The sequence below is a fragment of the Eleutherodactylus coqui genome, chromosome 11, assembly GCF_035609145.1.
Source record: "Eleutherodactylus coqui strain aEleCoq1 chromosome 11, aEleCoq1.hap1, whole genome shotgun sequence".
Classification (NCBI taxonomy): Eukaryota; Metazoa; Chordata; class Amphibia; order Anura; family Eleutherodactylidae; genus Eleutherodactylus; species Eleutherodactylus coqui.
The window spans coordinates 15711627-15855805 of NC_089847.1; positions in this window are offsets into that span (position 1 = coordinate 15711627).

Sequence of the window (144179 nt, forward strand, 5' to 3'; positions counted from 1 at the left end):
AAGTTTGGATGATATGTGATGATAAGCTTCTGGCATGGATGATTATCTGGTAAGTCAGATGATCTAGAAATCTATTAGCATAATGTATTTGCATATTCTTTGCAGAAGGAAATGGATGTCACCGAGCAAACATGGTAATTGTACCCAGCGAGGCTCCGTGACTTGTTATAGGGCTTAACAGGAAAGTCATTAGTCACCCTGCACATAATTAGAACCCCGCTGTACGTAATATCAATAGTGTTTGGAGCGACTGCAAGATCCGTTTAAGGCTGCGTTCACACGTTGCAGGAAACCGCAGGTCACAGTTACAGCAGAGAATCTGCAGCCGTTTCTGCATGTGAACACGATTTGCTTTAATAGTAAACGCCCGCGCTGTTTTTTCCGCTGAGTTTCCGCGATGTGTGAACGCACCCCTAAGCTATTTTCCTGCTTTTCATTGCATTGTATAATAAAAGAAGATGCAAATTATACCAAACTATGCTTGCTATCAGCAAATAAATGAAAGTCTTCTAAGGACGCTCTCACATGGCCGTGAAAATCCTGCGAGATTTGTGCGATGCAAGACGCACAAATAAGAACCCCGTTTAAAAGAACAGCGGTGCGGGATAAATCGCGGCATGTCCTATCTTTCGGCGTTCCCTTAGGAACGCCTCGCCCATTGTTTTCAATGGGGCCGGAAGACAAATCGCATGGCGTGCGAGGTGCACGCGGGTGTCATGCGAGGTTTTCCATTGACAACATTAGAAAACACTTGTCGATCCTCCGGCATGGCTAAAAGGAGAATCGCGGCTGTACTGAAGTGATGGGAGGTGATTTTGAGACAAAAACACCTTGCACCCACGGGGACGTTGCACATGCGCGGTATCGGACAGAGGTTCACGGTCCAATATTACAGTCGGCCGCGTGAAATTAGGTTTCCCATTGATAGGCAGGTTCAGGAAATTTGCAGAAAGCCAAAAAAATATGAAATCCACCAAAGATCTGTTATCTGTGTGAGAAAAGTACAGAAAGTGGCAGATTCTGGGCGCTGTTTGCCAAGTAATCAACGGATTTGTTTGTCTGCAACCCGTGTATAGTCTTCCTTTTCATGAGCCGGGCTACTCCCAATATAATTTTGGCATGGTTGGCAAGCTATAGATGGCAAGAATGGCAGACAGGTTGCGCAAAATGTGAGCCATATGCAGACAATCTGCGTTACGGACCTTCCACAGGAACAACAGTCTCAAATAAACCCTTGTGTAACTCGTGGGTCCCACAGCATAAGCATGTGCAAATACTGTCTCACCAGAGGGCTCATACCTGACTGTCCACCCTGATTGCGCTGGTTAGAGAACTACCTCTCTACGACCAGCCAGCTCCAAGGCCTGCTTACAGTCGTAACAGCAACGTCCTCCCACTGCCTTGCGCCAACAGCACTTATTACCTCTGGCCAAAGCAGACAACTCTTATACCCCTCCTGGCTCTTCTTGTTAAAGGGGCAGGTACATAACTATTATACCCCACCGGGCTCCTCCTGTTAATAGGGCAGGTCCATAACTATTATACCCCTCCTGGCTCCTCCTGTTGAAGGGGCAGGTCCATAACTATTACTCTAATACCCCTTCTGGCTCTTCCTGTTAATAGGGCAGGTCCATAACTATTACTCTTATACCCCTCCTGACTCCTGCTGTTAAAGGGGCAGGTCCATAACTATTATACCACTTCTGGCTCCTCTTGTTAAAGGGGCAGTTCCATAATTATTACTCTTATACACCTCCTGGCTCCTCCTGTTAAAGGGGTACATCCATAACTATTACTCTTATACCCCTTCTGGCTCCTCCTGTTAAAGGGGCAGGTCCATAACTATTATACCCCTCCTGGCTCCTCCTGTTAAAGGGGCAGGTCCATAACTATTACTCTTATACCCCTCCTGGCTCCTCCTGTTAAAGGGGCAGGTCCATAACTATTACTCTTATACCCCTCCTGGCTCCTCCTGTTAAAGGGGCAGGTCCATAACTATTACTCTTATACCCCTCCTGGCTCCTCCTGTTAAAGGGACAGGTCCATAACTATTATACACAGATGTCTCCCCCAGTGCAGTGACCGCATATTTCAACCTTTTCATAAATGACAGCACTGGAGTCAAGACCTGTTCACACTGTACCCAAAACCAAACCTCGCCAGGAACTGTCACACACTAAAATATTAACCAATTTAAAACACTAATTCCCAATGCTAAACCACTATATACTACCACCCCCTACAACAATGTGAGCTGTTACCAGAGATGTGCCTTTTACAGCTCTTACCAAAAGGATTAGTGCAGCAGCATGGGGGCAATATTCATACTGCACAGCTGGAACCATCGCAGGGTGTAGCTTGACGTGAAAACAGGTAAATGTGTACTTTAAGCAGCTAGTTCCCCTAGATTCCTTTATGTCAACCAAGTGGAAACAGTTTATCGGGTTTCTGCATGACTAGAGTGTATTTCAGCAAACTCTACTGTCTGATAATTGAGTGGGGTCTGGGATGCGCCTGGTGCCGGTCCCAAGCCTCAACTCTTTATCTTTTATAGTTTAAAATGCAAAATACACCCCCAAAGTTATTTCCTGGAAAGTCCAAGGAATGCGGATGATAAAATCGATCATTGCAGTGAGTAACTACATAACTATACAGATATCATTGTTTCCAGCCAAATTATACTGCCTATATCTCTACTGAAACACTACATATGTCATTACATGCCCAGAATATACTTCACTAGAAGGCTGACATTCACTTTTTTGTAACTTATATTTGTATATATACATGGACAGAACTTTGCTTTAATCAATCAAAAGACCTTTACACGGATTCACTTGAACGTCTTGAATCATTTTCAAAGCAGTTCTGCAATAGCAGACATATGTATAATAACTTCTAGAATACTGCCCATTATGTACAGGAATATACTATAATACTGCCCTCGTGTAAACGAATATAACGATTATAATACTGTCGCCTATGTACAACAATAGAAGTACTACAATACTGCTCCTATGTGCAAGAATAAAACTACTATAATACTGCTCCTATGTACAAAGATATAACTACTATAATACTGCCCCTATGTACAAGAATATAACTACTATAATACTGCCTCCTATGTACAAGAATATAACTCCTATAATACTGCCCCCTATCTACAAGAATGTAACTACTATAATACTGCCCTCTATCTACAAGAATAAAACTACTATAATACTGCTCCTTATGTACAAGAATACAACTACTATAATACTGCCCCCTATGTACAAGAATATAACTACTATAATACTGCCTCCTATGTACAAGAATATAACTACTATAATACTGCCTCCTATGTACAAGAATATAACTACTACAATACTGCTCCTTTGTGCAAGAATAAAACTACTATAATACTGCTCCTATGTACAAAGATATAACTACTATAATACTGCCCCCTATCTGCAAGAATATAACTACTACGGTATAATACTGTTCCTATGTACAAGAATATAACTGCTATAATACTGCCTCCTATGTACAAGAATATAGCTACTATAATACTGCTCCTATGTGCAAGAATAAAACTACTATAATACTGCTCCTATGTACAAAGATATAACTACTATATTACTGCCCCCTATGTACAAGAATATAACTACTATAATACTGCTCCCTATGTACGAGAATATAACTACTATAATACTGCTCCCTATGTACAAGAATATAACTACTATAATACTGCCCCCTATGTACAAGAATAGAACTACTATAATACTGCCCCTATGTACAAGAATAAACCTACTATAATACTGCCCCCTATGTACAAGAACATAACTACTATAATACTGCTCCCTATGTACAAGAATATAACTACTATAATACTGCTCCCTATGTACAAGAATATAACTACTATAATACTGCCCCCTATGTACAAGAATATAACTACTATAATACTGCCCCCTATGTACAAGAATATAACTACTATAATACTGCCTCCTATGTACAAGAATATAACTACTATAATACTGCCCCCTATGTACAAGAATATAACTACTATAATACTGCTTCTATGTACAAGAATATAACTACTATAATACTGCTTCTATGTACAAGAATATAACTACTATAATACTGCTTCTATGTACAAGAATATAACTACTATAATACTGCCCCTATGTACAAGAATATAACTACTATAATACTGCCTCCTATGTACAAGAATATAACTACTATAATACTGCCTCCTATGTACAAGAATATAACTACTATAATACTGCCCCCTATGTACAATAATATAACTACTATAATACTCCCCCTATGTACAAGAATATAACTCCTATAATACTGCCCCCTATCTACAAGAATGTAACTACTATAATACTGCCCTCTATCTACAAGAATAAAACTACTATAATACTGCTCCTTATGTACAAGAATACAACTACTATAATACTGCCCCCCTATGTACAAGAATATAACTACTATAATACTGCCTCCTATGTACAAGAATATAACTACTATAATACTGCCTCCTATGTACAAGAATATAACTACTATAATACTGCCTCCTATGTACAAGAATATAACTACTACAATACTGCTCCTTTGTGCAAGAATAAAACTACTATAATACTGCTCCTATGTACAAAGATATAACTACTATAATACTGCCCCCTATCTGCAAGAATATAACTACTACGGTATAATACTGTTCCTATGTACAAGAATATAACTGCTATAATACTGCCTCCTATGTACAAGAATATAGCTACTATAATACTGCTCCTATGTGCAAGAATAAAACTACTATAATACTGCTCCTATGTACAAAGATATAACTACTATATTACTGCCCCCTATGTACAAGAATATAACTACTATAATACTGCTCCCTATGTACGAGAATATAACTACTATAATACTGCTCCCTATGTACAAGAATATAACTACTATAATACTGCCCCCTATGTACAAGAATAGAACTACTATAATACTGCCCCTATGTACAAGAATAAACCTACTATAATACTGCCCCCTATGTACAAGAACATAACTACTATAATACTGCTCCCTATGTACAAGAACATAACTACTATAATACTGCTCCCTATGTACAAGAATATAACTACTATAATACTGCCCCCTATGTACAAGAATATAACTACTATAATACTGCCCCCTATGTACAAGAATATAACTACTATAATACTGCCTCCTATGTACAAGAATATAACTACTATAATACTGCCCCCTATGTACAAGAATATAACTACTATAATACTGCTTCTATGTACAAGAATATAACTACTATAATACTGCTTCTATGTACAAGAATATAACTACTATAATACTGCTTCTATGTACAAGAATATAACTACTATAATACTGCCCCTATGTACAAGAATATAACTACTATAATACTGCCTCCTATGTACAAGAATATAACTACTATAATACTGCCTCCTATGTACAAGAATATAACTACTATAATACTGCCCCCTATGTACAATAATATAACTACTATAATACTCCCCCTATGTACAAGAATATAACTACTATAATACTGCCTCCTATGTACAAGAATATCACTACTATAATACTGCCTCCTATGTACAAGAATATCACTACTATAATACTGCCCCCTATGTACAAGAATATCACTACTATAATACTGACCTCTATGTACAAGAATATAACTACCATAATACTGCCTCCTATGTACAAGAATATAACTACTATAATACTGCTCCTATGTACAAGAATATAACTACTATAATACTGCCCCCTATGTACAAGAATATAACTACTATAATACTGCCCCCTATGTACAAGAATATAGCTACTATAATACTGCCCCCTATGTACAAGAATATAACTACTATAATACTGCCCCCTATGTACAAGAATATAACTACTATAATACTGCCCCCTATGTACAAGAATATAACTACTATAATACTGTTCCCTATGTACAAGAATATAACTACTATAATACTGCCCCCTATATACAAGAATATAACTACTATAATACTGCCCCTATGTACAAGAATATAACTACTATAATACTGCCTCCTATGTACAAGAATATAATTACTATAATACTGCCCCCATGTACGAGAATATAACTACTATAATACTGTTCCCCATGTACAAGAGTAGAACTACTAATAAAATACACCTCTTCCCCCATTGATCGTAGTGTAGTCATTCAGCCATTGCCCTCCTAACGAATTAGTTGACTATCTGTATTCTATCAGCAATGACTATTATGCTAGCTCCTACTATGGAAGGGAATATGCTGTAACTATTGTAATCCCCATGGACCAGAATTTGGACATGAATGGATGTGGAGATTTCCATAAGCTGCTGGAGGTTTGAGCAGGAATTTGTGTTATCAGTTTTCCAGGTTGTACTGAAGCTGAAGTTTTGCTTATTTCAGACTCGCAGAAGTTAATGATCGGTTTTTGACCCCTTGTAAGTTATAACTTTTAATCACACCACCTCCTTTATCTTTTTAAGCCCAGAGAGCCAATCAGAAATATAAAAATCCTGGGACGGTTTCCAGTGAAAGTCGTACGACAGAATGCTGGCTCGGATTCACTTGGCCGCTGGCATTCTCTTTTTATTGCACTGACCTGGCCTTTGGTCTGTAATAAACACTGATTTGTCTTTGGCAAACCACTTTAACCACTCGTTTGCCAGAGGGGAGTACGGCGCAGGGTGCTAGAATTGTAGAACGTGTTCCTTGTATGATATCATCCCTCCAGCTACAGTTATCTGCCAAGGGCAGTAGTGAAACCAATCAGATGCTGATGTCATGATTGTGCTGTGTCGGTCATATAATCAGGATAGTTAACACGAGGTAGAAGGATTATAGCTCATTATAGCAAATCTATCATATTACTGTAAAACGTTGTTAAAGTAATATGATTATGTTGTATATAAGAGGCAATTCCCCCTGAAATCAAACCCTTCTCACTGAATAGAAGTCCTTAAAGGAGTAGCATCATTTTGACATCATTGTTCTGTTAGCGTATACGAAAGCCATAGAAGAAGGTCCGTTGCTTGGGGTCCCTCTTAATGCACCAGAGTCGAGGACTGTCAATGAAGAGTGGTTCTCTCTCACTCTGATGGATTCAGGCTATCCATGTATTACAAGGTCAGGCATAGACTTCAATGGTCAGCTTGTAATATATTGTTTTTCCTGCAGCAGCCACTAAAATGAAATGTATGGCCAACTGCAGGTCCATCGATGGGGCCGCTTCAGTTGAGGATTGTGGTGATTGGACAATCCCTTCAGAGGGCGCCTATACTTGTACCTGTTTGCTGCAGTTTTCAGAAGGCTTGTGCAGGTGAATGATGTTGAAGCCATTTGTTTCACCTGTACAAGCTGAGTGACCAAAAATCGCATCTCCCAAACCACAGGAGTTCATGGTAAAAGTTCTTAGCTGCTCAACAGAAACCTTTGTGATTGGGCGCCCTTAGGTATGCAGTCATGTTTTTTACTATTGTTCCTGGAGTGACAACCAATAGCTGCCATAAGAGCTGCCCCAAGGATGTCAGTCAGCTTTTCCAGACCAAGCAACGTAATGCTCCATCTCCTTCTGTCCATATTGCTTAATAGTTTGGCCAGAACAGGCTTTCCTGGATTACTGAATGGCAAATGTGCCTGGTTGTACAACTGCTTGAGGGCAGGAGAATGTATTAATAATCAGTAGAAAGAGGGAGATTGTGATGCCACTGTACAGAGCTCTAGCGAGACCACATCTGCAATATTAAGGCTGCCTGTCCACAGGGGTTGCGGTATCCAGCGGCGGATCTCCGTCGCGGGAGCCGCTGCCTAGGAGCAGGAGCCTGCAGATGGATCTCCGCGGTCAGCCTACCTGACAGATAGGCTGACCGCGGAGAATCATGGCAATTTGCAGCATGCTGAGATTTGCCGCCCGCGACCGGTGAATCGCAATGATTCTCTGCTCGTGAACAGGGGGACTGTGCTTTCCATAGCAACACTATGGATAGTGTGCATTGCATTTCCCGCGGCCGGATTATCGCCGCGGGGAACGGAATTCAAACCCGCCCGTGGACAGGCAGCCTTAGGTCAGTTCTGGAGACCTCATGTACAGAAAGACTAATCTGAAAACTGGCAACACAATTTACCAGGAAAGACTTACTGTGATTTGTATAGCCTGCAGAAAAGATGGGAAAGGTAAAGGCAAACCTTTACATGTGTTATAGTAGGAGAGAAGAAAAAAGGGGGACATGATGGAAACCTTTATATAAGTTACAGGAGAAGATAAGGGAGAGGAGGACATGATGGAAACCTTTATATAAGTTTCAGGAGAAGAGAAGGGAGAGGGGGACATGATGGAAACCTTTACATATGTTGGATGGGAAAAAGGAGGGAGAGGAGGACATGATGGAAACCTTTATATATGTTATATTAGGAGAAAAGAGAAAAGGAGGACGTGATGGAAACCTTCATATATATTACAGGATGAGAGAAGGGAGAGGAAGGACATGATGGAAGCCTTTATATATGTTACAGAAGGAGAGAAGAGAGGAAGGACATTGTGGAAACCCTTATATATGTTACAGGAGGAGAGAAGTGAGTGGAGGACATGATGAAAACCTTATATATGTTACAGGAGGAGAGAAGTGAGAGGAGGACATGATGAAAACCTTTATATATGTTACAGGATGAGAGAAGGGAAAAGGGGGACATGATAGAATCCTTTATATTTATATATATATATATATATATTACAGGAGGAGAGAAGGGAGAATGACGTGATGGAAACCTGTATATATGTTGCAGGAGGAGAGAAGGGAGAGGGTGACATGATGGTAACCTTTATATATGTTACAGGAGGAGAGAAGGAAAAAGGGGGACATGATGGAAACCTTTATTTATATATATATATATATATATATATATATATAAAGGTTTCCATCATGTCCCCCTTTTTCCTTCTCTCCTCCTGTAACATATATAAAGGTTTCCATCATGTCCCCCCTCCCTTCTCTCCTTCTGTAACATATATAAAGGTTTCCATCATATCCCCCCTCTCATTTCTCTCCTCCTGTAACATATATGAAGATTTCCATCATGTCCCCCTCTCCCTTCTCTCCTCCTGTAACATATATAAAGGTTTCCATCATGTCCCTCCTTTCCCTTCTCTCCTATTGTAACATATATAAAGGTTTCCATCATGTCCCCCCTCCCTTCTCTCCTTCTGTAACATATATAAAGGTTTCCATCATATCCCCCCTCTCATTTCTCTCCTCCTGTAACATATATGAAGATTTCCATCATGTCCTCCTCTCTCTTCTTTCCTCATCTAACATATGTAAAGGTTTCCATCATGTCCTTCCTCTCTCCTCTCTCCTCCTGTAACATATATAAAGATTTCCATCATATCCTCCTTCTCCCTTCTCTCCTCCTGTAACATATATAAAGGTTTCCATTATGTCCCTCCTTTCCCTTCTCTCCTATTGTAACATATATAAAGGTTTCCATCATGTCCCCCCTCCCTTCTCTCCTTCTGTAACATATATAAGGGTTTCCATCATATCCCCCCTCTCATTTCTCTCCTCCTGTAACATATATGAAGATTTCCATCATGTCCTCCTCTGCCTTCTTTCCTCATCTAACATATGTAAAGGTTTCCATCATGTCCTCCTCTCCCTTCTTTCCTCATATATATATATATATATATATATATATATATATATATATATATATATATATATATATATAACAGGAAGAGAGAAGGGAGAATGACATGATGGAAACCTTTATATATGTTACAGGGGGAGAGAAGGGAGAATGACATGATGGAAACCTTTATATATGTTACAGAAGGAGAGAAGAGAGAGGGTGACATGATGGAAACCTTTATATATGTTATAGGAGGAGAGAAGGGAGAGGGTGACATGATGGAAAACTTTATATATGTTACAGAAGGAGAGAAGAGAGAGGAAGGACATGATGGAAACCTTTATATATGTTACAGGAGGAGAGAAGGGAGAAGGAGGATATGATGGAAACCTATACATATGTTAGATGAGGAAAGAAGGGAGAGGAGGACATGATGGAAACCTTTACATATGTTAGATGAGGAAAGAAGGCAGAGGAGGACATGATGGAAATCTTCATATATGTTACAGGAGGAGAGAAATGAGAGGGGGGATATGATGGAAACCCTTATATATGTTACAGAAGGAGAGAAGGGAGGGGGGACATGATGGAAACCTTTATATATGTTACAATAGGAGAGAAGGGAAAGGAGGGACATAATGGAAACCTTTATATATGTTACAATAGGAGAGAAGGGAAAGGAGGGACATGATGGAAACCTTTATATATGTTACAGGAGGAGAGAAGGGAGAGGGGGACATGATGGAAACCTTTATATATGTTATAAAAGGATAGAAGGGAGAGGGGGAGATGATGGAAACCTTTATATATGTTACAGAAGGAGAGAAGTGAGAGGAGGACATGATGGAAACCTTTACACATGTTAGATGAGGAAAGAAGAGAGAGGAGGACATGATGGAAATCTTCATATATGTTACAGGAGGAGAGAAATGAGAGGGGGGATATGATGGAAACCTTTATATATGTTACAGAAGGAGAGAAGGGAGGGGGGACATGATGGAAACCTTTATATATGTTACAATAGGAGAGAAGGGAAAGGAGGGACATGATGGAAACCTTTATATATGTTACAGGAGGAGAGAAGGGAGAGGGGGACATGATGGAAACCTTTATATATGTTATAAAAGGATAGAAGGGAGAGGGGGAGATGATGGAAACCTTTATATATGTTACAGAAGGAGAGAAGTGAGAGGAGGACATGATGGAAACCTTTACATATGTTAGATGAGGAAAGAAGTGAGAGAAGTACATGATGGAAATCTTCATATATGTTACAGGAGGAGAGAAATGAGAGGGGGGGACATGATGGAAACCTTTATATATGTTACAAAAGGATAGAAGGGAGAGGAGGACATGATGGAAACCTTTATACATGTTACAAAAGGATAGAAGGGAGAGGGGGACATGATGGAAACCTTTATATATGTTACAATAGGGGAGAAGGGAAAGGAGGGACATGATGAAAACCTTCATATATGTTACAGGAGGATAGAAGGGAGAGGAGGACATGATGGAAAGCTTTATATATGTTACAGAAGGAGAGAAGGGAGAGGAGGACATGATGAAAACCTTTATATATGTTACAGGAGGATAGAAGGGAAAGGAGGACATGATGGAAACCTATACATATGTTAGATGAGGAAAGAAGGGAGAGGAGTACATGATGGAAACCTTTTTATATGTTAGATGAGGAAAGAAGGCAGAGGAGGACATGATGGAAATCTTCATATATGTTACAGGAGGAGAGAAATGAGAGGGGGGATATGATGGAAACCCTTATATATGTTACAGAAGGAGAGAAGGGAGGGGGGACATGATGGAAACCTTTATATATGTTACAATAGGAGAGAAGGAAAAGGAGGGACATGATGGAAACCTTTATATATGTTACAGGAGGAGAGAAGGGAGAGAGGGACATGATGGAAACCTTTATATATGTTACAGAAGGATAGAAGGGAGAGGGGGACATGATGGAAACCTTTATATATGTTACAATAGGGGAAAGGGGAAAGGAGGGACATGATGGAAACCTTTATATATGTTACAGGAGGATAGAAGGGAAAGGATGACATGATGGAAACCTTTATATATGTTACAGAAGGATAGAGGGGAGAGGAGGACATGATGGAAACCTATACATATGTTAGATGAGGAAAGAATGGAGAGGAGGACATGATGGAAATCTTCATATATGTTACAGAAGGAGAGAAATGAGAGGGGGGATATGATGGAAACCTTTATATATGTTACAGAAGGAGAGAAGGGAGGGGGGACATGATGGAAACCTTTATATATGTTACAATAGGAGAGAAGGGAAAGGAGGACATGATGGAAACCTTTATATATGTTACAGGAGGAGAGAAGGGAGAGGGGGACATGATGGAAACCTTTATATATGTTACAAAAGGAGAGAAGGGAGAGGGGGACATGATGGAAACCTTTATATATGTTACAGAAGGAGAGAAGTAAGAGGAGGACATGATGGAAACCTTTACATATGTTAGATGAGGAAAGAAGGGAGAGGAGGACATGATGGAAACCTTTACATATGTTAGATGAGGAAAGAAGTGAGAGAAGTACATGATGGAAATCTTCATATATGTTACAGGAGGAGAGAAATGAGAGGGGGGGATATGATGGAAACCTTTATATATGTTACAAAAGGATAGAAGGGAGAGGAGGACATGATGGAAACCTTTATACATGTTACAAAAGGATAGAAGGGAGAGGGGGACATGATGGAAACCTTTATATATGTTACAATAGGGGAGAAGGGAAAGGAGGGATATGATGAAAACCTTCATATATGTTACAGGAGGATAGAAGGGAGAGGAGGACATCATGGAAAGCTTTATATGTTACAGAAGGATAGAAGGGAGAGGACGACATGATGGAAACCTTTATATATGTTACAGGGGGGGAAAAGGGAGAGGAGGACATGATGAAAACCTTTATATATGTTTAAAGTTTTAAGAAAGGGAAGAAATGAAACACTAGAACAAGAGTGCACAATTGGAGATTTGTTGGGGGAAAAAAATATTTTACTGAAGATATGGTAGATGCTTGTAACAAACTTCCAGCAGATGTGGTTGCAAAATTAGCCATCAATGAATTTGTTATGATGAGCGCATATCTTTCTAAGGAAAATCGTGACCATAATATAATACATTTCAACTCCTCTTTCAAAAGAGAGTATTAGAGGGGAGCTACAAAAATACTAAACATTAGGAAGGCAAAGTTTGGCCACCTCAGAGATGCCCTAATCCATAATAACTGGGACAATGTCCTCAAAACTAAGAATACGGATCATAAATTGTAAAGGGTTAAAAACATCCTAAATACTTACTGTGAGGTTCATAATTTACAAGAATAAAAGGGTTAGGAATATGAGAAAACCAATGTGCCTCAATAAAGTTGTAAAGGAAGTAATAAACAGCAAAAAGAAAGCGTTTGAACAACTAAAACAAGAAGGCAGCAGAGAAGCACTAAAACCTGTAAGGAAAATAAATTATGTAAAAATCAGATAAAAGCAGCAAAGATGGAGACAGAAAGACTTATTGCTGAAGAGAGTAAAAAAAAACCTAAACTGTTCATCAACTATATAACTAGTAAACAAAATAATACCGAAAGTGTTGGCCCTTTAATAAATAATGTAGGATAAATTGTAGAGAGTGATGAGGAAAAAGCAAATATATTAAATAGCTTTTTCTCCAGTGTATTCAAAGAGGAAAATGAAATGTCAGATGAGACGCAGAATGATAAAGTAAACTCTTTACTAAATGTCACCAGTCTAACCTGGGAAGAAGTGCAGAGCCGTCTTAAAAAGATTGAAATAGATGGGTCCCGATGGCATACACCCCTGAGTTTTAAGGGTATTACGTAATGTGATAGAAAGACCTTTGATTCTTATATTTAGGGACTCAATAGTGACAAGGTCTGTTCCACTGGATTGGCGCATAGCCAATGTGGTGACAATATTCAAAAAGGGGTCAAAAAGTGAACCTGGAAACTACAGGCTGGTAAATCTTACTCTGTTGTGGGTAAAATGTTTGAAGGGTTTCTAAGAGATGTTATCCTGGAGGACCTCAAGGGAAATAGCTGTATAATAGAGATGAGCGAGCACGCTCGGATAAGTCAGTTACTCGAACGAGCCTCGCTCTTCTTGAGTAACTGCATTCATGTCCGAGTGTACTTGGCAGGGGATAGCGGGGGAGAGACAGAGAGATCTCTCTCTCTGGCCCCCGCTATCTCTACCCCCTGCCGCCTCCCCCTCCCCGAGCATGCTTGGACAAGAATGGGTTATAGGCTGAACTGGATGGATATATTGGCGGGGTTATAGGCTGAACTGGAAGGACATATGTCTTTTTTCAACATTACATACTGTGTTACTAATGTAAGATTAGACTAAATGAACCACATGTTTTTTTTTCTCATTCAGGGCTGTAGGAAACCTGGATGTGGTTATAATGGTTTCCAGTAGAGATGAGCGAGTGTACTCGCTAAGGCAAACTACTCGAGCGAGTAGTGCCTTATGCAATTACCTGCCCACTCGTCTCAAAAGATTCGGGTGCCGGCGGGGGAGAGATGTGAGTTGCGGGAGTGAGCAGGGGGGAGAGAGTGAGAGAGAGATCTCCCCCCGTTCCTCCCCACTCTCCTCCGCTGGCACCCGAATCTTTTGAGATGAGCGGGCAGGTACTCACATAAGGCACTACTCGCTCGAGTAGTTTGCCTTAGCGAGTACGCTCACTCATCTCTAGTTTCCAGCTTTCTCTGAACTGAAAATGACTTAGGGCTCATTCACACGGGCCTATGTTGCCAGCATATTACGCAGTGCTAAAAGCCCATTGATTTTGTACTGGGCCGCTAAGAGCTGCGTTTTTTTTAATGCACATATAAAAAAACTAAGCATGCCCTGTTTTGGTGCGTATTACACACCAATATAGACTAAGGCTGATTTCACACAGAAAATCGCGATTTTGCTGCGGTAAAATCACATCTTTATTCACTGCGATTTGTGAGTGTCAGCGAAGCTTTTTTTAGAATAATCTCGCATCACACCGCTTCCGCCCGCAATAAAATCATGCAATTTTTTTATAGCAAAAGTCAATGGGCGTTTGTAATGTTAAAATCACATCGCAATGCGCATTTGTAGCTTTGTGATGCGATAAAAAGAAGCCTCCATAGGAATACACGGGATATAAAAAATAGCATACAGCAGAAAGATAGAGCATGCCGCGATTTTTTATCCCCTGAACATCGCATTAGTGAAAACATCGCAGATGGGAATGAAACCATTATAAATGACTGGTTTCATTATCTGCTTTTTTATTGACTATCGCAGCAGATGAAAATCGCACAATTTTCTTAGGGCTCGATCACACAGCCGTATGTGTCCCACGTATCATGCACTTACTTTTTATTCATATAATATACGCAGTATGCAGCGAATATGTATGTACAAGTGTATTTGCTGCGTATGTTAAATCTCCTTAGGGTCGTTTCACGGCTGGAAGAGCCGGGAGCAGTGCACTGAGCTCCCACCCCCTCTCTGCTCCTCATTTGCAATGGGGGTGGAACATAGCTCCGCCCCACCCCGCCCTCCCATTGCAAACAGTGGCGAGCAGCAGACAGGGGGCGGGAGCTCAGTGCACTGCTCTCGGCCCGCCACCTCCTACCCCTGAAGAAAGGGACACCGTATATCGGCTGGGCGTGACAACCCAGCTGATATATGGTCGTATGAATAAGCCCCTAGCTGGTAGTTGATTACTATAACAGAATAATGAGAGGAAATTCTCCTTAATCCATGTATCCGTATATAATGAGCAGATCCTAAATATTAAGTCTATATGGATAATTCTCACACATGCGGTTTGTATTAGATTGCTGACATTTCACTATTTTCCATTTTTGGCGCTCAAACCAAATATCTGATGGGCCTGAGAACTGCTGATGTCAGCAGATATGATGAGTGTGCTCGCTACTTCTCTAAAGACTTTCCATAGTAAATGGTGAGCGATGGTGATAATTACAAGGAACTGATGACGTCAACAAAATTCCATGAATTAGAATGGGGAGTTGTTTGTACATGACTAGAACAGTAGAAGCCGGCGTGGTGTCTGCCAGTGCCAAAACAGTGCGGCACAATAACTGGTGAAATGCCAAACAGCTAGAAAACGTCTACAAATTAGTTACAAAATAACAAACCAAACCAAAAAGTTATTCCAGGTAATTCCCTATGAATCCCGCAGGCTCCAAACATAAATTCATTACAGGTTTAAATCTTAAATGCAGTTTTTTAGGCCGTGTTTTAAGCTGTTAAGGCAGGATTCACAGGAGCGTATATGTATATTCGCCGTATTTTTGCACATCAGGCATTGTGTTTTTGCATGCACAACAGCATTTTTTACTGTACTTTTTTGTGTGTGTAAGCCATGCACAATTGCGTATGCAAAAAAAACCCAGACACTGCTGCTCTCAGCCATTGCAATGGCAAATTAGTTTAACCCTTTCCAATCAAATTTGTATCCTGGTTTTCCTAGGGGGCTTACTCTTTTTCTGCCGTTATACAACGGCGCTATCTGCTGGCTAAAGCCAGTACTGCATGAGGTGACACGTTGGATAGGCTCTGACAGCAGAGAGGCTGGCAATATACAGTAAGAGAACCCCGATGGACGTCTTCCAACATCGGAGCTGTACAGCCTTAAATCATAATGTCTTAGGACATCAGAGAGTGGATTGGAAAGGGTTAATGGTATCAAGATGCGTTCTGTTTCTGCATCAATTTTTTTTTAGCGTGACCAAATTACGCATGCCTAATATGCGTATGTGAATGAACCCTTTGAAATCAATGGCTTCAATTTTCAGCTTATTGATTTTCACGCACACATATGTGTACAGCCGTTGATTTGAAAAACAGATTTTCTGTGTGGGAATGCTACAAATAATCTGTGGCAGATCTGAACCATGCAAACACATCGTAGGGCTACGTTCGCACAAGGTGCATTTGACGTGGATCATCCATGTGGACCCTCTGCACGGAAAATCCGCTGCATTCATAATGGCAGCAAAGTAGAAGAGATTTTCAAAATATTGTCCACAAGCGGAAAAAATCTGCACAAAACCCGTGTGGAAATTGACAATCAGTGCTGATTCTAACTCTGCAGAATGTCAATTATAACACTGGGTATTTGGCGCGGATTCGACCTCTTCTAAAGAGGGGAGTGAATTCCGCATCAAAGTCCACAGAGCATGGTGCGTTTTATGATGGGTATTCTCTGTTGCGTAGACATCCTGCAGCATTTCCGTCCCGCGTGGACATAACCGTACGGTGCGTTCACACATTGCTGATGGGCTGCAGGTTTTGTTGCTGATTTTGGTGAAGATCTGCAGAAGATTTCACCGTTTCAGTTGAATTCAAATTGAAGGGATGAAATCTGCTGCAGATGTGTACCAAAATCCATGAAAAAGTCCACAGCAAATCAGCGATGTGTGAATGCAACCATTAGAGGGTTTTTTCTTTCCTTTAAAATATCACAAAACTGAGTGGCGGTGATGCAGTTGCCCCGTGTATTCATGTAGGCCTGTTATTGACCAATACCTGGCATTAGTGAGGGTCTTATGTTCTGGACTGGAGGTCTCCAGCCTTTTGTATCTTGTGAGCCACATTCAGCCTTGATTAATAGTCATGAGCTGCACTCAACTCAGCTTGGTGACATCTGACCTTCATGTACATCAGATGTGTACGGCGTTTGTATATTATTGCATTATACTGTATAGGCGATCAAATGCTCCACTTTAAGGACTAAAAAAAGTTTAAAAAGCGAATAAACTTTTTGTTAACTGCAAAAATAAATATTAAAAGTGAAAAAAAACTCCCCCCATATTTATAATAAAAACAGGTACTTGTGGGTTATCTATCACCACATCTATATCTATATATATATATATATATATATATATATATATATATAGACGAAAGCCCTCACTGACTGACTGACTCGCCACTAATTCTCAAACCTCCGATGTCGTAAAAAATGAAATTTGGCAAAAGCATAGATTATCTCCAAAATAGGAAAAGCTAATGGGTCCCAACTTGATAATTCAATTCTAGCGCAATAGAATTAGCGTCCAAATTTTACACACAGAATCTAATTCTCTAACTTCCCGATGTCATAGAAATTTGAAATTTGGCACGAGCATTGATTATTATGTTATAAATAGGAAAAGCTAATGGGTCCCAACTCGATTATTCAATTCTAAGTGCAAAAGAATTAGCGTCCAAATTTTACGTACGTAATCTAATTCTCTCATTTCCTGATGTCATTTTATATAAAGGAAACGTCGCATGGTTGCCTCCACGTGGTGTTTCCTGGGTAACGCAAAGAACCATGCAAAATGGTGAACAATTTTTTTCCTCGGTATCTCTAAAGTAACGACGACTTCATAAGATTTTCCGTGTGAACACCAGATAAACACCAGTACCAAATTAACTCGGGCGAAGCCGGGTATATAAGCTAGTTTTTAATATATACCATTCGACGTTCTCTTGCAGGCTATTGCCACGTTTATATCACCTGAGTAATATTATAAATATTTATGTTTTGGAGAAATAAAATTTTTTTTTAAGAAATAAATTGTGTTTTTTATGCAAATGTATTGGTGAAACATTTGTGAAATTAACTTAAAGTGGTGACAGATAACCCACGATGAACACCATTAGGAAAAAAAATACAAAACCCTAGAATTATGCTTTTTTGTCCGCCTTCTCTGTTACGTTTCCCACCCTGTTCTGGGATTATGGCGTTTTCCACCAAAACTCTTTAAGACCGCTGGCTTGCGGATAAGATGGCTTACAGGATCTTCCGTCACACTCTGACAGTAGCGGGCGTCTCGCAATCACTTGCTCCTGGCTAATCTGCTCGCAGGATTCACTTTTGTCTCTCTGCTTGTCTGTTCTGCGTGCTCTGTAGCTCCAGAAGAAAACCTCACGCACGCCCTACCCATATGGGGCTTTTTCCACAGGACCTTCCATTGCTTAGGCAATCCTCCACTCCCAGGCTCCGTATTGTTCTCATGCCATGTCTTCTGGCGAATCCTGTTATCTACTGCTATCAATGAGAAAAATCACTGCAACCAATAGCAAGAGTCTATCATACCCTGTTGCCAGGCAGACTTCCTTACAAATCAGGGGCACTGTTTTAACCTATTCCTGACCCTGGAGTAAATGCCCAAACTACTTCAGTTTCTCAATAAAGATTTGTAGTTCCCTTCCGGGTCACTACAATTATACATTTTGGAAATCCTTCAGACTTCCATACATATATAATGTATATATTAGCAAGACAAAAAGAGAAAAACTCCTCAGCGCTCACACCAATGTAATGCATATAGGTATAGATGAAAAAGGATGGAACTTACTCGATGGAGGCGCCTATGGCCCAGGCGCCTCCCAATCCAGGATTAGCTTATCGCACGGAGATGAAAGCCAGCAGCAGCGGAGGTATTTCACAACTTTTATTATGTGCAATCGAGGTATACACAACGCGTTTCGGCCTGGAGGCCTTTTTCAAAAAGGCCTTTGAAAAAGGCCTCCAGGCCGAAACGCGTTGTGTATACCTCGATTGCACATAATAAAAGTTGTGAAATACCTCCGCTGCTGCTGGCTTTCATCTCCGTGCGATAAGCTAATCCTGGATTGGGAGGCGCCTGGGCCATAGGCGCCTCCATTGAGTAAGTTCCATCCTTTTTCATCTATACCTATATGCATTACATTGGTGTGAGCGCTGAGGAGTTTTTCTCTTTTTGTCTTGCTATTTCATTGTCTCCTTCACTCTGTGAATGGAGTTTCCTCCGGCTGCCGTATCATCAGTGATATGAGATCTCTTTGGAGCACCTATAAATCCCTGGCTCTATCTGAGAAGATTGACCTTCAACCATAGAATATCCCGCAGGACCACCATAGCGTTGACATCTCCACAGTGAGCGCTCTTCTATACATATCCTAATGTATATATTAGGCAGTGACCATACCACTGGACCACCATGCTCTTGTCAAGATCCCGCATTGTCACTCGGCTCAAGTTAGAGCTTCTTCTCCATTGCAAACAAAGAACTGCACCACTCCTTTCTCAAGACTGGTGAGTGACCCAACAACTAGACTCTCCCTAATGCTAGTTGCTGAACCCTCACTAATGTGACTTTTTGACCAAACTCCTTTAAATGTTCTTGTCCCATTATAATTATCATAACATAGTATATAAGCCCGAAAAAAGACATATGTCCATCCAGTTCAGTCTTATGTTGATCTAGAGGAAGGCAAAAAAACACAATGAGGTAAAAGCCAATTATCACCATTCAAGGGGAAAAAAAACTACTTCCCGACTCCATCTTTGACTCTACCTTTCACTGTGCTCTGGACCGGTCTTATAACTTTATATCCTCATCCTTGTTGCCAACTTTACTATGAAATGCTGAGTCCATAGAAGAGAAACAAAACTAAGTTGGCTGCTACTTTTCTGTTTGTGCCACAGAGCACCATTTAAAGGTTTAATTCAATCCCCCCCCATTGTTTCCTCTGAGCCTAATATATAAGTTCTGCAAGAGCTTCAGTTTCAGTAAACTTCTGCAACAGCCAAGCTTAATTGTATAGATAAAGCCAGAAGCGGTGACCTCATCACGGTGTTTGGCTTCAACAGCCTGGACGGATCCAGTACATTTGCAATGTAGAACTCTCAACTTATGTGTCGCGATAATGTACGCAACACGCAAATAAATCATTAGCCTCATTTAGGCCGTTCACATTGTCATCATTACCTTGACATCCAGTGCAAATGTTAATCTTTATCTGGCCTGAGCCATTTGTTTAGGAGAAAACTTTGATTTATATGTAAATGTGTGGCAAACAACTCGCAAACGGCCAGGCGTTGCCAAAATTAATTCCAAAAGTGAAATCTGCTTCTCATCAGATACTGTAGTTTTCCGTCACTCTGATGTGCAGCCCGTAGCCTTGTGCTTGTTCGAAAGATCCAAGGGTTCCCTACAGGGTCACTCCTCTTGGACATTGTCTTATCTTCACCTTGCTCCTGTGCCAAACGTCTATGCAATGGGGTCAAAGGCTCGATAGGAGCAGCAAGAGTGATAATGGATAGTTACAGTAACTCTAACGCTCAGTGAAGCACGGAAAACTACTTGGCTCCATGTATTTGATGGACTGTGGGGGGGATGCTCAAAAAAACTTACAAAATAGTTATTTGCTACATGTTTTTGTGGATAAACACCAATTTTACTCTGCACAGTCATTAACTATCAGTTTGCATCATTTTGTATGTAAAACTGCTTTTTACCTGGAGAATCACGCAGGCGTTAACATACGGTATGGCCGCATACAGTCTTTAAGCCACAAGCAACGGCTGCTATATGGGTCCATACTAGAGATGAGCGAGCATACTCGCTAAGGGCAATTACTCGATCGAGCATTGCCCTTAGCGGGTACCTGCCCGCTCGGGAGCAAAGATTCGTCTGCCGGCGGCGGGGAGCGGCGGGGAGGAACGGAGGGAAGATCTCTCTCTCTCCCCCCCCGATCCACCCTGCTCATGGCCGCAACTCATCTGTCACCCGCGCTGGCAGCCGAACCTTTTCTTCCAAGCGGGAAAATACTCGCTAAGGACAATGCTCGATCGAGTAATTGTCCTTAGCGAGTATGCTTGCTCATCTCTAGTCCATACGCTTAGAGTGGTACTTCAAATTATTTATTTAACATTGTTTTCAGGCCCCCTGGCTCAAAACTACATAAAATAAATATATTCACCTTGGCATTGGACCACTGTTTCATTGGCCAGCATCTGACAGGTAATGTCATCGACTGAGACGGTCTGGTGATGACCCATAAACCTTTCCCTTCTAATGTAAGAATCCCCCAGCAGGTTTATGGGACATCATCCGTGACTGTACTGTTGGGTCTTCCATTGGCTACAGTGGTCATGTGGGTAAAGAACAGCGGGAGTGCAGTATGATGCCTGTATTATATGTGTATTACATCCCCCCACCAGCACCAATGCTCCTCACTGCAACCAGTGATCTCAGAAAACCCCTTAAATATTCAACAATGAGCCCTTTGAAGCGTATAAAACTTGCAGATGTCGCTCTTTTCTTAGTTCAGTTCTGCGACTTACCATTTATTTCTTCTGGCTGATGCAGCTCCAACATCTTCCATAGCCGTGCACAGAGGTCGTCACTGCTCCCTTTAGCTCAATAAAGTCATCTGGGACTCAATGCAGTCAACAAAATTTGCTGATAATGTAACGGTTTGTGATTTTGTTTGCAATTCATTTGCTAGCAGCAGCAACTTCCACAATGTGAGGCTCGTGGCTGCATCACACAATAGCCACTTTGTTGGACCCTACACTAAGGCTACAATCACATGGGATGGATTTGCCACCGATTTTCTGTCTGGATTTACACTAGCAGCAATGTAGCTGAGATTTTCAAATTTTTGTCTACATGCCACATAAAAAAAATCTTCATTAAATCAGTGCAAAAATTGACATGCGCTGCAGTTTAAATCTGCAGCATGCTGGTTTTTGCATCCGATTGGCAGTGCTTAGTCCATCTCTCCAAATGAGGGGGTGAGATCTGCACAAAAGGCCATAATGTTGACACGGATTTTGCACGGTAGACTTTCCATAGCGGAATATCTGCAACAAATCTGCCCTGAGCGTACGGAGCCTTAGGTACTAAAACGTCTCTGAATTGTCACTAGTTGGAGGCTATAATCTCATTTTTTCTGTATTTCACGGTATGTCTATTCTAGAACCACCTCTAGTTGTATAGGGTATATCTCCACAATTCATCAGTAGACAGCGGGATCGACCAATGTTGCTCTGTTCATATGGTGCTATATATACATATATCTTGTGTCACCGCAGCATCTCTGAGGATTGTTTTAAATCTCTGTTTTCTGATCCAATATTGTATTGTGGTTGTTTAGTAACTAACATTGTGGTGTCGTTATGCTGAATGTCTTGTGAGTCGTCAGACAAGATCCCTGTTATTTCCAGGCTTGGTTTCTGGTGTCTGAGCGTCAGTATGACAGAGCCTCACTTAGCTGACACAAGGTATTTTGTTTTCCTCTTTTAAAAGCTTTATTTTCTGATGATAGACATGTAATTCTGCATCTCCTACACACTTACTCACCAGCAGACTCTGGTAGGACTATCCATTTCACTGGATGAAAAATGTGAACATTTAATAGTAAAAGCCACCTTCCAGTATCAGGACAAGAGTCTGTTCCCGGATGGAGGGATAAGGGGTGTTTGTATTACCCGCCGTTGTTTGTCTGTGCTGTTGTCCCTTCAAACTGATAAGTCCTGCTCCAGTTTTTGGCTGTCCAAGATGGCCACCACAGTTTTCTAACTACCCAATGCGCACCGAGCACTGCTGTCTGATTTGCCTGCACAGATCGCTTGAGCGGCTGTGGCAAATCAGAGAATAGGTAGTGCGTTGGTAGTCTAACATTATCATGCACTGTGAGGATTTAGGTAGTCTCAAGATTGCGTTCACCATCTTGGATGATAAAAAAAAAAAAAGACCCTGAACCAGTGGTTTGGAAGGAGAGCGGCACAGAAGATTAACCGCAGGTGATATAAGTGTTCTTTCCAGTCTAGGATAGCATTTTGTCCTGGTCACTTTAAGCAGATGTCTACAGTGTCTCTCACTTAAGAAGATAAAGGTAACTATAAGTAGGAATAAAGAAGTAGAAATAACCTCCCGCGCTGCTACGAGTGTTGTCAGGTCAACAATCAGTTGTTTTTACTTAATTCGCAGAGGAGACCTGAAGTCCACCAGGTCTCCTCTAGATCCAGGTTCACAGATCAAACAGTGATCAAGGGTGGGAAGGGACAGTTCCTGATAGTTTATTCCACAAAAAAGCTTTAAGTGTACAAATAAAAAACAACAAATAGCTAGGCAACGCGTTTCGAAGGTACCACTTGCCTTGTTTTTTAAGCAGCTACCATATGGATATCCGAACAATTTACAGGAGCTAGTGAAAAGAAATTAGGATACATGATTGGTTAACAGCACTTACCAATTGGAGGTTGCCACTTGGATGAACGGCATCATCATCATTCTTTGTGACTCATTGGCAGTAATTATGTTAAATAAATTAGCCATCTTCAAAGATGGTAAAAAAAAAGCCATTAGGGGTTGGCCTAGCAACTCGCCAGAAGAAGATGGCCGCCGTTGGATGATCATGTGATGGCTAAGTAGCCGCACTGTGGTATCCACCTCTCCACCTACAAAATTGCTGGCAAGCTAGTGTGGCCATCAGCTGCCACAGACAGGTCGGGTTTTAGCTCCAAGCAGTTTTCACTGTGTGGAGATGAAACATTATCCAGTTATTACAGTATGTCCCCATAAACATGCAGTCACGAGAAAAGTTAGATATAGCTTCTTTGAATTCTATGGTTTTATGTATTGGTACATAATAAAAGCATTTGATCTCTAAGATCATTGCTGATGTTTCTCATTCTTTGCATTGTGTTAACGCATGCCTGAATTCTCCAGACCAGCAAACTGACCAAACTTCTGGAGGCGGTCATACTTGCTGATAATAAATTAGTTAAGAGCATCTGATCAGCAGCACGTGGCTACTACTTACACTTTCTATGGAAGCAGTAATGGTGTACTTGATTTTTCACACACTGATTCTGCATTTTGGCCTAGTGTTTGTTAAATGAATAACAACACTGTAATTTGTCATGTGGTGGTTTTTGTCTCAGGCTGTATTTACCTAATTTTAAGACCTTCTAAGGACCAGATGTTTTTTTTATTATGTCTTCATAGGTAATAATAAAACCATAGAATTCAGAGAGGGTATACCTAGTTTTTTCTCATGACTTTGTATGTACAATGAGCTGAACATGCTTGTCATAGGGAGTGGCAACGGACTGCATACCATAAAGGCAGACCATGTGGCTGCTATGGTGCCTTCAGATTGAGGAAGTCCTGCCCTAGTTGGTCTAGGAGGCAATCGCCAGAGAAGGACTTCTCTGTAGAGAAACTGCAACTTTTTACCCCATATGGAAACAAGGTTGATGCAGTTAGGGCCTGCAACCTTACTATGGTTCATGGGGGTGCTATTGAGCCCTATCCTTACCCATATCACTTCCTATGTAAGATGGAGAGACTTCCTTGTGTCTTAGTAGCATATAGGAACCTTTACATAGTAATCTTTATGCTGTGAATGCAAAGAGCAAGGATTGCTGTAAGAAACACAAAATACCAAACTGACAGAACAGAATGCAGGTGACTACATGGTGCTAGAAGAGCAGGGTGCTAGATTACCTGAATTGTTCTGCTCGTTAAGTGAACTATTGGAATAATAAAAGTATATAATCCACATTCCTAATATAAAAGCCTCCAAAACTGGAGTTTCACATAAAGGTTTGCTGGACATGACTGCTATTGTTATTGAATGGGATGGCGAATGTGCAATGTAATTCAAGGCAGCGGAATGTAATCTCCTGACTGTTCTTTCCTACGCCCGCGCCCGCAGTTCTCGCACACATTCCCTTTCATGCAGATCCGCACAGAATAAGCTGCAGCGCTGAATACCTCTTGGAGCGCTCAGCGTTCCATCATTTTTTTTCACCAGCATCTCAAGACAATAAAAATAAACAGTAAAAAGCTGAAAGAGGAACCATAAACCACTTTCTGTGATAAAGTCAAACTGCTGATTCACATCCATGCAAAGTCAATTTTTCCATTGCAGAAGCAGCAACTTAACGGTCAGTGACGGGCGTGCTTCAATGAAGAGTGCGAAGACTCGTAACACAACAAGCGGTTGTTCTGTGAACGTTAGTTGGGATTCATGGGATACAGACACATACAATGGAAATAAAAAGTCTACACACCCCGCTTTAAAATGCCAGGTTTTTGTCATACTAAAAAAATCTGACAACGATGAATCATCTCAGATTTATTTCCCGTTCTCTGTACAACTCCATTGAAAAACAAACTGAAATCTTTTAGGGTGCGATCAGAAGTCACTGATTTTTGACAGATTTTATTGATAGGCTTTTTTAAAATTTAACTTTGACAACCCCTTTAAATACATACCCACCCCAATGTGCCCCTATAAATAGAACCTCTCCCCCCCCCAAGAGCCAGGAGCAGGAACTGAGCTCCCACCCCCTCTCTGCCTCCTCTCCGCCCCTCTGCACTTCCCCCCCCCCCCCGAACACCAGGACAACGTATATCGGCTTGGCGTGAAAACCGAGCCGATATACGTTCGTCTGAATGCAGCCTTAAAGTGATATTCCAGGGCTCTCTTTTTTTAGCTATCAATAGATGATTGTCGAGGACTCGCCGCTCGGATCCCTGCCAATCAGCTGATTCCCGAGGCTTCTGTTACTGTGATCAGGTAGTAGAAAGTGCTGACCACAGTGTAATGGTGCCGGTTGGTATTGCAGGTGCAGTTCCCTCAGAGTCCCCCTAGCTTAGGGGCTGGGTCACAATTGCGACCCCTATTCCTATGCCAGTGAATGATGCATCAGCCATTACACATGGGTCAGAGCTAACTCCTTTCTTACCTGTGTGTTGTAACTCTGACAGCGGGCACCCAATCAGCTGATCATCTGTGGTGCTGAAAAGTGGATTCCAGTCGATCAACTAATGATGATCTATCCTGAGGCTAGGTCAGCAATAGCATTTAACTGGAAAACACCTTAAACACCTTACTGGTACAGTGTAAAGAGCAAGCTCTGGATCCAAGCCCACTCTATATATGATGGGTGTCAGCTGTCAGGCAACGGCCAGGATTAGAGATGTCTCCGGTCTTAGCTTTTCAAGTATTTGGATTATACTGTCCATACTGACAGATGAATTTAAGTGAACAGCCTGAACAGCCCCTCGTGACAAGATCATGAGGTGTATTTTTGTTACCATGGCAGCCTCTGGCCTCTGGCAGGGATTCATAGGATGCCTGTAAAAGTATGACACACTGCAACACTGAAGTATTGCAGTATATTGTACTTATGATAAGGCAATTTCCAGTTCAAGTCACCTATTAGGACTGAAAAAGAACATGCAAAAAGGTCTTCAGAAAAAAACATGCAGTGCCAGAATTGTGAGGGTTTTATTTGTTACCCCATCTTCAAGAAAAAATTGAAATAGAAAATGATAAAAAATGAATACCCCAAAATGGTATGAAAAAAATAAGATTGCTCCACAAAATAAGCAATGACACAGCAACACAAAGCAATTCTTTTAAAGTTTTTTTAGGACGACATAAAAAACGATATAAATTTGTTATCACTGTAATTGCACTGACCCACAGAATAAAGCTAATGGAATTTTTACTGATAAAAGCAAAATTATGTTTTTTTTTCCCAATTCACCCCACTTAGAAACTTCTTAAAAGTTTTATAGTACATTATATTGTGCGTTACATTGTTTTTTTTAAAAAAAAGCCATCATATACTTATGTTAATGGAAAAAAAAAATATTTATGCTTTTTTTCAAAGTGCGGAGGGAAAAATGAAGTCCTAAAAAGGGCTGCAGCAGGAAGGGGTTAAAGGGGCTATCCTGGCACCTTTGTCCCAAAAGCTGCCCAGCTTGCAGTACCAACATAAAAAAAGATATGCTTATATTTCCTGCTCCTGTTCCGCGGGTTTCGACTGGTCTTCATCTCTGGGTGGAGGACAAATGAGCCCTGACGCGAGACATGTGACTGCTGCAGCTAATCCCCAGCTGATGAGCTGGTGCAGTGGCCGCATGGCTCTGGTGGCGGTGACAACATTCCTGGCTCTTTGCAACCAAAGTAAGGATCAGATGGGTCCTAGTGATGCCGGAATGTGGGCAGCCGGAGGGGAAGGGGGAGGAATGTGAGCACATCTTCTCTTATGATACTATTGCAGACTGTCAGCTTCTAAGAGGTACAGGAACATGTTGACGGAAAGCGAGGAGAGCTCAAGGAATATTCTTTAAGATTTCCTGAGTGCCTTTGTTTCTTTTGGGGACCATGTGTGTATATATATATATATATTCCATCCCTGAAAACCTCTTTAAAGATGTCTGACGCCAACCTACATATAACTTATACAATGACATACTATATACCGTTTCCTTGAAAATAAGACATTCCCTGAAAATAAGACATAGCATGATTTTCCAGAATTTTTGAGGATGCAAAATGATTTTTCAGGCTTTTTGAGGATGCTTGAAATATAAGCCCTACTCCAAAATTAAGCCCTGCTAACAATTAATTTAAAAAGTCAATTTAAATAGTGTCCAGGCAGCTATACATGTAAAAAAGTTAAACCTTTTTGAACAAAAATTAATATAAGACACTGTCTTATTTTCGTTCTGAGCTTTGGGAAGAAGAATATTGGAGCAGTCATTTCCCTGTAAGTGTTCTCATCTGTGTAAACCCTGACAATGAGCCTTACTAATTGTCATCTTATCTTGGGTGATGTGTCACTGGTCTTAATTCCTATTTCCTGGTTTAGCAATCAAGACTTGGCTACAATTCTCCATTGCAGCTGATATGACGGAGGAGACGTCTCAGTCACCTCTTAATCTGGGTCGAAGTTGTTCCGTCTGAGTTTAACCCTTATCTGCTATTACATAAGAGACCAGACCATTTTCTTCTTGTGTTTTTCTCTTTCATCACTACTATATTACCCAATAGTGCCCTACAATTAGTTGTGGATTTTCCTGTGTCACCCCTTGTTCCATTTACATAACTCTGTCAGGTGAGTCACCCAGAAAGGTTATGAGGTTATTTTTATTTTTTAGAATTAGGAAAGTCATCAGTGATGTACAGTGTATCATGGCAACTGGAAAGTACTTGAGATAGATATGCAGTGTCCCATAGGGTGACCCCAGACACAGGGCATACGCTGAGGAGCGAGAGGGTAAGATGCTGTCTTGTCACGGCGGCACTTACCACGCTTCCTCGTGGAGGGACGCACGTGGCTTTGGCCAGGGCAGAGCTGGGCCTCTTCCGGACACCCCTAGGAGAGGGATGCCCAATAAATGGTAGAACAGGGATAGGTATTGTCACGGGTGATGCCACCATTCCACTACACACCGGAATGACCATCGGCGGAGAATAAAGGATCCGCAGACAGATATAACGTAGCTCAGGTCCCTGGGAACAGTCAGGGTCTGGCAGAGCTTTACTTGAATATAACTCCAACAGTACAAGGCAAAATAGACAATCTTCCAAATGCAGGCATTTAGACAGACTTAAGTAGGAGTACCTCCATATGGCGATCCGCGGCTTCAGGACTCCCGTGTGTGGACAATTGAAGACACGTACCTCCACCCAGTGATCCCAGATTTCAGGACGCTTGGGCATGAACAATTGGAGAAGAGTACCTCCACCCAGAGGTCCCAGACTTCAGGACACTCGGGTATGAACAATTAGCAAAGAGTACCTCTGCACTCGGCCTCGGGAAAAAACTCACTCATGGTTTGCTCACACTCTCTCTCTCCACTTGGGGGCTCACTCTTCTCTCATGCTAGAACAGTCAATCCAAGAAACCTCTCTTCTTCTTCCATTCTTCACCACATGAGGGTTGAAGGTACCCCCATGTAGCTGGCACTCTTTATCAGGAACCCAGAAGGTATAGACCTCTTCCCGCTCTCAGACACTCCTATTTATAATCGCACTCCTACCACGTGACAGGACATAAGTTGATACATTCACAGGCAATCTGCAGGCTCCTGAAAATATTTAACCCATCACATGCTGCAGCTGTGCAATACACATAACAGAATGACTAGACAGATTTGCACAGCGCACCAACACAAGACATTATATGTATGACATTATGGAAGGGGCCAGGAAAAGCATGCATGGTGCCACTACAGATACAGCTCTACAGCTGGCACAATTTTAAGGGCCTTTTACACAGCCTGATTATTGGGCAAGAAGGTTTGTCTGAACGCTCCTTTGCCCGATCATCGGGGTGCGTAGACATGCCCACCATCAGCCGGTGAACGAATGAACAAACACTCATTTCCCAGCAGATTGCCTTATTTGTATGAGTATAAGAATGCTTGTTGATCAGCAGCAACCAGGAAGGACAGAACGGTTGTGAAGCAATTTTAAGTAATGGTAAAACCCCTTTAAGAACTGTATCCAGGAAGAGACACCAGTCTGGCAAACAGAAGCAAAACAATTAAATTCATTTGAGTTTGAGCCCTAATAATACGTGATTTTTTTTCTTTAACCCCCTTGAGGGCATTACCATTTTTTTTTCCATTTCCCTTTTTTCCTCACCCTTTTAAAGGATCGTAACTTTTATTTATCCATCAACATAGAGGTCTAAAGGCTTGTTTTTTTGCGGGACGAGTTGTATTTTTCAATGGTACTATTTATTGTACCATATAATGTACTGAAAAACTGTTAAAAAATTCTAAGTGGAGTAAAAAAAAAAAAAAACAACAACAGAAATTCCGCCATCTTTGGGTGCGTCTTGTTTCTACGGCGCACAAACTGCAACAAAAATTACATGGTAACTTTATTCTATGGGTCAGTGCAATTACTACGATGCCAAACTTATATAGTTGTTTTTTTTTTTTGCTTTACTACTTTTAGTTTTTTTCAAAGATATTTAATTTTTTAAAATTATTTTCCTCCACAATCTTCTGACAGCCATAACTTTTTTACTTTTCCGCCAATATTGTTGTGTGTGGGCTCATTTTTTGTGAGACGTCATGTAGTTTGCGTTGGTATCATTTTGGAATATGACTTTTTAATTACTTTTTATTGCATTTTTTCTTGGAGACAGGATGACAAAAAAGCGCATTTCTGGCATTCTTTATTTTTTTCCAGATGACATTCATGGTACGGGGTGAATAATGCATTACTTTGATAGATCAGACTTTTATGGATGCAGCGATACCAAATATGTATTTTTGTTTTATTATTTAGATTCTTTTATTACGAAAAAGGCAAAAGGTTTTTTTTAAAAAAAAATCTTGTATTACTTTTAATAATTAGTAAAACTTTATTGATCTTATTTTGACTTTTTTTCTTAGTCCCTAGAGGGGACAACAACTTGCGATGCCTTGATCGCTCCTGTAGTATAATATAATGCCATAGCATTACATCATACTGCGATCGGGCAGGCAGTCTATCAGGCCACCCCACAGGGATGGCTTGATAGGCATTCTACTATGACAGCCCTGGGGCCTTTCAGAACAGGCTGCCATAACAACCACACGGCTGCCAGCGATCTCATCACGGGGGGCTATACGGGACCCCTGAACAGCGGTCGGGGGATATAAATGCCGCTGTCAGAATTGACAGCATCATTTAAAGGCATAACAGCTCAGATGTGCTGCACCACTTATTGGAGCTGTTGTTTTTTATGAAATAAAACCCATTATGCATCTGAAAATGTAGCAGTCTTTTAATTACATTTATAAACATTTGGTAAATTCCACAGTGACTGTGTGCAAAAAATACTAATAATGCCAGGCACTGACTGCTGGTAAAGCTGACCCCAGGGACGGCCCCAAGATCTAGGTCTGTCCCTGGAAATGTGTTCTGTTAGACATTCTCAAGAAAATGGGAACTTTAAAGTTCATCCACTTCTCACCCGTCACTTTGTATGTTTTAATATTTATTCAGGCATGTTAGAACAAAATTTACTTGTTTCATAGCGGGTAATAGGTTGTCACACATGGCTGCATCCCACAGGCTTAGATACAATGGCTCAGCACACACCATCACGTATGGCAGGCTTAGATACAGATGTTGCCCCAGGTGCTGTGTTTTTGCATTAGGAACTAACGTGCTGGAAAATTTTAGTCTTGGATGGTTTAAGGTTTATGGATTCCAAAGAAAACTGTATTATTTTTGGACGAGCGCAATGCACAAGATCAGATCACTCAGGTCCAGAGATACTTGGTGTTTTTGAGAACGCTGATTTCCACCTCCAGCATTAGTCCCTAAACTCCCATGTGTATTGATTCCCCTTTTATCATCATGACAATACACCTGTCTCATGCAATTTTGTCCATGATCACATAACCACTAGTCTCCTGAAATACTCTGTGCTGCTGAGATGCGATCCTGCTTCCACTATCTAACCACAGCGGATATCTGAAATTCAGCCCCACTACATCCCCAAGTGTGGGGCAGCAGAGGATGCACATCCCCAAGTGTGGGGCAGCAGAGGATGCACATCCCCAAGTGTGGGGCAGCAGAGGATGCACATCCCCAAGTGTGGGGCGGCAGAGGATGCACATCCCCAAGTGTGGGGCAGCAGAGGATGCACATCCCCAAGTGTGGGGCGGCAGAGGATGCACATCCCCAAGTGTGGGGCGGCAAAGGATGCACATCCCCAAGTGTGGGGCGGCAAAGGATGCGCATCCCCAAGTGTGGGGCGGCAGAGGATGCGCATCCCCAAGTGTGGGGCGGCAGAGGATGCACATCCCCAAGTGTGGGGCGGCAGGGAATGCGCATCCCCAAGTGTGGGGCGGCAGAGGATGCGCATCCCCAAGTGTGGGGCGGCAGAGGATGCGCATCCCCAAGTGTGGGGCGGCAGAGGATGCGCATCCCCAAGTGTGGGGCGGCAGGGGATGCGCATCCCCAAGTGTGGGGCGGCAGGGGATGCGCATCCCCAAGTGTGGGGCGGCAGGGGATGCGCATCCCCAAGTGTGGGGCGGCAGGGGATGCGCATCCCCAAGTGTGGGGCGGCAGGGGATGCGCATCCCCAAGTGTGGGGCGGCAGGGGATGCGCATCCCCAAGTGTGGGGCGGCAGGGGATGCGCATCCCCAAGTGTGGGGCGGCAGGGGATGCGCATCCCCAAGTGTGGGGCGGCAGGGGATGCGCATCCCCAAGTGTGGGGCGGCAGAGGATGCACATGATCACCTCCTCTTGACCTCTTCGGCTCAGGAATATGCACCTTTAAAACCTACAAGAAATAAAGTGCCCTTTTTTCTGATTGCCAGAATATATACTCTGGATTTGCCATTGATTTACTGGGAAGTGTTTACTACATGCACCCGTGCCAAGGCCAAATTTTTGGCACTGCCTGCTCTTTACCTTGAGGGCGATAGTTGGGGCGGGTTCATAGATAATGAGAGGTCATGGAAAGGCGACTTAGTAGGGATAATTTAAAGGGGTTTAGCCGTTATAATTTGCCAGCTTTTACCTGTAACCTTCGCTGTGCGCTGCTTGGCAATTCTGGCCCACATGTGAAGCCCCTTTCAAACAGCTGAGAGCGAGTTGCATCCGTCGCATTGCACAGTATATGGACACTCCGACCGTGTGCTGTGCGATGTGCAAGACGCCTCATATTACTTGTCCCATTCTTGGCAAAACTAGCATGAAAATTGGACATGCAGCAATTATTCAAACTCAGACTATTGGTGAAGTGAAAAAACACTCGAGTGAATGGATTCCATTTCCGTGCGAGCTCCGTCCGTGACTGTGCCACATCACTGGCCGTGTGAATTAGGCCTCAAAGGAGATTTGATTGGGGAAAATGATTTCATTTAATATTGATTTATATTCTCCCATGGCCTCATGTCTGTGTATTAGGGAAGTATTATTAGTGGCGTTGTTAGGATATGTAAAGTCCAGCTCCTGTTATTGCAGTGATCTCCAATCTGCGGCCCTCCATAGAAATCTATTAAAGGGGTTTTTAATAAATTTATTGGTGGACACGGGAGGATACAATATGTATGTATACACACTGTTTCCCCAAAAATAAGACAGCGTCTTATATTAATTTTTACTCCAACAGATTTTACCTTTCTACATGTATAGCTGCCTGGACACTATTTATAATGTCTTTTTTATTAACTGTAACTAGAGCTCCGTTTTGGAGTAGGGTTTATACGTCAAGCATCCTCAAAAATCCTGCAAAAATTATGCTTATTTTCAGGGAAACAGGGTATATATGTATATATATCACTCCCTGCTGCCATGATGCTCCGGTTTTCTCTTTACACGCGCTATAGCTATCACTGGTTGTTTACTCATGTGACCACTGCAGCCTATAGTAGCCTAAACAGGGATGTCACCAATGATGTCCTTTAATCTCGATGGAGGTTTCTACATTAGAAGCACATGTGACAGGTTAACAGGATGTCATCGGGTCTTTTTGCCTGGTTACGTTACCTGTCAGACCACATGGATGTCTAGCGCCGCAGTGACTATATGTATTTTATATCGTTTTGGGCATGGGGGACCCAAAATATATAAAATAACTCGGACAACCCCTTTTACCGGTTATTCCCAAGATCAACTTTTTTCATTGATTCTGATGATAGGTGATAAAAGTCTGGTCACTGAGACCTCCATCGATCCTGAGAACTGGGGTGCCATGTTCCCCTCTCTTTCTCGCTGCACCTTTTAGAACAGCAGTTGAGCATGCACGCTACCACTCCATTCAACTCTATGGGCCTGCCAAAAAGAGCCAACAGCTTGTACTCGGCTAACTCCGTCGGTCCTGTTAAAATAAATGGAACAGTAGCATGCATGTTCGGCCAGCGCTGCATTCAATTGCTCCTCATTGCAGGGGTTAAGTGAGAAGAAGAGGGCAACACAGGACTCCCCCCTTCTCAGGAACTGTAGCTATGAGACTGTCCCTTTAAGGACCTATTTACATGGCCATAGGCGTTTTTACGTATGCCTGCTGGAAACGTAAAAACGCTCAAACGGGCGCAGAAATCTAACGTTTGTGCACCCGTTCAAATGGCCCGAGCCCGGCGCATATACACCAAGGCCACAATGCCTTACCTCCCCCTTGTCGGCTCTCTGCCCTCTTCTTCCTTCCGGCTGTTTGCAATAGGAGGGGGGGGGGGGTAGCATGGGCGGAGCTAAGATCCCATCCGTCCCTGCCCTTTGTCCGCAATAAGCAATGGGAAGGGGCGGGACAGGGCAGAGCTTAGCTCTGCCCCCATTTTCCCCTTCCTGTCCCACCCCCCAGTCCCACCCCCTCCCATTGCTAATATCTGAAGGGGAGGAGAGAAGGGGGAGGGAGTTTAGCACTCACGCTGCTAAGCTCCCTCCCACTGCCCTTCTCCGGCCGCTGTCATTGGCTCCCATAGGAGTCTATGGCAGCGGCCGACGTATTCTGGCCAGGACTATCTTTCCTGCCCGGCACTATATTTGCCAGCTGGGGGCTTTTATGCTGCAGAAATACGCCTGTGTGATCTGATGCTTTGGAATCCAATGCATCAGATGATAAAATATAAAGGCCTGTCGTGAAAATGGCGTCCGATATAACCTCGTGTGAATAAGCCCTGAGTATAATACTCTTCCTCGGGACAGCTGATCGGATGGGGTGCTACAATTTAACCTGAGTTTATCCAAACTGGCTGGACCACCACTCTAAGCAGATCCCCATATAAACTCTTAAGATCGTTACATGATCTAAATAATAAAACACAAAAATCTATATAATTATGAAAGAATTCCCATTCTGAATGTTTATTGCATTGTGTTTTATAGCAGACCTTCATTGTCTTTGTCCTGAAATGACATTTTTACATTTTTCTTTAGTTTTTTTTTTTAAAGCTTAATCACAACTTGAAAAATAAAATTCCAGACGCTGGCGATACCAACATAAGCCCGGCTCCCCGCCACAAGCACGCACACTTATCTAGGCAGTCCTGTCACTGACTACTAATTTCTGGGTTTCAGTAAATTCCTTAAAATAACCACGAACTTTAACTCCCACTCTGAGACAAGCAAAAACTTGCACAACTCACGGTGCCAATGTTTCAAGGTGAAGCAAATCTTATTATTTCACTTTTTAAATCATTTGGGGTCTTTTACCGTTTTTGTCTTTTCTATCAAGCTATGTTCCTGCTACTCTGCCAAGGGTACATGCAGCCTTAAAAATGTTCTTGCATGCAACTGAGACTCCTTAGATGATGATATGAGGGGATCACTAAAATACAGTCGTGGATACAGTATGGCTCTCTAGCAAGTTTAGTGGACACTACTTTACCGATTACAGGGGGATCTCTATAATGGGTGCAGAGGGTGCAGTCACACCTTGGCCCTGGAGCCTAAGAGGGCTCAAAAGGCCTCGTCTCCGAATATATAGAGACCAGTACAATTAACCCTTTCCAATCCACTGTCTGACGTCAGAAGACATTCTGATTAAAGGCTGTACAGCTTCGATGTCAGAAGATGTCCGCCAGGGTATTCTTACTGTATATCACTGGCCGCTCTGTTGTCGGGGGGCCTCTCCAGCATATCCCATACTGCAGTACTTGCTCTAGCCAGCAGATGGCACCATTGTAAAATGGCAGAAAGAGAAAGCCCTCTAGGAAACCCTGAATCCAAAATTGGATTGCAAAGGGTTAAAGAAGCATTATAGTTGGGGATCCTGTTAAACATTTTGCATTGAGGCCCGACGGCTTCAAGTTACGCTTCTGTTTTTATTGACTTTTATGTGATGTGAGAAAATGTTTAACCCCCTTTAATGATAAAAGACCTCTTTTCTATAGTATATACAAGTGAATAGAGCCGGGATGCAATGCTAGATTTAGCCTGTGAACAAGAGTGGTGCTATTTCTGGGTACAAAGCCTCCCTTTTTTCTGATCTCCTTCAACCCCATTAGGTACCACATGTGACTATTAGGTGGCCAAAACGGTGCAAAGTAAAGACGCTCCCAAAAATAGAAGTGCTATAATAATAGTTTATTGTTGTCAATTAGCAAAGTGAGTGAACAAAAGAGAAATGTCAATCACATCAATATTTGGTCTGACCAGCTTTTGTTTTCAAAACAATATCAGTTCTTCTAGGGACACTTGCACATAGTTTTTGAAGGAACTCGGCAGGGAGGTTGTTCCAAACGTCTTGGAGAAATAAGCACAGATCTTCTGGCTCCAATCTTTCTGTCTCTTCATGTAATCCCAGACAGTCTTGAAGATGATATCAGAGTTCTGCAGGGTCCACATCATCACTTCCAGGACTCCTTGTTCTTCTTTATGCTTAGGATAGTTCTTAGTGATGTTGGCTGGATGTTTGGGGTCGTTGTCCTGCTGCAGAAAAAAATAGGAGTCAATTAGATGTCTTCTATATTTTTTAATTAAATCTTTCCTCGCAGTATTTTTTCCACACCCCCGACTAAAACTTTATGCACAGTGCTGTACGTGAGATTATTTAGTGGAGGCACATGCACTTCACAATTTAGATGATGTTTTGAAAGTTAACCCTTTCCAATCCACTGTGTGACGTCTTCCTACATTCTGATTGAAGCTTGTACAGCTCCAATGTCAGAAGACGTCCAATAGGGTATTCTTACCGTCTATTGCCAGCCACTCCGCTATCGGAGCCTCTCTGACGTACACACAATGGCTTTAGCCAGCAGATGGCACCGTTGTATGACAGCCAAAAGAGAAAGCCTTTTAGGAAACCCTGAATCCAACATTGGAATGGAAAGGGTTAATGGAAAGAAAAACCATAGCGCTGTCCTATCAGATCCCAGTTTTCAGAAAGGCTAATATACATTATGATATGTTCTGTTGTGCTCATTCCAACTCCTGGCAACTGTACGAGTAATATTTGTACAGAAAGTCCTATATTCCATCTGAGTCTTCAGACCTTTCTGTCCACGATTTCTGTGGTTATCTACACCCATCGTGTTGCTGGTCGTCTCCTTTTAATTCCTATGCCTAATGGTTTATGCCTATCATATGAATCAATGAGGTTCCAGACACACATAATTCATTGTGCCTTATCTAGAGCACCTTTAGTTTGCCAAAATACCCCACTACCCCCACTATTGCCATCCTTTGTGCCCTTATTTGCTTCACTGACACTTTTTTCAGTTGTATCCGCATCTAAAGCAACTTTCCTATCCTGGAGGCTGGATATAAGATTACCTGAGGAAACTCCATTTATACCACAAACTTACCGCTTACCAGACTCCTCTCTGCTCTTCCAAGATGGCCACAGCACTCTGCTGACTACTGGATGAACACCACTCATTGGTAGAGTCTTAGACTACCGATGCATCACATCTGCTCTCTGATTGGCCAGTCCTGCTTATATCAGCACCTTCTAATCCGAAAGTAGCCTGAAGTGTTTAGACTACTTATTGTTTTAGTATTTCAAGGTACTGAGCGGAAAGCTGCGACTATTTAACAGGGAACCTGGCGGATACATGGAGTACCAAACATAATATTACCCCCACCACCTTCCCTGGACAAAGTTTGTCTCCAGGATTGCTTTGAATGGGTTTTCTGAGACTCCTCAGGATAGGTCATCAATATCAGATTGGTGAAAGTCTGCTGCTCAGTGCTTCCACCAATCAGCTGTTTGAAGTGGCTGCAGCACTCCAGTGAGTTGCTGCGGATGCTTCAGTAGATAGATCATCTATAGGTGAGTTTTGGAAATCTCCTTTAAGTTAGCAGATACAATTACATCTGAAGATGGAAAGCACCCGGGTAGCCCTAATTATCTCTACACCCCAGCCCAGTCTATCACGGTGCTTCTCATAGGAGCTTGACATAATGGAGATGCTGAAGAGATTGGAGGGTGCTTACGGACTCAAAATAACTCTTCCATTACACTGCTGCTTCTGGCCATGATTCTATTTTGCCATGTGAAATGTGATGTTTCTTTCCATAGGGTGTCTAAAATGAAAGCTACCAGCTGACTGCATGTGGGTACAGCTTCCTCCTAAACTGCAGTTCTGCTGTAAGAAGACCTTTCCATGCTGAAAGAGATTCCCAGGAATGAATGAATCAGTCAGTGTATGCAAGTGAAAGCTACTGCAATTGTTTTTACTGGATCTAATCTCCCAGGGCAGTCCCAGATTTGTCCCTCTAAATCAGTTCCCAGCGTTTCCTGAAAGCACCAAAAAATCCTTGAAAAATTTTAATATGTTCTAGCCTTACATCATGGGGAATGTGTGTGTGTGTGTGTGTGTGTGTGTGTGTGTGTGTGTGTGTGTGTGTGTGTATGTATGTATGTATATATATTACACACACCCAGACGTGTAGAAGTCACCCACATATACCAGTCCTAAGCCCAGATAAATGGGGAGAGTTAGGGAAAGACCTGGTGACGTTCCCTGTAAAAACTTTGCCTTGGAAACCCTATGAGGGAACTCTCAAATGATTTAGATGTGGTATCCGATGTTAGGCCCCCTCAGACCAAAGGATACTCTAAATGTGACTGGTCAAGAGCAAGATCTGAGTACAAGTAGTAGCCAGCTGCTGATGTGCCTTATGATGAAAGAAAAGGCCTGCGCTGTACCAAAACTCACATTCTAGTAAAATGGAATGAGCGTGGCATGAGTCTAAGGAAATTGAATATTGTGAAACACGAAATAACAAGACTTAACATTGATATTCTTGGGATTAGCGAATTGCACTGGATGGGTAATGAATATGTTAAGTCTGATGACTTCACATTGCACTATGCCAGACACAAGGAAATCAAGAGGAATGGAGTAGCCTTTATTACAAACACGCAGACCTCAAATGTAGTAGAAAGTTTTAGAACAATCATCAACTGTATCATAGCCATCAGGACATGTGGTAGGCCAGTGAACATCTGAGTCTTGCAGGTCTATGCCCCAATGATGGATAACGATGAGGAAACCATTGAAGGTTTTTATGCCGAAGTCCAGAAAACTCTAAAAAAAGTGCCAAAGAAGGACATCACTTACATTAGGGGCAACTTCAATTCCAAAGTCGGCCGCCAGCCAAAAGCAACCATTACAGGACGATTTGGACTTAGTACACTTCTGCCAAGAAAATTGGCTCAGGATGACAAACACATGGTTTATGCAACCCAAACACCCAATATACACATGGACATCTCCCAATGGCCTCAATAGAAATTAGATGAATTACATCCTGTGAAATCATCGTTGGTGAAGTTCAGTCGTTACAATGAAAACCTCTCCTGCCGCCGACTGCGGCTCTGATCATGGACTTCTTGTCGCTAAGATCAAGATTAAATTCTGTAGCGTTAAGAAAGGCGCTTCATTGAGAAAATTTGACACCCTTTAAAATCCCCCAATCATACAATATTGAGGTAGCAAACAGATTATAGCTGCTTGACACATCAGAAAAGCATCCAGAGGAACTATGGCACAATATACAGTCCACAGTTATGGAAACAGCCAGTAAGCATCTCACCTATAAGAAGCAGGAAAAATGACGCTATTGGTTGTCCGAGCAAACCCTCAGAATAGCCGATAAAAGAAGAGCAGCAAAGGTGGCCGGCAACAAAGACAAAGTTTAGCATTTGAATTTCAGCAAGCGGCAAAAAAGACAAAGAAATGGACTGGAATAGAATGAGTGTTGCAAACAACTCAAAACAGAAGCCATGGAAGAGTCTAGATGATCTGAAAACCTTTCATGGCACGCAAGGGCACAATCAATGGCAAAAAAGGAAAGGAACTGAATGACCAACAGAGTATCAAGGATAGGTGGAGGAAATACACAGAGTAACTATATGCCTGCAACCACATACCTGGAACATTGCGTGACGTGGAGTCTGTGGACTTGGAGACCTCTATTATGGAGTCAAAAGTGGTTATGGCAATGAAACAACTAGCCAAAAATAAAGCGCCAAGCATAGATAACATACCAGCAGTACAAGTGAAAACTAGAGATGAGCGAGCACGCTCCGATAAAGCAGTTACTGGAGTGAGCATCGCTCTTCTCGAGTAACTGCTTACTGGTCCGAGCAGGCCCGGGGGGGGGGCTCGAGTAACTGCTTTATCCGAGCGTGCTCGCTCATCTCCAGAGAAAACCAATAAGCAGGCAGGATTCCGGTGAGTAGGTGGTACCTGTGATCATATTACAAACCTGCGATGGACCATGGAAAAAACTTGAAGGCTTACATCTAGGTCTTTGACTGCGTCAACCAGGACAAGCTATGGCATGTCCTACAAGAGCTGGGCATATCGGCGCATCTAGTGAAGCTGATTAAATTACTGTATACCAATCAAGCAGCCAGTGTGAGAACACAGTATGGGGACACAGACCCGTCTGGGATCTGCAAAGTTGTCCGACAGGGCTGCATCCTCTCACCCTTCTTGTTTAACCTTTATGTGGAAGTGATCATGCGGAAAGTCGACCTAGACCAAGTGGAAACCAGCATGAAAATAGGTGACAGAAACATCAACAATCTTCATTACGCGAATGAAACAAATCTGCTTGCAGATACAGAAGCTGCTCTGAAGCAGCTGATATGTAAGATTAAAACTGAAAGTGAAAAATGTTCCTCTACCTGAATTTAAACGACAAAAATTAGGACAACTACAAAAAATGGCCAAATTCAAATCAAAATTGACAACGAGGCCATCTTCCTTGGTTTAAAATTTGACCGGGATGGAGAATCTATGCCAGAGATAAAACTTAGGATAGCATTGGGGTGATGCACGGTGCTAAATGTGGGCAAAATCTGGAAAAGTAGGATAGTGCAAACCACCGTTCTCCCCATAGTCATGTATGGATGTGAAAGCTAGACTGCAAAAAAGGCTGATAGAAGTAGGATTGATGCGTTTAAGCTGTAGTGCAGACAAAAGCTGCTGCGTATTCCCTGGATGACGAGAGTAAAAAACAGAAGTCCTGAATCATATAAGACCCAATATATCACTGGAGGGGAAGATGACCAGACTCACGAAGGACAAGATGACTGGTCTCAGGCTCACGGAGGACAAGATGACTGGTCTCAGGCTCACGGAGGACAAGATGACTGGTCTCAGGCTCACGGAGGACAAGATGACTGGTCTCAGGTTCACGGAGGACAAGATGACTGGTCTCAGGTTCACGGAGGACAAGATGACTGGTCTCGGGTTCACGGAGGACAAGATGACTGGTCTCGGGCTCACGGAGGACAAGATGACTGGTCTCGGGCTCACGGAGGACAAGATGACTGGTCTCGGGCTCAGGGAGGACAAGATGACTGGTCTCGGGCTCAGGGAGGACAAGATGACTGGTCTCGGGCTCACGGAGGACAAGATGACTGGTCTCGGGCTCACGGAGGACAAGATGACTGGTCTCGGGCTCACGGAGGACAAGATGACTGGTCTCGGGCTCACGGAGGACAAGATGACTGGTCTCGGGCTCACGGAGGACAAGATGACTGGTCTCGGGCTCACGGAGGACAAGATGACTGGTCTCGGGCTCACGGAGGACAAGATGACTGGTCTCGGGCTCACGGAGGACAAGATGACTGGTCTCGGGCTCACGGAGGACAAGATGACTGGTCTCGGGCTCACGGAGGACAAGATGACTGGTCTCGGGCTCACGGAGGACAAGATGACTGGTCTCGGGCTCACGGAGGACAAGATGACTGGTCTCGGGCTCACGGAGGACAAGATGACTGGTCTCGGGCTCACGGAGGACAAGATGACTGGGCTCAAGCTCACGGAGGACAAGATGACTGGGCTCAAGCTCACGGAGGACAAGATGACTGGGCTCAAGCTCACGGAGGACAAGATGACTGGGCTCAAGCTCACGGAGGACAAGATGACTGGGCTCAAGCTCACGGAGGACAAGATGACTGGGCTCAAGCTCACGGAGGACAAGATGACTGGGCTCAAGCTCACGGAGGACAAGATGACTGGGCTCAAGCTCACGGAGGACAAGATGACTGGGCTCAAGCTCACGGAGGACAAGATGACTGGGCTCAAGCTCACGGAGGACAAGATGACTGGGCTCAAGCTCACGGAGGACAAGATGACTGGGCTCAAGCTCACGGAGGACAAGATGACTGGGCTCAAGCTCACGGAGGACAAGATGACTGGGCTCAAGCTCACGGAGGACAAGATGACTGGGCTCAAGCTCACGGAGGACAAGATGACTGGGCTCAAGCTCACGGAGGACAAGATGACTGGGCTCAAGCTCACGGAGGACAAGATGACTGGGCTCAAGCTCACGGAGGACAAGATGACTGGGCTCAAGCTCACGGAGGACAAGATGACTGGGCTCAAGCTCACGGAGGACAAGATGACTGGGCTCAAGCTCACGGAGGACAAGATGACTGGGCTCAAGCTCACGGAGGACAAGATGACTGGGCTCAAGCTCACGGAGGACAAGATGACTGGGCTCAAGCTCACGGAGGACAAGATGACTGGGCTCAAGCTCACGGAGGACAAGATGACTGGGCTCAAGCTCACGGAGGACAAGATGACTGGGCTCAAGCTCACGGAGGACAAGATGACTGGGCTCAAGCTCACGGAGGACAAGATGACTGGGCTCAAGCTCACGGAGGACAAGATGACTGGGCTCAAGCTCACGGAGGACAAGATGACTGGGCTCAAGCTCACGGAGGACAAGATGACTGGGCTCAAGCTCACGGAGGACAAGATGACTGGGCTCAAGCTCACGGAGGACAAGATGACTGGGCTCAAGCTCACGGAGGACAAGATGACTGGGCTCAAGCTCACGGAGGACAAGATGACTGGGCTCAAGCTCACGGAGGACAAGATGACTGGGCTCAAGCTCACGGAGGACAAGATGACTGGGCTCAAGCTCACGGAGGACAAGATGACTGGGCTCAAGCTCACGGAGGACAAGATGACTGGGCTCAAGCTCACGGAGGACAAGATGACTGGGCTCAAGCTCACGGAGGACAAGATGACTGGGCTCAAGCTCACGGAGGACAAGATGACTGGGCTCAAGCTCACGGAGGACAAGATGACTGGGCTCAAGCTCACGGAGGACAAGATGACTGGGCTCAAGCTCACGGAGGACAAGATGACTGGGCTCAAGCTCACGGAGGACAAGATGACCGGGCTTAGGCTCATGGAGGACAAAATGACCGAGCTCAGGCTCACGGAGGAGAAGATGACCGGGCTCATGGAAGACAAGATGACCAGGCTCAGGCTCATGGAGGACAAGATGACCGAGCTCAGGCTCACGGAGGAGAAAATGACCGGGCTCATGGAAGACAAGATGACCAGGCTCAGGCTCATGGAGGACAAGATGACCGGGCTCAGGCTCATATAGGACAAGATGACCGGGCTCAGGCTCATATAGGACAAGATGACTGGGCTCAGGCTCACGGAGGGCAAGATGACCGGGCTCAGGCTCATGGAGGGCAAGATGACCGGGCTCAGGCTCATGGAGGGCAAGATGACCGGGCTCAGGCTCATGGAGGGCAAGATGACCGAGCTCAGGCTCATGGAGGGCAAGATGACCGAGCTCAGGCTCATGGAGGGCAAGATGACCGGGCTCAGGCTCATGGAGGGCAAGATGACCGGGCTCAGGCTCATGGAGGGCAAGATGACCGGGCTCAGGCTCACGGAGGGCAAGATGACTGAGCTCAGGCTCACGGAGGAGAAAATGACCGGGCTCATGGAAGACAAGATGACCAGGCTCAGGCTCATGGAGGACAAGATGACCAGGCTCAGGCTCATATAGGACAAGATGACTGGGCTCAGGCTCACGGAGGGCAAGTTGACCGGGCTCAGGCTCACGGAGGGCAAGATGACCGGGCTCAGGCTCATGGAGGGCAAGATGACCGGGCTCAGGCTCATGGAGGGCAAGATGACCGGGCTCAGGCTCATGGAGGGCAAGATGACCGGGCTCAGGCTCACGGAGGGCAAGATGACCGGGCTCAGGCTCACGGAGGGCAAGATGACCGGGCTCAGGCTCACGGAGGGCAAGATGACCGGGCTCAGGCTCACGGAGGGCAAGATGACCGGGCTCAGGCTCACGGAGGGCAAGATGACCGGGCTCAGGCTCACGGAAGGCAAGATGACCGGGCTCAGGCTCACGGAGGGCAAGATGACCGGGCTCAGGCTCACGGAGGGCAAGATGACCGGGCTCAGGCTCACGGAGGGCAAGATGACCGGGCTCAGGCTCACGGAGGGCAAGATGACCGGGCTCAGGCTCACGGAGGGCAAGATGACCGAGCTCAGGCTCACGGAGGGCAAGATGACCGAGCTCAGGCTCACGGAGGGCAAGATGACCGAGCTCAGGCTCACGGAGGGCAAGATGACCGAGCTCAGGCTCACGGAGGGCAAGATGACCGAGCTCAGGCTCACGGAGGGCAAGATGACCGAGCTCAGGCTCACGGAGGGCAAGATGACCGAGCTCAGGCTCACGGAGGGCAAGATGACCGAGCTCAGGCTCACGGAGGGCAAGATGACCGAGCTCAGGCTCACGGAGGGCAAGATGACCGAGCTCAGGCTCACGGAGGGCAAGATGACCGAGCTCAGGCTCACGGAGGGCAAGATGACTGAGCTCAGGCTCACGGAGGGCAAGATGACCGAGCTCAGGCTCACGGAGGGCAAGATGACCGGGCTCAGGTTCACGGAGGGCAAGAGTACCGGGCTCAGGTTCACGGAGGGCAAGAGTACCGGGCTTAGGCTCTCGGAGGAGAAGATGACCGGGCTCAAGCTCACGGATTTTGGCCATATAATGCAAGCAGAGTTGCTAGAAAAATCTATAATGCTTGGACAGATCAGTGGCAAAAGGACACGATGGCTTGATACTATGAAAGCTGATACTGACATAGATATCAAATAGCCGAGAGAAGCAGTGCAAAACTGAAAACCATGGAGAGAGCTCGCCTTTAGGGTTGCTGCTATATATATATAATATATATATATAATATATATATAATATATATATAAAATTAGTGCTCTGTGATTCTTTGAGGTGGTAACACACATAATGGACTCATGCTCTGCTCTGTTTTATCTCCTTATTGACTACAAGAATAGCACAACATGCCGCACTTTTCTTACTGCTTTATAAGTGACAGAAACCCGCGAAGAACCCCATTAAAATCAGCTGGGTGCTTTGGTGACCGCTTGGATTCATCCATCATTGTCAATGGAAGCCACAATACTGGTGTGCAAATAGCTTTAGAAAGAGTGCAGCTACTCTTTAAGACATTTTCTATATTGGTGTGGATCTCACTGTAAAGTTTATTCTGTATTTTCTTTTGAGTTACCAACTGTGAAAAATAAAAGGTTAAAACATTTTAGCCAAGCGCCACTTTAAACCTATTAAATGCCACAAGTGCTGACGGTCACTTTAAGTTACACTGTACATATTAATATGAATAGGTGCATTTATGATGTCGCCTAGAAACACTGACGTGGATCATGGTGAGAAGAGGCAATGCTCCACCATTATGAGGCTGGAGTGCTGTATGTACAATTGGCTGTTGTTTGCAGTGGTTAACCATCTCCATGCCCACCCTATGATAGCTGAAGTGGGTATATAGACATTAGTATTTCCTCATTCCATTACAGTTGGTCATAGAGAAAAAAGCTATGTGATACTGTAATCTAAACCTTGTCCTCACAACAGATGAAAATACAAGTTTTAGAGCCTGAGAACATTTTCTAAGCGTGCAAACAAAAAGTGGAACAACCACTCAGACGACCACTTTCTTTATCCTCCTCATTACAGCATCTAATTGGTTAACACATCCTGTTTTATTAGCATTTATACTGTAAAACTTCCCAATTGTATCACCTTTCAGGACAGCTTTGCATTAGTTTTATCCTTTAGGTTTATTTGCTTTTTTGTTGTTCACTATAGTGTTGCACGCTGCACTGTGCTATTCAGTTCTCAAATAATGGATACCTGATGATAACCCATAGAATAAATAAGGAAGAACGGATCATTACAAATCCATAAAACTGATCCTAAGCAATCAATCTGTTATCAGTAATAGGACCAGAAAAGAAGAGTAAATCCGTGACGCCAGTATCAATAGTGCCTAACATGGCCAAGTTTCATTACACTTGGCTAGATGGCAATTTCAGGCACACAATCTCTGCTGCAGGACCCGAGTGCCCTTCTCCCCTTAAAGGCAACTTTTAGGGAGGTGAATGCTATTGTTACACCAACAGTCACTCTTGTTGATGTAATATTCGGCAGCCTTGTGTAGTAGTTGCAACTACCTACAACTTTTGCACAATCTGGTGTCAATTCTATGGACAAGACTGTTGTGTAACTTTACCATGTGGCAGCTAACGTTCAGAGTAACCGTACTAGGAAGACCATAAGGGTGGCTTACACTGACTTTTTTTTTTTTTGCTCCAGAAATGTACTTAATGGTGCCAGAAGCTTCACTAGTCAATACGTGTTTTCCAACAAAGTTGTCTGAAGGTGCATCACTTCCAGATTTCAGTATTGCAAGAAACTAAAATCCTAACATTGGCCATAGACAATATAGGTGTTGGCAGAATAATATACTTTTATATCAGTAGAGGAAGAGAGGTAGGTTGTTATAAGGTTAATCTGCTGACAGATCACCCTCACCCTTCTGCTGCCACTGAAAACAATCCTTGTTTGCCCCAATGGCCCTATGGGACATAAATAGACTGCTTGCTTCTGAGCTCGCCGGAATCTATGGCCGCCTGAATCATGGCAGAACACAGATCTTCCTACATGATTGCATCTACAGGTGTGAATCCACAAAGGTGTGTACTGTACAATCCCCAGTATTGTTTCCTAACCTACGGGTGCCTGGCACAATCACAATACCGCATTCAGTGGTCACCCTTGTAATGGAAACTATTGTTTGTGCTGGAATTCAAAACCTCAGTGGAATTTTTGGAAAAGTGTTTAATTGCAAGTAAGTAAAACAGCTAAATTTAAGCACAGTGAAAGATAAAGTTACTGTATTAAAGAGACATTACACTAGAAGAAAATTCATATACATCATTTCTGGCAGTTCTTGACACACATGGAAAATCTGTTACATAAGAGGCAGTATTATAGTAGTTATACTCTTGTACATAGGGGGCAGTATTATAGTAGTTATATTCTTGTACATAGGAGCAGTATTATAGTAGTTATATTCTTGTACATAGGAGCAGTATTATAGTAGTTTATATTCTTGTACATAGGGGGCAGTATTATAGTAGTTATATTCTTGTACATGGGAGGCAGTATTATAGTAGTTATATTCTTGTACATAGGGGCAGTATTATAGTAGTTTATATTCCTATACATAGGTGGCAGTATTATAGTAGATATATTCTTGTACATAGGGAGCAGTATTATAGTAGTTATATTCTTGTACATAGGGGGCAGTATTATAGTAGTTATATTCTTGTACATAGAGGGCAGTATTATAGTTGTTATATTCTTGTACATAGGGGGCAGTATTAGTTATATTCTTGTACATAGGAGGCAGTATTATCGTAGTTATATTCTTGTACATGGGAGGCAGTATTATAGTAGTTATATTCTTGTACATAGAGGGCAGTATTATAGTAGTTATATTCTTGTACATAGAGGGCAGTATTATAGTAGTTATATTCTTGTACATAGGAGCAGTATTATAGTAGTTATATTCTTGTACACAGGGGGCAGTATTATAGTAGTTATATTCTTGTACATAGGGAGCAGTATTATTGTAGTTATATTCTTGTACATAGGGGGCAGTATAATAGTAGTTATATTATTGTACATAGGGGGCAGTATTATAGTAGTTATATTCTTGTACATAGGGGGCAGAATTATAGTAGTTATGTTCTTGTACATAGGGGACAGTATTATAGTAGTTATATTCTTATACATAGAAGCAGTATTATAGTAGTTATATTCTTGTACATAGGAGCAGTATTATAGTAGTTATATTCTTGTACATAGGAGGGAGTATTATAGTAGTTCTATTCTTGTACATAGGGTGCAGTATTATAGTAGTTATATTCTTGTACATGGGAGGCAGTATTATAGTAGTTATATTCTTGTACACAGGGGGCAGTATTATAGTAGTTATATTCTTGTACATAGGGGCAGTATTATAGTAGTTATATACTTGTACATAGGGGGCAGTATTATAGTAGTTATATTCTTGTACACATGAGCAGTATTATAGTAGTTATATTCTTGTACACAGGGGGCAGTATTATAGTAGTTATATTCTTGTACATAGGAGCAGTATTATAGTAGTTCTATTCTTGTACATAGGGTGCAGTATTATAGTAGTTATATTCTTGTACATATAGTGCAGTATTATAGTAGTTATATTCTTGTACACAGGGGGCAGTCTTATAGTAGTTATATTCTTGTACATAGGGAGCAGTATTATAGTAGTTATATTCTTGTACATAGGGGGCAGTATTATAGTAGTTATATTCTTGTACATAGGGGCAGTATTATAGTAGTTATATTCTTGTACATAGGAGCAGTATTATAGTAGTTATATTCTTGTACACAGGGGGCAGTATTATAGTAGTTATATTCTTGTACATAGGGAGCAGTATTATTGTAGTTATATTCTTGTACATAGGGGGCAGTATAATAGTAGTTATATTATTGTACATAGGGGGCAGTATTATAGTAGTTATATTCTTGTACATAGGGGGCAGAATTATAGTAGTTATGTTCTTGTACATAGGGGACAGTATTATAGTAGTTATATTCTTATACATAGAAGCAGTATTATAGTAGTTATATTCTTGTACATAGGAGCAGTATTATAGTAGTTATATTCTTGTACATAGGAGGGAGTATTATAGTAGTTCTATTCTTGTACATAGGGTGCAGTATTATAGTAGTTCTATTCTTGTACATAGGAGCAGTATTATAGTAGTTATATTCTTGTACATAGGAGCAGTATTATAGTAGTTATATTCTTGTACATAGGGTGCAGTATTATAGTAGTTATATTCTTGTACATAGGGGGCAGTATTATAGTAGTTATATTCTTGTACATAGGGGGCAGAATTATAGTAGTTATATTCTTGTACATAGGGGGCAGTATTATAGTAGTTATATTCTTGTACATAAGGGCAGTATTATAGTAGTTATATTCTTGTACATAGGGACAGTATTATAGTAGTTATATTCTTGTACATAGGGACAGTATTATAGTAGTTATATTCTTGTACACAGGGACAGTATTATAGTAGTTATATTCTTGTACACAGGGGCAGTATTATAGTAGTTATATTCTTGTACATAGGAGGCAGTATTATAGTTGTGATATTCTTGCACATAGGGGCAGTATTATAGTAGGTATATTCTTGTACATAGAGGGCAGCATTATAGCAGTTATATTCTTGTACATAGTGGGCAGTATTATAGCAGTTATATTCTTATACATAGGAGTAGTGTTATAATAGTTATATATTTTTGTACGTAGGAAGCAGTATTATAGTAGGTATATTCTTGTACATAGAGGGCAGTATTATAGCAGTTATATTCTTGTACGTAGGAGGCAGTATTATAGTAGGTATAATCTTTTACATAGCGGGGAGATTATACCGTGTTTCCCCGAAAATAGGTCCTACCCTGATAGTAAGACCTACAGGGTTTTCGGGGGAGGCTTGAAAAGCATGGAATTGAAAAATGTGTGAAAAACTGTGCGAAAATCCGCCATACAGAAACCATAAAGCCTAGGGAAATTATTTGTATACTGAGGGAATCTACCTCACCTCAATGTGTATATACTGAAGAGAATCTACCTCCCCTCTGTGTGTGTATATACTGAGGAGACCTTTAAGGGTAAAAAGTGAGGAGAGTGGGAGAGGTGGTACATTCTGCAGAGGGACATCGGTGCATGCAGTCTGAGGAGAATCTAACGCTCCTTTATTTGTATACATGTTATATTCCTTGGTTCCTCTGAAGTAACCACGACTTTCTAACATTTTCTGTGCGAACCACAAGTAAACACCTGTATCAAATTAACTCAGGTGAAGCCGGGTATATCAGCTAGTTCCAGTATATAAGGGGTAATTTCATAGTTACATTTCTGCCTATACTAATGCTGGTGTCATAACCGACAAATTATATGGGTCAGTAGGGGGCAGGAGAAGGCTGATGTTATCTGGAGAACTGTAAATACAAGCACAGGATATGGAGTATATTCGGAGGTGTGACCGCGCTACAAAAATTGGGCGTGTAACATCAAAACCTATCCTGCTGTCTATATGAAACGACTCCATCCATAAAATGCAACTTTTCTGTCTCTGTTCTAAAAATAATTCCTGGTTTAGCCTTGTTTATGACTTCAGTTGGTTCCCGGTGTCCCCTGACTCGTGACTATCTGCTGTACTTGTGGGACAGTTGTGGCTTTAATATTTTGTTTTGCACTGGGTGAAAGTGTACTGGCCAACACGCTTCTCTGCCAGACTGCAAACTGCAAAGACGTACATTGAGGAACGGGGGCCACAGCTTGGTCCGTCTCAGTAAGTGCTCTTAATCAACCAACGTGCCCCAAACAATAATCTTAGCCCAAGTCTTTTGGGGAGGTTCGGCCACCATGATTTTACAGCAATGGCATTGCCTACTTCCATAGCAGGAATGTTATAGGCACCAAAAATAGACCTATTTCTTCCTTGTTATGACCTGAGCCAGTTAATGTGGACATCTGTACATCATTGTGCAATATACTGTGGATCTGAAACTAGCAGGGTTAACTCAGGCCGTCTGTCCCTGATTTTGGGTAGATGCTCTTGGTGTTGTATGTTGGGTTTGCAGGCGAGGACACATAGTTTAGCGACGACTCTACAGGAGAGCTAAGTTGTTTGCTTACAGAGAAATGCCTAAATCATTGTGGTCTGATGCTGAGGAGGAACAATATGAAGATTAGTCACAGATCAGTGACACGGGTTCAGCCATCTGCCACTTCTGTATTTACTATTTATTACTATGTTGGTACCAGAAGAGAGCAATATAGCACAGCAGAGCACATACACAGGTCCTCATGGAGCTCCATAGTAAAATGACCCTTCCTGCTGCTGACCCTCAGCCATTACCTGCACCTCCTTTACTGGTTACAAGAAGTAGACCGCCATGTTGTCATGCATCAGCCTTTCGGCCCATTGTAATTAAAGTCAGTCCATTATAAAGAGCACTGCTCAACAAAGCAAGTTGATTGGCATTTGTTTACTGGTACAGGGGTCAAACAATTGTCCATACAATCACTCGTCCACAAACAACCGTAATGGGGATGTTCACCTGTGTTCTCCGTTTGTAGGATAGAACAATATAGGTTTATGCTTTGGTGCCTTTAATGCTGTTGAGTACTCAGGGAGGGGCTGTTTCTGATGAGATTCTACAGACTGGAAACCGGAATTGGGCAGAGAGGGCTTGGTGTTAGGCGAGTGTGAAGTGTGCAGAGAACCTCCATTTCTGAGACAAGAGAGTCTTTGCTTTATGGTTCAGTGAGCAGCCAAGGTAAGATAGTGCCCAATGGACTAGAAAAACGCTTCTGAACTATAGTCACAGATAGCCAACCCCGAGGAACTTCCCTGTTTCTCGTGGACTCAACACTTGTTGGTGTATCATGTGAGGCAGTAGGCCTTACAAAGACCAGGACTGTACATTACCTGGTTCCCAGGCATACTGTGGTCGGTGACCACCAAACATATTCAAGGACTTGTTTTGTTGTTGTTCCCGGATCAAGAACTTCATTTATACAGCGATTGTTCTTCAAGAGATTGAACCCTGATCATCCGGTTTCTAGGAACGTTGCTAGTAATTGCGGCCCGTGTATGACTTGTCATTTCTTATTTCTATTGTGCCTTATTCGTTTATTAAAGTTGTTCAAGTAGTATGGCCAGTCAGAATCCTTTTGTCCCATACCCTTCAAGCCGGCGATACGTGAGTATGCCTTGGGCCTATTATCAGGACTATCGTGCCCAGCCTAGATACAAACTTAAATGGCTGTAGACAGAGAAATATAGCTACACCACAATAATTATAGGAAGTAACAAGACATATGGCCATTTATTCATTATCACAATATTACTATTATGAGCCACAAATCCTTAGCCTCCTCCTAGAATATTACAACATTAAAGAAATTATTGGGATTTCTAGTTATTTGATGAACCAGAAGATTTTGTCACTGTCCATTGAGGGATTTTGGTGGTTAGGAATTTTTATAAAGTGATATAAAGGGTGTCATTTCATTAGGTTATTCCCTGCTCAAATGAATGGAAGGTCCCTTTTAGGTAATAGTATCTTACAGAAATCCTACCACTGCTGGACTAGCTGGCACAAGACAATTATTATGACACATATAAACAATAAAACACATGATGTTCTGTAATAGTATTCTAAGGAGCCTCTTAGGAGCGTATTCACGGCTGGCCGATATACGTGGCCATCCAATGCATCAGATCACACAGCGTAAAAGTGCCCGGCCAGGCGCTTTTATGCCAGGCAGGAAGGATAGTCCTGGAACTATCTTCCTGGCCGGACTACGGCCGCTGCAATAGACTCTTATGGAAGCCAATGACAGCGGCCGGAGAAGGGAGGTGGGAGGGAGTTTAGCAGCGTGACGTCGGATGATATACGCTTGTGTGAATAAGCCCAAGGCAGTGTGTAGGCTTCCAGACACGGGCGTATCCTTGTTATGTATCACCAGGACACATTTACTTCAGAAGAACTGATTCAATCTATTCTTCTCTACTATCGAGAGTTCACTGTACACCGCCTGGTATACCTTATAACGTGCCCCAGCGAGGTGCGCATCGTGACAATAACACATGGCTCCATCTTTACACTCCTATACCCCCGGACATTACTGCCTTATTTTTTGGGACATTGAGATAAAGTGCTGATAATTTAGACTTTATTGTGAATATGTGTAGGGTTTTCCGGAAGTTCCAACGTATATTGCTTGTATTATGCAAGAAGTGGGTAAAAAAAAAATGTACAAATGAAAACATATTTTGCAATCCGTTCAACTGTGAGTGGGTTATGTAAAAAGAAAAAGTGATCTAATGATAGATTCCCAGTGTTGGTCATCGGCGGCCGTGTACTGACATGATGCAACCTATTCAATCATTTATGGATTTCTAGCCGCTGTCTGGTGGCTAGATCTGCGGTCCATATACTGCACATACTGCACCTCCATCATACAGCTTCTATTATATCCTCAAATCTAATTAGTTGGAATACAGATATAGCAAACGTTAACTTGACATATTATGCATTATGATGCCTTGACAATAAATGGACTACAATGCTGTAAATCGAGCAAGCACAATGCGCCAGTCATGTTACCGACCGCTACTTGTGGAACTGCACTTTCTACAAACTTTTGACATGTCAGAGCAACATGCCAGAAGTTCTGATCAGTGGGGCTCCCACTGCTGAGACTGAGGGGACTGTGCTGCTGATCCGAGCGCTGTGCCCCTTCGCCTGTCTCCGTTGCTTACTGGCTCCTCTCTGCAGCTGAAGAGGGACGCATAAAGGACTATAGGCATCTTCTATAGACCTCCATGTATGTGTCTTCAGCTGCCAGGAGAAGTCAACAGACAGCAAAGACAGCCAAAAGGCCAAAGTGCTGGGGTCAGGACTGTAGCCCCCTCATTTCAGTGATCAGTGGGTGTCTCAGCAGCAGGATCCTCACCGAAAACCTTTGACATGAATCTCTGAGAATAAGTGCCTGATCCCTGTGGTCCGTCTATTGGAGCCCCCAGAGATCCCACGATTGGTTCAAGTGGATGCCCCAGCTTGGTGCCTCACTGGTTAGCAGAGTTGCCTTGCAGCACTAGGGTCCTAGGTTCAAATCCAACTAGGGACAATATCTGCATAGAGCTTGTATGTTCTCCCTGTGTGTGCATGGCTTTCCTCCCATACTCCAAAAATGTGCTAATAGGTGAATTTAAAAATTATGAGCCCCAATAGGGACAAAACCCATTATGTAATATGTATGCAATATATAAATAACGGTCTATGTATTATTAATATGAATGCCATAATTATGTAATGGCGGATTCACACATAAAAATCCATATTCCTTGCATCGAGATTTTGGTGTGGATTTGCAGTGAATTATGTCCTTTGCAACATTTCCCCGTCCTTCCTGTTGCAAATTTGCATCAAAATGTAAGATATACGGATTTGGTGCCGTTTTGCTTAGGCAGATTGTTTGCCAGGCGTAAGTCCATCCTATATGGTCACATTTATACTAGGTGAGCTGGTAGATGCAGAATCCATTGCAGTGCATACAAAGGAGAGTCCTGCAAATGCTCTTACACAGGGTTACATATGTGTATGACTATGTGCTCCAGTGTACTAGTGCCCCCCAAGCAGTGACCCGGGGGGCGGATGTAGCTTGTGACCCCCTGCTGTGTGGCTCCTCATGGGAATCCTGAGTTATGTACTGGCAGATGACATTACGGCAGACTTATCCTAAAGCGGGCCAATGTGGATGACACAATACTAGTGATAACACAAGTGTCGAATGTCACACGGATATATTTATCAGCAAATGTTTGCAATTTCACAATTTCTTCTATTTCCACATTAAGGCCAGATTCACATGCGCATATACAGAAAAATATACATTTACTCGCATTTGCACTGCTTTTTTGCAGAATGGGCCCTGCGCATTTGCGCACGCAAGTGGGTTTTTACAACAATTTGTGCACGTGCAATTAATGCACATTCGAGCTCGCAAAAAACACAAAGCTCCCAGTGCAATGAGTTCACTAATGAGGTCTTTCCCCGCACTAATGCGCAAGAAAGTAGAGCAGCGCTGCGTATGTTTTTGTGCGACTAAAATGTGCACACGAATGTTAACGAACCCATTGAAATTAAGTAGGTCTATTCTCTAAGTATTGCGCACGCACATTTTTCATGCACAAATGCTCGCGCAAATACGCTCATGTGAATCCGGCCTTCCACTAGAACTCCTGGAAGCAAAGAAACCATTGATTTCAGCGGTTTAGTTTTCACAAGCGGGAATCTCGCACGTGTGAGAAAAGATAGGACATAGCTTTTCTGCATGCGAGAAACATAGCGACCTAACTCCCTGCTTTTCAAATTTGGGCGCAATAGTGCGGAGTTCGAATAGTCAAAATAAAAATCCCGAGTTCATGCGCTAATACACTCCGTAGCGGCAAGTGTATTGGCGCATGCACCCATCTGTTTAAGCTCTCAAATTGGATTTCTTGCAATTATCCGGTTTCAGTAACGTGCAAGTATTAACGTGACCACATTCAATTACACTAAGATAGCACTGAAGCAGCACCAGGGTGCAATCTGTGTGCAATGTCCCAAAGTCGCCATGGAGTAAAAATGTCTCGCTTCCATCTGCGGGTTGAATGTGACTCCCAACCATCACTTAGGTAAATGTTGGGGACGTCTGCGCCAAGTCATGAGAACCTTCTGTATACAACCCTGCATATCTCCATATATGGTGGAGCGCAGAGGCGTAACTTGAATGCAAAACCTGTAACAGGGCCCCCAACTATAATGCTTCATTCATAGTACTGGGCTCCTTATATGGAGAAGAGAGGCCTTATGGGCCCCCTAAGGCCCATGGGTGCAACCGCATCCCCTATAGTTACGCCAGTGGTTGAGCGGTAAACGGACAGTGGAATGGAGGAACTCCGAGGTAATGGCACATTTTTTGCTTTGTCATGAATATTTCATGTGATCACTTATGGCGGGTTCAGACGGATGTATTTTCGTGCATTTTTGATTTCAATGGGTTCCTTGTCATTTCCTATTCTGCATGGGAATTTCTCGTGCAAAAGGACCTGTTCTAGTTTCCAGCATATTTGTGCACCGAGGGCTCCATAGAAGACTACAGGAGGTGTGCAAATGCACGCACAAAAAGCAAGAACATGCGCAATTCCGTGAAGAAGAGAACACATCCGGACCTCATTAGGCTAAATAGCCCTTTAAATCCCCGTGGGGTGTGTCGTACGTGCGCAAATCAACCAAGTTCACTGCGCAAATACGTTGTGCTGAGGCGAGCGTATTGGTGCATACGGTCAACTGAAGCAGCCCTTATAAAGCAACGTTTACTGCTATTCACTCTTTCATTTCCATATGCAGCGGGGGTATATGGGAGGGGGCAGCGCTATATAAAAGACCATTACAATCCCTCGTGGGGTGTGTAGTTCTCGCCATCCCTACCCCGGTCTGAATGCAATGAATCATGACCCACTTAAGGTTATTGGAACACTATTTATACGGGTGCGTTCATATGTGTAGCACAGAGGACCGCGAGGCCCATGGATCGCACACCCGCTGCCGACAACTTTCCTATTTCCACATTTGCAATAAACGAGTCAGCAGTACAGAACCCCCTGCGAGCGATCCGATCACTGCCACCTAGATGCTCCGTAGAGCCGAGCCAGGACGTGCAGCAATCCGGCCATCCCAAGTCCATCAGCGAGATACAGATTATCTTTGCCCTGACAATCTGTGGCAGAGGGGGATGCATTGTTTGCTCGCGCGGCTTTGGGAATACGCTTGGAACGCGCTGCGCTGTAATTAGACAGATAGTTTTTTAGGTAAAAGTGATTTATGTTACAACAGACTCGGCACGAACTTACATAATTCATAATAATTGGATCTGGACATTTCAAAGCAGCGGCAGAGGCCAACAAAAAGTGTTTCAGGGTTTATTTGCTCAGTTTGGGTAAATGGTTACAGCCACGAAGCAACAATATATTCCCCTGCATAAACAATCAGGGCAGGACATTGTCCCGAAACTTGGACTGACACATAGAAGAGTGGAGAAAAGGTGAAATCAGCGCTCAGATTCTGCATCTGTCTGCTTATTGTCTTCGTAGAACTTTAAAGTCTGTATTAGACAGAGAATCCCACTAATCGGACATCTAATAATCCAATTTGAAGCACAGGACACCAATATAATGTAGATTGGCTATCTTCATGGATGTTCTCCACACTGCAGGTTTTGTACACTTATATTAATATTTAATCTGATTCCTATCGGGTCTTATCGATGTTGGATTTAGGGTATGTTCAGACTGTAGAATTGCTTTGGAAAATCCAGATTGATTTTCTGCTGCAGATCCACACTTGGTGCAGTTTACTTGTAGATTTGCCACTGTGGATTGAGACAATGGAAAAACGTTTTCCGCCTCCTCGGATGACATCTTGACCCACGTGACAGCTGCAGCCTGTGATTGGCTGCAGGGGTCACCTGTCTATATGACACATCATCACTGGAGGCCAGGATGCAGCGACCAGTGGGTGAAGAGCCGGCAAGCCTCTATGCGGAGCGGGGAGAAGGTGAGTATATGCATAATTTTTTTTTTTTTTTGCGCCTTAATTTTACAGGTCCGTTATAAATTTTCTAACCTTCAGATTTTGCTACATCTGTAGTCTATGACGAAATCCACAACATTTGAAGCATTTCCTAATGTGGTCCATATTCACAGACTAAGGCTGGATTCACACGAACGTATATCGGCTTGGTTTTCAGGCCGAGCCAGTATACGGTGTCCTCATCTGCAGGGGGGCGGGGGGGAGAGGATGGAAGAGCCAGGAGCAGTGCTCTGAGCTCCCGCCTCCTCTCTGCCTCCTCCCCACCCCCTCTCCACCCCTCTGCACTATTTGCAGTGAAATGGGATGGGGCGGGGCTAAGTGGCGAGAATTAGCCCCACCCCATCCCACCTCTCCTCATTGTAAATAGTGCAGAATGGCGGAGAGGAGGCAGGGAGGGGGCGGGAGCTCAGAGGACTGCTCTGGGCTCTTCCAGCCTCCCCCCCTGCAGAGAGAGACACCGTATATCGGCTGGGCGTGAAAACCGAGCCGATATACGGTCGTCTGAATCCAGCCTAAAACTGCCTGTGAAAGACTATCGGAGCATGAAAAACGCAGCGAGCACAGATGTTGACATCAGCAGGACTTTTTTTACATTTTTTTTTTGTAGGAATGAAAAATGGATGATACATGGATGTAAAAAATCCACATATGCAACAAAAGAACATGCAACACACGCATGAGCAGAGAAATCGGTTTGTTTTTCATAGATCAAAATAGCATAAACCCATGTAAATAAGCTCTAAGAAAGCAGAGGTTATTTGCGTACCTTCTTCCCCCAGAGGAGCTGTACATGGCCTATAAGTCTCCCTATATCTACTTGGCACTCTACACAAATAGAAACTGTATTCCCCCAGACCTAAAAAAAAATGCCTCTCACCCAGCCAACCAGAACCCTCCTTTGCATTGGCAAGTGGGTAAGAGCCCTGAAACACTGGATGCTTATTTTTCTTAGTCATGTTGCAAGGCCTGTCGGACATTGTTTTATAGGGAAGTTACCTTCCCCCAGGTGGCGCTACAGAAAGCTTATTTGCATACCTCTTCTCCCAGAGGCGCATTGCATGGTCTATAGGTCTCCCTATGCCTACTTGCTGCCCTCTACAGTATGCCACAAACCCACTATACGCTTTGTAACAGTTTTCTATATCTGTGTTATGTTGCTCTCCAGAACTTACATTATTCATTCTGGATATAGAAAGTAACAATTTGAAGAACTCCCATCTTGTAGAAAACAGAACTGGAGGTATTGTTGGTCTGCACTGACTATGGAGTTTATAGGGAAGTGGTGGAGCTGTGACCAGTGCCACCTCCTTCAGTGACAATACATAGTAGACATTGGTGAGAGGTTCTGATTCTTGTAAAGGGTGTCAACACTCCAGGCCACTATTGTGTATTTTTGTCAGTATTTTGCTGTGAAAATTGTAAATCAAAACCAGGAGTCCACGAACAATCAAAATTGTATTGTTTTGTTCTTTTCTACCAAAGTCAATTTAAGCGTACATTCACATGAACGTATATCGGCTCGGTTTTCATGCCGAGCCGATATACGTCGTGCTCATGTGCAGGGGGGGAGGATGGAAGAGCCAGGAGCAGGAACTGAGCTCCCACCCCTCTCCTTCTCCTCTCCGCCCCTCTGCACTATTTACAATGAAAGGAGTTGGGACGGAGGCGGGGCTAAGCTCAGAGAATTAAAAAGTTGTTGATTAAAAATGTTAATTGTACAAATTGTTTATGCTCCACTCTTAGTTTTGGATATTGATACAAAATCACTAGGAAAAAGCAATATAAAGGGGGAATGCTGCGAAAATCAACCCACACTAAATAGGTATTACTGTGAAAAATTAGCTTTATTATTGGTGGTTACAAACTGAAGGATATACCCCAACCACAACCAACAGAATACCACTGAAAACGCAACATTGACAATATCGGTCAGTTCCTATTGGGCACTAAAAAATCTGTCCCACATAAATATATATACAGGTATAGGATCCAAATGATGAAAGGGGGGCAAGGACGTTACCCGAGATGACCCTCTACTCCAGCCCTAATCATATCGGAGTAATCGCCCTAAAAAGGCCAGCCCCACTCGGGAAGCTCCCTGTTACCCTACCGTACCACTAAACACTTAATGTCACATTCGGGTAGTAAAATAAATCTAGCAAGCATAGAGCAAAAAGAAACATAAATAGGAAACATTGATAAATACCAAATCCGAGCTCTGGCATCGTTCTCCACTGCAGATCAAACCTTTCAGCCCTACTAGCCGATAGGGATAGCATTTTCCTTCATTCCAGGCAATGTGAATGATGGCGTCCTCTCAAGCAGATCGTCGTTATGTCAGGTGAATACAGCACACATATATTCGCTACAGATTTCAATCAACGCCACCCGAACAGGCCGCCAAATCTGCCTGATCACTGAACAGCGCCTGATGGTGAGAACAAGGGCTTATCTATAGCTGCTGTGCCACCCCTTCTGCAAACTCTATCCGACCGTCTGGGGTGTCCTCCGTCAGGTGTTGCAACATCTGCAATTCGTAAGGATGCCATGTAGGCCGAATGCCCAAGGACTAATAGCTTTCTGCCTTTCAATGTTCACGCTGGGGAATTCTTCCGCAGAATTCCACAGCGTGAAAGAAATCGCGGCATGTTCTAATTGCCGTGGAAAAACACGCGGCCGTATTCTACTGTAGCCAATGGAAGCCGTCCGTCACGTGATACATCTGTGAGCACAGCGAAAGTATTGCGGTATTACGTGTCACCACCCACCGCCAGCCATGTCATCGCCCACCACTGGTGCGTCATGCGCTGCACTGCGCATGCGTGCTGGCTCGTCGGACGGGACTCGCGCGGCCGATCCAGAGAGGTGAGTATGGGATCTTTGTGAGGCACTGTATCGGACTCTGCTATGCTATTCCGCTGCCACGGCCGTAGGCATGAGGCCTTAGGGCTCATTCACACGGACATAAGTGTACTTTGGTTCATGAATATGCAGTGTATTCATGAACCAAAAAATGCTTATTTTCTGCATATTTTGGCCCTTCATATGAATGTCTCGTGCGTACTCGCTGTATATTTGTGCTAGCCCATTCACTTCTATGGCCTCTTTCATAATACACACCAAAATAGGACATGCTGCATATTTTTCATGGGACGAAAAATTGTGTGAAAAATACCCAGATATGAATGAACCCAATGAAATCAATTGGCTCTATTCACTGTGTATTACACTGCGTATTTACGCCCATTTGAATGATCCCTTATGTGTAGACACAATTCGCTGTATGGGAGCACGGCTGACCCCAAATTCTTGAGACAGATACATTGTGGCTCTTGCTGAATGAGGCCAGAACGGTGGTCGCTGTTACCACATCCATCTTTCTGGTTATCAGCGACAGACCTGGTTTCTCAGAATTCGGCAAGAGGTTTGGCCACTGCACTGTGGGTAATGGGAGGTCTGCTTGGGCGGCGCTGGTTGATCGCTGTCTGCAAAAATTGTTTTCAGTTTATATGAGTGTTTCCACACTTTTGACACACCCCGTATTTATGTAAGGCATATTTTTTGTGCCCTATGGGAACTAACTAATATTGTTGATGTTGCATATTCTTTTCCTTTATTAGCCCTGCTGGTAACTTGTTGGTTATGGTTGGGGTTCACCCCTTAGTTTCCAATTATTGATAATAAAGCTCATGTTTTATGGCAATGCCTATTCAGCGATAGTCAAATTCTGATGCAGAATACTGACCAAACTTAACAAATGTGAACGTTACCTTATTGCTCATTCAGAAGATCTTATTCCATAGTGAACAGATCTGAACCCAAGGATGTTGGGAAGCCTGTCCAAGTGCCCGAGCTGTGATCCTTTCTTATTTGTAGTCATTAAAGATGGAGGGGGAGAATATTTCACCCGAGTCTTCATGCTGCATGTTGGAACTCCCTATAATTAAAGTGTATTTAACAGGGGCGTAACTAAAGGCTCAGGGGCCCTGATGCAAAAGGTGAGCTGGGTCCCCCCCTCTATCTGTATCTGTACCCGTACCCATACCTAAACCATGCTGCACAGAGACATAACTTGAAGCTTCTGGGCCCCAATGCCAAACCTAGAACGGGGCCCCCAACTATAATGCTTTATTCATAGTACTGGGCCTATATGGAGAAGAGAGGCCTTATGGGCCCCCTAAGGCTCCTGGGCCCGGGTGCAACCTCATCCCCTGCACCCTCTATAGTTACGCCCCTCGTATTTAACATTAAAAGCTTGGAGACATTGATCCTTTTCCGATATATTTTTACTGTGCTCCGTTCCTTTAGTATATAGAGCCGTTACACCGTTGCCAGTAGATATACTTCACTCTAAATCTTAGTTGGCATTCATCTGTATACTGGCTCCTTATTATCTGGATAGGATCCACATCCAGATGGCCCATTAGCAAGGACATGTCTGCGGTCACAGAACCATAGGGGGCTCTTAAGGTCTTTCTACCTCATATAGGAAGATCAGTACTATAAATGAAACATTATAGTTGGGGGGCCGTGTTGCAAATTTTCCATTGGGGCCCAACAGCTTCATGTTATGGTATGTCTATGCGCTCTCCTGCCAGCAATAGACTGCCCAATGAGGGCATGTGGAGAGCAAGGAACAGTGAGTGCCCCGTATTAAAAGTAACGGGGGGCTGATTCGTCGTACAGAGAAATGGGCTTAGATTACCGTATAATAAATCCGACTCGGTTTTGACTTTTTTTTTGTTGTTCTTGCCCTGTTGCATCATTCCAGAGGTAAGCAGAGGACTTTCCCAATGCAATTCACTGTAAAAGTATCTTCGACTTAAAGTGACCGGTATATAGATTGAGATATTTTATCTATGAAGGTGTGAATAATGATGTCACTATAAAAAATGGCATGCACATGATATTTCATCCAATCTGCATGTGATAACAGCGACGTCTGAACTGGGCACCATTCACTTGTGTTGTGATTAGTGCATGCTGTGATTATTCTTGCGGACATCGGGTCAAAGCTAACTACTGTATTCTTTTTTATCTTGTGTTAGCTGAAATAAGGAAGTCCACGGCGAAGCCATCTTGACAGTCAGCCATTTTCATTTCCCCTTTTTATTTTTTCCTTAACATTTCAAAGAATGGAGAGGGGGGAGTACAGACCGAGCAGTGTCAATCCCACGAGAGTTACTCTGTTTGCTCTAGAAGGAGAAGTAAAGAAACCTCTTCTGTGGTTTGAAGAAAAAGTGTAGAAAACCTCTGTAAATCTAATGTACTGCAGGGCAGTTCATCAAGATGCTAGTGCAGATGCATTTTGTTATATATCGCTATGAGATTGTGCAGGGGAAGGTCGGGGTAAGATGGGTAGTTATCATTGCATTGCACTGCGCTTAAGAATGTAGGGCCACCACCGAGAAGATAGCCCTTTCGCAACTGCAGCTCCTCTGGGTGAAAATCAGAGCTGTGACCCCGAAGTGTAGAAGAAAAGAATATGGCAATTGCAGTGACTTCCAACGAGGTCTGGTCATTGGTGCTATACTAGCCGGGGCCAGGATTTAATATGGGGTTTTCTTATGTAATGGTTTACCAAGGAAATAAGAGCGAGGACCGCAGTGCATCGGACAGCCAAGATGGCAGATAGGGAATCTTTATTCAGGCAGTGTGTTTCAGGGGTTGGAATAACTCCTTCTTCAGGCCTTATGTACAAGAAATGTACAATCACAGGGCCTATGAAGCACGATGATTAAAAGGCCGAGGGAGGCCTACCGGCATGTAACCTCAATAGCTATTAGAAATCAAGGGCAGAATGTTTTCATTTGAAAACATTAAACTATCACTATTAAGGCTGGGTTCACACAGGTCGGATTTGCCGCGGAAATTCCATGCGGAATTTCGCCGCAGCAAATCTGCATGCGGCCGCTAATCCCTGGATTAGCCGGCCAAGTGGACGAGATTTCTCAGAAATCTCGTCCACACAGGACTGCAAATCCGCTGCGGCTAATCCGGCAGAAACCGCTTTGCCAACCGCAGCCGCGGATTTGCCGAATGCAGCATGTCTTTTTTTTTTTTTATTTCCGCTGCAGCCGTGCTCTCCTCTATGAGAGCGCCAGCCGCAGCGGAAGAGCGAGCGGCCGGGCCGCTTCAAAGCCGCTGCGATGGTTCTCCCGGCGGTAATGTCGCGGTTTTTCGCTGCGGCCAAACCGCGACATTTCCGTCGGGAATCTGCTCTGTGTGAACCCAGCCTAAGGATCACCAATAAAACAAATTTCTAAACACAAAAATCCTACTAGTGACCATCATATAATAAATTTCACCTGGTCTTTCAAAAGGGAGTTTTATCAGGAAGCTACGGAAATACTAAACTCTAGGAAGGCAAAGTTCAATCAGCTGAGAGATGCCTTAACCTTATTGTTTGGGACAATGTCCTCAGAATTAAGAGAACAAACAATAAATTGTAAATGTTTAAAAACATTGTAAATACATAATGTGAGCGGTTCATACTCTACAGGAATAAAAGGGTTAAGCTGGATGTCCACAGGCGAGTTGTCATTACGAGAACCGCTGCGATACATCGCCCACGGAGCTCGCATGACGCGGGTTCCATAGGATAACTATGGAAAGCGCAGCTCAACGTCCACGAGCGGAGAATCATAGCGATTTTCCGCTCGCGTGATTCAAATCACAGCATGCCGTAATTTACCGCGATTCTCCGCAGTGAGCCTATCATATAGATAGACCTTGTAGTGCTCCCCTCTCCTCCCCTGCGTTGGAATATCGCTAGCAATATCCCGTCTCGGCCATGGACAGGCAGCCTTGGGAATAGGAGGAAACCAATGGGGCTCAATAAAGGAACAAATAAACAACAAAAAGAAAGTGTTTAAATTACTAAAACAAGAAGGCGGCATGAAAGCACTAACGACCTATAAGGAAACAAGGAAATGATGTAAAAAGCAGATCAAAGCAGCAAAGGTGGAGACAGAGAGACTTATTGCCAAAGAGAGTAAAACTAACCCTAAACTGTTCTTCAATTATATAAATAGTAAAAAGATTAATACTGAAAATGCTGGCCCTTTAATAAATAATGTAGTAAAAATTGTAGAGGGTGATGAGAAGAAAGCAAATGACCTGGTAAAAGGATTGCACAGTAAAATATGAATATTTGTAGATGATACAAAACTTGGTAAAGTAACAAACATGAGAGGACAGGATGTGGTTCAAGTGGATCGGCATAAATTGGGGCTTGGACAGAAAAAGTGGCAAATGTGTTTTAACACTGATAAATGTAAAGTTCTGCACATGAGCAGGGAAATACCTGTCACCATTACACACTTGGGGCTCCTGAACACTGACCATTGTGATACTGCCGCGACTTCTTTTTGGCGAAGTTTTGAGTGTCGGCGCTGCTTTTTCTCTCAAAAACATCATTGCCGCTTGCGATTTTCTTGCGTGTTTTTTTTCACGCGATCTTGCTGCGATTTTTTTCTTTTACGCGAAAGTCAATAGGACTTTTTAATGTAAAAAACGCATCAGATCGCATGGAATTTGCAAGTTTGTGCTTTGCGATGCGATAAAAAGGAGGCTCCATGGGGAAACATGGGAGATAAAAAAATGCAAAGCGCAGAAAAAAATGACATGCCGCAATTTTTTTTTTCTCGCAACATCACATGAGTGAAAACATTGAAAGACATGGATTTCATAATTCTGCGTTTTCACTCACTCTCGTATCGTGCGATTTTATCCAGAGGGCGAAATAGCGCAAAAACTGTATTACTGAGCAGCGGAAAAACGGCCCCTGGTCAGATAAATCCAGATTTCTGTTGCACCGTGCTGATAGGAGGTCAGAATTTGGCGCAAGTAGCATGAATCAATAACCCCTTCCTGTCAGCTGGTCTGACTATTTCCGTACCTCCATTTGCAACTACGAAAAACTTCTCGCGGTTCTCGTGGGATGCAAAAATAGAGGACCTGCTCTATTTTATGCATGGGTATGGGCAATACGCTGCGCAAACCCGCGCACACGGGCACCTCCTTTGCTGATGTGAACTAGTGGTGCCTGCGCAAATACGTACAGGATTGTGTGCAGATATCCGTGCAAAGAGCCCCTGGTCATTGCGCAAAACAGTTGTGCAGGTGTGAGCGTGACACTCATGTGACGCCGCACTAATAGTACTAGCGATAACTGGGCGATACTGGCATGCCTTCATGATCTCAGCTCCCGGGATCCGACTGATTGCAGGGCAGAGGTTGACCTGGATCCTTGGCGATATCTAATCACACCATTCCGTACAGTATATGCCAGTCATCGGTTTATTGCACCCTGTGACCGCTGACCGCCAGCCCTGTAATGGCTCCACCAGTGACATCTAGTCCAAGATGCCAAAGGCATGCATTAGAGAGGATGGTCTACAGATTGCCCTGCAGGTACTTGCGCTATTCTACATCATTCCCATTGATAAAAGGGACCTCCACATCTATATGAGATCATTTATTTTGCATGGTAGGTTGCGACATCCCCATGGGTGTGTGACCGATGTTTATAGTCAGTGTGCCGTCCACGTGGTGTCAGCAGGGGTGGAAAAACACAAAGCAGATCACATTTCTCTATTCTAGCGGGACTGAAACTTTAAAATTGGCACTTTGATCTTGGAAGTAGTTGTTACACATCAAAAACTGCTCTGAAGAGTTGGATGGCGGATGAGTGACAGGCGAATTGTTAATATGGACTTAAACTGAAGCTTCTGTGTCTCTTCTTCTGATGTGAAAACAATTAGCGAGAGCAGGGGGGAAAGAAGTTAGAATTGCGGCTGAACTAGGATGATGGTGCCGCAGCTCTGTGCCAAGTGCCATGCCAGCTCAGTTCCAGCATAGCCCCTCACAGATGATGGCGACTTGTCTCCTTGATGATTGAGCGCAGCGCCAAATTCAGGCAGATTTGTCTTAACTCCAAATAATGGCAGGAATATAACAGAATGCAGAAAATACTCTTCCATACATCAGCCAAACACTCATTGGAATGATGCCACCTAGTGGTTATATATGTACTGCTTCACACAGTCTGTATATCATCGCTGCACAAGTTCTGATCATGCAATGTGAATATTGCGGACCGCAGCAGGAGGTAATAGAGAGGCTGATAACACATCCGGGTGTCACTTTGAGGCAGTTAGGGCTTATTCACACAAACGAGTTTTCTGTCCAATTTACGGTCTGAAATCGGACAGAATTAAAGCTTATGATTTTAAATAGTAATATTCACTTTTGCGGGTTTTTTTTATTCGGACGAGTTAAAAAAAATCGCTGCATGTCTTATTTTATAGCGTTTTTTGGTTTTTTTTACCTACACACGGGAAAACCAACAGATGCGCAGATGATGCACCACTTCATGGGCTGATTTACTGTTCCCATCTGCACATGCACCGATTCACAACCTTCTGGTTTTGAGAAATCAAAGCGCTCTGAGGGTGACGTCAGTACTCAGCAGCCAACGGGGGCGGACTTATTAAAAAAAACTCGGGCCAGAAGAGATGGTCCAGGGTCGCCCAGCGGACCGCCGTACAGCCCCAGAGATTCTAATTGTACAAAAGTATCCTTTCAAAAGAAAACAAAGTTATATATGGAAATTGCTATAATTCCCTTTAATATAATCCTAATCTCACTGGTGCTTGCTTGTATTTTAGAATTATTTTGTCCCTGCTGTAAGGAATCGGCCCGATTGGGCAGGTCTTCTGGTCAGATTATTGTGGGCTTTACAGATAGCAACTGGTCTAAATAAGCAGAGCTGCAGTGTAGAGCATGGGCGACAGTGGCAGCATGAACTGCATACAAGATTAGCAGGGGGATTTCAGACCGCCTAAGGGCCTGCTGAAATCACGTTTCTCCTTAGGGCTCCTTCACACTGGGGTGGGCGATATCTTTGCGAGGAAATCACAGTAATATCACAATTTTGTTGAAGAGATGTCTGAGTGTCAGCCATGCTTTTTCCTGGAAAAATATCTCCCATCGCACTGCTGCTGCCTGCGATTTTCTCGCGCGATAGACGACAATAGGAGTTGCTAATGTTAAAATCGCATTGCACGAAAATCGCAAGTTCGTGTGTTGCAATGCGATAAAATGGAGGCTCCATAGGGAAACATGGGTGATAAAAAAGAATGAAGCCATTCAAAAGCATGGGTTTCCTAATTATGCGTTTTCACTCACTCTCGAGTCAGGAAAATGGAGCATGCTGCGTCTTTTTTGCGTGACCTAAATGCATGCGTAAAAAAGGCACGAGTGACTGAAGCCATTGAAATCAATGGGTTCTATTTACTGCATTTGGTACTGGCAGACATGTTGACTTGTTGCTTTCGTATATGACCTGCATGTGATTCACAAACTTCAGCAGCTCGCTGAGGAGACATGTTCACTTGTAGCTTTCGCATATCTGGTGAGTTGTACAAACTTCAGCAGCTCACTGAGGTGAAATTGTGGCTTGTCGCCATGTCATGTAAGCTGCATTAGCTTCACGGCAGCATTGACCCCTCTGTGGTGACATGTTTGCACGACAGCAACGGTTAGTTTCAACACTGGACAACGGTTGACGATTAGATGAAGGCTGGACTGGTGTTGGCGGCATTAGCACTTGAGATGACATGATATCACGTTCAAGAGACTGAAGACCCAGCGCTCGATGAACCAATCACAGCCATTCATTGAATGCCTGTGATTGGTTCATCGAGCACTGGCTCTGATTGGCTGAGCCATGGCGCTCGAGAACCAACTACGGCCAGCGCTTCCTGGAGGCAGGGATTTTAAACCTCCAATCCAGGAAAGGCTGTCTGAAGACTACAGAAAAGTGTGCCGGAGCTGCAGAGGAGACGCCCGCCGGAGGTGACAGCGCCTCTTAGGTGATTTATTATTATATTTTTTTTTCTGCACATAAGGCTTATTTTAGGGCTTTTACAGTAGGATTCCTTACTGTCAAAGTTGCTCTGCACCGCACGAAAACTGTGTTTTCATATGATGCAACAGAAAGGAAGACTCCATAGGAAAACATGGGCTACAAAAGCTTGCAAATCGCGGCTGTATAGAGCATGCCATGATTTTGTATTCCCACAATGTCACAGGCTACAAAACATCACTCATGTGAAAGAACCCGTTGGAAAGCATAGGCTTCACATACACGCGATTTGTAGCACTGTCGCATCACGAGAAAATCATGCAATTTTGTCGCCCGTGTGGAAGCATACTAATGAACAATTTCCATGATAATCATGCCGTGTAAAACGTAGGAGGAGCTACACTGATTACAGCCGGCAGCTGCACATCTTATAGTCACTCAATGGAGACGTCCAGCTGCCGGCTGTAATCAGTGTAGCTCCTCCTGCTCTTTGCAGAACAGTAACACGGGGTCTCATAGTACCCTTACCCCAAGGCTGACGGTTAAACTAGAGCAGCAACACCTGTGATTGGCCACGAAGCAGGTGGAGTCCATAATCCCAGGATGCACAGAGCACATAACTGAACACAATTGCAAGGCCTTGGGTTACATGATGGTCAAGGCTGCAAGTTCCAGTGGAGAAGAGCCGCATTCAGGGCCTGGCAGCAGGTTCGGCACCGTTTCTGGTACTCTGTATTAAGAAGGGTAACCCATTCATCGCCTGCTGCTTTGTGGCTCTTAAAATTCTTGTAGTGAATCATTAGCTGTGACTTTCTAAATATTAATTATATTGGAACTAATGCCAATTTCCAACAATGCCCCATTCCACATCCCATCCCCCAAATTACATCTACTTGAACGTTTTGCAGCCTAGTGCTGTCTGCTGTTCTTCTGCCAGGTCTGTGACCGCACATTGCAACAGGCTGTAGAAAGATCAGAACCTTTTGATGGCGCCAAGCTGTCTCTGTACAGGCACTGGGTGGCATCATTAAATATTATCTGTGTATGGCCTTTTCGGGCTACCATCTTGTCTTTGTGAGATCTTCGGGTGTTGCCACCCAACAACACAATGTTGTTTTGGTGCAGTCTCCAGCTACCACTATGTAGACTGTGGGCAGCCACCTGCTGGCGCTATGTAGTCTGTGGGTATCGCCCTGCTGGCACCATATAGTCTGTGGGCATGCCCCTGCTGGTGCCATGTAGTATGTGGGCATCTCCCTGCTGGCACCATGTAGTATGTGGGCAGCCACCTTCTGGTGCCATATAATTTGTGGGCAGCCACCTTCTGGTGCCATATAATTTGTGGGCAGCCACCTGCTGGTGCCATATAGTTTGTGGGCAGCCACCTGCTGGCACCATGTAGTATGTGGGCAGCCACCTGCTGGCACCATGTAGTATGTGGGCAGCCACCTGCTGGCACCATGTAGTATGTGGGCAGCTATCTGCTGGTGCCATATAGTTTGTGGGCAGCCACCTGCTGGCACCATGTAGTATGTGGACAGGGGCGTAACTAAAGGCTCAGAGGCCCTGATGTAAAAGGTGAGCTGGGGCCCCCCCTCTATCTGAATCTGTAACCGTACCCATACCTAAACCATGCTGCACAGAGACATAACTTGAAGCTTCTGGGCCCCAATGCAAAACCTGTAACAGGGCCCCCAACTATAATGCTTTATTCATAGTACTGGGCTCCCTGTATGGAGAAGAGAGGCCTTATGGGCCCCCTAAGGCTCCTGGGCCCGGGTGCAACCGCATCCCCTGCACCCTCTATCGTTACGCCCCTGTATGTGGGCAGCCACCTGCTGGCACCATGTAGTATGTGGGCAGCCCCCTGCTGGCACCATGTAGTCCGTGGGCAGCCACCTGCTGGCACCATGTAGTTTCTGCCTCGTCCTGTGTCCATATTGTTGCGCTTAATTATGGTTCCGTATAATAAAGTTCCTAATAACTCCCTCTCAGGAAATCTTCTTGTATGGTGACACAGCCTACACATGGCGCTGCGCATCCTCCCTTCGCACGCATATGAAGTCTCCCATGGGGCGCCGTCCATGTATTTTGTTCTGCCTTGTGTTCTAATAAAAGACTTACCAGAAGTTCGTGTCGCTCAGAACATACATGCTGTAACTGCCGGGAAGTTGCACATCACGCTGGCAGTCCCAAAACCACAATGTACTCTCTCCAGCCCGCGGAGAACATCAGATCATTCCCTGCACCTATTGCAAGGCTTCAAAATTAGTCAGAACACGGAAACCTGTTCCCGTAATAGGAAGAAATGTCCTCGGACAGGCGGGATGTAAGGATGTGACACAGTGCCATCGCTATTGTGAAATAATATGTATGAATGGTAATGCCAGGAATTATCTGTAGTCGTGTACACAGAGATAAGGCAACGGCTCGCAGCGCCGAGGAGAAAAGGTTGGGGGTTCGTTAAAATACTGGTCAGCCTCAAAGTTACCATCAAGAGGACGGTTGGGAGGCCGCATTACATATTGGGTTCACTGGCATAAATCTCTCGTGTACGGGTCGCGTTGGGGGCCACCATCTAATAACCATGTCAGTCTAACACGCTCCGTGCTGGGTGAATGTTTTATAGAAGTCGGCTCTGTTCTTGTAATACGGAGCTCCAAATCTCCTAACATTCTCTCATGTGAACGCCTCTATAGGAATTGTTTGCTTTCAGAGTGCTCCTAACAAGCAGCGCTCGTCTAAAGGGGCCTTATGGTATGTTTTTACACAGGTCGGAAATGCTGCGGAATGCCCTCTTAATCCAGGGGTCGCTTTTTCCCCCCACAGTGACTTCACTCTGAATGGAGTGCTAGTTGAGCATGTGTAATGCATCTGCCCGAGCATGAGGTCCGCCATGACAGGGAAGACCACGGGGAAACCAAGATAGATGTCACAGGTAGCTTTGTGATCTCTCCCACCAGCGGCACCAGCTTGGCCTAGCTCAGCCGCCCACAGTACATCAACATGGTGGTAAAGAATGTGAATGTCACGTGACGCCAGCACCCCTTTAAGGCCGCTATTCACATGGTGCAAAATAAAGAGTCCATTGTCCAATAATGAATGTTGCAGAAAACCAACCGGAGGTCCACGGTTGTACATTTTACTCACAACTTGGCAGCTTTGAACCTTTATCAAGTAGTTACTGGTGGAAAAACAACAATTTTCTGTACAGATTCTTTCTTCACTTACACACATTCACCGTTACATTCTTACTAGGAGACACTGTTCCCTCCGAACTGAGAACGTCTTCAGATAGACCGTCTGTGGGGGATGCACAACTTATTAGCAGAATTCGCTCAAGTTTTCCTGCTCTTATTCTCAGACTTCTTAACTGATTTTCCTTCTATTTTCCTATCAGGAGGACCGTTACTCCACGCTCAGCTTAGCGCCGGCACGTCCACCTCCTCCAACTACATTTTCCCAACCTTTTCTTCTATCTCTCAGCCTCCCAACTACCCACGTATCTCAACCACAGCGGTGAGAGCCTTACTGATCAGCAAGTTAAACCCTATTCTGTGGATAGGGAATAATGTGAACTCTTAGTACAACCCCTTTATAGAAGTATTATATCTAAGCTTATCATGACTTATCTTTGTACCTCTACATTCGCATCATGTCATACACTGTAATTATGAACCAATCTCCAGGTACACTTTGCCACTGGTGGTGTATCTATGCAGGACATATGTGGTATTGTCTGGTCAATGTATCTAAGCCTGTCACATGTGATACTCTTGTGGAGAATTACATAGTTGGATGTTCTATTTGCATATTCATCATTACCAAAGTGTATTTGTTTAACCAGAACATATTGAACAGCGTATAAGGTTGCTTTACAACAACCAAGAAGCAACAGTCAGGACAGCTTATGGAAACACGGATTGGTTCGAAACCAAGAAAGGCGTACGGCGAGGCTGCATTCCATCACACGTGATGACCGCGAACTCACTGGAAACAGTACTGATGCTCGGCAAGGTCAGCGGAAAGAGAAGATCAGGAAGACAGACCAAGATGGCGAGGTACAATCAAGGCCACCACTAACATGTCAATTGCTGAACTGAAAGAAGCGGTGAAAGACAGGAATGCGTGGAGAACATTGATCCATAAAGTGACCGAAGGTCGGATGCGACTGAACGGATAATCATCATTTGTTTAACCTGTTATCATTTTTTAAAAACTCTGTATTCGGGTGCTTTCACAAGCTGGGGATTCCATTTCCTGCTGCGTTCAGGAATCAGGAAAGGGGATTCCCTGCGGCCGAACAGTTCCATCTCTGGACAGAACCGAACAGCTCCTGCAGATCTCATTGACTATAATGGGGTCCACTCGCTTTCCACCCAGCTGCCCAACTTTTCGACAGAAGAGAAACCACTGCATGTAGCACTTTTTCTTCCACTATTTTCAGCCAGATCTGTGAAGGAACCCCCGGCCGGAAGTTCCAACACAGACTTGAAACCAAACTTAATTTGTTAAGAACATTTTTGCTGTTCAATAAAACATTTTTTAATCTAGCGTCCTCCACATGTTCATGCAGACCTTGACTTGTCATTTACATGTGCAGAAAATTGTTGTTTACATCTCAAAAGTACCAATTATTTTATTTTTAGAGTCCTGGCCGTGTGATATCTGCATGTACAGCATGAAGCAGCTACGTGACGGACAGCCATGAAGCCTCTTCAGAAGTCATTTTTTTGTCAAACCAGTTATTCCAACCTACAGCCAAAACATTGTTCCAGTGTATCTAATGTAAAAATATATGAAGCAACCATGCTGCACCACTGCAGATCAATGTGTGTGCATGGTTACACCCTACAAAAACACTTGTGTGCAGTCTGATATGCGGCGACTGAGCACAGGGTCTTGTGTGTGTGTGTGGAGGGGTGACAGAGGGGTAAAATTATGGTTGTCTATGGGGCTTTGCCATCCCTCCCAAAGTTAACAAGTTGAGGTTCGGCTCGGCTGCGCGCAAGATTCAAATTAGCCACTGTGTCAAGAAGGTTTTAACTTAAAGTTCTCGTGATGCCAGTGCCACTTTTGAGCAATAAGTCATTTGAGATATATAAACGAGTCCACAGCCAAGAGTAGTTTTAAAACGGGGCACACGGTTCTTTGCTCAACGTATCCAACTTTGACTCTCCAAAAATAACATAGCGTTCCTGGCTTGACATAACATCTTAACAGTTTTCCCTCTTCCAACAAACTTCAACACACTTGATTTTGAATAAACACTTCTCGGTTATCTGATGAGAGTTCCTTGGGGGAGGGCAGGGAAACACTAGCAAAGCTTATCCTGATAGGCTAAAGATCCTGGGCAAGCCAAATTGTCTCAAAATCAATGGTGGAGGAGAGAAGCAGGACAGGCCTAAAAATGGAGTGGTGAGCAAAGAGGCTGTTTGCCCTGAAGCTGCTTCCCTGGGGCGTAACTATAGAGAATGCAGGGGATGCGGTTGCACTTGGGCCCAGGAGCCTTGGGGGGCCCATAAGGCCTCTCTTCTCCACATAGGAAGTCCAGTACTATGAATAAAGCATTATAGTTGGGGGCCCCATTCCAGGTTTTGCATTGGGGCCCAGGAGCATCAAGTTACGCCTCTATGCCTCCCCTAAGTACTACATGCAGCGCCTGTGTCACCTATAGACAGTGCGCACCCCTCCCTACATGGCAGAGTGATCTCAAGAGTTTGAAAGCTAAACAAACTCCATAATACGTTTTCTCTTCCCATTTCTCATTGCAAAAAGATGGTGACAGATTCCCTTTAAGAACCAATCCCCTTTAATCATGCATTGTTGTCCTGTGTTTTCTCAGCTTTTGACTTTTGCTTTGTGCATTTACATGGACATATGCCATTATTAACCCTTGACCAAAACTTTTTGTTTACAGAAATTCTTTTAAATCACCCCCATCCTGCAATCGGTTTTACTTTACTGTGATAAATGACTAATTGACTGAGATGCAAATCCAACCGAACGGCAATGCTATTTCTGCTATAGAGGATGGCGCCTGCTGATTTATAGATAAGGAGAAGTATCTCTCATCAGCATTACATCCTTGAGGTCAGCATTACGGATGTTTCACTCCAGCAGGTGCAGACTATTCCCCAGACCCTGACATCTTAAGTAATCTCTGAAGAATGGCGCTAAGCACATATTACCATGAAAGCAGATCAGAGTTTTCCCTAAAGAATACCCAAAATATTAAGTGTATTTAGTGGTGAAACAATGGCATATCACCAATCAAGCTGTTGTACCAAAGCCTAAAGTTACTGGATGCTCTATCCACAGGGTAGGAGATAACTTTATGATCACTGGGGACCCTGACTAATCCCGAAAACTGGGGCTCTGACAGTCCTTGCATAGATGGAGCGGAGGACACCCATGTGCACCACTGTTCCATTCATTTCAATGACCGTGCTGGAGATGGCCAGACACTCATAATCTTCAATTTCTGCCACTGTTGTTGAAATGAATGGTGCAGCAAAACACATGCTTGTCCTCTGCTCCATTCATCTAGGGTTCATCGGCACCCCTATTTTCGGGATCAATGGGGTCCAAGCAATTGGACCCCCTACAATCATATAGTTATCTCTTATCCTGTAGACAGATGATTGGTGGGGGTCCCAAGAGCTAGACTGCCATCAATCACAAAGATATCCTGGGAATAGGGGACGACTTTAGATTTTGTTACAACCCCCTTTAAAAGTAATAGGGTTGTAAACAATTAGAAAAGCATGGCAGCTTTCATCTAGAAACAGCGCCTCACCTGGCCATATGTTCTGTGTGGTATTGCAGCCCCGTTGCAGTAGAGCCAAACTGCAATATCTGAACTATCAGCAGATGTGCTACAGTTTTTGTAGAAATCAGACATGTTTTTATAAACCTGGACAAACCCTTGAACCCCTATATCCCCCCACAGTCCTTTGGTGGTGGATGACACAGGGTTTAAGTTTTCAATTGATGCTTTGAAGCTCCTGCATTCCAGTAGGGACCACGGAGAAGCTGAAAACTACTTATTATGACCCGTTCTGTCTTCTCTCCAGCCTACATAGTGCTCAATGATCATTATGTAGTGAACCTGGTGGGGTGCCCCCTGGCATGGCAGGGCTACTGATTTTTTATTTTTTTTGCTGACAGATGGGATGGCAGCATCCCCATAGCCCCTTACTTGAGCATAAGGCACCTGTGTTTGTAGAGCAAAATAATCACACAACCACCATTATTCTTTTGCTGGGTGGGGGTTAGTCACAGCATCTACTAACTTTATAACTGAACATTAACATACTTTCAAACCTCCATTTTCTTGGAAACTAAAGCCGACCAGGGGGTACAGCCCGGGCAAGTCCACCTTCTGAGCTCCAACTTCCCCATTTCTCACCACACACCGCCTGCTGTGACTTGAGTGAAAGAAAACTGAAAACATGGAAAGCAATACCTCGCCATCCCAACAATCACATCATTCAAGTTTATCATGAAGGATTATTATATATTCATTTTTTTTAATGTAGTTTAAAAAAAAATAAAAATAGAAAACTCTTTTTTTTTTGGTACATATTATGTAGAAGTGCAGTACATAAAATGGCTTTTAGGGAGGCTTGATGGTGTGCTAATCAGTAGGGACAGCTGCATTGAATTCCTTGCTGTAGGCTGAAAGCCAGAGCTGTGGGGGGCAGCTGAAAGCCGAGGCAAAGCTACTGCTGAGACAGAGCCGAGCTCAATGCCAGAGCAGCGCTACTGCTGAAAGCCAGAGCTCAATGCCAGAGCAGCGCTACTGCTGAAAGCCACAGCTCAATGCCAGAGCAGCGCTACTGCTGAAAGCCACAGCTCAATGCCAGAGCAGCGCTACTGCTGAAAGCCAGAGCTCAATGCCAGAGCAGCGCTACTGCTGAAAGCCAGAGCTAAGGAAAGCTCTGAGAGGGAGCTGGAGCTTCTCCCTGAGAGGACGGCTATGGTATAACCATGAGTCTGATGAGGAAGAACGCCCCCAGAATGACACTCAGTTGGGTATGTGCATAGACATTATGGTGACGTGCAGTGGCATTAGGACACTGTGTTAGTAGTGAGTGAGGAACCACTGTTGAGTTAGTGCCTTGACGGGCAAGCATTCATTATTTTCATAGCACTAAGTGCATGTGCTGCCAGTGACTAATGTGCTTCCAGTGGATTTCCTTGCTACTGCTGAAAAGTCAAGAGAAATAAAGTTATTTGGACTGAGTGTGCTGCTGTGTCTTGGCCGACCCCCACCCCCCCTTCCCCCAGACATTGCCACTATATATATATATATATATATATATATATAAACAGCAATGAGTAAATGACCTGAAAGGGAAGGGAAAAGCATCCTGTCAGAGGCACATTGGAAGGGAGGAGGTAAGCCCAGCCCCTTCCTAAATAACTCAAGGTGGGTGATGGAAGACAAGTCCTACACCTCTTAAGAGGTCCACCACCTAATTACCAAGCCCTTGAGGGAGAAGGGGGCTGGGGGTGACTATTTAAACCCCTTCCAAGGCAGGTGCCAGGCAATTAAAACAGAAGGGGACAACTACTACAATCTCTTCCCCAATAGTGGATTTGTGTGAAAAAACTCATCGTAGGTCCTTTATACAGACAAGAAATAGAACATGCTAATGCATCTTAATGTGTTGCCCATGTGTAAATCATGAAGAAGTGTCTGTGTGCCGTCTGAGTCAAATTGTGCCCGAGCCTTACCCTTAAAGGGGTTGTCTCGCGGCAGCAAGTGGGGTTATACACTTCTGTATGGCCATATTAATGCACTTTGTAATGTACATCGTGCATTAAATATGAGCCATACAGAAGTTATACACTTACCTCCTCCGATGCTGGCGTCCCCGTCTCCATGGCGCTGACTAACGCTGTCTTCTCCTTCCATTAGACGCGCTTGCGCTGTGCGGTCTTCTGCTGTGTTCAATGGAGCTGCTCCGGCGTGCTCGCGCCGCCGAGGTCTTCTGCGCATGCGCAGACCAGCTCTCCGGCGCAAGCACGCCGGAGCGGCTCCATTGAACACAGCAGAAGACCGAACAGCGCAAGCGCGTCTAATGGAAGGAGAAGACAGCGTTAGACGGCACCATGGAGACGAGGACGCCAGCACCGGAGGGGGTAAGTGTATAACTTCTGTATGGCTCATATTTAATGCACGATGTATATTACAAAGTGCATTAATATGGCCATACAGAAGCGTATAACCCCACTTGCTCCCGCGGGACAACCCCTTTAATAAAAAAAAAAGAAATAAACCTTTCTCTAAAATAGGTATTAAAAACAGACCTACGTGTAACAACTCACACATAGTGATCGGGCTTACTAAAAACTTGAAGGGACCACACAGATATTCCCAAATCTAAGTGGGGGGATACGCCCGTCCTCGTTGGTTCCCATTCTGTGGACGAGTAATAACCGGCCTGTGACATATATGGCTTTACAAGCGCGTTCTCATCGGAAAGTCTCCAGTTGATTTGTATCCAGGACTCATGCTGACAAGGCATTTATAGAGATGCGGGACAACTTTGGGAACAAAATACATGTTTTAGTGTTTTATTAGCTGCTTAATAATCTGTGTAAGCAGTGGTAATTAGTAAGTAATTGCTAGGTAATTAGATTGTGTTTTTCATTCTTGGTGATTAAAGATCTTACAAAAACTACACCTACCTCATTCATTAAATCAACAGTGGGTGCAGGGATAACGACTGTGTGTTTGTGATGGATGTAAGTATAAACGGCCATTTATATTGGATTTCTTGAGTCGCTGCAGGGATGATTCTGGCTTCTCTTCTGCCCAAATGAGTGTATATAGCACCTACAACTTGCTGTGACAAGTGTTTTTACATAATATTCATAGTGATACCAGTGATGCCGGCCCCACATTACTTCCACTTCCCTCAGTGCTAGATGTATGCTGGGACCCATGGTGCACACATCCCAGGATCCTGCACAATTTAGGACTCCCTTTCCCCAGTTTGCACTCTATCTCTCATTACAGAACACTGTAGGAAAATTAGATTGTAGGCCCAACTGATGAAGAATAATGGAGAATGGCTGATAACGAATTTTGAAATGTTGCATAATTAAAGGGAAAGTGTCATCAGAAAATGACTTCTTACATAACCTAAAGTTTTTATGTTTAAACAGACTAAAAGGGGTTGTCCAAGTTATCTGTGATTGGCTGCAGCAGACGTCACATGCACAGTGTGACTGTGGAGATCTGAAGCTGCCGACGGGTGACTTGCAGAGAGCTGGTTTGATATTTTTTTGCCATGGGGGTCCTGTTCACATACAAAATTAAATAACTTTGACAACCCTTTTCAGATGTTTTTCTTACATTATTGATGTCAAGAATAGAGATGAGCGAACGTACTCGGATAGGCACTACTCGTCCGAGTAATGTGCCTTATCCGAGTACCGCTCTACTCGTGCTGAAAGATTCGGGGCGCTCCGCTGCTGACAGGTGAGTTGCGGCGGGGAGCGGGGCAGAGCGGGCGGGAGAGAAGGAGAGAAAGATCTCCCCTCCGTTCCTCTCCGCTCTCCCCTGCAGCTCCCCGCTCCGCAGCGCGTCCCGAATCTTTCAGCACGAGCGGGGAGGTACTCGGATAAGGCACATTACTCAGACGAGTAGTGCCTATCCGAGTACGTTCGCTCATCTCTAGTCAAGAACTAAATTTTAAGAATTTGTAAAATCCTGCAGTTTTCACACCGACAACTGAGCCTCACAATATTCTGACACTTCCTGCTCTGTAGAGGAAATCAGAAACCTCATTATCACAGGTAGGATTACATTTAACGGTGACATGTATATACAGATAACACAAGATCCACCATTCACAATAGGTAATGTCACAACTCACCTCCTCCCCCACCTTGCACATATCACAGATCATGCCCCCAATACTCTCTCACAGAAGTCTACAAGTGATGGTCACAGCTCACCTCCTTTCCTTCCCTGCACAGGTCACAGAGCATGCCCACAACAATCTCCCATAAAAGTCATTGAGTCCTCCCCCCTCCCTTCTGTTGTGTGCATGGCCCATGAGGCTGCTCTAAAGCATATCTCTAAATGTTAACTGCAGCTCAGGCAAGAGAGCCGCATAGTCACATAAAGACAATAGAATTAAAAAAAATAGAAAATAAAAATAGATTAGAAAAATAGAAATTGCTTCACTATCTGGTTTTAATTAGTAAAAAAATATTTTGGTGATATGTTCATTAAAAAAAAATATAGATGATACCTTCCCTGTTAAATAGCTGTAACAGATGCAGAGGGCCGGAGCACAAAATAAGTTACAGAAAAGTAAACCGGCAGTTATTACAATAGTAATACATTTTTTTGCACTTTTTACACATAAGAACATTTTGAGAGTCCTGGAAAGTAAATGACCCATCATCACTAAACTGTCAGAACTTTCAGTTCTTCCATATTTTAGGAAGTGAGTATGGCGAATGATGATGGCTCTGCTGTCTGTTACTTACAACCAGTATATAAAAGTGCAGATGGAACAGAATCTATGGGTGGTGTCACTGCACAGAACCTGATGGAGTTTATATATAGGCACAAGTTAGATGACAAAGCAAGAATACGGGATGCACTTATCTGCCGGACTGTTACTTGTGTTAACGGCTGAACACTGAGAAAGAGTTCTGGTTCATCAGCAATAGCCGTTAGTTGCTGCAAATCCAATCGTCTTTGCTGCAGCCATCATCCTATGTAATGGTGGTCAGACAGACAGAACAAAATGTGAGTGGGTGGTCAGAGGTGTAGCGTGATACAAACAGAGGGGTGACTTGAAGGTCTTTTGGCCCCAAAGCAAAATCTGTAACCGGTGCCCAATGTATTGTGTCATATACAGTGAATGGCCCCTTTATTAGAGCCCCCGGCTTTTACATGATTGGAGTTTGTTTTTTTTGTGGCAGTTATCCCAGTGACTGTGGGGGCAGCATATGATCACGTGACAAGTTTTCATGGATCAGTTTCAGTGTGAATCCACATTGGATGTGAAAAATCCAGATTTCTGAACGAGTTCCAACAAGGCCCGGTCATCGGTGCTAGACTAGCCGGGGTCAGGGCTTCTCTACAGTTTTCTAATGCAGTGGTGTGATCAAGGAAATACATCCAGGGAAAGTGGATCCTGTAGACGAAAACAATGCGTCGTTGAAAGGGGTCAGAGGAGGATGTCAGTAATCAGTGCTATAGCTCTAACTAGCGTGCCTGAGTGCAGAAATGCTATCTTGTCACCTTAGGGAGATCACTTAGACGGTGAGTGAAGAGACTCAAATGGCCATGCACGCTCCTCTGGGTAATATGCAAATAAGAGAGATGGAATAATACCTCCACAGTGACACCTATTGGAAGGCAGTATTCTTTCAAGCCAAAGTTAGTGTTACGATCGTGTGGGCAGGCAAAGCACGGGACCCACACGATCGTGACCAAAGGGGACACACACGGGTATCACCAGGGTCACACGGGACTCACACCGGTTTCAGGCAACTGACCCTGTGCTACAAGGAGGAATGAGAGTGGCCCTACCTGAGCGGGGACATTGCCCCGATAAGGGCAGCCCAGCGGTCTTCGGATCTGGGCCCTAGCTGATCCTAGGAGCCACGCACCAGAACAGGATGCATTCACATGCCACATGACAGACCCAGAGTACACTGCATACAACATGCAACCACTAGTAACAGATTGGAAGCTGAATATAAATACCAGGTATTGGTTGACATTTTGTACAAGATGTTGAAAGCTAGCAGGCCACTTCACGGCTCCTGGTTATACTGCTAGTCCCTACACTAACCAGGAGTCCAGCAGAACCGGACACCATTCACACCGCACGCTGCAACAGGACATTACAGGACAGGACACACAGCAAGCTAACACAAAACTGACAGACTTTAAACGTACAAACGGACATGAACCAAGTCACACTTCAAAACCCACCAGGCAAGCATTCATGACTGCTCACCTTAGTGGCCATACAGACTGACCAGGAGCTGGGTTTATATGTGAGCACAGATCCAGGGGATTGGCTAGCAGAAAATACACACCCAGCCAGCTCAATCATTAACCCTGAGAGTGCTGTGCTGCTGGAATCACAATAGTACAACATGTCTCAGCAGCATACGTAACAGTTAGACTCTTTATACAAGCCTTGTAACAAAGACTGGGAATTAAAAGCAAAGCCAGACTCCATGTACAGACAGCCGTTTCAGGGTATTTGCCCTTAATCAGTGTACAGTAGGAGTCTGGCTTTGCTAGTGAGCGGCCTGGCCCAGGTATAACTGCTTTCTCTGCACTCCCTATAGTGGCACAAGTCCCCAGAGTACATATTCAACAAGGCTCCTTCTGATTGCCAATGTGGTCACTTACAGTTGTATACAATATGACAGAAAAGTCTATTCAACATTATATGTAAATCCCATGAGATGGTTTTTGTAATCCCTGTGTGACAAAAACCTGTTTGGGTTTCCAAGGCACTGGGTCCTGGGTGTAATAGCACTCTTTGCACTCCTATAAAGATTCCAATCTATTTGGTCATTTGAACCATGTGTCAAGTTGAAGGGCTTGTCAAGCTTTTAAACCATTGATAGCCTATCCTCATGATAGATAATCAAGAGTAGATTGGCAGGGTTCATCGCCTAGAACCCCCACCAGTCCGCTAATTGCTGGGCCAGTGTGCTTGTGAACTTTACCTGTAATACCAAGCCATGCCACTACAGTGAGAACGGCGCTCAGTGCATCCTGCAGAAATCAGTTCAGTTCACAAACCCACTGGCCTAGCAGATAGCTGTTAGGCAGGGGTTCCGGGCAGCAAATGCCTGCCAGTCTACTTGGATGGCTATCCAGAGAATAGACCATCAATAGTATGAACCCCTTTAAGTATTCCCAGTGGTTCTCTCTTAATGCACAAAGAAGAAGAAAGCAACCCGGGGAGCATTAACTGCCTCAGCATGTGCTGGGTGAACTCTATAAATGGGTGGAACTGCTCTTTAATGTTAATGGGATCATTAGCAATTTAGATGATAAATGGTTGATGTTCAACATTGAAAAAATGTAAGTTGGCGTGAAGATGCATTTTTGAAAGTTTTACTGGTGTGGAACATTTTTGAGATTGTGCCACAAGCAGACAGACGCAGGCTGAGACGTCCCAGACGGGCATGTCGAGTCAAACCTCAGGGACTGTGTCAAAAGTTCTGTCGCTCACCGAAGTCCTGGATGGAACAGGACAATGTGGAGGATACTGAGGATTCCTGCATCTGACTTCACCGGCAGGGTGTCAGATCATGGCGAGATATTAGAGCAGCCAGCGCTCCTGCCCATTCATTGCATCAATAACACACTAACGGCAAATATCAGATACTGGGATTCTGTATGTTGATATAAAGCATGGATAGCATTCTAATGTTGCAATGTGTCCATGTATCCACATAAAGTGGATAACTGGCCTTTTTAGCTCCCTCTAGTGGGTGGTATGTTTAGTACCAGGGCCATTTTATACAGTACTGCAGCTTGTGCGAAAAGGGCATCCTTCTGTGTCCAACATTCTAGGCCCCCACTTTGGTTATTGTATGGCACTCTTCTTTGGTCTCTACATGGCAGTATCATGTTGAGGACATGTAGTACTATTACTGCTGTATGGTGGTATTATGTAGAACTATTTATTGTGGATGAAGGGTGCTGTGGCACTCTTACTATAGATGACCTATCCTTAGAAGTTGATAGGCTTGGGGGCTCTGCTCAGGACCCCAGGCGATCAACAGGCCTGATATCAGTGCAGACAGTGTTGCCCACATTGCAGTGGCCCTGTTTGGTACTGCAGGCAAGACTCCCATTGAATTTAGTGGGAGTTGTGCCTGTAATGCCAAACCCGAGCACTACAATGGTGATGGCACTGGTTGCACTGACAGCAGGCCTGGTGATCAGCCGATTGGTGGGAATCCTGAACTGAGGAGCTCTGCCGTTCAACTATTGATGACCGATTCTAAGTTTAGGTCTTCTATAGCAAAAGTCCCGGAGACCCCCTCTAAAATGACAGCATAAAGTTAAATGCATAAAAGTGCATATTGTCTCCATACAACCTCCAAGTGGTTTTTATATCAAATCTCCCCATGCTGAATCAGATGGCATATTATATAGGGGAGCGGGAGTGTCTACAGCTCCATAGTACAGTATAGGGCCGTAGGGACTGCATGCACTCTCTTACAAACCTAAACTGTCTAATGGCAGATAACATCCGCTGTGGAATTGGCTGCAAATCCGTGCCAGATCCACCGTGAATCTGCTGCAGAAATTGTATTTTGCATGTGGGTATTGTCGCAGATTACAAAGGGTGAAAATCCGTGTCTTTGGCCGCACAAGAATGAACATGCTGCAGATTGGAAATTCCACAATCTGCTCTGATTTTTATAGGTATTTTTTTCTGCTCTAAAACCAAAATCAGCACAGCGAATCTATCATTTCTGGACCCACCAATTAGGAGCTTTTACACCAGCCAATTTCAGGTTCATGGTGAGAGCTGATCAACAATATAACCAGTCGACTGGCGCTCATTTAAAGGGTGTCCACGCGGGCCGATGCAAACTGTATAGCAGATAAGCAGTAGTTATTACTCTGCATTGCATGCTACTAAAATCTATAAGGGGGGAGAAGGTGTTATTATATTGACATGGTTTGTTTAGGGTCCCTTTCTCTGTCCATGTCTGTACACCACTGGCGTAACTATAGTGGATGCGGTTGCACTCTGGCCCATATAGGGAGCCCAGTACGTTGAATAAAGCATTATAATTGGGGGCCCCATTACAGGTTTTGCATCGGGGCTCAGAAGCTTCAAGTTACGCCTCTGCACATAGCCATAGCTTTTTTGAGATGGCATTTTTCCCCTATGGATGATATATTGGTGGCTCCAATTAGCATCACAGGGGTTAAGTAATAGAGCTGTGACTGCCATGGTGAGGGATTGCAGCCTGCACCCCCTTACACATGCTGCGGTGACACAATTTTGAAGAATTATCCCATCTCGCTGTTAGGGATGTACATTGTGTTTTTTTTTCTTTTGTGCAGCAAAATTAATTTGTTGCTCTGACGCTATCCCATAAAATAATTCACTTTTATCGTGACCCCAATCTGATGCATGACCTCTCCTGGAACGATCTCTTGCAGCAGAGCAAAGTGCAAGCGCAGTAGAAATTTTTCTGAAGAGTTATTGGTGTTTCATAAGAACTCGTCCTTCTGTCTCCAAATAGTCGATACAAAGCGACCACCAAAATGATGGACATGGTTATTATCCTGCCCGTTTAGGACTTATTAATACGTTTTTAATTCTTTTCACAAATTAATTTATTAAAAATGTCTCACCTCCTCCCCAGCCTTCCAGCGTGAACATATATTCACTGCTTATGTGTTGTGCAAAATTCTCCTACGCTTGCGGCTCGCAAGGCAAACTCTAATTTTCTTGCAGCTTCCTGAGACACAAGGTGGTGTTTAGAAGGCCAGGAGATGCTGCATATGAAGATGTGTTCTCACCAGGGATGCCAATCGCCCAGAAGGTCCTGGGAAGCCTGTGAAAATAAGGCGCTTTTTTCCAGTGCCCGTGAAAAAAAAAATAGATGCATCCATGATTTTTTGAGACTGTAGGTACTTGAGTGGGTTATTATGACTTAGAGCCGGTGACTATGGATGCAGCCCAAAGGCGAGGGTCCCACGCTGGCTGAATCTGGAGGAGGCGAGGCCACAGGCTGTAGCTTACGCTCATAGACCGGCTCATACAGATGCGAAGGCCATTGGCGGCACTTGCAGCACTGTGACTGTCTGACTCGCTCAGTCACTTCGGGTTCAGTGGTGGCAAGTGTTCATCCCTCCTATCCAGAGTCGAGGGGGAGGACTAGAGAAGGTGGTCTTAACGTGGCCTGACGACGCGGTGTGTCCCTCACCTGTGATCAGAAATGGGCCGATGGTCGCAACTTCATACGGGCCTGGGCAGGTTTCTGTCTACAGGCTTGCATGCAGAAACAGGCGCTGACTCCAGTCCAGAGTCCATATGGCCTGGCGGTGGAAGTGGGGGTTATTTGGAGGATAATGGGGGTTGTGTGGAGGACTATGGAGGATGATTGGGGGGTGGGGGGTTAAGGATGATGCCCTGCATCATTAGTGTTTGTGTATTTAATATGTGGCTTAAGGCAACTCTTGTTCTTTCAATGTGGCCCAGAGACGCCAAAAGGGTGTAAACCCCTGACTTACAGATTTATATTTATAAAGAGTATAGTATTAGTTTTATTTTCAGATTCTCCGGATAAAATTGCATTTGCAGACAGACAGCACATCTGTACAGTTATATATATATGTACTTGTGCCCTACCATCGGAGCTAAGGAAGGGGCTTTGCTCCGAAACACATCTTTGTTGCTGGGTTACAATCAATAAAACGAAATGTCAGATTTACTCATCTTGTCTTTTGAGTTTTGCATAAATCAGAAGTTTGTGCCGTTACCAGATTTTTAACTTCATGCAGGAAGATCATTTGTGTCATACAAGGTTTTTTACATATTATGCAAAGGAACTGCAGACGTCAGCTCAAAGAAACTGACCGTTTATTGCCACTGCGAATGTTAGAGATCAGCAAACTTTTGAAAAGTTCAGTTCAGCCAGTTCACCAAATTTTGGAAAAAAGTTTGGTTTGATCCGAATTAGTTTGAACCGAACCTTCACCTGTAATACTGATCCCGGCCATAGCATTTGTGTGCACAGATTGACTAAAAAGAGCCCCACTTTCAGTTGATGGTCCCTGTCACATTATGGTGAATTGACAGGGTGAACATTGCATCCCTGTTTTAATTAAAGAGGACCTGCCAACAAACTGGATATATTTGTGTTAGCAAATCCGCATCAAAGTCCATAGCTAATCTGCATATAACCCATGCAGATTTTGCAAGTGCATGTCATAATTAATTTTCTGCTATAGGCAATCTGTCCCTTATGAACATAAATACAACTTTCCCTTTAGGTTGCTTATAATGGAAGTCATACAGCCCCACAGTTTACCCCATAACAGTGCCAGCTTTATGGTTGGTGGCCACACAGAATGGCATTGTGGGCCGTCAGCAGCACCTGCACCAAAGGTTGCACATTACTGATTTATAATGGGCAAATTAGGAACTCCTACAGACTCTGTGGGGCATATTTATAAAAGGTTTTACGTCACTTATTGGCATAAAACAGGCCCAAATTTTTGTGTAAATGGGTATTTGTGATTTTTCTTATTGTTTCACTAGCTCCGACACTTTTACGTAAAGTGGGTGGGGCTTGTTAGAAGGGGGTATGAATACCCCAGACTGACAGATTTATGTATAATTCACCAGAAACTGTTGTATATTATACCAGAGTAGTATGCTAGGTTGGACCTGGCATACATTTCTGAGAAGGCACGGAGGATCAGCATGCGCCTCTTCATGTATTCAATCCAACATGCGCTGGCAGAAATCATACTAAGTCTGGCATCGGAGATGCTGGGCTTAGTAAATATTTCCCTGTGTGAGATGCGAGTATTCAAAGGGGGCAAATTTACTAAACCCAGGATTTCAGGATTTCTGACGCCAAGCTTAGCATATTTTCTTCTGTGCATAGTGCGTCAAATACCGTACATGAAGATCTGCACGCTTCTTCATGTATTTGTAGTGGCTTGAAGTCTATATATTTGACCCTATGATTGTCGGGGATATGAATGGAAATTGTAAACAATTGTCATATCACGTGGGTATGCAAGATATAAATATGAGTGCAAGCCAAGACGTGTAGTCCGTTCCGTTCTGGCTGGCTGTCTTTGGAGTTCTTCTGAGGGAGAGTGCCAGCCACATAGAGGTAACTTCAACCCTCATATGGTGAAGAATGGAAGCAGAGGAGAGGTACTCTGATGATCCAACTCCAGGAACCCTATCTTAAGTGAAAGTGAGAGAAGGAGCCACCGTGCAGTGTTGAAGTGTCCACCTGCAAGTGAGTGTCAGTGTAGTGTTCTTGTCCTCCTCTAGTGTGTGTGTCCAGGAGCGGAGTCATACAGATAACTAGACTGTAGGCCCAGTGTCATCCTGTGTCCTGGTGTGTCTAGGAGTGGAGTCATACAGATAACTAGACTGTAGGCCTGGTGTCATCCTGTGTCCCGGAGTGTGTGTGTCCAGGAGTGGAGTCATACAGATAACTAGGATTGTAGGCCCAGTGTCATCCTGTGTCCTGGAGTGTGTGTGTCCAGGAGTGGAGTCATACAGATAACTAGGATTGTAGGCCCGGTGTCATCCTGTGTCCTGGTGTGTCTAGGAGTGGAGTCATACAGATAACTAGACTGTAGGCCTGGTGTCATCCTGTGTCCCGGAGTGTGTGTGTCCAGGAGTGGAGTCATACAGATAACTAGGATTGTAGGCCCAGTGTCATCCTGTGTCCTGGAGTGTGTGTGTCCAGGAGTGGAGTCATACAGATAACTAGGATTGTAGGCCCGGTGTCATCCTGTGTGCCAGAGTGTGTGTGTCCAGGAGCGGAGTCATGCAGATAACTAGACTGTAGGGCCGGTGTCATCCTGTGTCCTGGAGTGTGTGTGTCCAGGAGCGGAGTCATGCAGATAACTAGACTGTAGGCCCGGTGTCATCCTGTGTCCTGGAGTGTGTGTGTCCAGGAGCAGAGTCATGCAGATAACTAGACTGTACGCCCGGTGTCATCCTGTGTTCCGGAGTGTGTGTGTCCAGGAGTGGAGTCATACAGATAACTAGGATTGTAGGCCCGGTGTCATCCTGTGTGCCAGAGTGTGTGTGTCCAGGAGCGGAGTCATGCAGATAACTAGACTGTAGGCCCGGTGTCATCCTGTGTCCTGGAGTGTGTGTGTCCAGGAGCGGAGTCATGCAGATAACTAGACTGTAGACCCGGTCTCATCCTGTGTCCCGGAGTGTGTGTGTCCAGGAGGGGAGTCATGCAGATAACTCGACTGTAGGCCCGGTCTCATCCTGTGTCCTGGAGTGTGTGTGTCCAGGAGTAGAGTCATACAGATAACTGAGACTGTAGGCCCGGTCTCATCCTGTGTCCTGGAGTGTGTGTGTCCAGGAGTGGAGTCATACAGATAACTAGGATTGTAGGCCCGGTGTCATCCTGTGTGCCAGAGTGTGTGTGTCCAGGAGCGGAGTCATGCAGATAACTAGACTGTAGGCCCGGTGTCATCCTGTGTCCTGGAGTGTGTGTGTCCAGGAGTGGAGTCATACAGATAACTAGGATTGTAGGCCCGGTGTCATCCTGTGTGCCAGAGTGTGTGTGTCCAGGAGCGGAGTCATGCAGATAACTAGACTGTAGGCCCGGTGTCATCCTGTGTCCTGGAGTGTGTGTGTCCAGGAGCGGAGTCATGCAGATAACTAGACTGTACGCCCGGTGTCATCCTGTGTTCCGGAGTGTGTGTGTCCAGGAGTGGAGTCATACAGATAACTAGGATTGTAGGCCCGGTGTCATCCTGTGTCCTGGAGTGTGTGTGTCCAGGAGTGGAGTCATACAGATAACTAGGATTGTAGGCCCGGTGTCATCCTGTGTGCCAGAGTGTGTGTGTCCAGGAGCGGAGTCATGCAGATAACTAGACTGTAGGCCCGGTGTCATCCTGTGTCCTGGAGTGTGTGTGTCCAGGAGCGGAGTCATGCAGATAACTAGACTGTAGACCCGGTCTCATCCTGTGTCCCGGAGTGTGTGTGTCCAGGAGGGGAGTCATGCAGATAACTCGACTGTAGGCCCGGTCTCATCCTGTGTCCTGGAGTGTGTGTGTCCAGGAGTAGAGTCATACAGATAACTGAGACTGTAGGCCCGGTCTCATCCTGTGTCCTGGAGTGTGTGTGTCCAGGAGTGGAGTCATACAGATAACTAGGATTGTAGGCCCGGTGTCATCCTGTGTGCCAGAGTGTGTGTGTCCAGGAGCGGAGTCATGCAGATAACTAGACTGTAGGCCCAGTGTCATCCTGTGTCCTGGAGTGTGTGTGTCCAGGAGCGGAGTCATACAGATAACTCGACTGTAGGCCCGGTCTCATCCTGTGTCCTGGAGTGTGTGTGTCCAGGAGTGGAGTCATACAGATAACTAGACTGTAGGCCCTGGTGTCATCCTGTGTCCTGGAGTGTGTGTGTCCAGGAGTGGAGTCATACAGATAACTAGGATTTTAGGCCCAGTGTCATCCTGTGTCCTGGTGTGTCTAGGAGTGGAGTCATACAGATAACTAAGCCTGTTGGCCCGGTGTCATCCTGTGTCCCGGAGTGTGTGTGTTCAGGAGCGGAGTCATACAGATAACTAGACTGTAGGCCCGGTGTCATTCTGTGTCCCGGAGTGTGTGTGTCCAGGAGCGGAGTGATACAGATAACTAGACTGTAGGCCCAGTGTCATCCTGTGTCCTGGTGTGTGTGTCTAAGAGTGGAGTCATACAGATAACTAAGCCCGTAGGCCCGGTATCATCCTGTGTCCCAGTGTGTGTCCAGGAGCGGAGTCATACAGATAACTAAGCCCGTAGGCTCGATGTCATCTTGTGTACCAGTGTGTGTCCAGGAGCGGAGTCATACAGATAACTCAAACTATTGGCCCGGTGTCATCCTGTGTCCTGGAGTGTGTGTGTGTCCAGGAGCGGAGTCATATAGATAACTCAAACTGTAGGCTCGGTACAATCCTGTTTTCTCCTCCTGACCTCTTTGAACTGTTCTTCCTGCACTGGTATGTGAAGCTTTCAAGTGGAGAAGTAAAGTTCCACTCACTGCCCGTTCCCAACAATGGACGTTTCTAATTCAACTGTGTATGGACTTTCTTATTTGCCCGTCGGATATCCCACGGAGTCAAGGAACGGTGGCATCACGCGTGACAAACTCTTCAGGTCCACCACAACATTATTCAGGTAACCGCTGTCCCAGCGTTGCCTGGTAGAGGATTAGCGGTGACTTTGCTGAGGTTATGCGCTCCCCTCTGGGAAGAAGTTTGGTAGAGCCATCATGACAAGTGCCATCTCTATCCTGCCATCTCCTCAGTGTGCGCCTTGTGTCTTGGTCTCCACATATTGAATGCATCTCGGTGCCTTTGTGCACCAGTTTTGGCTTAGCGTAAATTTCTGGTATAAGTTATGCCAGTTTCTGGTGTAAATTATACATAAATCTGTCAGTCCAGCCAAACACGTTCCCTCTGAACAAGCCCCTTTTTTAAAAAGTGTACGTGCTACTGTAGGATGTAAAAAAAAAGTCACAATTTCTCACTTATGCAAAAATTTGCTATTTTTTTTACACCAGAAACTGGTCTAAAACATTTCATAAATGTGCCCCAATATTATGAAGTTTCCTTAAAGTGCACTCCCAATCACAAGGCCTCTCCTAGGCGGCCCGGCCACAAGTATCTATGGTATAATTTAACAAATCGCATCATAAATCCTGGTGACAAATCTCTGTAGCGCAGTCCATCTGTCTGTGGATTAATATACTGCCTATAAAGTATCTTCAAACCTAATATGGAATTATTAAAAAAGGATTAAATTCCTCCTGGAGCGCACGAATCCAACGTTGTTCTGCAGACGGAGTGTGATTTTACAGATGTAATACACATGCAAACATGTGAACTCCATCATCTGGCCCGTAATCTCTGATATAAGCTCTGATTTTACCCCAGTGCACACTAAACCTGTCAAGCGGCTGCTCCCCTAGAAGCAGAGTGACTCATAGGTTTTCAATTGGACGCACACAAAATGTGAGTCGTGTAATCCAAAACTACAATTATTAAAAAAGTACAGCAAAGCCTCATAGGTATAACAAGGGGGAAACAATGGGACGTATTCTGTCCAACTTGGCCGTCGTATTGATCTGAATGGAGACTCGTATACTGGGGTGTTTGAAACAGACCTCTGTGGCTTCATCACAAGCTTGTATTTGTCTTTTTAACTTAAAGGCACGCACTACATATTCCACTGACATGACGGGGTATACCGGAGTCATCTCTGCGGCCACCACCCCTTTAGAACCCGCTCTTACCTAATTAACCACGGACACTTGCTTTTGGATTAATTTTGGCCACAGCAACCAATTTTATTATTATAAGCATAACATTAAATATCTAAAACATTCCAACCCCATAGGAAAAAATGGGGAGAGATCCTTGGAGCTCCGAAAAATTCTGTCGCCACACAACTGGGGAAATAGTTGTAACTGCCTCCCGTCGCATACCAACCGACTCAGGAGACCCAATTTCCCAAAGCACGTTTCCCGCCCCAAGTCACCTGACTCGGGAGACCCACCACACACCAACTAGCCTCTAGTCGCCTACCTCCCGACACCGAGGCCCGCTAGCCATACCCAGGCTAGCCACTCCAACCATCTTTGCACCGCACCGCCCTGTTAAAGCCAAGAGGTGACAGACTGATTTACTAATCAATCAAAAACGAGGGAAGGTAGCTACCCAGACCCTGCCTTCCCCCCCACCACTCTTTTATGCTGACTCCAAGGAACCTTCCCCCTAACTGCGGCCATGACAATTCTCGCGATCTCCCCACGTCCTGTTCTCTAGCGCAGGCAGGTGAGACTCTTCTCCGTCCTACTGCACGTCCTTCTTACTTCTTCTCCTAACTGCTCCTGGAACTGATTCCTTCCCATGTCCTTTGCGCTCTTTCTCCTCATTGATCCCCCCTTTCACCATCCCGGACCCCCTAATTCACCTTGCCAATTTAACCCTTTCCCTCCCCGTTAACCCTATCATGTCTGCCTTCCCTTACAGAGAGAGAAGGACTTTGTGAATACCTGAAAGACTAATGATTCAGAGTGATGCAAAGTGTGCATCTGGTAGTCAGAGAAGCTGGTGCAGCCATCTTTGTTTGTCCAGGCCCGGAGGGTCGCTGGAAGTAACCAACCTAGGAAGCATCTTGAGGGGAGCTTCAGATGCAGTCCACACTGTCTTCTAAACCATTCGTTTAATGTACAGAGTTCGGAAGTGTGTCCCGGCCTGATCGCAGGTCTCCAGAAGTGTGTCCAATCCTGACGTGGTGCCTTTGGACAGCAATCTGTAGAGCAGAAGAAGTTGAGCAGGTTGATGAATAGTTTAGCAGAAGTAGATTCAGTATAACTAGTATTTCATTCAAATACCTGCTCTTTCTGGGCTCAGGAGTCCAGTGGGCAGTCCTTCTGCAATGGCCGAGCTGAGCGCACCAAAGTGGGTGAGACCACAGGGATTGCAAGATGGCTGTCACGGGTAGCTCTGTAATCCCGCCCAATAGTGGCAGTAACGATGCTCTGCTCAGCTGCCGCACAGTGGTAAGGTTAACCTATGTAGATGCGTCTGGAATAACCAGTTGTTTTGTCACGGGTGATGCCAGTACTTCAAGCTGAACTCGCAAGTCTAATGATGGCGGAATAACTAGAGACAAGTCCGGTAGCTTGCATTAGTAAACTAGGAGCACACAGGTTTAATGAAGCTTGTGATGATAACAAAATACAATACAGCAGAACTTTGTAGCACTAAGTATGTAGCAGAGCCAACAATGATGCAGTGATTGAACACGTTGAACGCAGTAGATTTGTACTTTAAAACAATTTCTTCAACGCTCTCTCTCTATACTCCTAGAGGTGACTCAGTAAAGATTGTCCTCAGTACTAGTTAGCTGGTGGGTTAACTGGAAGTATAGGATGCAGGTGTTGGATGATAGTTAAAAATAGCCACTGACTAATCCTGGCTTTGAATTCACCAGGTAGTTAAACTCCGTGTTTTGTGGAACACTGGACTCCAAATCAGATCTCCTCACTGCAGGGTAGACAAGGGAGAGGAAAGGGACCTCGCTACCCTTGCCGGCTTTGTGAAACACTGCACACACGGCTGGCATGCTAACACTCCTCCTCTCTGACCACGACTTGCTGCACACAGCTTTCTCCTCCGACTCCTCTCTCCTTCTCATCGCTCTGTACACTGACTCCTCCTTCACTTCCCCTCTCTCTTCCCGCACTTTTTCTCTCTCCACCCACTCTGCATAGGGACACGTAAAGGTTTCCCGCCCAGGACTAACTCACCAATCAGTGGAGACGTGACAGACAGCCAATAGGTAACCAGCTATTTACCAACGCTAAGCCCTGAGTTTAGGAAGGGGAGAAACAGGATTTCAAGAAAAGCGCATAGACAGGTGTGACAGCACAAAGTTGATGTGACTACTCTGGAGGACCCTCTGGCCCACTACACTTCTCAGTAATTTACTATGGTAATGGTCTACAAGATGTACCAAAATTTATGCCAGATTCTGATGCACTAGAGCTGGGCATGCTCCCTGGTTCAGAACTGATTGGCTGGAATCTGCATGTAAAAGGAATTTCTGCTGCGCAGGGGACACAGTGTGTGTGAGAGGAGCTGCTTCCAGCAGGAGCACAGAGCTTGTGTGTTAAGGTGCTACTTGGAGTGGGCAGTGAGCGCTGAGAGGAGAAAGCGGCTGCGCTATTACCCCAATTCAGTGAGGCATCCAGAGTGCGATCAGGAGCAAAGAGGATGACACGGTGGATTTCACGGTGATTCCCATTGAATGCAACTGTAAGTGAGGCCAGCCTCAACTTCAATAGTGGGTGTACAACCATAGGGACATAACAACCAAGAAGCCTATTGTTTGGTTAGTATTACGCCAAAGGAATTGGACGGTTCAACAACGTGCATTGATCTAGGTTATGGACTGAGATAGTAATACAGGATTGCAAGCCCATATAATAGAAACCTGTACAGCTGCACCGCTGCTTGTGCAGTACAGAAAAGGTGACACATAAACAGTAGTTATGATAAGAGAAAAGAATAAGCAAGTCCAGCGGATCAGAGGGTGGTGATCTATTCAGATCTCCTGCTGTGTATTGAGGTCATTTGGGTCTCGGATTCGGCTCTGTAGCGACTGACGTTAAAAATGTAAGAAATCATCAGTGTTCTCCCTTCTAAAATAAAAGTGAAACGCAGAACTGCAGCGGTGGAAATCTATTATTTCCTGATTCTCCTTGTACATATGTTGCCGGGTAGATGAAGATGGAAAACAGCTGGAAACTGCACTTCAGCTTGTAAAATGGATGTGTGTGATATTTACTCCCTCTCATTCCCTCTGCACAGCGCAGCTTACCCATTGTGACATATCAAAAAGTCAGTGATTGTAACCTTGCAGTGACCTTCAGGGGAGTATCGGAGTGTGTAAGTAGTGGAGGATGATTCATAGATCATATAGTATATACAGCACATACCGCATGTAACACAGTGGAGAACAGCAAAGAATAAAGTATTGCACTGCATTCCTAGAATGAATGAACAGCTGTCAGGTTGAAATTATGGTCTTATAGGGGTTCTTCGACCAATACAAAGGGGTTGTTCAAGTTGTTTTTTCCCCCAAAATGTGTTCCTCGTGCAACAACATAACAAACAGACCTATACTTGTCTCTCGCCTGTGTCCAACGCCGCTGCAGCCGGTCTCCCCATGACGCCACACTCACAGGCTGCTGCAGCCAATGACAGACCTCGTTGCTTAGTCTGTAAATAAAGTCGGGCACAGAAGACCAAGCAGGGAGCTGGGAAAGGTGAGTATAGACTGTTTGTTATGGTGTTGCATGGGAAAAATGTTTTGAAAAAAAAACCAAAACACTTGGACAACCCCTGTTCACCCTACTGATAGGGTAGAGGACAACTATTTGATGTTGAGGGTCTGACCGCTGAGACTCCAGGATCACGAGAACAGGTGCCAAGGAATGAATGGAGCGATGATCGCGCATGCGCATTACCACCCCACTCATTTTAATAGAACTGCAGGCAATAGTAGAGTGAAGCGCCTGACTGTCTCCAATGGTCCCACTGAAATGAATGAATGTACATGCATGTCGCAACTGCAGCTCCCTTCATTCCTGGATTTACTAGACTCCCGTTCTCCGGATTGGTGGAGGTCCTAGTGGTTGAACCCGCACATTCAGCTAGTTATCCCTTATCCTGTATATAGGGGCTATAACGTCTATTGGTGGGGAAACCTTTTTAATGCTATTCCCTGTAAATAGAAATAAGCATGTCACTATGTGACAATCCGTATTGAAAGCTGCAAGGGTGGACATATTGGTTGTCACTAGAGATGAGCGAGTACGCTCGGTTAAGGCAATTGCTTGAGCGAGCATCGGTCTTTTCGAGTAACTGCATACTCGTCCAAAAAAAAATTCGGGGGCGGGGGGGAGACAGATCTCTCTCACTCTCCCCCCGCCGCGCCCCCCCCCCCCCCGAAATTTTTTGAACGAGTATGCAGTTACTCGAAAAGACCGATGCTCGCTTGAGTAATTGCCTTAACCGAGCATACTTGCTCATCTCTAGTTGTCACCCAGGTATCGCACAACCAAACATGAATAAGGAACCACTGAGTAGACTTTTTTAACACCTTGACAGAAGGAGACAACCTAAAGGGGTTGTACCAGAATTTCAACATAACTCTATCCATAAGTTAGGGAATAACTTGCTGATCAGTGGGGGTCTCATTGATGAGAACCCCGCGAATCTGGAGAACGGGACACTCTCATGGTTCGCTCTTATGACACTGTGGGGTATTCTTCTCCCCCTCGTAGTGATGGCATTTGGCTATCCCGGCAGACCCATTGAAAGTGAATGGAGCGCTGGTGCAATTGCTCTTGAGTCAGGGGTCTTTGCAGTGAGATCCTCACCGATCAGCAAATTATTCCCTTTTCTTCTGGTGTAGTCCCTTTAAGGTCCTTAGATCCTTTTTCCACAGGCAGTTAAATTGCCTATAGCAAGAACTGACCCACAATGCAGCAAGTTGATTGGCGCTTGTTTTCAGGAACTCTTACTCTGGGCATTTGTCGGGGTTGACCGGCCATGATTGTTCATTACATTTGATCGTTTGTAGCATCGTTCCATCCTGGAATTTTACGCTCCAGCGCCCTCCCAAAGCTACAATAGCGGTGGCTGCACTTGACTTCGCAGCTCTATTCACTTCAGTGGGGCTACTAGATTTAGCAGAGCACTTCAACTCTGCAATCTCTGGCATTCCCATTGAAGTGAATAGAGTGGTGTTGTGCAAGTGCGGCCACTGCTGTCAAATCCCTACGGTGTGCCCGAGGTGGGGGTCCAGTTAGACCTCCACTGATCATCAAGTTATCCTTTATCCTGTGGATAACTTGTTACAATGGAAATATTACTTTACAGCTCTGCTCACATCCGCATCAGACCCTCCAACCTATCAGACATCCATGACCTATTCTGTGGGTGTCTGAGATGGGAAAACCCTTTTAAAGCTCTACAAGGGGGGGGGGGGGGGCGATCATGTATTCTGCATGAAAATGGATTTTAATGTCATAAGAGGGACGTATCAGCAGGGCGCTAATGCCACTTACTTTGCTGCTATCGCACGTCGGGCAGGATGGTTTCACATCAGTTCCCTACCAAGATTCCAAATGAAATATGATGTGAAGTTCGTGCTCCTTTCATTTGACCGCAGAGACTGAAATTGCTTGTCATTCTTTAAATGATTGTTGAACTTTGGCTTTGAAGCGATCTTATTAGATTCATGAAATAAAACTCCCTTCTCTGCAGCAACATATCATTAATGTAATTTCACCAGTGTTAAAGGCCAAGAGGTATAATTAGTGCAATAATTTAAGGTCTGCTAATAGACCTTTTGTCTGTGAGAGTAGGGGTGCCGATAAATGTCTAATTGCAAATGGGCTCCCAGTCAGGTGGAGGGACAAGCCCTTGCTTGCTCCCGCGCTGCTATCCTTGTGCCTCATTGTATTTACAATTACTCGCCCAGTACCTTTATTATATGGAATTTACCATCGATATTCTAGAAGTCTCGGTTTGTAAATGTATTAAATTTAGAGATGAGCGAGTATACTCGCTAAAGGCAATTGCTCGAGTGAGCATTGTCTTTGGCGAGTACCTGCCCACTCGAGACAAAAGGTTCGGGTGCCGGCGGCGGGCAGGGAGCTGCAGGGGAGAGCGGGGAGGAACGGAGGGGAGATCTCTCTCTCCCTCTCTCCCCCCCGCTACCTCCTGCTGACTGCCGCTACTCGCCACTCCCCCGCGCCGGCAGCCGAACCTTCTGTCTCGAGCGGGCAGGTACTCGCTAAAGGCAATGCTCGCTCGAGCAATTGCCTTTAGCGAGTATACTCACTCATCTCTAATAAAATTCTAAAATAAAAGATGGAATTTGGAAATATCACCTTCATGTCAACCACAGTATAACTCTTCCATACCAGGTAACACCCCAAAAGGCTAAAATAATGTCAACTGCAGCTTTGAGTGTATCGAGAGCACCAGTGGCTTCCAAGGGAGCCCAGCCTTACTCATTAATGATAACTCTGGATTGTGGCTGAGATGAAGGCGCCGGTATGGCGCTGAAATCCGTAGCCCCAGTAGCCACCTGTGTCTTCTGTCCAGTGCGCCATCAGCCCCTTTTTCTACCCTCCAATTGGATCTGCACGGAGGATTGACCATCCGTCGGGGAGGCTGCTACTTTTAGGACAGATCAATTGCTTGACACCATTCTTTGCAGGTACGAATATCCCTGTTATCCATTGGATACAGAAGAACGATCCGCGCCACCACACAGTACTCCGAAATGAATGGAATTAACTCACCTGGTGCATAGCGGGGTTCCAGTGGCAGTGAAGGGACACCCCGCTTGCACCGATGGTCCTGGTTTGCTCGTAGTAAATGAAGATCCTCAGATATCCTTCAGGATGAAGTAGGGCAGCAGGAAGAAAAAAGGCCCCAAAGGGAGGAAAAACTCCAGTGGGGAAATGACCAAAGTTTAAAATTAGAAAAAGTATTCTTCCGCACTCTTGCTGTGAATCTTTTATCCGGAAAGATTAGCAGTCATGCCAGACAGTTTTTTCATAGAATATATTTATTCAGGTTTTCCATACAGGTAGAACAATCTAGCAGCGGTAAAATGCAACGCGTTTCGGCGTTTTGAAAAACGCCTTTTTCAAGCATAGTGTATATATAAGAAAGCCTCCTTTATATAGTGTGCTTACCTTATGGGGTTAGAGGTCCAGGGCTAATGGCATGGATCGCCGGTCCGTGTCGCTCTGATGTAATCCATGAGCGTCCCATGGCCCGGTGTATTGTTCTTCAGTGTGTGCATGCATACGTCAAACTGGACATATTTTATGTATCCAGGTTAGAGGATACGTCACTGGCGTATCTCTATACTGACGCATGCGTACTGGACCTCAATCCCCGCAAGGAAGGACTTTATCCAAAGCTCTTATACATTGATACCGTCCACTTTCGTTGTGGGGTTCAATCTTCTCTTCGTTAATAAGCAGTGATTAAACATAAAGTTCAATAAAATATATTAGAGAGGATTTCTTGCGTTAACCCAGACAATCCACAGTTCCAGTTATCTGTGTGATCCTGCTCCTGGCAAACTCTCTTTTTCTCGTACTCTCTACCGGTTATCACTCACTCTTCTGGTATCCTTCTCCTTCTCTCTCTCTCACTCTCAGTGCAGATAAGGGCACCGACACATCCTGGGCAGACTTCAGACCATTGCTCGGCCTCTTCCATTCTGTACTACACAAACCAGTCAGTGTCTGTGTGGCTCACTCCAACCCACTTGCAGACTGACTTTAACAGACTAACTTGCAGACTGACTTGCATCCACCTTGCAAAAACACATATACATAGCACGATCACATGACCTACAACGTGATACATTTCTTAGACATAACCCAGACGTTAACTCATTCAGTGCTGCGGAGGTGCAATACACATCAAATGCATACAACATAGAAGACACTGACAATACCATTACACAGGACAAACATTTAACATTACGGAGGGGCCCTGTTAACTCTGGGCCATTACACCTCTTTGTCCCGGATTTAATGCTCAATACTCCAAATGAAGCCCTCGAATCAGATGTGACTTTGGCCTTAGATGTTCTGTTGGTCCCACCAAAAACAGTGGGTTTGACCAACCTGAGTCATTAGACTAGTGAATGGCCACATTTGTCTCGGATTCTTTAGTGCAGTGAATTGATATTTTCCTTATTTATTGATGTTCTAGAAGCTCCAAATAAACATGTAAAGGTTATTGTTGCAGAGACACTATGGAATATTCCTGATCCTTCTGTTAACAGTGGTAATTAGAGTTAATGGAAGACAGCCAAAGGTGGGAGCCCAGTGAATTATACAGTGTATATATGTACTGGCTTCTCTGTGTCTCCTTTTAATTGTTTTGATTTATTAGAAACACTTTGGTTGGGTGGAACATGACTCAAGTACAAGTCTAATCAGCCCTGGCAGTAAACACCACTAATTATCCTGGAATACTTTGATAAGTTCAGGATCTGATTGGAAATATTATACGTATTCTGCAGCACTAATTATTTACTTGGAAGAATAGGTCAGGCGCATTTCGGTAATGCTGCGAATGTGAGTGTCCTGTAAGAGCTGATTCCAAAGGGGACCTAGCAACAAGTCTTCCAAATACTCGTGGCTCTGACTGCAGATATCATTCGGTATGTCTGCATACTGCAATACAAAAACTAGATAGAGCTAAAGTGCCGTCGCACTTGAAACACTATTATTTTCAGTACGGCACAAGCGGGGTCAGACAGTCCAAGAGGGATCCTCCTGGTGGGCACAGGCTCTTACAAAATAATGAGCTAATCAAGTACAACTAGAGTCTCTTTGTTATGGAGTGATTCACAAATACTGTAACCTATTATATCTTATTGATATGTTCTCTGTTCGATGGGAACAAGAAACCTTTACGATGAGCTTAAGGCTGCCTGTCCATGGGCGGGTTTGAATTGCGTTCCCCGCAGCGACAATCCGGCTGCGGGAAACGCATTGCACGCTTTCCATAGCGTTGCTATGGAAAGTGCAGCCCCCCTGTCCACGAGCGGAGATTCACTGCGATTTTTCTACTCGCGGGCAGCAAACTGCAGCTGGATACTTCAACGCCCGTGGTCAGGCAGCTTGGCAGCTCAGCTCGGAGCTCAGGAATCTGTAAAGATGTGTGTGTGCGGGAGCCAATTGGGAGCTGTGAAGGTGTGTGCACGGGAGCCAATCGGGAGTTTTGGGCGTGACCTGGGCAGTACCTGTAGCTGAGCCCGGCCAATCCATACTTCCAGTGAAGACATACTACACTAATACCCAGTAACGGAACCAAGGTTAGTACATAGATTCAGTGAAAGAAAATCTGATACTAGAACCAAGTTTACTACATAGATACGAAAGCAGAACTAAGCTTACAGTGTAGATACGATAACAGGACCAAGCTTAAAGCATAGATGCACTAGCAGAACTGAGCATACTGTATAGATATTGTGACAGAACCAAGCATACTACAATACATAGATACAGAACCAAAACCAAGGTTACTACATAAATACTGTTTCAGAACCAAGCTTACCACATAGGCTTGGTACCATAAACAAGCTTTCCATTATATTTACGATAACAGAGTTTAACCTAGTACATATGCAGAGTAACAGAAAGAAGCGTACTACATGGATACAAAGACAGTAAAATAACCAATTATTTTTGCCACGGTCAGAAAAATACTTTACATCCATTACCAGTTTGTGTAAAAAAAAATCATAACCCGCATATAGCTAGCATACAGCTGTCTCCCCCTATTTGTGTTATACCTGAAAACATAGGGCAAATATAATTTAAGTTACCAATATATAAAATGTGCAATTTAACGCTCGGATAAAAGCAACGGAAGCTACTGTGGGAGGTGGGGATTTGACCCAATGGAGAATTTCAAAAGGGGGCTGCGGCAGATACCTGAGGTCCATGTTGGTAGATGGTATTAAAGGTAAAGTACAAATACTGTACTATAGAGATTCATGGAACTTAAAGCTATAGCTGGGTCCTCTATAGGAGTCAGTGCACAGTATTTGATAAAGCTGCACTAGTGAGGAACTGAATATCTAATTCTGCAGTCAACTAAGTCCAGCAAGATTGGGAGATTCTTACTAAATAAATCTTGTTATTTGTGCAGCGACAACTCATTCCGCAGCACTTTCAGATCATTTATTTATTAATTACCCCCCACCAAGCTTGGCACTCATTTTATCGACCTCGGCAGGATGAGTCAACCTTGAGCCGGCTACCTGGCCATGCAGAGATTGAACTCGCAACCTTCAGGCCATGAGTAAGAGCTTAGGACTGCATTTCTGCTGCCTTAACACTCTGTGCCACATGAGGCTCTAAATAGGGAATCAGATTATATTTATGGATAATACTAAATTTCTACTTGCTGTACAACAGTTTCCAGGAAGAAATCTTTAAAACCTGAGGCTATACCTGGAAATTGGGCATACTGACATGTTTGGTTTTCCATGCAATACAGATAAGGATTGTCGGTTACATCTAAAGAGCCCTTGGCTGGTTAAATCCTCTGTGATCTGGAAATTCTGCTTAAGAAATATCTTGAGTCTCATCTTTCCTGTTATGACATATAACTGATCTGTGGTCAGAACTTTTACAAACCTGTACTGTTTATATCCTACTCAAGAAAAGTTTGGAAGAAACCTCTTCTAACCACTAATGCCAAGGAAGGGGGAGGCCATGTCACATCGGGGGGTCCTGCTCAATGGTGATTTCTCAAAAGAGGAAGCTCAAGCTACTTATCTGACCTAAGATGAATGTACACATATCCTGTGGTCAGATCTGCATCAAATCACAGAGGGTAGCCCTTAATCTGTGGTCGCTGACTGTCCTTCATCAACATGTTCCTACCTGGTACAAAGGAGGATGTGCTCAGTCAACAGCCTGCAATGTTCATCTGGTTATGTAACCATGTCATAACAAAAACTGGAAGGTGGTTATGTTACGAGGAGATTGAAGATGCACAGTTTGTGGAACTTAATGTTGTTTTTTTATATATATATATATATATATTAAAGGGGTTGTCCCGCGCCGAAACGGGGTTTTTTTTTTTCAACCCCCCCCCCGTTCGGCGCGAGACAACCCCGATGCAGGGACGTACAGAAAGCTCACCGGAGCGCTTACCTTAATCCCCGCGCTCCGGTGACTTCTATACTTACCTGTGAAGATGGCCGCCGGGATCCTCTGCCTCCGTGGACCGCAGCTCTTCTGTGCGGTCCACTGCCGATTCCAGCCTCCTGATTGGCTGGAATCGGCACGTGACGGGGCGGAGCTACACGGAGCTACACGGAGCCCCATAGAGAACAGGAGAAGACCTGGACTGCGCAAGCGCGGCTAATTTGGCCATCGGAGGGCGAAAATTAGTCGGCACCATGGAGACGAGGACGCTAGCAACGGAGCAGGTAAGTATAAAACTTTTTATAACTTCTGTATGGCTCATAATTAATGCACAATGTACATTACAAAGTGCATTAATATGGCCATACAGAAGTGTATAGACCCACTTGCTGCCGCGGGACAACCCCTTTAAGGCATTCTCTAAAGCAGAGAACTTAAAGGGATTACGGGAAACCATCTTTTTGCAACCTTCTCTGAGAGCAGCATAAGGTAGTGACAGACATGCTAGTTACAGTGATGTCTTGTGTTTGTATCTATGCAGTACTTTGGGAGAAACTTGTTTTTTATTGCTAGTAGCCACATAGAGGACTACAGGAAGTAGTCCTTGATATTCATGAGCTGCAGCTAACAATGCCCACCCCACTCTCTGCCCACTGATGATTGGCTATCTTCCTATGTACAGTAATTGGCAGACAGCTATTACTCAGTGGCTAGAAGGTGAAGCAGGTGTGGCTGCTACTAATAAAATCTATGTTTCTCCCAAAGTACTGCACAGATACACAGAGCAGACATATCACTGTAATCAGCATGCTAGACACTACTTTGCGCTGCTCTCAGAGGGGGGCACAAAAAGATGGTGACAGATCCCCTTTAAGCTCATCATTGCTTGCTGACATTCAGGCCTTGAAGGTTTGCATCCTAAATTATGTCTCAAAGTTGAAGTTTTACCTGTGATGGCATCAGATGCACATATTGAATTTGTATATGATTAAATCATTCTTCTTATCAAAATGGTGTCAAGGACACTAAACCAGGGGTCCCCAACTCCAGTCCTCAGGGACCACCAACAGGTCATGTTTTCAGGGTATCCTATGGTAAGAACACCTGTGGCAATGTCTGAGGCACCGACAATAATTACATCACCTGTGCAATACTGAGGAAATCCTGAAAACATGACCTGTTGGCGGTCCCTGAGGACTGGAGTTGGGGAACACTGCACTAAACAATCTGACAGAAAACAGGGGGTGTCACAAAATAAGCAGGAGAATCCCTGCTGCTGCAGCACGCCTGCTTTAACTGTAGTGATGATGTTGGGATTACACACATGTGACTGCTGCAGAGTCAATTAGAAGATAGTCATTGGCTGCAGAGGAGACATATGGGTAGTCTCAGTGTCATTGCTGCAGGCGGGCAACAGAGGCCGGTTGGATATGCTCATGTACCACTTGTGTCTTCCACTGCTTTTTTTAGGATAATATGGCCACTGGTCACCAGCACTGGTGAAAGGAGGTTAAGGGAAAGGGTGTAGAAAACTGGCGGTCTGTTTCCAAGCATAGCCAAAATTATTTTGAAAGACGCACTAGCTTTGCATAAGATGCCCTTATGCAAAACAAATTAATTTCAAATGCATAATCTCTGCCTACAATTCTACTCATGCGCTCTGCTCTGCTAATGATCTTGCACTAAATTCTTCCCTAAAGGGGTTGTCCCGCGAAAGCAAGTGGGGGTATACACTTCTGTATGGCCATATTAATGCACTTTGTAATGTACATTGTGCATTAATTATGAGCCATACAGAAGTTATTTACTTACCTGTTCCGTTGCTAGCATCCCCGTCTCCATGGTGCCGTCTAATTTCAGCGTCTAATCGCCCGATTACACGCGCTTGCGCAGTCCGGTCTTCTCCCTTCCGAATGGGGCCGCTCGTGCGGGAGAGCTGCTCCTTGTAGCTCCGCCCCGTCACGTGTGCCGATTCCAGCCAATCAGGAGGCTGGAATCGGCAATGGAGCGCACAGAGCCCACGGTGCACCATGGGAGAAGACCCGCGGTGCATCGTGGGTGAAGATCCGGGTGGCCATCTTACTAAGGTAAGTAAGAAGTCGCGGGAGCGCGGGGATTCGGGTAAGTACTGGACGTTTTGTTTTTTTTTACCCCTGCATCGGGTTTGTCTCGCGCCGAATTGGGGGGCTATTTAAAAAAAAAAAAAAAAACGTTTCGGCGCGGGACAACCCCTTTAATCTAAACCTTACACCCTCATCTCCAAGATTTTTTCCCAGCTGCACCAATTCTCCGGAATGCGCTATCCCAGACAATCAGGTTAATCTCCAACACCCACAGTTTTAACTAAGTCCTAAAAACACATCTTTTTAGGGAGTCCTATAACATTCCTAATTTAACTCTACTCCATTTACCCCTCTTCTACATGCTCACTCAGAGTCGGACTCCTTCATCCCACAGTATCCTCCACACCCCATACACTCGGCTGGTGACCGGCTCATACAACTTTATGTATACTACCCTATGTATATAAAAGATGGTTGAGCCTTCATAACAAGCATTGCTACCTCTTGTGTCATCCCCTGTTTCTTCATAGACTCTGTCAGCTCTTGCAAGAAGGACCCTTCACTCATATACATTGTAAGCTCCTGTGAGCAGTACCCCTACTCCTATTCTTCAAATAGCTTATTGATTTACTACTACTACTATTATATGTTATTTCTTATTTTGTCTATATTCCTTCTGATTTGTAAAGTGCTAGGGAATATGTTGGTGATATAGAAATATAGATTATCACTAATAAGCACTAAATCCAATCCCCCCCCCCCCCCCACTATTCTCTCCCTTCACCTGTCCGCCCCCCCCCCCCCCCCGGTAATGTAACAATTTAATATCCATGTAAGACTTGCACTTTGTTGCTATTCTCAGATGATGTACCTTTTACAATATGTTATTGCATTATGCAATCCTCCTCAGATCAGTTCTATCCCGCTGCTCGGTGTAAGTCACTATGCACAGTTAGATTACCAAGTTTAACGTATTTAGTAACTCCGCTGTTAGCCATTATCCACATTTGTTAAGCCAGTCCTCACATCTATAATTTAGTTTACAATCCCCACCGTGTTAATAAAAATGGCTGTGGATGCAGCGCGGGGTGTACATTTCACGGCCTTTTTAATGGTTTCCGTGGTATCATTAGGTGTAACGTGTGAAGGAAATTAACAAGAATTCCTCACCGTCTTGGTAATATGAAGCTATCGTTAATACATCTGTGAAAACAAATGTCCTATGCAAGACACCCAGCGATGAGCAAATGTGCCTCCTCACAGTTTACAAGACCTTATAGGACTTAAAATGATCACATTTTAATTATGGAAATTATGTCCTACAGTTAATTCCGTGAGTTCGTAATGACAGCATAACTAGAGGATGCCCTCTGACCTCTGTTGGGGCAGGAAGATGGAGAGTTTAAAGGCTCCTCCTACCGACCTTCAGTGTTTTCCAAATACTACACCAGATATACATAGTAACACAGTATGTTAGGCTGAAAGACGAAGACATAACTCATTTATTAAACACATTTATACATCGTTAATTTAGGCCCATTTACACTGGATGAGTGTCGGGCAAACGATGCGCGATACTCGTCCCTGTATCGCCACACTCCCGTGCTCCTGCAGGGAGCTAGTAGAGCTGTCTCGCTCACGGAGTGGCCAGCAGGGGGCGGGGCAGTGCAGGAGATTTCTCTCCTCTCGCTCCCCTGCCCCTCTCCATTCACATAACACAGCGAACGGCAGCTGTTTAAACTGCACGATGAGCGATGATCGTCATCGCTCATCTTTTAGCAGCCCAAAAACCCTACGGAACAAATTGTTCATATAGCTGGAAAAATCTTTGTGCATGTGTTATGTCTGATTAGCGGGGGAAGTCCTGCAGCATTGTTGTTGGGGCAGTTGCTATGACCCATTGGAGAGAATCAGTAGACCACACTGCTCAGTCTCATTACAGATAGGAGGGTCTGATTTGTTTGCCTCTTTATAAATACTTTTGCTTTCTGCAGTGCGGTGTGGTTGATAGCTGTTACACCATGTTCTGTCCAGTATTCCTAGTTCAAGCACCTAGTTCCTTCCAATCCAGACTTGTCTAGTCTATCCAGTCATTTCAAACACCGGTCTTAATATTATTGTCACCAGCGCATGATATGTGTAATATATGAAGAGGCCTCTTTATATATTCAATGCTTTTTGGCTCCTTCATGTGCCTTCAGAGAAATGTACACCAGCTCCAATCTGGCATTCAATTCTGGTATAATTCATGCCAGTTTCTTGCTTAAATTATACATAAATGTATTGATCTGGGGTGGCCATGCCCCCTCCCTACAAGCCAAACCCCCTTTTTTGTAAAGTGGCAGACAGCAGCACAGACTGCCAAAAGTCACAAAGCTTTTAGGCAAGCCTTGCACAAAATGATGGGACTTTTTACACAATAAACCAGCATAATAGCAATTATGAATGTCCCTCATAGTGTCTTGCTCCTTGACTATTTCTAGTCCAGTCTGTATTTCCAAGTGTGTGATTTGTCTAATCTTTCCTTATTTGTTTCTGTGTGTCTCATATGTGGGCTCTAGTGCCTTCCTGTTCTTAGGGATAGTGTTTTAGACAGGGCCATCCATACGCACAACCTAGGGCTGCTTAGGAACTTTGGTATCAGTGAGTGACATGGGCAGAAGCAGTTTCACTGTAATCATCATCATACTCCTCATCATCTCATTACCATCACTCTGTGCCCCTTTCAAGTAATGGTGAGTCACTAGTTGAATTTCAGCTTCATATCTATATTTCAGACATGCAGTTATGGTATCCTATTCCACTTTAAGTCCTGGGGGTATCTGAGTACTGGGGGACAGTGTTAGCACCCAAAAAAGTGACTACAAAAAGTGAAGCCAGTTCTGACATTTAGCATCCAGTCAGCATCATTCTAGTATGCTGCCTTCTTGACAAATATTCTCATTCAGTATAAAATTGAAATTCTCATCATATTGGGACATTTGTACATCTATGGCCGGCTTTAACTTGGTCAGCGTAGACTATGTACACACATAGCTATTTGTTAGCATAGTGTAGATGTTATCTTTCAGTTCTCTCTCAGATACTTTTTATTAAATGAGAAGACAAATGAGCAGTTACTGTCTTACTTTGGCCTCCTTCCTAGGTGCTCTTTGCCCTTACAGGCATGTTACATACTTCTCTACAATGGTTGGATAATAATGCAGAATTTTCAATTATCCAGAATCTGTCAGGCTCTATTACTGTCAGATATAATTAATTTTATTTTCCCTCTCGCTAAAGATATACATATATATACATGTCATTATTTAAATGCTATGTACACCTTCTCAATCAATCACTTTTTTATTGCTGTAATGTCACTGGTAACAGGCAACAAACAAACCCTGTGCAGCCTGATTCTGCATTCATATTCCCTTCCATTTGCCCCTACATCTCCTTAATAGATTAGGTACTTAAAGGGGTTGTCTCGCGAAATCAGGTGGGGTTATACACTTCTGTATGGCCATACTAATGCACTTTGTAATATACATCGTGCATTAAATATGAGCCATACAGAAGTTATTCCCTTCCATTTGCCCCTACATCTCCTTAATAGATTAGGTACTTAAAAAATGAAGTAAGGGGCAGATAGAAGGCAATATGACAACATGATCAGACTACACAGGATTTGTTGTCTGTTACCATGGCGATGCATAGTCAACATAGTAGCTGTAGACACAAAATAGTAAGATCTTTTTAATGAAAACTGTTTTCCTTTTTTTATTCTCTTAAATGCAGTAGAGCAATAAAAGAATTTGCTTGTGAAGGTGGACATAACATTTACACATTTTTTAAGATAAAATGAACTTTGCCCCCAAGGACTCTTCAATAGACAATTTGTTCTTGTCTGTAAATCTCTGCAATCTGTTGTGCTCCGGGTCTGTACAAAAAAAAAAATCACATAGCATGTTGGTCATCTTTATGGGTAGAGTGGAGGAACCAATTTGTTTCACATACTTAGCAACACCCTCAAGAAATGAAAGAGAAACTTTGGGTTTCTTTTAATAGATTCTAAGGTTCCTTGATAGCGAGTTCTGGTATCATCGCCCTCCCCAATAACCTTCTATTAGTTGAATTGTTCACTACATGACTCGCAGAAAATCCAGCCGCCATTTTTGACAGCTATGGAGGTATTATTTAGTCAGGGTCACGCTATATATAAAAATGTTAGCTTGGTCTCTCTCCTCCTCTTTCCTGTCTGTGATTTCTCCTGTGAGATTTTAAAACAAAACCAGTTGTCCATGTGAAATTGTATATCTATTGGAGATACTTTGTAATATTATGTATATAGTAAATCCATTCTTGCATGTTTTACTGTCCCTTTTAAAATATGCACTGATGCAATAAACATGTATAAGTTAAATGAAAATCTAGCTACTATAACACTGCCCCTGTTTACAAGGATATAACTACTATAAAACTACTCCTTTGTAAAAGAATATAACTATTTTAATACTGCCCCCTATGTACAACAATATAACTACTATAATATTGCCTCCTATGTACAAGAATATAAATACTATAATACTGCCCCCTATGTACAAGAATATAAATACTATAATACTGCCCCCTATGTACAAGAATATAGCTACTATAATACTGCCTCCATGTACAAGAATAGAACTACTATAATACTGCCCCCTATGTACAAGAATATAACTACTATAATACTGCCCCCTATGTACAAGAATAGAACTACTATAATACTGCCCCCTATGTACAAGAATATAACTACTATAACACTGCCCCTGTTTACAAGGATATAACTACTATAAAACTACTCCTTTGTAAAAGAATATAACTATTTTAATACTGCCCCCTATGTACAAGAATATTACTACTATAATACTGCTCCTATGTACAAGAATATAAATACTATAATACTGCCCCCTATGTACAAGAATATAACTACTATAATACTGCTCTCTGTGTACAAGAATATAACTATTATAATACTGCCCCCTATGTACAAGAATATTACTACTATAATACTGCTCCTATGTACAAGAATATAAATACTATAATACTGCCCCCAATGTACAAGAATATAACTACTATAATACTGCTCTCTGTGTACAAGAATATAACTATTATAATACTGCCCCCTATGTACAAGAATATTACTACTATAATACTGCTCCTATGTACAAGAATATAAATACTATAATACTGCCCCCAATGTACAAGAATATAACTACTATAATACTGCCCTCTATGTACAAGAATATTACTACTATAACACTGCCCCCTATGTACAAGAATATTACTACTATAATACTGCCTCCTATGTACAAGAATATTACTACTATAACACTGCCCCCTATGTACAAGAATATAACTACTATAATACTGCCCCCTATGTACAAAAATATAACTACTATAATTTTGCTCCCTATGTACAAGAATATAACTACTATAATACTGCCTTCTATGCACAAGAATATAACTACTAAAATAAAGCCCCCTATGTACAAAAATATAACTACTATAATACTGCCCCCTATGTTCAAGAATATAACTACTATAAAACTGCCTCCTATGTACAAGAATATAACTACTATAATACTGCCCCCTATGTACAAGAATATAACTACTATAATACTGCCCCCTATGTACAAAAATATAACTACTATAATACTGCCCCTATGTACAAGAATATAACTACTATAATATTGCCTCCTATGTACAAGAATATAACTAATATAATACTGCCCCCTATGTACAAGAATATAACTACTATAATATTGCCCCCTATGTACAAGAATATAACTACTAAAATACTGCCTTCTATGCACAAGAATATAACTACTAAAATAAAGCCCCCTATGTACAAAAATATAACTACTATAATACTGCCCCCTATGTTCAAGAATATAACTACTATAAAACTGCCTCCTATGTACAAGAATATAACTACTATAATACTGCCCCCTATGTACAAGAATATAACTACTATAATACTGCCCCCTATGTACAAAAATATAACTACTATAATACTGCCCCTATGTACAAGAATATAAATACTATAATACTGCCCCCTATGTACAAGAATATAACTACTATAATACTGCCCCCTATGTACAAGAATATAACCACTATAATACTGCCTCCTATGTACAAGAATATAACTACTATAATACTGCCCCCTATGTACAAGAATAGAACTACTATAATACTGCCCCCTATGTACAAGAATATAACTACTATAACACTGCCCCTGTTTACAAGGATATAACTACTATAAAACTACTCCTTTGTAAAAGAATATAACTATTTTAATACTGCCCCCTATGTACAAGAATATTACTACTATAATACTGCTCCTATGTACAAGAATATAAATACTATAATACTGCCCCCTATGTACAAGAATATAACGACTATAATACTGCCCCCTATGTACAAGAATATAACTACTATAATATTGCCCCCTATGTACAAGAATATAACTACTATAATACTGCCCCCTATGTACAAGAATATAACTACTATAATACTGCCCCCTATGTACAAGAATATAACCACTATAATACTGCCTTCTATGCACAAGAATATAACTACTCAAATAAAGCCCCCTATGTACAAAAATATAACTACTATAATACTGCCCCCTATGTTCAAGAATATAACTACTATAAAACTGCCTCCTATGTACAAGAATATAACTACTATAATACTGCCCCCTATGTACAAGAATATAACTACTATAATACTGCCCCCTATGTACAAAAATATAACTACTATAATACTGCCCCTATGTACAAGAATATAAATACTATAATACTGCCCCCTATGTACAAGAATATAACTACTATAATACTGCCCCCTATGTAAAAGAATATAACTACTATAATACTGCCCCCTATGTACAAAAATATAACTACTATAATACTGCCCCTATGTACAAGAATATAACTACTATAATATTGCCTCCTATGTACAAGAATATAACTACTATAATACTGCCCCCTATGTACAAAAATATAACTACTATAATACTGCCCCTATGTACAAGAATATAACTACTATAATATTGCCTCCTATGTACAAGAATATAACTACTATAATACTGCCCCCTATGTACAAGAATATAACTACTATAATACTGCCCCCTATGTACAAGAATATAACGACTATAATACTGCCCCCTATGTACAAGAATATAACTACTATAATATTGCCCCCTATGTACAAGAATATAACTACTATAATACTGCCCCCTATGTACAAGAATATAACTACTATAATACTGCCCCCTATGTACAAGAATATAACCACTATAATACTGCCTTCTATGCACAAGAATATAACTACTCAAATAAAGCCCCCTATGTACAAAAATATAACTACTATAATACTGCCCCCTATGTTCAAGAATATAACTACTATAAAACTGCCTCCTATGTACAAGAATATAACTACTATAATACTGCCCCCTATGTACAAGAATATAACTACTATAATACTGCCCCCTATGTACAAAAATATAACTACTATAATACTGCCCCTATGTACAAGAATATAAATACTATAATACTGCCCCCTATGTACAAGAATATAACTACTATAATACTGCCCCCTATGTACAAGAATATAACCACTATAATACTGCCCCCTATGTACAAGAATATAACTACTATAATACTGCCCCCTATGTACAAGAATATAACCACTATAATACTGCCTCCTATGTACAAGAATATAACTACTATAATACTGCCCCCTATGTACAAGAATAGAACTACTATAATACTGCCCCCTATGTACAAGAATATAACTACTATAACACTGCCCCTGTTTACAAGGATATAACTACTATAAAACTACTCCTTTGTAAAAGAATATAACTATTTTAATACTGCCCCCTATGTACAAGAATATTACTACTATAATACTGCTCCTATGTACAAGAATATAAATACTGTAATACTGCCCCCTATGTACAAGAATATAACTACTATAATACTGCTCTCTGTGTACAAGAATATAACTATTATAATACTGCCCCCTATGTACAAGAATATTACTACTATAATACTGCTCCCATGTACAAGAATATAAATACTATAATACTGCCCCCAATGTACAAGAATATAACTACTATAATACTGCTCTCTGTGTACAAGAATATAACTATTATAATACTGCCCCCTATGTACAAGAATATTACTACTATATTACTGCTCCTATGTACAAGAATATAAATACTATAATACTGCCCCCAATGTACAAGAATATAACTACTATAATACTGCCCTCTATGTACAAGAATATTACTACTATAACACTGCCCCCTATGTACAAGAATATTACTACTATAATACTGCCTCCTATGTACAAGAATATTACTACTATAACACTGCCCCCTATGTACAAGAATATAACTACTATAATACTGCCCCCTATGTACAAAAATATAACTACTATAATTTTGCTCCCTATGTACAAGAATATAACTACTATAATACTGCCTTCTATGCACAAGAATATAACTACTAAAATAAAGCCCCCTATGTACAAAAATATAACTACTATAATACTGCCCCCTATGTTCAAGAATATAACTACTATAAAACTGCCTCCTATGTACAAGAATATAACTACTATAATACTGCCCCCTATGTACAAGAATATAACTACTATAATACTGCCCCTATGTACAAGAATATAACTACTATAATATTGCCTCCTATGTACAAGAATATAACTACTATAATACTGCCCCCTATGTACAAGAATATAACTACTATAATACTGCCCCCTATGTACAAGAATATAACGACTATAATACTGCCCCCTATGTACAAGAATATAACTACTATAATATTGCCCCCTATGTACAAGAATATAACTACTATAATACTGCCCCCTATGTACAAGAATATAACTACTATAATACTGCCCCCTATGTACAAGAATATAACCACTATAATACTGCCTCCTATGTACAAGAATATAACTACTATAATACTGCCCCCTATGTACAAGAATAGAACTACTATAATACTGCCCCCTATGTACAAGAATAGAACTACTATAATACTGCCCCCTATGTACAAGAATAGAACTACTATAATATTGCCTCCTATGTACAAGAATATAAATACTATAATACTGCCCCCTATGTACAAGAATATATATACTATAATACTGCCCCCTATGTACAAGAATATAACTACTATAATACTGCCTCCCTATGTACAAGAATATAACTACTATAATATTGCCTCCTATGTACAAGAATATAAATACTATAATACTGCCCCCTATGTACAAGAATATAACTAGTATAATACTGCCCCCTATGTACAAGAATATAACTACTATAATATTGCCCCCTATGTACAAGAATATAACTACTATAATACTGCCCCTATGTACAAGAATATAACTACTATAATACTGCTCCCTATGTACAAGAATATAACTACTAAAATACTGCTCCCTATGTACAAGAATATAACTACTATAATACTGCCCCCTCTGTACAAGAATATAACTACTATAATACTGCTCCTATGTACAAGAATATAACTACTATAATACTGCCCCCTCTGTACAAGAATATAACTACTATAATACTGCCCCTATGTACAATAATATAACTACTATAATACTGCTCCCTATGTACAAGAATATAACTACTATAATACTGCCCCCTATGTACAAGAATATAACTACTATAATACTGCCCCCCTATGTACAAGAATATACTATAATACTGCCCCTATGTACAAGAATATAAATACTATAATACTGCCTCCCTATGTACAAGAATATAACTACTATATTACTTCCTCCCATGTAGAAGAATATAACTACTGTAATACTGCTCTGGCAACCCCCCCCCCCCCTACAGGCAGGCACGGGCGGAAATTCAGCAGGAAATCCCGCCGCAGAATTTCCGCCCATGTGCAAGGGGCCTAACATGGCAGTGCTGGGACCAGCGGTCCTCACAGCGCAATAAAGTACAGTAAAATGCGCTGATATGGCCGCAATATCCCGCGATTGTGCGCCCCGGAATAGCGCATATGCGTTTCGCGATAGTGAGCGTATATGTCCTTACACTTGTGTGCAGCCGCCCTAAGGCCTCATGTCCACGGGGAAAATCAGATCCGCTGCAGATTCTCCATGTAGAATCTGCAGCGGGTCTCTCCTGCCCCGCGGACATGAGCGCTGAAAATAGAAATTTAAAAGCATTTACCTATCCGTAGCGGGCGGCGAAGGTCAGCTGTTCCTCGCGGCCGGATCTTCATTTTCGGCCGGCGGATGAATTCCTGACGCCGGCGGCACGTCGCCGGCACGTCGTCGACGTGCTGCGCGCATGCGCCGGGCACATCCGCCGAGCCGAAGCAAGGGAGATGCGGCCGTGAGGAAGAGCAGAGCTTCGCGGCCCGCTGCGGGTGAGTAAATGCTTTTAATTCCTATTTTAGGTCTCCCGCGGATCCGGACGGCTTCCATAGGCTTCAATAGAAGCCCGCGGGAGACCCGCATGAAAATGGAGCATGGTCCAGATTTTTTCATGCTCCATTTTTTTTTAAATACCTTTTATTGACGATCCGCGGGTATTTATCTACCCGCGGGTGGTCAATGCATCCCTATGGGGTGCGGATCCGCGCGCGGGAGATCCGCTGCGGATTTTAAATCACATTTTGCCCGTGGACATGAGCCCTAAGGGTGGTTTCACATATTGTGTGCCTAAAAAAAAAAACAAAGGGCACCACTCTTGTCAATTTCCACCAAGTTTGTGTCTTTCTGTCTCCATTTGTCAAGTTTCCATCAGGATTTGTTTTTTAGACCTTCTAGACAAACGGACATTGTCTTATTTCTGTCCTGCTGAAAACTGCATCCTAGTGAATCTGCTTTTGTCCTTTCACAATGTGAGTGAACAGCAACAAGAGGCTGCCGGAAAGGCATCCTGTTGCACCAGCCTTTTTCCTTATATGTTTGCAATTCTAACGTAACAGGTTGAGGTTCCTTCACACATTATTTGGTACCTTTTTTATGTGTATGTGATGTCCTGTGAGAGACCCAGCTTTTGTAACAGGCAATTGAGATATAAATATATATATCTCCTGTTACTTGAATGCCAAAAATTGTTGTACACGGGGCCGAGGGATGAACTATATACAAACTTTCTTGTTACCTGTAATGGCAGGCAATGTTGGGGGTTGTAATTGTCAGTTCGTGACGCCATCGTTCCATACACCGTCATTCACACGGCACATTAAGGACACTGGACAAGTGCTTAGTACCTCGGGTTCTTCGGAAAAGTGGAGGCCCAGTAAAACTTTACTAGTGACTTTTCCGTATAATAAAGTAGACTTCAGCAGGCAGAGTTTACAGTGCAGGAACACTTAGTACATATTCAGCAATACTTGACATGAAAGTCAATGGCCACAGAATGGCAATAATGATCCGCTCTCATAGACTTCAGCACACGTCAGTGTCAGTTAAGGGTGTACCTCTATACGGTGATCTATACTTCAGACGGCCGCATAGGAATCATAAACAATCTTAATATTATCTTCATAGGTTTGGTAGACTTCTGCACTCCTGCTAGCTGCATACACGTATAATCACTTGAAGCGGTAATTACTCACTATGGCTCTCTCTTGTGGTGGGACTTTTGGGGGAAAACATTTAGGCTCATTCACTCCCATGCGCTTCACATATGGTCCTGGCGATCTCTCCATATAAGACGCAAAGAAAACCAGAGATGGCCCTCTGCAGCCTTGTGGTTTCTCCAGCTGATCGGGGAAGAGGGAAGATCCTCAGCTCTTACTAGGGAGCCTCTCCTTCTTCACCATTTTCGATACAGGGAAGCTGAAGGTGCATCAATGTGGGTCCTCCAACAGCATGGTGAGATGAAAGATCATCAACCTCCTGCCTTCTCTCAAACACCCCTGTTTATAAATTCACTCTCACCACGTCACATGACACAGAAAGACAGATACATCCAACATGCAACCAAGCTCACAAACGATGATTTTTATGTAGTTAACCCTTCAGACGCTGCAGCTGTGAAACACACATACAGAAAATAGACATGGCAGCTTTGAACAGTACATCTACATAAGACAAACGTATGACAATTATGGAGGGGTCCAGAATGAGGTTCTGGGACGCTACAGTTCCAACCTACTTAAAAATAAGCCAACCCCGGTGCCTCTAAAACAGAGTGTATACATCTAGAGACATGACATCTTAAGTGTATTAGTTCACTAAAACTTGAAAGGTTCTGTGCAGTCGCGGATTGTGCAAGGCGAAACCTGTAAACACAATTCCATTCCCTGGTTACCTGTATATAAGGCTTAACCCACCCCAAGTGTACTAGTGATTAAAGGAAGTGTCATTTCTGTGTAAGACTTTGGGTTTATGACAGTGTGTAAGAAAACTGACTTGCATGTACTTTTGAAAAATCTACCAATATCCAAAGCCTCAAGTATTGCAATGGAGCTTCATACATAACTCTTTACTCCAAAGACTAGTGAAAAATGAGATCAGTGGAAATATCATCACTGTCCCTTTAGGGGAATGAAACACACTGTGGGACCTACGCAAAAATTAGAAAAGATGACTGAGAAAGAACACAGGATGTACCTGGAAAAAGAGAAAAACCATCAGGTCAGTCAGTAGCTTCAGTCTATACCACTGCCTGCGATTGAAAAAGTGGTAGAAAGGCCCCGCCCCCTGGGACAGGCTGCAAACACAGAAGAATGGACTGAGGGGTACACAAAAGACCTCCAGTCATACACATTTACAGCCATACCATATATACACATGTATCTTGCATACAGGGACTTGTATTTGAATTTGTACCATACTTATATATAATTAACTATTTTGCATTACTTATTATTTCATATTACATTACTAGAATTTGCATAACATTAATATGTAATTAACTACTTTGCATTACTTAATCTCCATTTACCTTACTTATTATTTATTAGCATTACTTTGCATTACATTACTAGACTAAACTATTGTACTAAATTACTTTACATGAAATTATCATTAAAACTGACTATTTTATACTAAAAATTACTTATTTATGACTATAGAATACTTACAATATGTAAACTGACTTTAAGAACAATAACTTTGAGAAAAATGCCTTTAAGGAAAATGCCTTAAAAAAAAAATTACCTTTAACCCCTTCATGACGCGGCCCTTTTTTTTCCATTTCCGTTTTTGGATCCCCCCTTTAAAGAAATCATAACTCCTTTATTTATTCATCGGCGTCGCTGTATGAGGGCTTGTTGTTTTTTGTGGGACGAGTTGTAGTTTTCAACGGTGTGATTAAAAGTACCATATAATGTACTGAAAAACGTTTAAAAAATTCTAAGTGGAGTAAAATGAAAAAAAACCCCGACATTCCGCCATCTTTCAGTGCGCCTTGTTTCTACAGCGCACAAACTGCAACAGAAATGACATGATACCTTCATTCCATGGGTCGGTACGATTACTACAATGCCTAACTTATGTAGTTTTTTTTTATTATACTCTTTTTTTTTTTTCAAAGACATTTAATTTTTTTCAATTATTTTCTGCAGTCATATTGTGCGCGCAATAACATTTTTACTTTTCTGTCGACATAGTTCAGCAAGGGTTTATTATTTGCGGTATGTCTTGTATTTTCCGTTAGTACTAATTCAGAATACATACGACTTTTTGATTGCTTTTTATTGTGTTTTTTTGGAAGACGGGGGGGACTGAAAAAATGCTTTTCTGGCGGGTTTTTTTTTCGGACGACGTTCACCATGCAGGGAAAATAATGTGCTACTTTGATAGATCGGACTTTTTATTTAATGATTTAGATTTTTTTAATTACAGATATGGCAAAAGGGGGTGATTTAAACTTTTATTACTTTTTTTTTTTTTTACAAATGAAAAAACTTTATTGATCTTTTTTTTAACTTAACTTTTAAGTCCCTCTGGGGGGACTACAACATGCGATGCTTTGATCGCTCCTGCAGTATGACGTAATGCTATAGCATTACGTCATGCTGCATTCTAACAGGCAGCCTATCAAGCCACCCCACAGGGATGGCTTGATAGGCAGTCTCTCAAGGCAGCTCTGGGGCCTTTCAGAAGGCCCCCGGCAGCCATGACACCTGCATGGCTCCCCCGATCTCACCGCAGGGGGGGCTGTACGTGACCCCCGAACATCGTTCGGGAGTTTTAAATGCCGCTGTCAGAACTGACAGCGGCATTTAAAGGGTTAATAGCCGCGATCGGCTGAAGGGCCAATTGAGGCTATTTCCCGCGGGTGTCAGCTGTACTAAACAGCTGACGCCCGTGCTGTGTACAGAGAGGTCGCCCCGCGACCTCTCAGCATACATACTCCAACGCTCCAAGACGTAAATGTACGTCCTGGAGCGGGAAGGGGTTAAGAGAGCACATTAGTATATAACTTTTTAGCTGTATACTTCTTAACCTTAAACTTCCAGCAGCACGTATTCTTAAACCTTGCATAACTGTATGATACTTTGCAGTCTCTGGTACGTTAGAGTCTTTTGCTTAACGGGGTTGTCCCGCGAAAGCAAGTGGGGGTATACACTTCTGTATGGCCATATTAATGCACTTTGTAATGTACATTGTGCATTAATTATGAGCCATACAGAAGTTATTCACTTACCTGCTCCGTTGCTAGCGTCCCCGTCTCCATGGTGCCGTCTAATTTTCAGCGTCTAATCGCCGGATTAGACGCGCTTGCGCAGTCCGGTCTTCTTCTTTTCTGAATGAGGCCGCTCGTGCCGGAGAGCGGCTCCTGGTAGCTCCGCCCCGTCACGTGCCGATTCCAGCCAATCAGGAGGCTGGAATCTGCAATGGACCGCACAGAAGCCCTGCGGTCCACCGAGGGAGAAGATGCCGGCGGCCATCTTCACCAGGTAAGTAAGAAGTCACCGGAGCGCGAGGATTCAGGTAAGCACTGTCCGGTTTTCTTTTTTAACCCCTGCATCGGGTTTGTCTCGCGCCGAACGGGGGGGGGGGGGCTGTTGAAAAAAAAAAAAAAACGTTTCGGCGCGGGACAACCCCTTTAAGTATGGAAAAAATAGAAAAATATGAAAAACACAAGCAGAGCAATGTCTATTACGTAAAGAATCTATTTGTAGATAAATCTGGTCTGGGTCTTTTTAAAGGATTGGGAAACGTAAATCTCCCCAGTCTCCGATTCAGTAGACCAACCTGAGGGAGACGGTAAACTTTTCCAGGAGGTGATCCCTATGGATGCCACTGAGGACGGGCTGTCAGGATCCCGTTGTCATCATTGCACCTCTTTGTGCGGCGTGGCTGGCATGTCCAGTTCTTGAATTTTTTGGAGGTCCCGTCAGCGGTGCCCTCAGTTCCTTCCATAGAAGCAGATGCTCCAAGGCACTGAAATGCACCTTCACCCCCAAGTCCTCAAAATCCCGGATCAGGGGATGCAACAACGGGGGTATCAGTGCACGAGCGAGCTGGTTGTCCTTGTGGACCACAATCCACGGGAGCGGTGGCTCTCCCCTCCCAGAGAATCGGGAAGCGCAGATCAGTGAAAAACGCATGAAAATCACAAAAACGCATAGCAAACCCATGAAAATCACATGGAAAGCAGTCAGTTTTTCAGTGATCAAAATTGAACTCGCCTGTGATTGCTTTCCACAGCTGGGGATATGTTACAATGGATCCACACAGGAATCCTCCAAACCTGTAAATATTTTCAGCCTCTGGATTTGAAGAAGGATATTTTTATTCATTGACAGCAAACAGAGATATTGAGAATAGTGATGAACTGAGACAGAAGATAAAGGTCTACGTCAGGGATGCACAAACTTTTCTACTTCGAGAACCACGCTGACTGATTTTTCCACTCCCAAAGGCTACAATACATCCTGAAGGGGTATTTTCATGTGAGACATTTGACACAGTTCCCCTCTTGTGGTACCAGCTACACACTGCCCATCCTGTGGTGCCAGCCACACAATGCCTCCCAAAGCAGTGTCAGCCATACAATGCCCTCCTGTGGTGCCAGCCACACAGTGCCTCCCAAGGCAGTGTCAGCCATACAATGCCCCTCCTGTAGTGCCAGCCACACAGTGCCTTCCCTAGCAGTGTCAGCCAAACAGTGCCCCTTTTGTGGTGCCAGCCACACAGTGCCCCTCCTGGGCTGCCAGCTACATACTTCCCCTCCTGTGGTGCCAGACACACAATGCCTCCCAAAGCAGTGTCAGCCATACAGTGCCCCTCTAAGGTTGCCAGCCACACAGTGCCCCTCCTGGGGTGCCAGCCACACAGTCCCTTCCCTAGCAGTGTCAGATATACAGTGCTCCTCTAGTGGTGCCAGCCACACAGTGACTACTATAGCAGTGTTAACCACACAGTACTCCTCCTGTGGCGCCAGCCACACAGTGCCTCCCTTAGTGGAGTCAGCCACACAGTGCGGCTCCTTTTGTTCCAACCGCACAGTGCCTCCCTTAGCAGTGCCCCTCCAGTAGTCGCAACCACACAGTGCCCCTCTAGTGGTGCCAGCCACATAGTGCCTCCCATAGCAGTGGCAGCCACACAGTTGGTGATCAGCACATGGAAGAGTGAGGGGAGCTGCTTTCGTATGGCGGCACTTTGTACCCTGCGTTAGTAGGAGGTGCCCTGTGGTTGCGGGCTGCACAGAACGTCACATTTTGTGCACGTCTGGTCCAAGGGATCTGAGACCAACTGGTTGCTAGGGGCTGACATATGACTGTATTTGTTGGACAGCGTATCCTTAGCAATAATCCTTTCCCAAATAACTCCGCTCACGGCTGGGTTGGCACAGTGCTGACAGCAGTGGAGGGAAAAATCAGGGCCTGGCATGAGCGCTGCCAATCACATTTAGCATTTTTAAACTGAGTTTTCTAAAAATAAATGGAGCCGGAGAAGCTCTTCAATCCCCAGCGCAAGCCTGACTACACAGTACCCAGCCGCCCGTCTGATCTACATGATGCTGCTTGTACCTACTAAACCACGGGGTGCCCTCTGCTTGTGATTGATGCCAGTGACAAATGATCTAATGGATTTATTGCACAACCAATAAGAACTACTTTCCATGATACGGCTTTTTTTCCTAGGAAACTAACTACAATTATTTACCTACTGGTCGGGGGTATTTACAGAAGGATATGCCCATCTGCACTGGACGTGGGATGTTTTAAAGGACGAATACTCCTGAAATTAAGGAAAAATCCCCGTTTGCTGTGAATAAGTCTTGGAGTCTTCCTCATTTGTCAAGTTGTAAAAAAAAACTCTGCTCAATAGTTCTCTAAAAGATATACTTACCTTGTATCGATCTTGAGTTACAGCTGGTATTACAGCTGCATTCACAAATATGTAGGCTGCAGAGCTGAAATCTTTCAGCATTCTCTACTTGCTCCTGTAGTTTGTATTGAGTAGTATTCTACGGCACTGTACAGTAGTCTGATGTAAGTAAAACAGATTGCCCCCCTTATTATAGGAACTCTGCTAAGTTGTTAGGTGGGTGACTGTCAACAAACCTGCTGTTTCCAATAGCAATCAGTAGGATTGTGAATGCAGCTCTGGAGTATAATACAGGAGGTAACTCAGGAACAGTACAGGACAGGCAATGTATGTACACAGTAACTCCACCAGCAGTATAGTGAGTGCAGCTCTGGAGTATAATACAGCATGTAACTCAGGATCAGTACAGGATAAGTAATGTATGTACACAGTGACTCCACCAGCAGAATAGTGAGTGCAGCTCTGGAGTATAATACAGCATGTAACTCAGGATCAGTACAGGATAAGTAATGTATGTACACAGTGACTCCACCAGCAGTATAGTGAGTGCAGCTCTGCAGTCTAATACAGGATGTAACTCAGGATCAGTACAGGATAAGTAATGTATGTACACAGTGACTCCACCAGCAGAATAGTGAGTGCAGCTCTGGAGTATAATACAGGATGGGACTCAGGAGCAGTACAGGATAAGTAATGTGTGTACACAGTGACTCCACCAGCAGAACAGTGAGTACAGCTCTGGAGTATAATACAGGATGTAACTCGGGACCAGTATAGGATAAGTAATGTATGTACACAGTGACTCCACCAGCAGAATAGTGAGTGCAGCTCTGGAGTATAATACAGCATGTAACTCAGGATCAGTACAGGATAAGTAATGTATGTACACAGTGACTCCACCAGCAGTATAGTGAGTGCAGCTCTGGAGTATAATACAGGATGTAACTCAGGATCAGTACAGGATAAGTAATGTATGTACACAGAGACTCCACAAGCAGAATAGTGAGTGCAGCTCTGGAGTATAATACAGGATGTAACTCGGGATCAGTACAGGATAAGTAATGTATGTACACAGTGACTCCACCAGCAGAATAGTGAGTGCAGCTCTGGAGGATAATACAGGATGTAACTCAGGATCAGTACAGGATAAGTAATGTATGTACACAGTGACTCCACCAGCAGAATAGTGAGTGCAGTTCTGTAGTATAACACAGGATGTAACTCAGGATCAGTACAGCATAGGTAATGTATGTACACAGTGACTCCACCAGCAGAATAGTGAGTGCAGCTCTGGGGTATAATACAGGATGTAACTCAGGATCAGTACAGCATAGGTAATGTATGTACACAGTGACTTGACTGTTTATGCTGTAACCTTTCTGCACCCCAACAACTTTGAACAGTTATTCCCTTTTGCATTTTTTCCTGTAGGCTTTTATGAGTTTGTAACTTCAGTCATGACTGCCGGACAGCTTGGTGCAAAAATGGCAACATATTCCCAGAAATCACGAGCGCCGAAGTATAGTTATAGTAAAGATAGGGCATTACTAGCCGTGCCCATCGACAGCTTACCCTCCCTTTCCCATCACGACATGAGACGGGCGCTGTGCCAGCCTCCCTGGCATGTACGGTTCAGGTGACTAAGCCTGTTTTCAGCAGGATTATATGCCATGGCATTGTCAAACCTATTTCTTTTAGTTGATTTGCATTAAGGTAGAAATACCTTTACCCAGGTGACGGGCAGCTCAGAGGGGGATTATGGGCTGTGAAACTGATTGCGTTTGTTCAGCTCCGTTGCTCCTGATATTATTGTTACTATAGAAGCAGATGAGTGGATTTAATAGATGGTAATGAAGACACTGTCACACATAAGGGCATGATAAACAGGATGAGTTTTAATTACAAAGCAGGCTGGGTGCTGCCAGTCATGCAGACTTTACTGGCATAAGGAGGCATTAGTTACTGGGCATTCTTATTCTGGAGCCAGCCATCAGTTTACTTGGTTAATTCTAGTAAGTCTGTACCATAAAAGCCATACCATTTAATAAACTAATTTGTCTTTGCCTCTGGGCCTCTCTGTATTAGTGCCCATGTAATTGTAGGACAAGGACTCGGCTGGGCGTAGGGTTGCCACGAAACAAGTAAGAGTAAAGACTTGGTAAATGCAACACTTGTTCTTGACTGGGTGAAGCAACAAGTCACAAAAAGACAATACAGCAAGTCTTATAAAGGTACAATGCAAAATGGACCATTGTAGTATCTCTTCTGGTAGATGGTAACAACTTGATCACATCTCTCAGACCCTGGCGACCAGGATATGGCTATGTGATGCACTATGTCGCTCTTTCCCTCTGCACACCGGTCTCTAGGTCTTTCTGCTGCAGCTCCTTCTGGACAGTTAGTTATCTCGGGCCTTGCATCTGACATGCAGAATCGGTACTTGAACCCAGGAGCCTTGTTTCCAGCTACTGCAATCCAGTTCTTGTTTTGGCTTTGCCTTGACACCTGATTAGAGACACTATAATAGCCTGGCCTTGTAGCTCCCTCATTGTGTGATTATTGTGCGCCACTCCTTTGATCAAGCTCCATTTCCTAACCTGCTTCTGTCCTGCAAACTGTAACTACCTATTAACGACCTCTGGCTCTTCTCCTGATAACGCTACCCGCCTCCTCCATTTGTACTGCAAACTGTGACTACCTATTAACGACCTCTGGCTCTCCTCCTGACAATGCTACCTGCCTCCTCCATTTGTACCGCAAACCATGACTACCTGTTAAACAACTTCCGGCTTCCTGCTGACAACGCTACCCGCCTCCTCCATTTGTACTGCAAACCATGACTACCTGTTAAACAACTTCCAGCTTCCTGCTGACAACGCTACCAGCCTCCTTCATTTGTACTGCAAACCATGACTACCTGTTAAACAACCTCCGGCTTTCTCCCAACCATTCTCCGGTCCTGCACGGCTACTACACCCGTGGCTCCAATCCAGTGCCTGAACGCTACACCCAGAAACAGACCACCATACTACTGCACCACTTTCCTCCAGGCACCTTCTCAGCAAGCCCCCAGCAGTGTGTCACTAACATTATGCCAAACCATGATGGCAGGAACAGGACCTCCTTGTATTCTAAGGGGACATATGTAATATTAGTGGTCATTGACTTACGGTTTGATGTTTGTTCTATTAGTACTGTTGCTTCAAGTGGAGGCGGGAGCAGGGAAATGGGACCCCCAGCGAGAATTGGCTGGAAGTAGTAGTGTGTGGCACAGCTATGCTGTGGATGGAGACGGAGGAGTCTCTCCTGATTTAGATTGTGTGTTGCAGTACTTATCCTTTGAGTGAATTTCCTCCAGGGAACGGAAAAGAGGAAACTGGATAGTGGATTCAGAGTCAACTGTTCTTCTGCTCCCACCTTTGGGACAAACTTGGTTCGTCTCCTTTGAAGTTACCACTGGTAACCGGATACAAACATTTCGATATTGCACTGCTAACGTGAACTTTTAAGGACTGTGCCAGTTATTGTACTAAAGAGACATCCCAGCGACTGAGCTGAAAACTCCTTGCTACAGTTTTGATTAAAGTTACTGTTGATTGCAGCAATTACGCCTTTGGAGTCCTACATGAGCCACCCTCGAAGCCTCCAGACAGAAGCTGTCAACAGGGCCTACTTAAAGACCTAGCCCTCTCCCAAACTGGGTTATGAATCCCATGGGGAACAAGGAGACCATGACTTCTTTCCTGGAGCTCAGCTGGGCTGTTCTTGTTCCACAACCCAGACCGCTCGTTGCCTGTCAGACCAACGTCTACCTGGAGAACCGGAGAAGCCCAGAACATGCCACCCGTGACATCCCAGAGTATATCACTGCTTGGCACATGTATGATATACAATGTTGCTGCAGTCAGTTCTACGTAATACCAGAGAGTCCTAGGCCACCTATTTTTGCCAAGCCCCCATGGACGTTGGAAGTAAGAGACCTTCCAGACAAAACTAAAATGGTGGCATGATTCCATCAATGATCCGGGAACAGAATGTTCAATTTTCCAACACTTTACGTTTCCCATTCGCTCATAGATAATCCCATATTGTCTTAGCCTTGAGTGAATGGGTGAAAGCAAACACATATATAGTACATGCAGCAGAGGAGCTCTTATCTCTGTCTGTTACTCTTTGACCCATTAACTTTTCTGCTGGAAGCACTGCTGAGCTCAGCATCGGCTGTAACCCCTGCGGTGCTGGGAACGCTCCATATTACGGGTATCGGCCACAATGCTGATTAGTGGAAAGGGTCGTTTTTACTAGGATCTTCATTTTTTCATAAGTGAAGCTGGTGGTTGTATTACGGGAGGTATGAGACCCATTAGTTGGGTTATATGTAAACGTCTGCCCTGTTTATGAGAGGTACCTCCTGATCTGGATGATACTGGGATCTGCTACAATTAGGACGTCCAGCTTTATGCTGAGCAATATACACTAAATGGCCACTTTATTAGAGACCCCGGCCCTTCTCAAGATTGTAGCTTCCTTGTATGGAGATTAGATCCGTGACCCAAGAGTGCAGAAAAACCTAATAGGACAAGTTTTCCTTGGATCAGTTTTAGTGTGAATCACCATTAATTCAGAAGAAGAGAGCGTGACTAAATCCCACGGAACAAGTGACACATTACAACATGGCCGGGCTCACACGGGCGTATACGTAGAACGTTGCGTGAGTCACACAGCGCTTTACCGCTGTGAAGTTGGTGGCGAGCCGGCGTATGGCAGCGATACTATGCTGCACATGACAGCGTATCACGCGTACGCTGTCATACGCAGTCTTCCTGTTTTTTTTTTACATTTCCCACGCTGTCGCTTCACAGTGTACTTGCATATGGACCGCATTGATTACGCTCCCATACAGAACAATTGGCTTTCACGCTTAATACGTGGCAAAGCTGAACATACTGCATTCTTCTTTATGCCTGCGTATTACGCAATTCTTACACGCAAATGTGAGCGAACCAACATAAGTCAATGTATTTGATTGCCTGTAAATGAGGGCTTATTCAGACGAGCATATGCGTTAATACGTTCGCCCGTACGGAACGTATTTACGCAGGAATGAGGTTAGGAGATGGCAAGAAGCAGGCTGATACGTCCGTGATAGCAGGTCGAACATTTTTTTTTCTGCAATCGAAATGCCAGTTCACACGTTCGCGTGTTACTTCCTTCCCGTATAATAAAATGGCAATTAAATGCCTAATTAGCGCAGCTGTCTTCTTTTCCCTGTGTTGTACGCAGAGTAACTCTCTATTGAAACAAATCTATTGAAATCGAAGGCGACACTTTGCTGCATTCTACGGATGAGATTTTCCCGTGCAGATATGCCTCCGCAAATACGTTTGTCTGAATCCCCCTTACTGTGTATCACACGCCCTACACTGCGGTAATCTTACGCTCGTGTGAGCCCGGACGATCTCTCACCGCTCTGAGATGATCGCGGGATTCCTCCTAATTCACACTGTGCAGAAACGCTGCAGAATCGCGGTCATGCGGTTGCTGGCTTATAATCCAGTTGATGGTTCCAATCTCCACAAGACGCAGATTTCCAAATGGCATGAACTGCTAGATATAAGGGTCCCATGTAGTGCAGTATATTCCAGACTTGCGTTTGCATAAATGTAGTAATCATACAAATATGTGAATTAAAAGGCAGTTCCGAAAAAAACAGGCTTCACGCCACCAGTACCACCCTGAAACAGAACTTTAAGAGTGGGGGTCAGCCACGTGGGAGCCCCCTGAACAGTTCATTGAGAAGTTGGTACACTTTTTCCCTGTAGCTGGGACATCCATAGAAGCAGCACCCATATGAGCCCCAGTTATAGGGAAAACATCCCCCGGTAGTGACATTAGTCACTGGCAGAGCTGATCAGGGTCTTCTAGGACCCTGTAGCTCTGCTGTCTCAGGGAATCCTGGCAGTCGTCTGACGTAGTGGAAGAAACATTTCCACTTTTACTCGTTAGTAGAAAGCACTCTTTGAGCGTTGTGTACTTGGGAAAGGAGGAGGCAGAAGGGGTTAAAAACACCTCCTGCCTTATCCTTTGGGTTCTTAGCTGTGATTAACAGCTGACAACCCGACATTCTTCTGATTGATTGCAGAAGCAGGAGCTTTAATCCCCCCCGCCGTATTTTTACTATCGGCTGGGATTAAAGCCCAGGACCAAGTGCTATAAATTTACAGCACTTGGTCCTTAATGGGTTAAAGGGAACCTGTCACCTCCTGTAAGCGCTATAAACTAAGTTATGGTGCTTATAGGATAGGTGCCATATAGTCCTTTTAAGGCCACATGCCCATGGGTGTGACGGACTCCGCCAGCGGAATATCGCAGCGGAGTCTGTCACGGCGCCCCCCAAAGTCCCCATATTCACTTCTCCGGATCTGCTGTGGGTGTCCCGTCTTGCAAAACGACGCACATGTGCAGTATAGCGTGTGATGCATCGGCAGTGCGGGATGATGCAGCCAGCGGTGGGCGGGGACACATAATCAGGCGATACTTCCGTGATTCTGCGGAATTCTACAGCAGAAGTATAGCGTAACGGCCCGCTTCCATTGACTTAAATGCAAGCCAGCCGCACATATTCCCACGGTAGAATTCCGCAGCATGAACATTGAGCTATTAGGTTCAATAGAACCTAATAGCTGCAGAAATCCGTCCGTGGGGATTAGCCCTTATACTTACCGGGCTCCCTGTTCCTGCGCTGCCACCCCAGGAAGTCGTTGCTCTATCAGCACGATTCTGTTCATTCAGTCTGTGCCCGCATTCTCCACTGTACTCCACGGGAGTGCATGCAGATGGATTGAATGAAAAGTCTCGCTGATAGACGGAGTGCCGACTTCCCAGGATAAGGCTACCTATATACGGACGAGCGCGATATCGGGCGAGGAAACTCAATATTGCGCTCGTCAACGTGTGATTTACCTGCAGATATGAGATGCTTTTCAGGCAAAAACGCATTGCATCTGTGAAGTTCCGATCCTCTTGCATGAGATCCCAAGGAACGCAAACACTTAGAGCATGCCACGATTTTTTCCCACACCGCATCGCTCATGTATACGACTCCATTCAAAAGAATAGGGTTCATATTCATGCATCTCGCAACGCACAAATCCCGCGTGGCTGTGTGAACCGGGCCTTACAGAGAGGAAACGGGAAGCCCGGTAAGTCTAAAAATGACACCCCCAAACTCTGCAATACTATAAGCACCATAACTAGTGCTTACAGAGGTGGCAGGTTCCCTATATATCTCTGGATGTCAACAAGATTGTTCCTATTTACTCACAGCAAGCAGAGATCTTGTAATGCTGAAGAATTGCAAAGTGTATTAGAAAATTGCAAAAGGCTTCTGCAATACTTTGCGGTGCAATATAAGTGAATGGGGTAGCAAGGCATGCTTGGAGTTGTAGTTCCCAACAACTAGAGGGCTGTCCGTAACACCCTACCTGGAGCGGTCACTGCAGCACTTCCCGCATCATCATCGTCTATTGTTATTATTACCATCATCATCATCATTATGTGGAATAGGAGATGATTGCTCGGTGAATGCGGAGCTGGAAGCCTCACAATGCCACGCTAATTGTAAGGTTTGTTTTATGGATCAGCTTGCTGGATGTCTGCAGGATAAAGCGGTGGCTGAGCCTCTCCGTAAACAAGCCCTGTTATCACGGATAACAGCGGCCCAGAGGTTTAGCCCCGCATCTGGCTCCTGCAGCCTCCTTGGCCACTGGGCTTCCTGTAGGGCCAGCTGCGGGGAGATGATAGGATCTGGAGGCCTCAAGACTTCCTCCCTCTATCTCTTCCATCTCATGGCTTCAATATGGCAGCATGTTATCAATCATTACAGGCTGGATGAAGACTCCCATATATCATGCGGTCCGGGCTCTGTAATGGGAATTTAAATGGAGATTAATTGCCTGGCTGAGTAGATCTATTGCTACACTCTGCAGAAGGGCCATTGCAAAACAAAGCATCTAGTTTTATCTTGGTGGCATCAGATTTGTATCATGTCATCAATGTAATTAATCAGCAAATTAACAGTAGATAAAATGTATAAACTGAGTCTGCCACTTGCACTCGCTCCCGGCACTAGAGGCAGACATTTCCTAGACACCATAATCTTCTGCCTCGATAACTTGGTGGCTTACAATGGATAGATAGTATTCTGCATTCATAGGCATGTTAATTAAAAGGGTTGTAAACTATTGAGTGCCCATCAATAGTAGATTGGCGAGGGTCCATCACCCAAGTCCCCTGACAATCAGCTGTTTGCCCCGTGCACTGAGCTGACATTTGCAGGAAACAGACAGCTCCGTTCCCACTGCAGTGGCCAGGCTTGGCATTATAGGCCAAATTCTCATTGAAATAAATGAGAGCTTGGCCTGCAATACCAAACCTGGCCACTGCAGTGGGAAGCGGGAGCGCGACGGACTCCGCTGCGGTATTTCGCTTGCGGAGCCCGTCACGGCCGTGGGCATGAGCCCTTACAGCACCAGTCAGTTTCTCCATACACATTGCTGCCTCGTAATGCCTCCCATAATAATGTCAGCCACAACATAAAGCGTTCCTTCCCACCTACCTTCACTACTTTGCTCTCAATCACTTACCTCTTGTGTAACATCTTCTGCAGCAATAAGTGGCCTGAGGCAACATGATATGGAAGGTAGACAGGGGTGTATTGAGCGACTTCCAGCAAGGTAGGGTCATCGGTGCTAGACTGGCCGGGCCAGATGTCACTGCCAACCGCGTGGGAATTTCTTGTGTAATAGTGTTGAGAGTATAGAGAGAATGGCGTGATTGGGGGTGCAAATCAAACGAAAGGCCATCCTGTGGATGTAAACAACATGGCGTTGAAAGGGGTCAGAGGAGGATGTCAGGAATCATTCTGACACTGCACAGTCAGGAGCAGACAAATACAAAGCTGATGTTCCAACTAACATTTCTGAACGCACAACTCACCGTTCCTCACCACGGATGGGCTATAACAGCAGGCGACCAGTTCAGCAACATTGTGTCTAAGAGAAACAGAAAAGCGAAACTCCAGGGGTCTAAAGAGCACAAAAATTGTATCACTGAACAGCGAAAAACATCTCCTGGTCAGATGAATCAGGTTCCTGTTGCTCCGTGATGATGGTAGGTCAGAATTTGGCACAAGCCGCATGAATCGATGACCCCTTCCTGTCAGCTGGTCAGAACATGTCAGTACCTCCATCTAATCTGCAGCGACTACAAAAAGCTTCCTGTCCAAAGGGGCCGATATTGATGCAGAACTACTTCATCACCTTGTGGAGTCTACACCATGAGGAATTTCTTCGGTTGTGAAGGCCAAGTGAGGTCCAACGCTCTACTAGATGGGGGTCTCTAATACAGTGGCCATCGAGCCACCACTGGTGCCGATTGGATGCCTGTATACTTAATAAGATAATGGCCTCTTCACTATAAACCCAGCAGATCTTATCTTATGTAACTTCTACATGTTTGTAACCATTTGAGGAATTAGAAATATGGGATGATTCTCGACATTCAGTTACAAAACTCCAAAAGTCGGTTTACTGGCATTTTCAGGACGTTCTGACTTGTAGAGCAACACAAAGTAACGGACAGAGGGACACTTGGAGAACCTGTTGCGAGGGCTGACCACATCCTGACCTCTTACAAGTTACAATATTGCATGACACCTTCCACAAGGCTTACACCACTAGTAATGTATAGGGATCTACTGCTTATGTAATTGTTTTGCATAACGGTATAGAAAGTGTGCTATATAAGGGCAGATTCTGTATACAGCATATGAGCAGTAGGCGCTTGTGTGTAATTATTAGCAACAATGTCCAAATCCAACGTAAAGAAAGCTTGAGGTAGTTCTCACTTCTATTGCCCCACAGGCAAGGACCCGGAGCCAGATATTTCGGCAGAGCTGACTACTGGTGTATATGAGCCCCTCGGCACAAGTCAACTAACTTTGTAAAGAGTGCTTATCCAGAGAACCAAACCATGCAGGCTCTCTTCAGGGCAGATTTGTCCTTTTGGTTTTAGAGAAAAAGTTTGGCGTCAGCAAAGTTGGCAAAAGTTTTATCAACTTAGAGGGGTCTCTGCAAGGGGTAATCCAGGATACGACAAAAATTCCAAATCCCCCTGCAGGTGGCAGAATACAAGCTCCATTTACATCAATCTGTATTGTGTTGCTCATAAATTATCCTAGAAAGCCCCCCTGCACACAAGCGGAAATTCTGCGGTGGGATTTTCCGCCCGTGCCCGCCTGCATAGGATTGCATTACAAAACGCAATCCTATGCACACAGCTGCGATTCGTCTGCGTGAAAACACACGCGGAAAACAAATCGCCGGATGTTCTATTTCTGTGCGGGTCTCGCAGGGGCCCGCACAGAAATGTTAGTAAGCACCCGCCGGCTCAGCTCTGCGCATGCGCTGGCTGGGTGGCAGCCAGCACATCACAGAGAAGAGGAGACGCCGGGAGCAGGTGACTGGCAGGTCCCTGCAGGGGCACGGGACCACATCCCGCTGCGAGAGTTCTCGCAGTGGGATCTGATCTGGCCGTCTGCAGGCAGCCAAAGTGATTGTATAGTGCTAGAATATGTATCACTTTAGGCCCAGTGGGGTCTCCCACCGATCCTGAGAGTGAGGCTTTATTCCCACGAGCGCATATACGCCGCCTTTTCACGCCCGGGCGCATATACAGTACCCATGTGAAGCATTAGTTTCCAATGCAGCCGTTTACACAGGTGAATATATGGCGCATAAATATGCCAGCAGCGCAAAAAATAGAACATATTCGCGGCCGGAGCATATACGCTCAGCCAAAACATAGTTCTGGAACTATGCTTTGGCCAATATACGCCTGCGGGTCCTATAGACTCCTGTGGGAGCAGGGCAAGAGAAGGGAGGGGGAGGCATTTTTGCAGCATCCAACAAAGCTTACAGGTGCCTCTATATGGGTACTGGAAGGCATCCTGGCAGAGCGAGGGGTTTTTGGGGTGCGGCGTACTTTTTAACTAAAAACGACACTCGCGGTCGTGTGAATGGACGAGAAAACGCTGGCTCTGATTGGGGAAAAACGCCCATTCAGGCGCTTATACGGAGCAGGCGTGAAAACGTAAAAACGCTGTCGCCGTATATGCGCTCGTGGGAAAGAGCCCTGAAGGGGATGAAGTACTGGTGTATAGTAATGCTGCAGCACCCCAATAGCTGCTGCACGGGGAACTGAAGAGCGGCCCCAAGTGCAAGGAATTAGCAATTCTTCTGCAGGTATTTATTAAATTGCACCTGCTTGTAAAGAAAGTGATTCCAACAATTAGATCCTATTGTGGAATTGTTAGTATTCAGCTCCAGGATATACTTTGCTAAAAGGTAGAACTTTACTTGAAGTCTGGAAATCTGTCCCCTTATTGCTACTGACACTTCTTGTGCCATTGAAATCTTTAGCAGTTCCTCCTAAAGCAGCCCAGAACAACAAAGGATTACATGCAGAAATGAACTATGTGTCTGTGCCGTCCCTTCGCCATCCCTGCGGGCTCATTATACGTGCCGTCCCATGTGACTCACTTCTGAGCTCTATTCTCATGATCACTGGTTCAGCCCAAAAATGGCTCATCCTCTGTATGTGTCATGACTGCACTTGAACCGCATGTACCCTGAGCCACATGATTTATGTGATGAATTGTTTAGGGTAGTGCCACGATCTGCTCCTCTGTGCCAAGAACTGGCCAAGCTAGTAAAATGTTCAGATAAAACAGGTGTGACTGTTAAATGTTCAGTGATGTATGCCTAACCCTGCATGGAGGACATTACCTATATGAGGGTTAGGGCCAAGCTTGCTTAGGTCTTAATGATGCACTATTTTTTTTTTTTTTTTGCGCTTTGCATTCCAAGAGCCAGAACCTTTAGTTTAACCTTATTTTCCTCACTGATGACTATATGAGGCCTTGTCTTATGTGGGAGAATTTGTTTTGTGCTGTATGGGTGTACGTATTACTGTGAAATTTAATGTTTTTTTTTTTTCTCGTGAAATTATTGAAAAGTCATTTTCATCCTCTTTTGGCCTCACGCCCACGGCTGGGTCGGATTCCGACTGCGAAATCTCGCAGCGGAATCAGACCCGGTGCCCCCCAGAGACACATACTCACCTGCCCGGATCCGACGTGTGTGTTTCGACTGGTGAGCTGGCATGCATGCATAATGCAGCGCATGACTCGCCGGCGCTGAGCAGTGATGTGGATTCTCGCGGTACTTGCACAGTGCTCACAGAGGAAGTATCACGAGACAAATGTCTTCCATTGACTGCAATAGAAGCTGTCCGTGTGTTTTTCCGTATAGAATAGATCATGCTGCGATTCTCCCCGCTAGCAGAAAATCACAATTGATTTCCGCTCATGGGCAGGGGAGAATCGCTTAGCATGGCATGTCTATGGACAGAAATTGCTGCGGAATTCACGGCGGGTGTCTGACCACGAATTCTGCACCGCTAATCCGTCCGTGTGTATTCGGCCTTTGTTATACTGTTCGTGTTGTGAACTAAATAAGGGCCCATTCACATCTGTGTTGGAGGTTCCATTCACATCTGTGTTGGAGGTTCCATTCACATCTGTGTTGGAGGTTCCATTCACATCTGTGTTGGAGGTTCCATTCACATCTGTGTTGGAGGTTCCATTCACATCTGTGTTGGAGGTTCCATTCACATCTGTGTTGGACGTTCCATTCACATCTGTGTTGGACGTTCCATTCAGAGCCTTCAGTGCAGATCCGGCAGAATATTCCAGGTGAAATAGTGCAGTAATGTTGGAAGCCATCCGGACCCCAATATAGTCAATGGGGTCCATTTGGTTCCGACACGTGCAGGATCCAGCGGTTACGGTATTTTCATTGTTTTGGCTCCAAGGACAAAGATGAACAATGACAATCTGCCAGAGCTCCGGGCACAAATGTGAATTAACCTGTTAAATTATGCAGCTAAATCATTGGGTGTGAAGACGCTAAACCTTTTGGACTGTGAAATATTTCTAATGATAATTGTTGGACTGTCACTTTAAAATAACTAAGTATTGTAAAAGCATGCAGCAGTCTACGGCAGGGCATCTGAGCATGTGTGGCGTATGCTAATGTGAGCGTGCTAAATACTGGGTTCCAGTACGCTGTTCCAGTTCCAGAGATGGAACAGCTGCTGACCTGCACTCCCGCCTGTGATGTTAGCCACAGGCCAAGTGTGAGTGCTGACTCAACCGGTATCATGATTTCAACCTTAAAAAGTGCTGTGCCTTTTACCTGTGAGCCAGCCCAAGTTCTGCCAGTGCCTAGAGGAATGCTTCTACAGGCTGACCTTTCACTGGACAAGCTGACCATTTGCCATATGCGCTGCCACCAACCAGACCGCCTGTATTGCTCTCTCGCCGAGTACGAAGACTGTTGTCCCTGTTAGAGTTCTCCAGTAAAGACATTCCGAGCATCATTTGGTGGGCCTATGTGTTTGCACCACCATCGAGCCGCCTCACGCCAGGAGATATAAGCAATGACCAGTATGGTCCCATGAAGTGGGATTCACGTGCAGGTGCTGTGAGCAGATCAGTCATGGCAGAGACCACTAGTTCAGTTCTCCGTGGCCCGTCTGATGGGCCTGAGATCAGCGTACAGAAGCCCCAGAGCTCCCATATCAATAGCAGTGAGACTCAGTAAGGTGGCAAACCCTAAGATCTGGGAAGTGAGAGAATTAAAGGGAAAGCCACTGCTGCCAAAACCAACTGCAGAAGGCAAACTCTACTACTAAACCTATATATTTCTGTTTTCGATGTCAGGCCGAATAATGTTTTAGCATGCAATTCCCTCATATGGAATGATCTGCCACCTGAGTAAAAAGCTCCAGTCCACTAAGACCCGTGTGACATGGCGAGGCCCCCATCCCATGGCAATACCCACCAATCTCGCATGAAATGGGCTTTATAAACTGGAAAACCCCTTTAACCAAGGAAATAGCTGACCATGATAGTTTGATTGGTTGGTTACTTGTGATATCCAGTCACTGACCGAAGGCTTCTCCTACCAGCTATTGTAGACCATAAGTGATATTAGAATGAGGATTTGCAGGACGTGAGCATGAACCTTCTTACTGCTTCACTATGAAGTAGTTTGTGCCAAGTGCTTCATAGAAAGTCCATTCCTACATCTACTCCACTGCAGTACAAGGGCTCAGTCACACGGGCGGCGATCCGCATGTCGTATTTCATGCGTGGAAAAACGCCTGCACCGCGTTCGGACGAAAATCCGCATGGCCACCTCCATTGCCACCCATATGTTCTTTTTTTGACAAGTGTGGAAATACACGCAGATCGCCGCCCGTGTGACTGAGGAAACTATTCTCTTTTCTAGAACTTCAGCCTGGTGCAGAGCGCAGTTTTCAGAACTTGTCTTTACACATCCCCTATTCTGTTCTCCTGCACCAGACTGTCTAATGTGAAGCTTTACTTGTCTCCCAGCTTCCCAATACACCGCACAACTTACCAAAGACGAGTCAAGGTCTTTTATTACTAAGTCATTTTTATATTTTAATCTCGAGTGCGTACTTTTCCCAGCATGCTTTGTAAATGACAATATAAAGAGAAAGCGTATCTAGCAGTTATCTGGGGACCTCGCTATTTGTAATGCACCCCCGCATATTACTTATTCAACGTTAATTGAAGTTTCCATCAGTCTGAAGGCAGAACGCATTATGGAACATGTGTCCCCATTCTTGTTGTTTTGGAAAACAAATCTATCTTGTGGCACATGTGACTGATGAAATATAAAACATCTGCTTAGAAAAATACTGATGTGAGGGAGTAATCTCGCCTCTGCATTAATTGGTTGTACGAACGTTGACACCGGCTGTGATCAGTGAGCCCCAGGCTACAAATTGACGATTTCACTGCATCAAGGAGAATCGATTAGCATCTCGCAGTGTGAGCCTGGCTGACTAATTCATCTGTCACCGTCTACGCTCACTTCTAGAAACTACTCTTCTTCTTCTTTTATTTCCAAAAAGGCGTTGGAAGACAATTACTAATGGCTTTCCCATCAATAAAAAGTACAAATCTGTGCTGAAATTATCTGCCAGAAGGATTCTCTGATTGAATGGAAGGGAAACTTGTGGTTTTTGAAAGTCTTTATGAAAAAAAGTTGTCGAAGTTTTGCCCTTTTGTTTGTTTTTTTTTTTGGCTCGTCTTCAGACAATTTAACTAGATTCCAAACTTCGGTAATTGTGCTTAAGATCATGCTGTGCGGAGAGCGCAGATCTGTTCTTTTGCCATGACGGTCTAGATGATGGCGTAGGATTAAATCGCAGGCTCTCTTTGAACCTACGTGTGCATATCAGAGTGGGGAATAGCATAAAGAGTAATGAGTACCGCCAGACAAAAATGAAAACTTGCCTTTTCTCTTGTAAATGTAGCCATTTGTGGTTTAGCATTCTCATGTTTTGCTTATAGGATAGGAAACAGCTGTAGTTTGGTGACTATTGTCAACCATATTGGCCCATATGGGGCTGCTTTTTCTATCATCCATTGGATTCCCACCCTTCCACTCTTAGGTTTTTAGATCGGGATCGGGAGTCCCTGGATACTTTGTCGCCTTGGGACAGGGGGTGATGGGAAGTGCAGTAATGAGGCCCATTTCACAAGTGTATTGGTACTAGGCCCTTCACGGTTGCATGCTGTTGCCGTTTGCCTGGACTAGGAGGTGTAGCCGCCTTCAGCAAGGGAAGCGCTGCTGCCCGGCCTTCGCCAGAGCCTCGTTAGCCAGCCGTATTCAAGGTTCCTGATAGGCCTTCATGGCTACCGTGGCAGCCACCGTACTTCGCCCTTTCAGGCAGTCCCCTACTTGACTGTTGCCCGTCTCCCACGACGAGGACGTGAGGTTGGACTTTTGGGAGACAAAATGCTCTCGGTCGTGGTCATTCTAGATCGGGGCTATGGACCCTCGTCGTCCAAACGAGATAATTAACTAACACTTTTAGGTCTTCCTTGATGTCAGTTACAGCAGGGGTCCCCAACTCCAGTCCTCAGGGACCACCAACAAGTCATGTTTTCAGGATATCCTATGGCAAGTACACCTGTGGCAATGTCTGAGGCACTGACAATAATTACATCACCTGTGTAACACTGAGGAAATCCTGAAAACATGACCTGTTGGCGGTCCCTGAGGACTGGAGTTGGGGAACACTGAGTTACAGCAAGCGAACCATCGCTATCTCTGATTGGATCTACAACCTCAATTCCCAAAAAGTTCGGACATTGTTTAAAATGTAAAGAAAATAAAAGGATGCCATAATTTGGAAATCTCATAGAACCATATCCCAATAGAACACATATCAGAAGGTGGAGGTGAGACCTTTTTCCATTTCATTTTTAAAAATGAACTAATTTAGGAATTGATCTTAAGTTATCCCGTATCCACAGGGTAGGGTATCACTTTATGATCGTGAGGATCCGACTGTTGAGATCCTGAGAACGGGAATACCGGAGGTCCCGGCATGAGTCAAGTGGAGGACACACATGCGCACCGCTGCTCACTGATTTCACTGATTGCACTGGAGATTGCTGAACTCTCACAATCAGCAATTTCCAACACAGTGGATAGGGAATAACTTTAACAATTTGGTACAACCCCTTTAAAGGAGTTTTCCCACTAACACAAATCTGCACAAACAAGCTAACTTGACATGCTCTCGCTATAGTAAATGCATTGTTTTTGGAAAGTTCTTTGGGTATGTTCACACGGCTGAAATCTTTGCTGGATTTCCAAGGCATTCGTGAGAAGTCTGTGCAATTAACTGCAGATGTTTCTGCATTTTAGATTTGACGTATGAATTACAATGCAGATTCCCACTGAAAACAAGGGTATGTGGATTTTGGCGTGGAATACAGGTGGATATGACACCAAAATCAGTGTGAAAATACTCCATGTGAACAAGGCTTCAGTAAGGTGATGACCCCATTGATGCTATTCACTTCCAACTTATATCACTGGGCTTCAAGGTGCATCTTTGGTGGTTCCTGTCTCAAAATTCCCCAGATGTCCACATGACGAAGTAACATTAGCCAGGCAGACATGATTAATACAGTCCATCAATGCTACGGCGCTACTACACTGCAATCACATACTGTGGATTTAGCCAAGGAAGTAGGAACATGCACGACCAAGAAAGAACAAGGCAATGAGTAGACGTAACTCGAAGAAACCAAGTAGGTCAACGGATCTGCTTATGGGGAAAGGAGAAGTAATACGCAAATGGTATGTAATAAAAACAGACATTACATTAAGGGGGTTTCTGATTGGAAACTCACATTCCGGGGGCCTAGATAGAATCTACTTCACTGTAGTAATGTCAATTGTGGTGGGAATTAATAATTATGGTAAATTAGAGGTATGAATTATTTGAGGATATGTACAAGTCTATATATGTTCTTGTACATCCACCTTCACCTTTTCAAGCAGGCTTTCGGTCATCCTGTTTGTTGTATAGTTCTGAGTGCTGTATAGACACGTACGTACAATGGTGGCTTGTGTGGCCTGGATAAAATCTCACCTTTTTGAGTTTTTTTTTTCTTCGTATCTCCTAAGCCGGTCCTACTAACCCAGATTCCAGACACGTTGCGGTGACAGGCTATTTGTTGACCATAGCAGAATTACAAAGACTCTGTGGAGCTCATGAAATGCCCCTGTTATACACGGACACTAAAGGCTGCATAGTGTAACAAATAGGTCAAGATCTTTATGGTCAGGACTCCTGGCCGGGTCTCGCAGCCAGTCCACAACAACCTTAAAGTCCTATTTTCTGTTGCAGAAAGTTTTCAATTTGTCAATGGGGGATTTTTGACCATCAACTTTGTACGCCATGGTCCCCTACATACCATACATATGTATGTGAGACACACATGATTTTATGTAAGTCATTTTCAGGAGGTCTGACAAATAGAGTTTTGTGGAATCCAAGACCCACACCACAATATGAAAAGATCTAGACTACACCGGAATTTTTTGTACGTGTCCTTAAAGGACCACTCCAGCAAAAACACATTTTCTATCTCTGCCCCTCTTACCTGATTGCCTGTCAGACTCTGGAGGTCTTCTCTGTTTATTCCAGTCACTTCCCTGCTATGTAGCCTCCGGTCTGAGGCTTATCAGGCACCATCTTGAGAGTGATATATTTTTATTTTGTTTCACGTTTATCCCTTAATGCATTAGCTGAGGCTGTAACATTTTTGCCTGCTGTGAGGACAATTTAAGTATCATTATCTTCTATAGTCACCTTAATAAGCTGCAGACCACAAGTATATAGTCAGGAGGATGAGCTGTGATCTCCTCTATTATACCTGTGTGACAAGAGCTGTGTGATTCTCAACAGTAACTGCAATAGAAGCGTCTGTGTCATCCTCTTGGCAGTTGCTGTGGTAACAGCATCACATAAACTGAGAACTTGATCAGATATATATCAATATATATATAACCCCAAGTAGATGTAAACTGGTCAGAATTGAGATCACATGACCATCTGAGGGGAAGAAGGCCAAGAGTTTCAGATAGTAAGGAATAACTAACCAAAGTAACTCTAGCCCATTCATATACTGGGGGGATAGCTAATAATGAATGTATTAAAAAAATCACTGGAGTGGCTCTTTAAAGGGGTTGTCCCGCGCCGAAACGGGTTTTTTTTTTTCAATAGCCCCCCCGTTCGGCGCGAGACAAACCCGATGCAGGGGTTTAAAAAAAAAAACGGATAGTACTTACCCGAATCCCCGCGCTCCGGTGACTTCTTACTTACCTTGCGAAGATGGCCGCCGGGATCTTCACCCACAGTGGACCGCAGGTCTTCTCCCATGGTGCACCGTGTGCTCTGTGCGGTCCATTGCCGATTCCAGCCTCCTGATTGGCTGGAATCGGCACACGTGACGGGGCGGAGCTACGAGGAGCAGCTCTCCGACACGAGCGGCCCCATTCAGAAGGGAGAAGACCGGACTGCGCAAGCGCGTCTAATCGGGCGATTAGACGCTGATATTAGACGGCACCATGGCGACGGGGACGCTAGCAACGGAACAGGTAAGTGAATAACTTCTGTATAGCTCATAATTAATGCACGATGTATATTACAAAGTGCATTAATATGGCCATACAGAAGTGTATAACCCTACTTGCTTTCGCGGGACAACCCCTTTAAGTACAGTAGATATGAAACAATGACAGTCATCTTATTATCAGCGAAAGACAAATGGAAATGATGACTATTGAAGCCTAATGGACAGTAAGGGGCCAATAAATAAAGATTTTTCCTCTGGGGTTATTTTGCTTTGAAAGAAAAATATGAAAAGCAAAAAATTCTAAAAAAGCAAAAAATTCTAAAAATTCTAATAACCTGCAACATAAATGCATGAACAAGGATGAGGGCTCGAGTTCACCTCCTACAATCTTTCTACGTGTAGCCAAATACTTCGCTCTGTTCGCTCATCATGGCTCCAAATCCATTATGATGTGCTTGTCGTGTTTGTATGTTTTTATTAAGCAACATGGTAGGACGGCAGTAGAGTCTTTTCTAAGAACCAAGCCCTTTGTCCATTCTTGGATGCACTGGTCTCTAATGTTCGTGTAAAAGTGTGTCCAAATGTAGGAACTTGCATTGTGGTGTGTTAGGGGGTCAGACACCATTTTTAAAGTGAGTCTGCCTTCTCCTATGAGCCCCATAAGCTAAATTTACGGGTTCAGAATAGCTGAAACACTGAGCCTGTGGGATACATTATACTTACCTATCCTGTTGTTGCCCCACTGTGTGATGTCAAAGCCACTGCTTCACGTAGCCGGTGAACTACATACACATGCGCATAGATTAAGAGAGCTAGTCACTTGTTCTGTGTTTGCACAAATAGTCTGTTGGGTGCATGCAGCAACGGCTTTGATAGTGTACAGCAGGGGTTAGGTGGAAAAGGTAAGTCTAATAGTTATGTGCCTGGACTCCAAATTTCAGCTCTTTTTTGCCCCTTAGTTTAGCATATTGGCTTATGGGGCTCATAAGAGTTGACAGACTCCCTTTAAAGGGGTTGTCCCATTAAAAGCTGTTGACATGTCAAGTGGATTTTAGGCTGGGTTCAAACTTAACCATCAATAGTATGTCTAGTCACTGCCTACTAAAATGAAAGAGTGTTATGCATCTCATTAATTTTAGTAGAGAGTGACCGTACACGTGACCACCTATCTACTGATGACCAAGACCGGCTCGTTCTCGATCAGCTGTAAATTAAGGTGGATCCTATATAATCAGTAGACCTGAAACTTCTGAAACCAAACGAGAAAATGATTGTGATGGGAACCAAATGTGGCGACCACATAAAGGCGGCCGTCAGGCTTGTCTGCGGCTTCTTGGGAAAATAAATAGAGCTTAATTACAGTAGGAAAATATAATGTGGTCAGCATGGTACACACCAAATTCATTTCAGCCCCTTGTGTCAACGAATGTCAGATATTTTAAGACACCTGTAGACATTACTGTTGATCTGACACTCCAGCATCCAGAAAAGTAGGTCATTAAGGCGCTCATTTGGATCAAGTGTCGCCCTCTTTAAGTCTCCTCAGGGCGGCTCTCGAGCTCTTAATATTTGCTTTGTAACTAAGTATTCTGTAAGTGCTCCTTTTAAAAAGCTTTTACCTAAATTTTAAATATACGTTTAAATGTCAAAAGACTTGACATTTTTTGTTTCATATTTAATTTCCTTATAAATGCAGAAATCATTCACTGGTTTTAATCTGTTTTTTTTTCTAAATGCCAAGGTTTGATTAAGGCAGATGGCACACATTAGATTATAAGTCATTTTAATAGTAAGAATCCTCAGCTGCTCATGGCATCCAATGAGGGTTGCTGCAAATAAATTTGGCGCAGGTTATTTTACCACGTCTCCTTTTATATAAAAGATTGGGTTCCGATAAAATACAAAATGGCTCCCTACTCAGGGATTTACATTCGTTTCTAATGAAGCCGTATAGTTGACATCCAGTTACAAAATGGCTACACCACAGGTCTTAGGCAATGGCACCAGATCCTAATGGTGTAGTGGGTCTTTGGCAATGGCACCAGATCCTAATGATGTAGTGGGCCTTTGGCAATGACACTAGATTCTAATGATGCAGTGGGTCTTAGGCAATGGCACCAGATCCTAATGGTGTAGTGGGTCTTTGGCAATGGCATCGGATCCTAATGATGTAATGGGTCTTTGGCAATGACAGCAGATCCTCATGATGTAATGGGTCTTTGGCAATGACAGCAGATCCTAATGATGTAATGGGTCTTTGGCAATGGCACCAGATCCTAATGATGTAGTGGGTCTTTGGCAATGGCATTGGATTCTAATGATGTAGTGGGTCTTTGGCAATGACAGCAGATCCTCATGATGTAATGGGTCTTTGGCAATGACAGCAGATCCTAATGATGTAATGGGTCTTTGGCAATGGCACCAGATCCTAATCATGTAGTGGGTCTTTGGCAATGGCACCAGATCCTAATGATGTAGTGGGTCTTTGGCAATGGCACCAGATCCTAATGATGTAGTGGGTCTTTGGCAATGGTGCCATATCCTAATGATGTAGTGGGTCTTTGGCAATGACAGCAGATCCTAATGGTGTAGTGGGTCTTTGGCAATGGCACCAGATCCTAATGATGTAGTGGGTCTTTGGCAATGACAGCAGATCCTAATGATGTAGTGGGTCTTTGGCAATGACAGCAGATCCTAATGATGTAGTGAGTCTTTGACAATGACAGCAGATCCTAATGATGTAGTGGGTCTTTGGCAATGACAGCAGATCCTAATGATGTAGTGGGTCTTTGGCAATGACAGCAGATCCTAATGATGTAGTGGGTCTTTGGCAATGACAGCAGATACTAATGATGTAGTGGGTCTTTGGCAATGGCACCAGATCCTAATGATGTAGTGGGTCTTTGTCAATGGCACCAGATCCTAATGATGTAGTTGGTCTTTGGCAATGACACTAGATTCTAATGATGTAGTGGGTCTTTGGCAATGGCACCAGATCCTAATGATGTAGTGGGTCTTTGGCAATGGCACCAAAACCCAATGATGTAGTGAGTCTTTGGCAATGACAGCAGATCCTAATGATGTAGTGGGTCTTTGGCAATGACAGCAGATATTAATGATGTAGTGGGTCTTTGGCAATGACAGCAGATCTTAATGATGTAGTGGGTCTTACTGGTTCCTAATGAATAGTGGG